The sequence below is a fragment of the Sceloporus occidentalis genome, unplaced genomic scaffold (assembly GCF_023333645.1).
Source record: "Sceloporus occidentalis isolate IW3139 unplaced genomic scaffold, rSceOcc1.0.p SCAF_50, whole genome shotgun sequence".
Lineage (NCBI taxonomy): Eukaryota > Metazoa > Chordata > Lepidosauria > Squamata > Phrynosomatidae > Sceloporus > Sceloporus occidentalis.
This window is the reverse complement of record NW_028317030.1, coordinates 6,043,811-6,183,624: the sequence shown is the minus strand read 5'-3', so window position 1 is coordinate 6,183,624 and position 139,814 is coordinate 6,043,811. Positions and strand designations below refer to the sequence as shown.

The following is a 139,814-nucleotide window of genomic DNA, read 5'->3' as shown; positions in this document are numbered from 1 at the left end:
CTTTATCTCGCCGTTAAGTGAATAAACCCCAAGGAATGACCGATTAACGAGAAGCCGATATCTTCGGGGTATGTTGTCAGAGGGCGCCATCTAGTGGATCTTAGTTATAGTGCACCTTTGTGGAATGCCTCGGAGGGCACCTGGGGAGGTGGTCAACTGAGACCCTCCATCCAGGAGAAATAAATGGGAGAAATTTCTTTCCACTGATTGGCTGCCTTTATTGGAACCAGAAAGCAGTTAACTGGCCCATTGGTATAGAGGGCATTTTAATATACACTTTGTGGACACCTGACTATGATATCTATATACGCCTGTTGGACATCTCGTTCCAAAACCATGGGCATTGATATGGAGTTGCCCCATCGCAGTCTCCGTTCCCGTTCATCCCAAAGGTGTTCCATAGGGCAAATTTTTTATTTTATTTATTGATAGTCAATAAACTTAATTTTCTGCTCTTTCTGTTCTGGTGAAATTCAAAGAGGAACTCCTTTGCCACTTATAGAGAGAGTGTGCGAGGGAGAGCGTGAGTAGACTGCTTAGTTTTGGTTTATTTAGTTGCAGAACTACCTCTTTTTCAGACATTAAAATTAACGATATTGTCAGATTTCATTAAAATTAAAATTTTTCAGGGGACAGACAATGTTTCTGCACTCGGCGGCCCTGAGCGTGAGTGTGAGTGGTCTACCGCGTCACAATAATAGCGCTTACAGACCACCGGGGCAGATCTAGTAGGGCAGAAATGAAACTAGATGACTTGTGGCAAAAGGTGGCATCCTATGTTTAAAGTCACTGAGCTCTTCAGTGCCACCCATTCTACTGCCAGCGCCTGTCTCTGGAGACGGCCGCCTATGGGCTTAGTTTAATAGACCTGTAAGAAACACCTAAACTCAATAATTACGAGGGGGGGGTCCATGTAGCTTTGGTGATATAGTGTAGCAATGCATTGTTTAATAGTTTAATAAAAATGATGTTTTATTGGGACATTTTTTTCTGTTTTGTTTAGATTTAACTAATAGATCCAGGCGTTCTTTACTCCCCCTCCCCTTTATGGTATAGTAAATTAGTAATGTTTTTTTTACTAGGACATAAAAACTCTCCGACTGCTCAGGCCATTCATAGAGGTTTTTTTCATTGAAGGTATTGGTGGCTAAATGAGCGGGACGGAAACCTGAACAGAGAGACAATCGCTTAGGGGGGGAGAGGAAGCTTCGCATTGGATATACCTGCCGCTCACTGTGATGTCGTTTCTCTTTTAGGCTGTGTGAGTGTCAGCTCTGTGGTCTCGCGTTCACTAGTGACTCTGGCATAAGGAGATGGGACGCGCCTTGCATCTGCTGCTCGCTGTCTGGTGGCTGCCCTGTAAGGACAACATTTTGTGTGCGATTGTGGTCGTTTTCGGCCGTGTCTAAGAAACAATAATTAGGACTTTTTTAAATATTCCGTTGTTCTTATGTCTTATGGGGCTTCCATTGTTTTCACCGTGAATGAAAAGTCATATCGACCCGAGGGGGGCCGTTTTACGTTTCTGGTTGCGTTTCTCTCCATAGGTTACAGTTTAGCGGCTGATGTCAAGCAGAAACCACCTTTGAAGATATCACCTCCGGGGCAAAACGTGTCGCTGATCTGCTTTCACGAGGACAGTAGCTTCGTCAACAAATATTGGTACCGTCAGAGGAACGGGCTGCCGCTCGTGTATGTCGGCCAGAGGTACAGAGAGGAGGAGCCCATCGTGGATCAGGTTATCACGGAGGGGAAGATGAGCATCCAGTCCGAAGGATTTATGAAAAGTATTCTAACCATTAACAATGTATCGTCCCACGACGGCGCGGCTTACTACTGCGCCAGCAGCATACACAGCGGGCTAACGGCAGAGAGAGAGCGTTCAGAAACGAGAGAGACTTCCTCTTTATTCATTAAAGACACATAGAATCTGCCGGCAGATCGGCCCCATCCGGCCCCCGTCTAGTCTGCCCGTTTCTCCTGCTGTAAAGACTCAAACCTTAGTCAGTCGTTGGTCTCGTCTTAGATCCAGGAGCCGTATGTCTATCCCAAGCTCAAATCCCCAAAGCCTGTTTTGGCAGTCAACAGGTTAAATTATCCCGCAAATCCTTCACCTTGGCGAGCATCTGGGGGTCTCTGCGAGCTACAAGACACTGGGTTTAATCAGTAACGCTATCCCGGACATTACCAACGGTAACATTCTAAAATTTGGTTGGAATGTTCTAAAATTGTCATTTAACGAATCCTGGCCATTATTTCTTAAATATATATATATCTCAGTTTACTCAGAAACCTACAGAAAGCCCCCGGAAAGCAGGCACGTTTACAGGAAGTAGGGGTGGGCTTCTGTGGTTCTAACGGGGTAATCATTTCCTCCGCAGGTGTCTCCAGGCTCATACCCCGTGTCTGTCAAAGATGAAGGGCCTCCTCTATGTGATTCTGACCTTTTGGCACCTGCGGTGTGAGTAAATATTGCAAGCGAGTACGATGAGCACGTTACTGAACATTTTACATCCATATCAGAGCCGTGTAACGGCCGACGTATATAAAACCATATTGTCGTAACCAAGTGCTAAAGGGGTTAAATCATTCATGACTTTTAACGACGGTTCATCGGTTTACAAACCGAGCCCTTCAGACAATACAAGACGTAACTGTTACCGTACCGAGTGCCAACGGGGCACTTTCACGCCCTTGGGACTCGAAGGGTTAAGAGTAAGCATCAGAGAAATATTATGTTTTCTTGTCGGTTTCTTTTTTTTTTTTCCTCCCCAGCAGTCTCTCTCGCGGTTGATGTTATCCAAAATCCTCTGTTCAAGGCGTCTTTACCCGGGGACAACGTGACAATGCACTGCGAACACAACGACCCCGGCTATGTTTTCAGATACTGGTACGTTCAGAAGGAAAGGCAGCCTCTCGCGTGCGTAGGATACGTGTATAAATCGTATACCCCTCTTATGGAAGATAAGAGCGGAAAGATGGAGATAATTCCCACCCCGGGAAACGATCAGAAAAGCATCCTGAAGATCTACTCCGTCTCCGTGCAGGACAGTGCGGTGTATCACTGTGCTAGCAGTATGCACGGCGAGACGTCTATCGAGAGCCACCATGCAGAAATGTAACAGACTCCTTCAACTTCCTGACGGAGAGCCTTCAGCGCTGCGAGACAGATAGAGGCACGAGCTTCCAGTTCCAAATATCATAGAGAAACAAAAACCCAAAGAACGTAAATATATTTACCTGCAACAATATTTCAGGATGGTGCCCACGTAGATCGTGTTGGTGATGATTGGAGTCGAACCACGAGCTTTATATCTGTCTAAGATTTAGAATGTTGGGAACAGGGGGTCAGCTCTTCGTGATCTGTGGATGAATGAGCAGATTGTTCCAATCTCACAGTTTTGGGGGTAAATGGGCGGATCCATGGCCACATTTTCTGCACTCCTAGGGTTAATGGGCAGATCTTTAGGGAGAATAGAGGTAGATTATCGGAATACACGGGTGATTCTAAAGACCTTAGAGCAAAAGGACACAGTTTTGGTGTTAAGAAGAATTAACAAAATATTAGGCTATAAGCATTTAATGTGAGGTTTTTAGGATTCCTGGCAATACTTTCAGGGTATCTGAGTTTACAAATTCAGACGTTATAATAAGATTCTGAAGGCTTGTGTGTTACGTTCACAATTGACGCTGCAGTTGCACAAATTAACCTCAGGGTGTCGCTATATCAACGTGATTATGATATAAAAAAGTATATATATATATATGTTAATCTTCAACACTATAGATGGTTAAGTAAAGCTTAAGCAAACCATTAAAGACAATCAAGGGCGCTAACACATGGCCCAGCATGAGTGCCGTGCCAAGCCCCGATACAATGAGGCTCAGTGTTTATGAGAATAATACCAGAATCTATTCCAAATCTATTGGACAGAGACAAAAATACGTTGCTTATGGGATGTGTAGAAATTTGTTTTCACGTTTTCTCCCCCTTGTGCAATAACTTAATTGGGTAAAGTGGGCAAAAACTGCCAGTTCCTGAAACGTTGCGCTATGACATCATAAGCGGTCATATGATGTAAACTTTATGACTTAAACGAGGCCTCAGCCATGAAAACACAATCGTTTCCTCTGGAGTTTCGAGGGGCAAAAATATCCAAATTTTTTTAATTTTTTGAATAGAGGGACTTGGCCCTAACCTAATAAAACCCCTGATTATGATGTATTAAAAATAAATTATTAATTAAAAAAAAAGTAAAATAATATTTAAAATAATGTCGAAGGTCAGCTGACCCATCCAACTTTCTGCCCTCTATAAAACCTAAACTCTTACTTTCGATTTTAGTCCATTGGGATAAATTAAAGCTCGTTTACAAAGGTTAACGATCATTGTTACGTTGGACGACGTCAGTAATGATGTCATTTCCTGTTACCTGTTACTCTTTCCTGTCTTGCCACCGTATCTCAGTCGTTCTCTGCCTATTTGAAGATGAGGCACATTCTGTGTCTGTCTCTCGCGGGGTTCTGGCTGCAATGTGAGCGCCTGATTTTCTGTCCTGTTACTTTGTGTCAGCGCGTGTCTGCGTATTGTAACGCTCACATAATCTGATTATTGGAACTTTAAGTTAAATAGATGCAATAAAACATTTTTATTATGTACCCCCCCCCGAAATGTATTAACTCTCTCCTCTCTGCAGGCTGTTTCACTGCCGACGTTATCCAGATACCTAAACTCCAGCTGTCTCATCCCGGGGACAATGCGACTCTTCGATGTGAACACAGCGAGTCCAGCTATTTTACCAAATGCTGGTATCGTCAAGTGAAGGGACAGGAGCTTAAATTAATCGGCTGCACCTACAACATGGACAAACCTAATTTGGAACGGGAGTTTGAGAATAAAGTAACGATTTACCCTGAAAGTGCTCAGAAAAGCCATTTGACCGTTATGGGCGTCTCGGTGGAGGACGGAGCAGCTTATTACTGTGCGAGCAGCATACACGGTGTGATGACAGTGTACGGAGGCTGTACAGAAACTGTAACCCCACCTTGTGCCCAAGAATGAGAAGGATCTTCACAGTCTGGGGGTTTAATCACTCAGTGGTGAGTCCCAGCTTGAGTGAAAGAATGAGGAGTCTAGGCTTGATTCACTCTCTGTGTGAGCTGCTCCCCTACTACGGGGTCACGCAACACGTGGGCTCCTCAGTTATGGGGGCGCATGGGTGCTGGGTGCCCGAGTCACCCGTCTTAGCGTGTTCCTCTAAAGCATGGGCTGGAGGGAGAGCTTCTTCTACAGGATCTTTCTTGGCCAGTCTCTGCATGCTGAGATTAAAACATTTCCGGAAAATGCTATGTGTTTTGTGACATCATTAGCGATAACGTGACATCCACGTCAATACAAGTCATTAGTTCTCAGCAGGGGTTAATGCCACCGTATTCATATCTGCCCATACAAGATGATATACAAGTCAGCAATTACCACACCAGCAAAACAAGTCATCTTAAACCCTTCCTCACCATATTTCCAGGGTTAAAATATAGGGGGAAAAAGCACAGAACTCATCCAATGCCTCGCCCCACATTCTTGTGAAATAAAGGGTTAAAAGTAATAATAATAATAATAATAATAATAATAATAATAATAATAATAATTAAAGAAACAACAACGGGAGCAAAGGAGTCACCTATGCTGCCCCCATCTCCAAAAGTTATTTATTTAAAAGTGAGAGAAAGTCAGCGGCCATTAACCCTTCCCTAGCTAATAGGGAGTCCCATTCCATAGTTTACCAAAAATCAGTATTTTTTTATATTTTTCTCGAGATAATGGAGACGAGGCACATACATATGACAAACATGCACCTGTCCAAAATCATTATATGATGTGAAAAATAGAATCATTTTAACATGAAAAATAACCCAAAATGTTTTTTAATGCAAGAAAAAAACATTAAAATAAAAACTTTATTAATGCAAAAGTAAATGGGACGTCCGAGTCAGCATTTAATTTTTTTGGAGGTTCTAATTTGAACAGTTCTTCTGCAGAAATAAAATGCTTTAACCCCTTAATGACAAAGCCCGTACATGTACGGGCTCAAAAGGCATTGTTTTCAAAGGGTTTTATCCAGCAAACCGCAAAGCAGCCGGCAGCCGGGGAGGAAATAGTTAACAGGAAGCCGCGAGCCAACCGCAACAGTAACAATATTACAGACAGAATAAAGAGATTGAAACATTTTAGAATCCCCGTGGATCAGGCTACTTGAGAATGATAAGGTTCCTGCAGCTTTTTCTGATCCAATGCTTTCTTCTAAGTAAGTCCAGAACCATTGTCTGGGTTGATACAAAGAATCAAAGGATGAGATTTGACCCGACGGAGTTCTTTCTAAACTATCCAGGAACCCACAATTACTTTGAGCCATTTTTAATTATTGACACCCCAAAAGACACAAAAAGGGTCAGTAGAGTTAGTTTAGCGTTAGGAGCCGTTGGGTTGAAGGACGCGTGAAACCAACTGTTGAAATTGACGTCCTAATTTTGGCCTAACCTTTCTCTTTTTTTGCATCGTTCTTCTACAGGCTGGGGCCGCGGGGCCTCGGTAAGCGTTATTCAGAAGAAACTCCTGATAATTCCTGAAGGCGATCCGGCCGCAATTACCTGCAGCTACAACGATTCATCTTACATAACCTTATTTTGGTACCGGCAAAGAGCTGGACAGGCCATTACGGCCATCGGTTACTCTGCAGAACAGGGTAAATATGTGATAGAAGACGAGGACATAAAAAAGAAAAACTGGGCAATAGAGAGGCCAGAAATTCTCCGATCGCAACTGACGGCGAGCAAACTGGAGGCCGAGGATTCTTCCGTGTATTACTGCGCCGTTAGGACACAGTAACAAACAGTAGGGTCACGGCTAGCAGAAAACCGGGGCAGAAGAGACACTTCCGGAGGACACCAGCAGGTGGCGCTATTAGTCCGTTGGAACAAAAACAGATGCGTGGGCATCTTCTCTACCAATCAGGAGGATCCTATGAAATAAAAAATATTTTGTGTGACTCGCTCGCTTTAACCCATTTTATCGCTAGAGGAGCGCGCAAGGCTTTGAGAATAATGTCTTCCCTTTGGTTAAGTTGGAAGGTATCCATGACATCTGTGCGTTTGTTGTGGGAAGGCTATGTGCGTACGGGCCACACACACACACGCTATCTTCTGCCTCTTTATTAGGAACCCAGCCAGACTCCGAGGTATCAGCCTCCCATAAAACCAACGTTACAGATATAAAGCGATAAATGTCGTTTCTGCCATTTCCCTCTGCAGTATCCGCATGAGAAGAACCAATGAGTTGGCGGGAAAGTTTGTACGAGAGTTGGGGTTTCAACTCCCTAAATTCTCACTATAAAGTTCTCTCCAAGCCAAATTTCTCTGTTCTTAGAGCAGAAGCTCGATAGGGTTGATCAATCATAATGTTAAGTCATCAGGATAAAACTTTAACTCTCCTGCAAACTCTCCTGCCCAGCACCTTTTTAGTGAATAAACTCCAAATGACTTGGCTGAGCCTACATAATGTATCCTGTAATCAATGGTTAATGTGCATTCTTGAGTCATCTTGTAGCTAAAAACCATTGGTGCTGGCTAGGCCTGGACCGGCCATCTGGCTTGCCGTACAAATGCCCTGTAGGCCGTCGGCTGGCAGCACCCAATGCCGCTCCAGCAGCAGATTAAGTGCTGGGGTGTGCAGCCATTGGCCGGATAAGCCGCACGCTACGTGAGGATGAAAACTTAACCAATGGCTTCTCATATCCAGCCATTGGCTGCACTCATGACAAAAGGCAGCCGCTGGCCTTAAAGTGCCAGGACCATTTTGCTATCCCCCAGTCCGGCCCTGGTTTGGGCCGTCAAAGCCAAGTGAAAATAATGTACCTGAAAATGCATGGTTTTAGCAACACCACACATTGTAGGAAAGGAGACCTATGTGTCCTGTAGGTCAGTAGCAGACCGAGAAAGACCCTTTTCGAGCAGCACAGATCATATATAGAGGGAAAGAATGGTAAAAGCTGACATTATATGGAATGATTTAAATTAATCCAATGAACTTCTAGTGTGGGCATAGAATCTATTTTATCACATATACTTAAAGAAAATGGGTGGAGTTGAGGCAATAAATGGAAGCATGCGCCCACGGGACTTTCACACTAGGAGGCAGAAGACTTGGTAGACAATGATGCTGGTTGGATGCTGGGAATCGGTTTGACACATTATTCTCGAATAGAATGTTGTGCGTTTGTCGTTTACCTTTCATCTTATTGCGAAAAATTTCAAATTTCAAAGCCTTGGTTGATGAGAAGATGAAGGTTTGGACGTTGCTGGTTGTCCTGGCCATCTTTCCATGTAAGACATGGTGGTTATGGTCTGTTTAGGAGTCTTAGTGGATTGAGTGTAGAATAACTAGTCATCTTTTTATTTATGTGTTGTAGGTGGGATGATAGATCCACCTTCATTAGGTTTGCGTTCCAACTTATCTTCTAACCGTCTCCTCCAGGTCTGGGCTCAGGAGTGGTCATCACCCAACATCAAAAGCATCTTTTAGTGATGGTTGGTGACTCCACCGAGATGACTTGTAACCAAGATGATGCCACCTATTTGAACATGTTTTGGTACCAACACAAACCAGAAGAAGGTATGAAGCTCATGGTCTGGTTACCAGATGTTAGGAAAAATAACGCAATGGAGGACGACTATGGAAAATCGTGGGAAATCGAGAGAAGCGACATCCAGAATTCAGTGCTGCGCCTGAAATCATCCCGGCTACAGGACGCAGCTGTGTATTTCTGCGCAGCGAGTTCACACAGACACGGATGCCAAGGAAATGTCTGGCACAAAACCTCAGCACTCCGAGCCACAGCAGGAGAAAACGCGGTTGTCAAATGGACTTGCAGGGGGCATACTTTGTGAACCAGACACTGCAACCATCATATGCACTCTAATGCAAATTACAGCTGAGCGGTCCCTTTAAATTTATGAAGTAGCCTAATTAAAAAGGCATGGGAAGATTTTGCAGAATACCCCATATATATTTGCCCCTTCCCTGCCCCCAGCTATGTGCCACACAGGAGATGTCAACACATCACCTGACATGTCCCCCAAGTTTCTGGTTTAACCAGACCCTGATGCGCATGCACAGAAAGTACTCCCAATGAATCTGGGAGCTGCAGCTTCTCCTTTAAAAAAAATAAATCTTAAAGAATGCATATAAAAGTATTCACAAAGTGTTTTAATAAACTTTTAAGAAACATTTTTCATTTATTTTCATTATAATAACTATTTACAGTATGAACCGTCACAATCCCGAAATAATATTCATTAACAAAAGAGGTATTGAATGAATATTTAAATACATTAGAAAGAATGTAAATTTAAATACATTAGAAAGAAGGGGGTGCATGCCAGCCTTCCTTTGTACTTTGTGCTTAAATAAATATATAATTATGTAAATGGCAAAGGAATAATATGCGAGTTGTAAGTCAATTCGTATGACCTCGCCTGCAACTCATAAAAAAAGTCACACGCATTACATCCATGTTAGGTGACTTTGAGTCGTAAACTGAGTTTAATCTTAATTTACAAACCTTTTTAGTGAATCGACCCCTTTGGCAATCCGTAGCAGAGGCTGATACTGTACTGTAGGGGGCGCTGTCATCTTTACTACTTCATTATAAACCAGGATGGGCAAATCAATTACAAGACAAATTATTAGGTGCACGCAACAAATATCAAAACCCCTAGTATATAACGTGAGAGAGACGAAAAGCTCCAACTCTATCAGATTTCCCCCAAAAGTGTAGGTTTAGTGCTTTTTTTAGTGTGGATATTTCTGGATATATCTGAATGATATTAGGACATTATATACATCTATTTTGAACATTTTTAGAGAAAAAAATGGGTAAAGCCATAGTAGGAAATTGACTCTTTAGTTGAAGTTGGTAACTTTTATTAGGCCAACATAGAATAAAATTACATTAGCTTTTGAGCCCCGATGTTTCTTCTTCAAATGGAAACAATGTTGGCCCCATAAAATTATCAACTTCGACTAAAAAAACAACGTTCTTATATTAAGGAGGAACTCAAAGTCAGTGTCAGTTATTGGGTAAGAGACAAAGAGCGGATGTGCGTGTGTTTGGCAGTCTGTACCAGGACGAGTCGTCTGGAGAGGCGGTGGCAATTACTGGAGAAGACCTTTTAAGAAGTAACAGTCAATAGAGGGGCAACCTGAGAGGGAGTGAGAGTTCCTGGGAACGAGACATCAAGATAGTTATCTGTAGATCACTATCACAACGAGCGAACTAGGAGTAACGTTATAACCACAAAAATACCCCAAAAATATAAAAAAAAAACATGAAAAAAAAACAACGTCCTAGAAGGTGCTTTTTGTTGATTGCTTCCTGAGTATAAGAAGAACTTTTATCTTTTATTAACAGAAAATTCCAGCTTTGTGATGAAGACACTGCTGCCCGTGATATTCGTCCTGAATGCTTTGTCAAGTAAGTAGAAGACTCAGGTGATGCGAAGGACACGTGTGAGGCGGGTGAAGGTCACCAAGCTATCACCTATCTTATTTCTGTTCTTCATGAATGAGTATCCTTTTCCTTTCGTAGGTCTGTCCCGTGGCATCGTGGTCACCCAGGATAAAGGATTTGTGTTGCATTCCGGATCGCGGGTGAACATCTCCTGTAAGCATACCGGTGACGGCAGCTACAACATGCTCTGGTACCAACAGAAACAGGGAAAGGGACTGGTGCTCATTGCCATATCGGTAGCAGCAGGAGATTCTACGGTGGAGAAAGATTTCAAGGACTCCTGGACAATGGACAGAACACGCAACGAGGACTCTGTTCTTGGAAGGAAAGCTGAGTTGACGCACGAGGACTCGGCCGTGTATTTCTGCGCAGCTAGTTTACACAGCCATAGAACTCTGAGCGACGGCCAACACAAAACATCAGGAATGGAAGTAATCAGTGAGGACATGAAATGCGATAGAAATGCTGCAGGGGGCGCCGTGCCTCTAATGTTTTATTTTCGCTTCATTGAGCCATTTCCAGGAGTAAACCTTGCGGCAGGTCGGCCCCATTCGGCCCCCGTCTAGTCGCCCGTTTCTCCTGCTGTAAACCTTAATCAGTCGTTGGTCTCGTCTTAGATTCAGGAGCCGTATGTCTATCCCATGCATGTTTAATACCCTCACTGTATTACCCTCTACTACTTCTGCTGGGAGGCTGTTCCGCTTATCCACCACTCTCTCAGTAAAGTAAAACTTCCTTAAATTCCATCTCAGCCTCTGACTCTTTAGTGTTAGATTGCGGTCTCTTGTTATATTTCTCCTCCTTTGAAACAAACTTTATTATATTAAATCCCGTTCAATGTTTCTAAAATATCCCTACCCTACCCTAAATTAATCAAACCTCCCAAGTGTCACATTTTTCACCACACAGTCCCAATTTTCAGACACAGCCCCACGTAGCTGCCTCATTCTTCTGCTTTTGTAGGATATCTGGATCGTGGTCCCTTTGCGGAGACCTCTGTTGTCCCCTAACCAGATGTGGCCACCTCATGATGCTCGGCTGCCATTTCTTGCTGCAGATCCTCAACAAAGGTGTCCCCATTTGGACACCTGAAATGTTGGGGGGGGGGGGAGTATATCTGTCATCCAGAGGCGGTTGCTCTAAAATATCGTCATCTGAGAAGTATCTGCACATGGCAGGAAGTGGAGAACCACAGGACTTCTATAAAACCTCGGGGCATGCGGTTTAACTGTGAGAACGTTGATCAGACAGGGTAATGGGCGACGTTCCTGGGCAAAGACTCGATAAAACATAAACGAAGGAACCTCGGAGAGACTGACTTTGGCAGAAGGGCTCATAAGTCTACTTTATAACCGGTGCTGCTTCTCATTCCAGGGAACTGAAGCTCGTGGTCTACATGGGAGAGATATGGGGATTGTTGGTTCTGATCGTCCTGCCGAGTAAGTGGGGGCGAGGCAGAATGGGGTACATATTCTGGGAGTTGGATCCTTGAGTCAAAGACCTGAGTCTGAGGATCATTGATTAAAATAAGAGTAACGTTTTTTAGGCGGGAACAATTAATATTAACGAGCAGGTCACATGGAGAACGAGCTGATGTCCTTCAGCTTTTGGCTTAAGACTTGAGCTGAACCTCCGTTGACTCCACAGTAGTAGTAGAGAAGAATCCAGCAGTTACTCCTTTTTGTCGTCTTTCTTTCAGACCCGGTCTTTGGGGTTCAGGTGGAACAGGTTCACAAACTCATTCTAGTTCAGGCCGGGAACCCCGTGGAGCTGCGGTGTCATCATGATGACATCAGCTACTATGTCATGCTTTGGTACCAACAGCAACGCGGAGAGGGATTGAAGCTCATGGTTTATTCCACCGAGGAAAACTCTAAACGCGATGAAAGGGAAGATGGATTTAAGTCGTGGGCTTTTAAGAGAACAGATATCCGGAATTCAACCCTCGGACTGTCACGGCCTCAGGCGGCAGACTCGGCCATCTACTTCTGCGCCGTCAGTAAGCACAGCAACGTACCGAGGGATAGCACCAAGCACAAAACCTGCAGCAGGGTTCAGCACCAATCACAAGGACAGCTCGGGGGGGAGGGGGCGGTACAGCTATTCACAGACCTGCAGGGGGCGCTGGTTACCAATAGACAAATATAGAAATGAGCAGATCGGCCCCATTCGGCCCCCGTCTAGTCGCCCGTTTCTTCTGCTGTAAAGACTCAAACCGTAATCAGTCGTTGGTCTCGTCTTAGATTCAGGAGCCGTATGACTATCCCATGCATGTTTAAATCCCCTCACTGTATTACCCTCTACCACTTCTGCTGGGAGACTGTTCCGTGTATTTACTACCCTCTCATTTAAAAAAAAAAAAACGTAAAGATTATTTGGCCCTGTATAATGCATAGTTTATTTAGTTCCAGTGGTACGTGTATTGGTGTGATATATATATATATATACATTCGACAAAGTGTTAAAAACATTAAGAAAACACCTTTGTTTGGAGAGACGTCTGTAAGAGAGGAAACTTCCTGAATGTAAGAGGAAGCCGGAAACCGCTGATTAACTCCACCCCTGCCAAAACGGATCCCACGGAGAGGGCTGGGCGGTGGGATTCAAAGGGGATGGAATAGCTATACTGCAGGGCATCGCGTCAACAGAAAGAATAACTTTGTATTTCAGTATATAATTATTGATGTGATGTAAGGAAGTAAGGGGGTATCTGAGTGAAACAGCCTCCCAGCAGAAGTGGTACACGCATGGGATAGGCATACAGCTCCTGAATCTAAGACGAGACCAACGACTGATTAAGGATTGAGTCTTTACAGCAGGAGAAACGCGTGACTAGACGGGGGCCGGATGGGGGCCGATCTGCCGGCAGGTTCTATGTTTCTACATCTATCAATCTTTTAACCGTTTCAGGAGGCTGAACCTCGGGAGTCGGATGGAGATGTGGCTACTTGCGATTCTGACCTTGCTTCCATGTAAGAGATATCAGGGGACAGTGCCCTGGGTCCAGCTGTTTTGAGGGGTACCGATCCAATTTTGGGAGTAAATATTAGAATACAATTAAAAACCCCAAATCAGAGAAATAGATGCTTTGTGAAAGTTTATTTCAGGTATTACGGACGTCACAGGCACCGAGAAAGAGGAATAATAATTTTTTTTTTTTTTTAATCCTTTATTTTGCTTTTCTTTTTTTTTTTTTTTTTTTATCCAAATTAAATATTTTATTTAACAGCTGAACAGTTTTTTCAATAGCGCTGATAAAATGGGAATCAATAATTATTTAGTTATTCTTATATTACTTATATCATTTATTTTCTTTTTGTTTTTTCTTTACAGGTTGGTCTCTTGGAGTAGAGGTGCAGCAAACTCCCAGACTCCTGATAACTCAGGATGGGACTGCTGTGACGCTTTGCTGCCACCACACCGACCCCAGCTATTTTGAGATGTTCTGGTACCAACAAAAACCCGGAGAGGGTTTGAAGCTGATGGTATACTCAGCAGACACCAACACTGAGACTAATAATGCAGACGATATGGAAGAAGGGTTTAAATTATGGGTTTTTAAAAGACCTCATATCGTGAATTCCACCCTTGAATTGTCGCTGCCACAGATAGTGGATTCGGCAGTGTACTTCTGCACAGTCAGAAAACACAGTCAGATATTTCAGGGCAGCGCCAAGCACAAACCTGGAGCCCATATCAGTGCCAACTACAAGGACAGATCTAAAGCAATAACTAGCGTCATTCTCTATAGTCACCTGCAGGGGGCGACGTTACACAAACCCTGCATTACAATTTACGGACATCTCCCAAACACCTGCGTCGCTTTATTACTCAATGGTTTAGATGGAATGTGAGAAAGTTTTACTTTGCTGAAAGAGTGGTAGGGAAGTGGAAGAGCATCCCGGGTGAAGTGGTAGAGGGTAATACAGTGAGGGGATTTAAACATGCATGGGATAGACATACGGCTCCTGAATCTAAGACGAGACCAACGACTCATTAAGGTTTGAGTCTTTACAGCAGGAAAAGTGGGCGACTAGATGGGGTCCAAATGGGGCCGATCTGCCGGCTTTCCATTCTGGCCTCCGGACTCTAACGAGCTTTGTCGCATTAAAGGGGGACATGACATTAATGGGTTAATCTTAATCAAACCCAGATTCTGCATCAAAAAGGTGATAAATTAAATGAACTGTATTGACAGTTTAATTATCCGAGGTTTATGTTTGGATATTCATTTAGATCTCTGCTAGATATGGGATTCAGTGGAATCTGTTTCTTATTTATTTATTTTTTAAATGAAAATTACATTTTCCTATAATTTTTTTTAATTTTAATAATTCTTTGAAAAAATTCATCTTGTTCTAGTCATCTGAATTTAAAAAATGATATTGGAAATGCATTTACATAGAATTTATCCAGCTGTCCATGGCTGCATATTTAACTAAAAAATATCCAAAAAATGTCATATTTTTGGCAATGCTTAAAAAAAAATTTTATATTTACAAAAATACAAAAATTTTGCAGGTGGAACAGAGGCAGTTATTCTAAAACATATAAAACAGAACATTTCCTGAATATAAGAGCAAGCCGGAAACCGGAGGGCGTCTCTGAAATATAGAAGGTTTGCCGATTAACCCCACATCTGCCAGAACCGATCGCATAAACCTAGCACGCTGGAGGATCAGATGTAGAAGGCATTTACATGAATCAATAGGCATAACTCCATTGACAGCTCACTAAATACAAGAGAAAGTTTGTTTTTAGACACTTTTTGGAGTATGATTTTTTTTTTCTTCCGATGACCATAATTGTTTTAGGAGACTGACCACTGGAATTCTCATTCGTAAAATGTTCGTGACATTTTCACTGCTTTTGGCTTTGATTAGCCTTCCGTGTGAGTATAAGTAGTATCCAGGGTGCTCGGGGATGTGAAGAATGGCAAAAAAGCCCCCCAAAACAAGAAACACACATATTAAACGGGGAGTCTGGGATTTTTTTTACGCTTTTAATTTTCCATATGATATTCCTACCAATTGAGTGACATTTAAAAAAAAATTAAATATTCAAATAAAAAATATTCTGTATTCTATTTCTGGGTTTAATTTTGCCAGATGTCACCTGAAAGTTAATAAGAAGCGGGTTTTACTATTTTGTACTCTTTTTTTTGGATACAAGATTTATTTTTTAATTTTTATCATTTTTTTATCATTTTTTTAAATTTTATTTCCAGATCCGTGCCTTGGGGTGGAGGTGACACAGACTCCCAGGGTCTTAATAACCCAGGCTGGGGGGAACGTGGCGCTCCAGTGCAACCATTCTGAGAATAACTACCTAACGATGCTCTGGTACCAGCAGAAGCCTGGGGAAGGACTGAAGCTCATGATCTATTCGACAGATGCTAATGTTAAGAGCGATGCAATGGAAGCAGAATTTCAGGCGTGGGATTGGAGCAGACCTCACGTTCAGTATGCCACGCTCAAACTCTCACACGCTCGCACCACGGACTCAGCCGTATATTTCTGTGCAATCAGTAGACACAGTTACAAATCATAAAGCAGTGCCAAGCAGAAAACCTACAGCTCTGGGGTGAAACCGCTAGAAATATGGACAGATTTCATACTGACCTGCAGGGGGAGACATTGAGCAACATCAGCGTCACAGTTTATATGAGACTACCACTATATATATATATTTATTTATTTATTTTTACTATTATTTATTTAATTTTTATTTCTAAAAATTAGATTTATGATGAGGCCAATATTTTATGTTATTTCCTTTTTCATTAAATTATTCTTTTTTTTTTTCACATTCTGTATCGTCACATTTACGGTAAATCTCCTTATTTCCATATATTTTTAATTAAAACATATGGTATTTTAGAGGGTTTTTTTGTTTTAATTATTACATATTTTCATTTGTCCTAAAAAAAATGTAATTAATAGAAATTTCTAAATTAAAAAAAATTGTTTTGTAATGAGTTTATTTTTTTTTTAAATAAAATAATTCTATTTTTGCATAATATAGTGTCATTTTCAAAGCCTTTATTTTTTATGCATTTTGATTCTGGAGGATTTTGTGTTTTAATTATTACACTTGTTTCGCTTCAAAATTTGTTTTATAATGAGTTTTCATTTCTATACGTTATTTTGCCGTTACTAAAATAATGCATTTTTTTCAATCAATAATGATATCGCTCGTTAATGACTAAATACTTATTAATTATCTTATTACAATAAATCAAATTTAATGTTGTTTCCAAATGTTATCGGCACAAATATTATTCTATTAACTAATATTTTCATCAAACAAACATGTCTCAGATATATGTGTTACGGTGAAAGAAAACATGTATGTTTTGTAAAAATATGGCCTAATATCATGAATTAACCTATAACCGTCTTGATTACATCCCCTTCCATATTACTTTTACTGTAGGAATTAGTGGAATATATCCCGCAGAAAAATAGAAGCTTAAAATGTAAAAATGTACATAATTCTGAATAATAATCATAATAATAATAATTTCATGTAATACATGTTCTATATTATTTTATTTCTTTTGTAAAAACAAATATAAATGTATGAAATATACAATGTCAGATGTCAGGAACCCACAAATGTAGTAAATGTAGTAACAAAGAATTAAAAAAAAGACGCAGGAAGAGAGAGGCGGGTATTGAAAAAAAATACCAAAAAAGTGAAATGAGTAAAGAAAACGGAGGTAGTCAGAGAGGGAAGCAGAAGAAAGGTGAGAGAGAAAAACAGACAAATTCTAATGAGAAAACACACACATATATATAGAAAGAAAGAAAGAAAGAAAGAAAGAAAGAAAGAAAAAGAAAAACAAAGAAAGAAAGAAAGAAAGAAAGAAAAAGAAAGAAATAGTTAAAGGGGTAGCAAAAGAGACACACAAAGAGACAGACTGGTGAAATTATAAGAGGGGCAGACACCAAAAGGAGTGGGGGGCTTATAAACCGCCCGGTGGTAATGCCCCTCTGCCCCCCTCCACTTCCAGAACGGGATGTGATGTCAGCACGGGGCAGGACCGCCAATCATGCCCTGGGCACCCAGAGCCCTACTTATGACTCTGCTAAAGAGGGTTCCATGCTGGGGTAACAATTCTTTGTTATTTTTGTTCTAGAAAACATCTGGAAGAGCATCACATGAAATGAAAATACACGTGTGGCTGGCGTTGGCTCTGACTGTTGTGCCGTGTAAGATTAGAACATTTTGGGCAATTACGTAGAATTATTTAATAGGAACACACGCTTCTAGCCAATGTTTATTTGAATGGAGGGGGCTGTTTGCACAGTGCAAGGTTGGCATCATATTGGAACACTTGGGAGAAGTCTGGGGTAATACCATGGAGTAAATTTTTTTTATACTTGTATTTTTCTTGATATTACTCGATTTCCTCTCCAGGTCTCTGCTTCGGGATTGAAGTTATTCAAGAGCCCATGTTATTAGTACTCCACGCCGATAAAGAGGTGATACTTCACTGCAGACACAATGATGATAGCTACTACAACATGCTCTGGTACCGGCAAAAACCGGGAGAGGGACTGAAGCTTATGGTGTATTCCGTAGATGAGGGTTCTGAAGACATGGAATCTGACTTTAAAGACAGATGGTCCATCAGAAGAAGACATGTGCGGAATTCCACTCTTTATTTGCAGAAAGCACAGAGAGGAGACTCGGCTGTGTATTTTTGTGCATCGAGTACACAGCGTCATAGAACAAAGGAACACCTGCCAAAAAATCATCGGGGCTGAAGAGCTTTAACAGCTCGGAATGAGATAGGGGCAGGAGGAGGAAGAGATCATCTCAGAGTTTGTTGGGGACAGGAGAACAGAAAGATCATCTCCTTCTTTGGACCCGAATCCCTGATGCCCCTCTTTCCTCCCCTGATTCTCCTCTTTCTTCCCCTGATGCCCCTATTTTCTAGGAGGTCAGAATGTTTGCTGGGTATGGGGGTATCGCAGGTTTCTACAGCCCTAAAAAGTGAGTTTGCAAAAGCCAACTCACAATTGCCCTTGTCTAGACATGACTTGGATTCACTTGACTGTAGGAGGTAGAAGAACGTATATTAAATCCTTGGTGCCTGGAAATGCCTGCTGGGTTGCTACCCAACATCACCACATTCTCACCTGGCGTGTGGCCAGTGGCTGGATATGCCCAGACATTACTTTACGTGAGCAGAAAAAAATGGTGTGCATACGCATCAGAGGAGGAAAGAGGGACATCAATGGAGGAAAGGAGGACACTGGAATTTGGGACCCAAGGAGAGACTGGCTTTTCTAAACGGGGACACTAAGGAGGTATGCGTTATCTTCAAGCACAGATACCTCATGTCCTGCTCTCCACACGCCGGCACCAAAAATGTAGAAAAAAAAACTATAAAATAACAATACTTGATGTTTTTCTCACTGAGGCATAGAACATAAAATATCTCTGGATATGAGGTTTGCCGAAGCCCTGTGAGACCTGCCAATAATGTAAACCGGATTCATTGAAAGGGCAGAAAACTGAGCAAAACCGGAACGTTCTACCCCGTTGTGTAACTTTCCCAGTAATGAAAGCAAAAAATAAATAGCTGCAAATATAGAAGTGGGAATAACCACAGGTGTTCCTCGAATAATATTTTTTTTTACGTAACTTTACATTGATGTCCTTGGCAAACTTCCAAATAATATTATTTACTCTTCAAACATGTAGGCATCCCCAGCTGGCGGGTAAGCGAGGGGCCTGTGCTGTAAATATTCTGCACCCCCACCACTGCTTGTTCCTTATCTCGCCCCCTGTAGGGAGAGGGTATGTATGTGGAGGCAGATCCTGGGTGGTAGCTGCTGGTCAACAGAGATAGAAGTCTCCGTCAGCTTAGATCCCTCTCTTCCTGCCAATCCATATTGTCTGAGGCTCAAAGCAAATGGTTATAGAGTTTAATAGCTGGGAGAAAACAGTTGATTCTTACAGGGGGCCAGACCGGAGATGATGGTGGCAGCGCTGGCACTTTAAGGCCAGAGGCCACCTGATGATGTAGGTGCGGCCCGGCATATGCTGTCGGTGGCGGCACTTATGTCAGTGTGTTTTTATGCTTATGTAGCATATCTAGCCACTGGCCCACCGGGCATTTGCTCTGTGTGCCACGTGGCCAGTCCAGGCCTTGACTTGTACACAAATTCAATGTCAATTAATAAAATGGCGGCGGTAAAACCAGAAATGTTGGTTCGGTACCAAACAGGGGTCAGCTTGGGCCAGAAAGTAGCAGCGGGAAGGTTGCTTTATTTAATCACAATACTCTTGATTCAGTTGGGTCTCTATAAATATTTTTACTATTTAAAAATATTTTATTATAATTTTCATAATTTTATTTTAGAAATTATTCCAACCAATGTAGTTATTATTTCTGTTTCTTACATAATCAACAACCACCTTCACAGTTACCTCTTGAATAGGAGAGGACATTATGGCTCTGTGGACCTGACTTTTGCTTTTTTATCATGGTGCTCTTGTGTATTGTTTTGTTGTTTTTTTTAATTAAAATGTTTAGTTTTTAAAAAAAAAATTCCCTCTGTTACCGTTAAGTATTACCGTTAATTTTAAGGTTTAGTTAGGGCTCCTAGTTTGTATTGGGTCACATAGTCCTGCCAAGGAGAGGGACTTTTTCTGTTTGTTTTTTTCCTGGACATCCAGATATAGAGGAGTTTTTTTTTTACATTACCTGTTTTTTTGTATATATCACTACAATATACGAGATATTTTATTCTATTTTTTTTTGCTATTCAATCTGGTTGTGAGATGACTTGGCAGCTCTGGCTCTGGCAGATTATTATTTAAAAAATAAAAAAAGTATTTTATGCATTTTTCAAAGAGATATATGACAGATATAACTTAAGCAGATTGAATAAGACAGGCGTTGTTGATGTATCCAATACTAAACTTAATAAAAGACATTAAACTCGCTGTGTGTCTTTGTATTATTTCATCATATATCTATATTTATATAATGTTAATATATAACATCATAACATTATTAAGTTTAATAATTATAGGAGAAATTATAAGAGAAAGAAGACGAAGAAAAAGTAGGACTTAAATTATTTTCTGTTGTATGTTAGTCATGTGGAGGGCAGCCCTTACGAGTGATTATCGTGGTGGTTAAGTTTAAGTCATTTTTGGGGCAGAGGAATACAAAAACATGTTTGTTTACGTGAGTCCATTTAATTATCTCTAATTATTTTGGAAACAAGCAGTGGAAACACATTAGCAATATGATAAGATAATTACAATCAGCGCGTAAGTAAACTTTCATTCCTGAAATACTTTATAGCACGTGGCCACTGATGATAACGTGATCACCATAGATCATTAACATAATGGGCTAGAAGCAAAAAAATGGGAAGGGGGAAGTTCTGGTCCAGTATAAATACCCAGGGCGTCTCAATCCCAAATAATTACTTTTTGGTAACTCTGGTTTCCACCATGAAGCTGCTTCTGATCTGTGTGTTGTTGGGTGCAGCTGGTAAGTCTCTTTCTGGGGGATTAAAATGACTCTAACGGCACGTAGATCTTCTCAGAAATCTCTTATTCTAACGGGTCATGGATCGTTGGGTCTTCTAATGTCCATGTTCTTCACTTGCCAAAGGTAGCCCTTGGAGCTTATCACAATGGGTTGCCTACACTCATGCAATAAATACTATGATGAAGATTTTATTTTAACGACACGTAGCTTCTTCTATGTAGACCATATCCATGGCTCAGTGTTTTTAGTGGATTTAAAATTGATTTGAGATTAAGATTTACAGAGGTTCTATGTAATTTCTGAAGCATACAATGCAATATCTATGGCCAGCATTGTGTTTTATCTTCATACATTTTGTAGTAAAGTAACTTTATGATTCATTTGTATCTAACCCTGTCTACATCTTCTGAGGATGGGGTGGTTGGATGGGTTTAGAACACTTTTGACCTAAAATGCTGCTTAATCTTCCTCTATGGTATCACTGGCGGTGTTGCTCCCATTAACTGGTGTCTTGCCTTAGCTGCTTTTGAGGATGATGACGATAAGATTGTTGGAGGATACACCTGCACCAAGAACTCCGTCCCATACATTGCATCCTTGAACTCCGGCTACCATTTCTGCGGAGGGTCCCTGATTAACAGCCAGTGGGTCGTCTCTGCCGCTCACTGCTACAAATCGTAAGTAAAGTTTACTTTTTAAGGAGTGTGTCTAATTGCGCTTTTGATTAGAGCTCTCAAGTTTCTATAATAAATATGAAATGTCACACTCCACCAATCTTAATTCCTGTGAATTTATCACATAAAAGAAGAACATAAAATAACTTACTATTAAAAAGAAATAGGTCACCCAGATGCCTTCTCCCAAGTCTCTTCAAGCCATCTCTCTGTATAGAGCAAATTATTCTACAACTGAACTTGATGTTCTCCCACGACGCGTTTCACCTCTTGCAGGCTTCAAACGTGACATCTGAAATTTGATATTTCTTTGTGAGGTTCTGATCCTTTGTCAAGGAAAAATTATTTTTCAACATAACCCGAGATAATGTCTTCTTTACATTTCACATAGAGCATGGACATTATCTCCTCTTCCCTCCCTATGGAGGGAATAGGGATGTCTAGGTCAATGACAAAAAATGCCATCGCCACATTTTAGGACTGCAGATCATGCGTATGTCTTTATCCGATTATAGTTGTACACCCCTGTCTCTCGCAGGAGCCTTCAGGTCAGACTTGGAGAACACAACATCGCTGTGAGTGAGGGCACCGAGCAGTTCATCAACTCCGTCAAGGTCATCAGACACCCCAGCTACAACTCCAGAACCCTGGACAATGACATCATGTTGATCAAGCTTGCCTCCCCCGCCAGCCTGAACTCCTACGTGAAGGCCGTGGCTCTGCCCTCCGGCTGCGCCTCCTCTGGAACCAGCTGCCTGATCTCCGGCTGGGGCAACACTCTCAGCAGTGGCAGTAAGTCAACTCAACCATGACCACGATTCGTTTGTAACTGTGTTACAATAGCACAAAATAGCATGGAAGAGTTTGCAATTACCGGTATTTTGCATTCATGAAAACATTCTTTTTGCAGCCAGCTACCCAAATCTCCTCCAGTGCCTGAACGCCCCCATCCTGACCTCCTCCCAGTGCAGCAATGCCTACCCCGGACAGATCACCGCCAACATGATCTGCCTTGGCTTCCTTGAAGGTGGCAAGGACTCCTGCCAGGTAATTTTTTTTTCTTGTCCTTGCTATTTTTAGGAGAAATTAAATATTTCCTTATTTTTTTAGTATCTATGAATACTTGTCCCAAAAGAGAGGTTTAGAAATTATATATTTTTCTTTCCCTAAATGCATAACGTCACGTCACTAATTCATAAACTGTATGTAACTGTTTCCCATTATATCTTTGTAAAAAATTATTTCTTGCACATATGGCAAGGTAAACATTTTTAAAACCTTTCTTCACAGGGTGACTCTGGTGGCCCCGTGGTCTGCAACGGACAGCTCCAAGGTGTTGTCTCCTGGGGTAACGGTTGTGCCCTGAGGAACTACCCCGGCGTGTATACCAAGGTCTGCAACTACAACTCCTGGATCCAGAACACAGTGGCTTCAAACTAAATTTTTGCTCTAATATTTACTCCTTTTGTGTTATTTCAAGTCGTGTTTCTCTGTGCCATTGATTTATTGGCTTTAATAAAGTCCTGATCTCGGGAACATACTTTGACATCTTGATTTTGCTATTTTAATTACTTGCAGTCGCATTGATAAATGGACACTACAAGCAAATTTGGGGAAAAAATAAGCAATTAAAATGAAATATTCTTAAACATCATGTGACAGTAATACTCTGTAATACAGTAATAATAAAGATATACCATTACATAAGTTATGGTGGGTAAAGGTGATGGAAACCTCTTCCACTTCCAGAAGGCTTGCTTTTCCCTCAGAAATCTCATGGTGCTGCCACAACCACAATGGATTCTGGGTAGGTGCATGCAAATGAAGTCAACAATAATCACCTTTTGCCTCTATATCCACTTTATACATGGATTCCTTGAAAGTAATTGCCCGCTGTACAGGACAGCCTTTAGACAAAACTCGGGAAGAGAAGCAATAGGCAGATCACCGCTCATGGACAGCTGTTTCATCCTTAAAGGGACTCATCAGCATGTTGACCTTATTTGCATGCGCCTACCCAGAATCCCTTGTGGTTGTGGCAGCACCATGAGATTTCTGAGGGAAAACAAGCCTTCTGGCTTGTCTGGTGTCTGTAGATGAGTGTTTAATAATACTTCTACTACCCCTTAATTTTAAGTGGAAGGGGTTTCCATCACCTTTACCCACCATAACTTATGTAATGGTATTTCTTGTGCTACCCTAAGCCTTAAGTACTCAGCTAGTATTGCTATTTCATGCTGATGAGGTTTGTTGTAGACAAAAAATGCTGTGTTTTGACTTTTTTTTTTTGGCTAAGATCAAGTATATTGTCCTTAGGGAGGAGGGTAAACACTTGATCTTCTGGCATTATGGCTAAGGTGCTTATTTGTCCTGGTAAAATGTTGGAGTTGCTTTATTCATTGTGTGTGTCTACTGTGGAAGGTGTGGGCATGATATGCACCAAAGACTTTTTATTACCTTGCATACTTAATTTCCTGCTCCTTACAGGTTTGTAGATTTAGCAGAGTTTCTTTGATTTTTATCAAAAATTGCTGGATGCTTATTTATTACCACGTTTTTTCACGTGTGCCTATGAATTGCTGGTTTGATTTCACATTACCACACATGGCAAGGCAATTACATGTTTTTTGATTTGGCACTTTTGGTTTTGGACGCTGCACTGCATTTGTAGCTTGACTTAGCTGGTAGAGGTATAGTGGAGCCTTATGGCCCCTTACCTCTGTCCATAAAGGGGTCTTACCTTTCGGGTTCGACCTGAAGATCCGGCCCTCCCGCGGGGGGGGGGAAGGAATCCAGTCTGGTATATCCCTTCGGGGTGAACCTGAAGTAGTTCTTCAGGCTTCTGCTGCCCTAAAGCACAGAACGCTGCACATAGAGGAGCACACACCTCGGGCTCCCAAAAACCAAAAAGCTGTGATCTGGCTATTGCACCTCTTACCCGAGTTTTATCTAAAGGCTGTCCTGTACAGCGGGCAATTATTCTCAAGGAATCCGTGTATAAAGTGGATATAGAGGCAAAATGTGATTATTGTTGACCTTATTTGCATGTTGCTACCCAGAATCCCTTGTGGTTGTGGCAGCACCATGAGATTTCTGAGGGAAAAACAAACCGTCTGGTGTCTGTAGATGAGTGTTTAATAATACTTCTACTGCCCCCCTTCTTTTTAAGTGGAAGAGTGGGGGAACCACTGGGCCCTGGCCTTCTGGCAGATCTGGGTGACCCCCCCAGAAGTTAAAGGGGGAACTGCTAGGCCCTGGTCTTTTGGGGGGCTCTGGGCAGTCCCCCATAAAGATATTTCTGAGGGAAAAACAAGCCTTCTGGCTTGTCTGGTGTCTGCAGATGAGTGTTTAATAAAACTTCTACTACCCCTTTAACTTTAAGTAAGAGCAAAAAGAAATAACTGATTGTATTATTTTGTATTAGCAGTTTCCTGTTCTTAGTGTTTTTATTAAAAAAAAAATTATTTATGTCAAAATGTTTTATGTACTCAAATCTCTGTTGCCATATGTAATATCTGAGATATGGAAGTATTACAGCAAACCTCAATAAACACTTACATATACATATATATCATTCAGTTATATACTAAAATAAACTGTATTCACTCTATTAACTATATTTAAAATAAACACCTTAACATTTTATATACAGATAATGCTTCCCAGAATTAACTGTATGCATGTCGAATACTGCCTATAATTCTTAGCATCAAGCCAAGCTATTGCAAGATAGAAAATGTATTTTAATTGGACCAGTTGGCCAGATCTGCAAGCAAGTTTGTTAAAATTATTTTTACATATTTTGTATAATTATGCGTGCTTTCCTGTATATGTCCTAAATATGTATTTTGGGGAGATTGTTTCTTTTTTGGCCAAATGTTTGTATTTATCTTTTTTGCACATTCCTATTTTCCCGATCCCCTCCTTTTGGCCTCCTACACCCATAACCCATGCTCTTTTTACTTTAAACTTCTTATTTTTTGTCATCTCGCTCTCTCTCTTTCTCCTCTTGTAGCCTTCGTGCACCATAACAAACAGCCTGCCTACCACCATCTCAAGCCAAAGCCCTAACTCCCCCTCCCCCTATTTATATATTCGTTTTAGCATCCGATACATGGTCCTGATTATCCCGACTATGTGTTTATGACCAAACTGTATGCAATCTTTATACGCTACCATCCTCATGCACAGTTTTCCCATCCTACCGATTCCAAATCGATGTTCCACCTTGGAGTCATCACTGTGGTCCCATTCATGACGAGTTCATTTCATGATACGTACAATGATTTAGGGACAGCGAATACTTTAGCACTAAACATCTCCCCAACTCAGAAGGTGGCACTCATCAGTAGTAGTACATTGAGAAAAAGTTTCCCAAAATTAAAAAAGGGTAAAAGAAGGCCATCCTACATCTATATCCAGAAATGAAATTTCCAGGGTACTCATACTTACACATGCTAACACATACATACTTAGTCTAGTATATATATGGATACACACACTCACACACATACTCACTCTCTGCCTCACTCCCTTATCCCATCATGCTGCTCAGATCTTTCTTAGTCTTGCTTTTACTTCAGGGTTTTGTAACATCGTCTTTGAAGAAGACACCTTTGAAGAATTTTGGACCAACCTGGGGTGCAATTGCCCTCCTGACCATGGGCCAACCCGCCCTGATTGTATGAAAAGCAGATGAAACCATCTTCTCTTCCTGAAGCTTACTTAAGACAAAAACTATAATTGTATGAATGCAGATTTGCTCCTCAGCCACTGTCCATGACTGACAATTGGATCTATTCACTAAGAAGTTGGGTGTCAACCTATCGACTGAGATTGGAAACACTTGGAAAGCAACTCGCTGGTTCACCAACACATGAGGTGGTTGAGTGACAAATTTTGCTTGTAGGGGACTATACACCCCAGGCTGATTTTATTATCCCCCCCCCGCTCTACTGCAAACAGGGAAGAGGGGGAGATTGTCACCCTCCATTGGTTAAAATGGCATTCTGGGAACACCCTTTTTGTTCATAATTTTATTTATTATTATTATTTATTAAAAAAATTAAAAAAATGAAGTGATTTATTTATTTATTTTTTTTTTTTTAAACTGTTTGGAGTGTGGCTCACATGTCACTTCACTGTCCCCTGGGGATCTGTAACTAGTGAGTTAATTAACCCATGAGTTCATTGCATTTATTAAAAAATGATAGAAATTATTATTATAATTATAATGTATTTATAAAGTGACATCATATTCTGCAGTGTTGTACAAAAAGTTGAATTTTGTTAATATGTGATAGACATATTTTAGTTACACGCAATCGCAGCTTAACGAATAGACCCAAATAATTAGATACATCAAAAATATCCTCAAATTAAACAGTTGTCAATACATTTTAAAACGCGTAGCAAAAATCTTAAGGTTAACGTTAAATCTTAAGGTTTTTTTAAAAAAATATAAAAAATAATTCTAAGTATTTCATTGAATAACCTGCTATCTTGTTTTCTTTTTTTGTTCCACAATTCTACATATCTTAAAATGTTTAACTTCTTGGATACTGTAATAATTTTTGCTAATCGTACCTAAATTTAAATGTCTTTAAAATGATATGTGAATTGGGTTGCCCAAAAATGTGTGAACGGAACATTATCTGTGATTCAATACAAATTTCCAATCCTCAAATATTATTTAGAGAAGGTCACTGATAAACACGTATGTTGAGTAAACATTAACCGCTTTACATGAACACACACGGTATTTAATGCAGGAAAGGGTTACTCCCAGCATAGTATAAATACCAGATTATTTCACACCCAAAACACCTTTTTGACACGTTTCTGGTCTCCACCATGAAGCTGCTTTTGATCTGTGTATTGTTGGGCGCAGCCGGTAAATCAGATTAAATTAAACCTTTCCCCGTCTAGTTTTGTAAGGACGCCTCGTGTTCCAATGGCTTCCAATGACCCAAGTTTTTTACTAGTAATTACTAATGTATACCGTGGGGTAATTAATGAAATTTGTTGGATTACTAACAGTGCAAAAGGGAATTTATAAAAAAAAATACATTTAATTACAGACAATGGAGACACAGGTTATCTTATATTTATAAATAAATATTCAGCTAATAATGTCTATATTATATTATTTTGTACTAATTTTGTCTATATTCCTTGGAAACTCATATAACTGCCAGTCTCACATATACGTTCAGATCAACTTGGGTCTGAGAGCCGTGTTTCATCTTCTAACTTTTATTATTTCCTGATTTCGAAATGAATCTGTAAATTCTGTTGAGCCAGGAATACCGTCACATACCCCAGAACATATTGTTCTTTGTAGACAACCTTTATAAAGACCGTGGAATACTCATAGTGATATGTAATATGTCTTGTCTCTGTTCAGCCGCTTTCGAGGAGGATGACAATAAGATTGTTGGAGGATACACCTGCACCAAGAACTCCGTCCCATACATTGTGTCCCTGAACTCCGGATACCATTTCTGCGGAGGGTCGTCTGTGCCGCTCATTGCTACAAATCGTAAGCAAAGTTCATTATCCAATTTCATTGCAGAGAAGACCTTTAAATTGACTTTTTAACCCATTATTCAGACGATATTCTGTGCCGTAAAGAAAGACATCTTTGTCGTTATGCGTCCCCATGCAGAAGCCTTCAGGTCAGACTTGGAGAACACAACATCGCTGTGAGTGAGGGCACCGAGCAGTTCATCAACTCCGTCAAGGTCATCAGACACCCCATCTACAACTCCAGGACCCTGGACAACGACATCATATTGATCAAGCTTGCCTCCCCCGCCAGCCTGAACTCCTACGTGAAGACCGTGGCTCTGCCCTCCGGCTGCGCCTCCTCTGGAACCAGCTGCCTGATCTCCGGCTGGGGCAACACTCTCAGCAGTGGCAGTAAGTCAACTCAACCATGACCAAGAATGGACACAAAGCTTAGTTTATAACTGTCTTACAATAGCATGAAGGAGCTTGCAGTTGTTTTGTATTTAGGAAAAATTCTGGGGTTTTTTTGCAGCCAGCTACCCAAATCTCCTCCAGTGCCTGAACGCCCCCATACTGACCTCCTCCCAGTGCAGCAATGCCTACCCCGGACAGATCACCGCCAACATGATCTGCCTTGGCTTCCTTGAAGGTGGCAAGGATTCCTGCCAGGTAATGGATCCAGTTACTTCTCTCCCATCTGCGCCAAAGTTACATGCGCTCAACACCAGGAAACATTTTAATTATTCCCTGATGCACTAATGCCATAATCACGACATCCATGAGCTCTGGCGTATTATGCTATTTTATGATAGGTTTGGATACCCATATTCCTCCCATTTATTAAACAGGAGCTCACGCTATATAATTTTGCTTTTCAGACTGTTGTCTTTAAGCATGATGTGTGTTTCGTAGACTACATAATACTAAAGTATGTTCTTTCGCCTAACAGGGTGACTCTGGTGGCCCCGTGGTCTGCAATGGACAGCTCCAAGGTGTGGTTTCTTGGGGTAACGGTTGTGCCCTGAGGAACTACCCCGGAGTCTACACCAAGGTCTGCAACTGCAACTACAACTCCTGGATCCAGAACACAGTGGCTTCAAACTAATACTCTTAGTGAAATGTTCTCCTTTTGTTTCTGTTTTTAAAACATTCTAGTCTCTGAATATTAGTATCTCTTTACTTTTATTTACTTTTAATGTATTTTAATATTTGACTCTATCTAAATAAATTAACTGCCAACTTTACAATGGTTGTCATTTTATAATATCCCATTTGAATGACTCCAAATGAATGTAATAATATTTTCACCAAACAGGGTCAAGATGACCTTTAGGATGTATTAGTACATCTACATCATTATACAGGGCCAACTCAGCCTATCTTGTTGGAGAAACTTGCCATTGTTGGAGCCTCTTAATTAATAGTGAAAGCAAAAGAAGTTAAAATCCCAATTCTCATGCCATCTCTTCTATTTGTGGATAAACCAAAATGAGGTGCCGGAGACAAAAAGCTGAACCTTTGAGAGTCAAGTATTTTTTTAATCAACAGCAGAGGGGAGAAGTCCCTCAAGCAAGTCCATCGCCATGTGCGTCCATGGTTTAGTAGATACAGAAAGTGAATGAAGAAGACTTTGTAGCCTGTGTTGTAAGATCGCAGTATGGGCACAAGTGTCATATACTTGAATATAGCTCTTTGATAAGGAGGCAAAACACAGAACTTTTGTGCAGGAGGGTCTCGATGCTTAAGTGCTTGGTTTTAAATTTTTAAAAATTTTAGAGAAAATATAGAAGATGAGAATGTAGTAATATTTCAATTAGGAGGAATGATGGATTCAGGGTCGACTAAGACGGGGGTAAATTCAAATTCATGCGACAGGACATCAGCCAGATAGTGCCATCTGTATACCTGGCTTGGTGTTGGTTTAGTCTTTTAGCAGATTCAACATAGTATATTTTTGTGAACAGTATAGATCATGATAGGGGCACCTTCTTGAAGATTTTGTCATCTTCTGGAGCCATTTTTACTTAGGGGTTTCAGTTGAGGAAAACATCTTTAAAAAGATGGAACAAGGGCAGATATGGTTCATTGGTCTTGTTGCAATAGGACATGACCAGCTCCAAGTACAGATAGATGGAACCCTTATCCATACTTTCATGGAAGGAGGACACACTTCCCCTTGGTGAAATAGGGACTGGCAATAAGTCTATGGCACCATCTTAAGGCCTGTGCGGTGGTAATGTCTCTGCCTGTTTCTTACTAAACACATCCAAACTGTCCCATAGCTACAGAGCATCAGAGCTTTGTGCTTAACAGTAGATCGACTCCTCTGCTGGAAATGGTTTCTCCAGGACATTTTTTGACCCCTTATCCAGTTGACAACTTGACATAGGGTGGTGCAGCAGAAACCAGGGCAGGCCAACAATTACTGGGATGTTGGGTGACACAAAGGCCTCAAGATGTAAAACTCCAGTAGTAGTTTTAAGATGTGGTCTTATGTGTCAGAGCCTTGAGCCCAGAGGTCACCATCCACAGAAGGAGTGCCAATGGGTAGGCTTTTGTATACCAAAGAATCCATGATCAGAGAGACCCATTCTCGATCAATAAATATGCCAGCTGCTCCCGGATCAATGTGTGGTCACAGTATGACCTGTCCATGTGAGTAACAAAGGCACTATAAAACAAGATGAATTATCACTTGAGGAAGATCTAGATGAGTTGCCCAATAAAGAGAAGAAAACATAACTTGAAGACTTCATAGAGGTATTATAATTGGGAAAAGGAGAAAATGACACAACACCCAGAGGGCCTCCTGCTTTCACCTCTACGTTTTGGCATTACAGAATACATTCAGTAACAAGATCCTTTCTCTGAAAAAAAGAGTGTCCCAGTATATACCAGTGGCACGGTGTTGTCTATGATTATGCAACGGCGTCTTTGATATGGTTTTTGTTATTAAAAAGATATTGTTGATGTCATTTACACTTTATTTAAGTGCTGCCCAGCATACAAGTACAATGAAAAAGTAATAACATAAAGTTTAGTTGGAAGCGATGGTGTTCTGGACCCAAGCGTTGTAGTTGCAGACCTTGGTGTAGACACCGGGGTAGTTCCTCAGGGCGCAGCCGTATCCCCATGATGTAATACCCTGGAGCTGTCCGTTGCAGACCACGGGGCCACCAGAGTCACCCTGTGTGGAGGAGAGACATTGGGAGACAGTGAGAACATGGCTAGGCCCTTAGAGATATTTTAAGTTATATGAACCCAATATTCTATAATCAGAATGATGAATGTTAAAGTATTTTTTTTCACATCTCTATATCTCACGATGCATTACCTGGCAGGAGTCCTTGCCACCTTCAATGTAACCAACGCAGATCATGTTGGCGGTGATCTGTCCGGGGTAGGCATTGCTGCACTGGGAGGAGGTCAGGATGGGGGCGTTCAGGCACTGGAGGAGGTCTGGGTAGTTGGCTAAAAGATAATAAATCATGATCGTTATTTGTATCGAAATACTGATGCAGTATAGGCAGAGCTGCTTTGAAGTGGAGGGCTCCCCTAGGTCTGATTTAGGGCAGCTCCACCAGCCTTACCGTCCGCCGTACTTCCTACTCTTCTAGTCACCCCCCTTCCATAAGGCTCTGTGCCAGGTTATGGCATCAAAACTTTTTCAAGCACACGTAGCCCTGGAGGCTGGGGCAAATAGACTCAGTCCTCCATAGTGTAAATGGTCCAATTTGGAAGATCACAGTGCATCAGCCGTCCTCAACAAACCTCCTTCCCCCAAACTAGGAAGAATCTGCAATCATCCTGAGAAACTAAATATTTATATGTATTTATATATTTAGGACTTACTGCCACTGCTGAGAGTGTTGCCCCAGCCGGAGATCAGGCAGCTGGTTCCAGAGGCGGCGCAGCTTGAGGGCAGAGCCACGGTCTTCACGTAGGAGTTCAGGGTGGCGGGGGAGGCAAGCTTGATCAACATGATGTCATTGTCTGTGGTCCTGGAGTTGTAGCTGGGGTGTCTGATGACCTTGACGGAGTTGATGAACTGCTCGGTGCCCTCACTCAGAGCGATGTTGTGTTCTCCAAGTCTGACCTGGACGCTTCTACATGGAGGGACAGCAGGAAAACCATTGAAGAACGCTGTTTTTGTAGTTGAAGGACTTTGCAAAATCCATCATGTGTACTTACGATTTGTAGCAGTGAGCGGCAGAGACGACCCACTGGCTGTTAATCAGGGACCCGCCACAGAAATGGTATCCGGAGTTCAGGGACACAATGTATGGGACGGAGTTCTTGGTGCAGGTGTATCCTCCAACAATCTTATCGTCATCATCCTCAAAGGCAGCTGCAGAGAAAGCATATAAAGATATATTTAATAAATTATGAAGAACATATTCAAACACCAGTCCTTTCCTCTAAAATGTAAGGGTCAAAGCATCTCCTCAAAGAAACACAAGAAGATGAAGAACTGATTCCAAAGAAAAAGATTCCAATGTTAGCCTTATGTTAGCGTTTGATACACGTATAGTGTATCCAGTAGTAAAATCTACTCACCAGCTGCTCCTAGGAGCACACAGATCAGGAGCAACTTCATGGTGGAGATGGGTCCAAGTGGGTGATTCTGGTTGGAAATATTTTGGTATTTATAAATTTTTGTTATCTCAAACTAACCGTCCCTTCATTTGCCGCTATCACTTCTTGCAAACAGATTCTGGTTAATGTATATAGAATGTATTGAGGTCAAATTTTCTGTTATCACTAACCTTGTTTTTATGGCTATTTTGGGAATGCAATCAACAAGTCTGATGAGTTATTAATTCTCATGATTGTTTTTATGCAAAAAATACTTAAATTACAATTCTATATGAATCATCAGTAGCTTGAGTCCGATTTTTAGTAGATTAAAGGTAATTATTAAATGACTATGTTTTATCATATAAAGCTGTTGTCGCAGGTAAACCACCTTTCTGCTCCGATTGCCTGTAACATGGACACATAGAGGCTTTGTAGTCATCGGAGGGATAGATATAATGTCCATCATATAATAATGTGCCCCTATGACACAAAGCACTTGAATATAATGTCATATCTCAGCGGTCCATGTGAGAAGATGGAGGCCTCGGAGAGGTTCGGCTGAGGGTGCTGCCCTGGGTCAGGGCTTGTCCAGCTCAATACATCGCTGACTCCGCGATCATATACATTGCCAGAAATGCATGCTGTTTTATCACCATTCCCTATTTTAACTCTGCTGAAAATTTCTTAGGAACTCACATTCATCCCATACCCCCCTTTAGATCCTTCTACATTACGTGGGGCGATCATCACATGAGTGACATATAGCTTCATTTAGCAACAAGTCTACTTAAGCGTTACCTTTTTCCACAACTCCATTGGACTCATCTCTGACTTGATTATTGTGAGTGGGAACTAAGAAGCTCTGCTCAGATGTTAATTATTATCATGATGTTTCGATAGATACTAGACTTGGGCGCCGGCCAACTCTTCGTGTTCATCTTTGTGGGGGAAAAAATCTTTGTATTTCGTGAATATTCGCCCGTTCCTGCGTTCGGTTCGGGCCAAACCCTGTTTGAATAACAACTAGCATGTCATCGCCTTAAACTTGCAAAATTAGAATACCCAACCTCTATGACTTAACTTATATGAATAAATATAGAAATAGAGTCCCAAGTACCTCCTATATACCAGGGCATGATGACCTGGGGGCAATTCCCTTACGAAAAAATTACTGCAGTTTTTCTGAAGTAATACTGCAGTTTTTTGGACATGAAAAAAACTGCAATACTGCACTTTTACTGCAGTTTTACTGCATTTGTACTTCACTGCACTGCAGTTTTACTGCACTTTTTTTTTTATATTGCAAACCTACAGTTGTACTTCAATGTACTGCAGCTTTATTGCATTTGTGCTTCCGTACAAAAATAACTGCAGTAAAACTACAGTACAGTGAAGTACAAATGTAGTAAAACTGCAGTAAATGTGCAGTATTGCAGTTTTTTCATGTCCAAAAAACTGCAGTATTACTTCAGAAAAACTGCAGTAATTTTTTTGTAAGGATTGTTTCTGCTTTTTCTCATCTTTTGTGTATTGGAGTGGAGGTAATAAACCTCAGGGGTGAGGTAGGCCCAACTACATCATCCCTCACTAAACAGGGGATAAGAGGCTTATTTATAAAAAAAGATCCTATTGGTGTTACAGACCTCATACTGTGCCTGCCTCTGAGCATGTGCCAAGTGGCATGGGGGAAGCTAAAAACAATGTGGGGAAAAAACCCAACAGTGCTGTGTATTTTCCAGTAATAGTTTTAAAATGTGGCCTCATTACATAAGTTATGGTGAGTAAAGGTGATGTAAAATCCTTCCACTTAAATTTAAGGGGGTAGTAGAAGTATTATTATACACTCATCTACAGACACCAGACAAGCCAGAAGGCTTGTTCTTACCTCAGAAATCTCATGGTGCTGCCACAACCACAAGGGATTCTGGGTAGGCACATGGAAATAAGGCCAACAATTATCATCTTTGCCTCTATATCCACTTTATACATAGATCCCTTGAAAGTAATTGCCTGCTGTACAGGACAGCCTTTAGACAAAACTTGGGAAGAGATGCAGTAGCCAGATCACCGCTCATGAACAGCAGTTTCATCCTTAATGGGACTCATCAACATGAGGCTCTGATACTGGCTTAATAGTTGAGGCTTGGGGTAGCCAAGAAATACCATTACATAAGTTATGGTGGGTAAAGGTGATGGAAAACCCTTTTTTACTTAAATTTAAGGGGTAGTAGAAGTATTATAAAATCCATGTATAAAGTGGATATAGAGGCAAAGGTGATAATTGTTAGCCTTATTCGCATGTGCCTACCCAGAATCCCTTGTGGTTGTGGCAGCAACATCCTTACGCTGGTGAGTCCCATCAGCCCAGCCCTGCCCTCGCATCTCTTCCTGAGTTTTGTCTAAAGGTTGTCTTGTCCATGTATAAAGTAGATATGGTGGCAATTGTTAGATTTATTTGCATGTGCCTACCCAAAATCCCTTGTGGTTGTGGAAAAACAATCCTTCTGGCTTGTCTGGTGTTTGTAGATGAGTGTTTAACCCCTTAACGTCCATTGCCGGGTCAGGCACGTCATGCAAAACGGTCACTTAACGACCTATGACGTGCCTGACACGTCATCAGACTTAAACAAGCTTAGAAAGTGATCAATGATCACTTTCTAAGCTTAAACGGTGTTGCTGTAATGCCTCGATGTCGAGGCATTCAGCAACACCGAGATCGGCATGATGGGCCATGTCTGGCCCCTCCCCGGGGCGTCAACAGCCGCCATACATTGTATGGCGGCGGACGCCCGTTTTAAAAGCGTTTAGGAGGCGATCAACGATCACCTCCTAAACTTCAATGGTGTCGCTGGAATGCCTCGATCAGGAGGCATCCAGCGACACCAAACACTTACCTCTTGATGGACTGTGACCGCTCCGGAGAGCGGTCACAGCCGCAGCTGCACGCAGTCTTCACCATCCGCAAGATGGCGGCGGCCCGGGAAAAAAAATAATAAAGTTGAAAAAGTTCGCTAGACGGTCTCCTGACCTTCTAGAGAACTCTGGCTCCACTTGCTGGTTGAATACAGGTACTGCATTCAACCATACAAGTCAATGGAGGCCAGCTTTCTAATCACTATGTGATTAGTAAAATATTTAAAAAAAAAAGAAAAAAATTTGAAAAAGAAAAAAAGAAAAAGCTTAAAAAAAACATGGTAACATTTAAAAATTATTATGCTTTAGAGGAACTATCCAGTTCCAGCAAAATGTAAAAAAAAAGTCCAAAAAGAGTAAAATAAATAAAATAAAAAAATAAAGTTTATTATTATGAGCAAGTGCTAAAATTAGCGCTGTATCTTCCCAAAAATCCTGACGTGGAAAAATTTTAATAAAAGCATTTCAAATACCCAAGGGGTGTCTAATTTAAAAAAATGAATGGTTTGATGGGGTAAATTGGAGTGGCCGGGCTCAAAGATAGGGCATAGGCACAGACTGACCGAAATGGGGGGAAAAAAAAGCGCACTTCCAAAATGTGGCATTTTAACCTCAAACACCAGACAAACCCATACATGTGGGGTATGACTGAACTCGGGAGATGTTCCTGAACACATATTAGGGTGTTGTTTGATAGTGACGTATACCTGGAGCTATAAATTTATACCCAAAGTACAATTTGTGTGAAAAAAAAAATAAAAAATACTACCACAAAGTGTGGCAAAGGCTGGTGGTAGAATCTGATGCATGGAAAGGGTTAAATACTACCATTTTAAGTACCTTGGGGTGTCTAGTTTTCAAAAATATATGGTTTTATGAGGTAAATTGTAGTGGCCAGGCTCAAAGATAGGGCATAGGCACAGACTGACCAAAATAGGGGGAAAAAAGCGCACTTCCCAAATGTGGCCTTTCAACCCCAAACAGCAGTCAAACCCATGCATGGGTGGTATCACTGTACTCGAGAGATGTTATTGAACACATATTAGGGTGTTGTTTGATAGTGACGTATACCTGGAGCTATAAATGTATACCCAAAGTACAATTTGTGTAAAAAAAAATACCAAAAAAATACTAACACAAAGTGTGGCAAAGGCTGGTGGTAGAATCTCATGCATGGAAAGGGTTAAAATACTAGCATTTGAAATACCTTGGGGTGTCTAGTTTTCAAAAATATATGATTTGATGGGGTAAATTGCATTGGCCGGCTTCAAAGATACCCGAAATGGCACATGGGGGGAAGAATTACCAGATTTGGAAAAAATGGTTTTGAAATATCAAAACGCTACCTGTACTTAATGCTCCATAACGTGCAGAAAAAAGCAAAAAAACATAAAAACATTGGGTATTTCTAAACTCAGGACAAATAGTAGAATATATTTAGTAGGGTTTTTCATTAGCTTTTTTGGATGAGTAAAAGATTTTTGGGGTAAAAGTCAGAAAATGTGGGGTTTTTTTACATTTTTCATCATATTTTATTATTTTTTTATGGGAAATTAGATAATATGATTAAAACAATGGTATCTGAAGAAAGCCCTTCTTGTCCTGAAAAAAACAACATATAATTTGTGTGGGTTCACTAAATGAGTGAAGAGAAAATTACATCTAAACACGAACACCGCAAAAGTATTAAAACAGCCTCGGTCCCAATGGTACAAAAGGTAAAACAGAGCCTGGTCCTTAAGGGGTTAATAATACTTCTACTACACGATAAAGAGAAGAAAACATAACCTGAAGACTTCGTAGAGACATTATAATTGGGAAAAGGAGAAAATGACAGAACACCCAGAGGGCTTCCTGCTTTCACCTCTATGTTTTGGCATTACGGGATGTATTCAGTAACAAGATCCTTTCTCTTCCCAATACATAACGAGGCCTAATGATCTTCTCTTGGACTGACTGGAGAGGCCGGTATAAATTGGAGGCTACACAAAAGTGTAGACAAGGTAAAAAAACACTTCTACAAATCATGTAACACAAAACTTCATCCATCAGGAGTACTGGGTGACACAATGGACACTGTCCCATGACCACTAGATCCTGGGTTCAAATTTCCTGTGGGTTATCACTGCAAGCATGCAGGACATGGGGTCGTTGGAGTAGATGTGTGCACACACCTTGCCACCAGCATTGCTTGACGCTTAGTTCCTGGTTCCTTCCAGAATCTTTATGTCTTTGTAGACATGTGATGTCATTCATCCTATCAGTATTGTGGGTCTCCCACTCTACACTGTTACACTTTGGTTACATTCTTGTTACATCTTAAGTTATGTCCTTGTGACATTCCTCTGTTCCAATTTAACCCTGTGTGTGTTAGGCTTCACAGGCTTCATCACATTTTGAAACCTTCCATTTTCTTATTAAAGAAGCATTTTGTTATTTGTGCTATGTGACTTTAAACAATTTACCCCCGAGATGAAGGTGTGTCAGCACCTGGAAACCTCTTATTTACCCAAAATATAGCACATTTCCAATAGAACCCTTGAATAACTCACATGTTCATTTTATTCTGCAATGACTGAGCTGATTTTGGTACAATTTTTAGTTGCAGAAAAGTGTTGTTCATGTATATTCTATAACTTTTTTCTCTAGTTCTTTTCTCTTGTTGAAAAAAAGAGTGTCCCATTATGTACCAGAAGCACGGTGTTCTCTATGATTATGTAACGGCCTCTTTGATATGGTTTTCATTATTAACAAGATATTGTTGATGTCATTTACACTTTATTTAAGTGCTGCCCAGCATAAAAATACAATGAAAAGGCAATAAAGTTTAGTTGGAAGCGATGGTGTTCTGGACCCAAGCGTTGTAGTTGCAGACCTTGGTGTAGACACCGGGGTAGTTCCTCAGGGCGCAGCCGTATCCCCATGATGTAATACCCTGGAGCTGTCCGTTGCAGACCACGGGGCCACCAGAGTCACCCTGTGTGGAGGAGAGACATTGGGAGACAGTGAGAACATGGCTAGGCCCTTAGAGATATTTTAAGTTATATGAACCCAATATTCTATAATCAGAATGATGAATGTTAAAGTATTTTTTTTCACATCTCTATATCTCACGATGCATTACCTGGCAGGAGTCCTTGCCACCTTCAATGTAACCAACGCAGATCATGTTGGCGGTGATCTGTCCGGGGTAGGCATTGCTGCACTGGGAGGAGGTCAGGATGGGGGCGTTCAGGCACTGGAGGAGGTCTGGGTAGTTGGCTAAAAGATAATAAATCATGATCGTTATTTGTATCGAAATACTGATGCAGTATAGGCAGAGCTGCTTTGAAGTGGAGGGCTCCCCTAGGTCTGATTTAGGGCAGCTCCACCAGCCTTACCGTCCGCCGTATTTCCTACTCTTCTAGTCACCCCCCTTCCATAAGGCTCTGTGCCAGGTTATGGCATCAAAACCTTTCCAAGCACACGAAGCCCTGGAGGCTGGGGCAAATAGACTCAGTCCTCCATAGTGTAAATGGTCCAGTTTGGGAGATCACAGTGCATCAGCCGTCCTCAACAAACTTCCTTCCCTCAAACTAGGAAGAATCTGCAATCATCCTGAGAAACTAAATATTTATATGTATTTATATATTTAGGACTTACTGCCACTGCTGAGAGTGTTGCCCCAGCCGGAGATCAGGCAGCTGGTTCCAGAGGCGGCGCAGCTTGAGGGCAGAGCCACGGTCTTCACGTAGGAGTTCAGGGTGGCGGGGGAGGCAAGCTTGATCAACATGATGTCGTTGTCTGTGGTCCTGGAGTTGTAGCTGGGGTGTCTGATGACCTTGACGGAGTTGATAAACTGCTCGGTGCCCTCACTCACAGCGATGTTGTGTTCTCCAAGTCTGACCTGGACGCTTCTACATGGAGGGACAGCAGGACAACCATTGAAGAAAGTCATAAGAGGTTTTTGTAGTTACTTTGTTAACACAACCATTGAAGAACACTGTTTTTGTAGTTGAAGGACTTTGCAAAATCCATCATGTGTACTTACGATTTGTAGCAGTGAGCGGCAGAGACGACCCACTGGCTGTTAATCAGGGACCCGCCACAGAAATGGTATCCGGAGTTCAGGGACACAATGTATGGGACGGAGTTCTTGGTGCAGGTGTATCCTCCAACAATCTTATCGTCATCATCCTCAAAGGCAGCTGCAGAGAAAGCATATAAAGATATATTTAATAAATTATGAAGAACATATTCAAACACCAGTCCTTTCCTCTAAAATGTAAGGGTCAAAGCATCTCCTCAAAGAAACACAAGAAGATGAAGAACTGATTCCAAAGAAAAAGATTCCAATGTTAGCCTTATGTTAGCGTTTGATACACGTATAGTGTATCCAGTAGTAAAATCTACTCACCAGCTGCTCCTAGGAGCACACAGATCAGGAGCAACTTCATGGTGGAGATGGGTCCAAGTGGGTGATTCTGGTTGGAAATATTTTGGTATTTATACATTTTTGTTATCTCAAACTAACCGTCCCTTCATTTGCCGCTATCACTTGCAAACAGATTCTGGTTAATGTATATAGAATGTATTGAGGTCAAATTTTCTGTTATCACTAACCTTGTTTTTATGGTATTTTGGGAATGCAATCAACAAGTCTGATGAGTTATTAATTCTCATGATTGTTTTTATGCACCAAATACTTAAATTACAATTCTATATGAATCATCAGTAGCTTGAGTCTGATTTTTAGTAGATTAAAGGTAATTATTAAATGACTATGTTTTATCATATAAAGCTGTTGTCGCAGGTAAACCACCTTTCTGCTCCGATTGCCTGTAACATGGACACATAGAGGCTTTGTAGTCATCGGAGGGATAGATATAATGTCCATCATATAATAATGTGCCCTTATGACACAAAGCACTTGAATATAATGTCATATCTCAGTGGTCCATGTGAGAAGATGGAGGCCTCGGAGAGGTGCGGCTGAGGGTGCTGCCCTGGGTCAGGCCTTGTCCAGCTCAATACATCGCTGACTCCGCGATCATATACATTGCCAGAAACTCATGCTGTTTTATCATTTTATCATCATTCCCTATTTTAACTCTGCTGAAAATTTCTTAGGAACTCACATTCATCCCATACCCCCTTTAGATCCTTTTACATTACGTGGGGTGGTTATCACATGAGTGACATGTAGCTTCATTTAGCAACAAGTCAACTTTAGCTTTTCCCACAACTCAAAAGGTCGCTCCTACTTGATTATTGTGAGTGGGTTAGCAGAGTTGTCAGAACAAAGACGCTCTGCTCAGATGTTAATTATTATCATGATGGGTAGTTTAGATAGATACCCACAAGTACTAAAAGGTCGGTAGATAAGAGAACAGCCCCCCAACAGAAGTGGTAGAAGGTGATACAGTGAGGGTATTAAACATGCATGGGGTATACACACTGGTCCTGAATTTAAGATGAGACCAATGACTGATTAAGGTTTGAGTCTTTACAGCAGGAGAAACGGGCGTCTCGATGGGGGGCCGGATGGGGCCGATCTGCTTCTAAGTTTCATAGTTGGCTTTCCAGTCAACAAGTCAGCTAACGGTTCTCTGGGTGCACTTTCCTGTTGATGAATCTGTGATTTCAGTGTAGAGAATGTGGCTAGTGTCTTGACTATAACAGAAATCCAGTGGATTCCAGTGTATCTAATAAATGACCACTATTGATCAACAATTTCTATTTACCAGTCTCAGCTTGTCACAGACCTTTTGATATGTTTAGTAAAAAGTTCTTCCTAAGAATTGTAAGTTAACACAACTCACGTGTTCACTAATTTACGTCTTGTTGAAAACGGATGCCAAATCTTGTTTGACTAACTCGCATGTCATCTCCTTAAACTTGCAAAATTAGAATACCCAACTTTTCTGACTGAGCGTGTGCCAAGTGGCATGGGGGAAGCTAAAAACAATGTAAAAACCCAACAGTACCTTATATTTTCAATTTATATAATTAGTAGTGATTTAGTAAACATATTGTGTCATAATTCTTTCTATTAACAATTTTCCTTTTATCATTTTTTAAAAAAAAATTCAGATAAAATCAGTATCTCAGGTAAATATTAATAGTTGATATGATACAATGTAAAACAATGATTGTTATTTATCACTTGGTTGTATATTATAATATATAATATTTTGTAGCATATTATTTAGCACCATTACTATAGTGCAGTGTTAAATTAACAATAAAATGGATTAATTCATTAACACACATATTGGTACAGAGGAAGAAATGGGCCCTGCTCTTGGGAGCCTACATATATATTGTTTATATACTTGACTCGATAGGTAACCTAAGAAATTAGAGTTTAAGCTGTCATTCAAGTTAAAGGGAACACTCCTAAACTTGTCACAACTTAATTCACAGAATAAACTCAAATATTTACTAACGTTCCACTCGACCTCAGACATGCGTATGGATGGACCTTTCGCAGATAAGTTAATCTGACTTCCATGTTAAACTCACATTTTCAACTCAATTGGCAACTCCACAGCAATTTATGAGTTAATAAATCCCCATGTCGCTTTTTCATTTTCAGCTTGATAACTTCTGATGGGTCGCGTGAAGTTCATTTCTTGTCAAGTTCTCAGATGAGTTGACTATTTGTCCTACGGGTCCAAGTCTGTCGAACGCAAAGTCATCTCGGATGTCAACTGATCTCCGCAAAATGACATTGAAAAGACAAGTGGAACTACATCAGGTGACTTCTCTACCTTAATGACTTGAGTGTCCATCTTCCAAACAATTATAGGTCGAATAATTATTATTACTGCCCAATTGAAGAAACAAGAACTTTGCAGACATGTTTTAAAGATTTTTTTTTATTGTAAGAAAGGAAAAAAAAAAAAGATTCCCAGATACTAAAGTTCTTATAACCCAAAACCTTGTTTTTGGATTATTTGCTTTTTTTTCCCTCTGAGCAGCCAAAACGCAAAAAGCAAAAAGCAGAAGAGACGTTTTCAGGAGGTCATTTTTTTTTTTCAACCAAAGCCAAAAAATACATATTAAAGTATTTACAATGTACTATTATACATGTTCATGCATGATGAATCCCTTTATGCCCATATTTTGATTCATTGATTGACCGTTCAATTTTCCTGAATATATGAACAAAACAAAAAAACACCCGAAAGAAGACACATAGAATGAGCTAATCCCAAGCAACGTTTAGAAAGTTATTTTTGTCTAATTTCCATGTCTAAAATAGCCATCAAACCATGAACTCGGTATGTTCTTGTCACGGACTGGGTCCAAACAGATGACTGAAAGGACCCAGCGCGCCTGAAGATTGTATGCAGGAGTCACAGTGCAGTAGTGGAGTTAGACAGGGCCTGGTTGCAGGGCGACCGCACTCACCCAGGTGTTGAGCACCTAGGGTTGTGCAGCCAAACACCAGCGCCCTGATATAGCAGCGGATGTAGTCCAGAACGAAGTTAAATCCTGCAGACACCCTGGAGCAGGCATGAAGCATATCACTAGAATCATGTGCGGGATGCTGCAGGCTGGGAGTATGGAAGCTAAGCAAAGGATATAGCAGAAACATAACAAGCAAGGGACAGGGAGACCAGGCACGAAACATAACAGACAAGATATACATGATACAGGGCACTACAGTGAACCAGACAAGGAATAAACATTACTAGACAAGATATACATGATACAGGGCACAACAAAGGACAGGGAACAAGGCAAGGAACACAGGGGAAGGAGTGAGGAGCCGGAATCCTCGGACGCTTCTCCTTTAAGCAAGGATAGGCCATATTGACTAGGACATAGGGAGAGGAGAGAGGAACCAGAATACAAAGGTACATAAGAGACAAACAAACATGAATACAGGAACTAGCCTATAACTATATGATAACAATTGGAGATTCCGTCACATCATATGGCCATAGTATGCTTAGCCCACCACTACGCCAAAGTACTCCAATGACGGTGGGTCCTAACGCTAAGCCCTGCTGACAGTGGTACGAAACAAACCAAACATGTAAACCAAACATGTAAACCAAACACATAGCACTGAGACATATCTTAGACTGAAGACTGAGACAAACAGAACACACAGGTGGGGCGCACCTTATAAAGGAAACAGAGCTGAAGCAAAGAGCTGAAGCAGAAGCAAGGAATGGAAGATCAGAACAAAGCAAAAGGAAATCCAGGAATGGATCGAAGCAAAACAGGGAAACTGAAGCAAGACAGATATGCAGCTCCGCAGCCTGGGCAGAACGTGACAGTTCTTTATACATTAACCAGAATCGATGTGATAGGAGAAAAAAGGGCGAGGTTAGTTGGATGTTTCAAATATATAAATACCGTATTTTTCCCCAACTAAAACACCGACTTGGACCAATCTCCACCATGAAGTTACTCCTGATCTGTGTGCTCCTCGGAGCAGTTGGTGAGTGGTTTTACTTATCATTCATGAGAACATCGTAGCATCTTCCTCAAATTTCTTCTAACATTCTCATTCAGTTGTGGTAGTAAGTTTCCACTTTATTTTATTATATTAAAAAAAAATTATATGTTCAGTTAAAATAAAAAAAAATGAAGGTTTGTCCTTAATGCTCATCAGATCTTTATTTTATAAACAATGTCCTCTAGGAAAGTGCAAATTGTGGGTATATTCTTAGGAGGCCCAGCAATACTTCTCCAAGAAGTTTGGGTATATTTGTAGAGCATTGGGAAGTTGATTCCTGATCTTTGGAATGACTGAGGAATTTGTTGATCCTCCTTGGCTGATTTGGAGAAATCTTTAGAACCCAACATGGCTGAGCGGGATTTATAGTCAAAATTTTGATTATATTTTTTTATGGCTTCAATCCGCAGCTGCCTTTGAGGAGGATGACGATAAGATTGTTGGAGGATACACCTGCACCAAGAACTCCGTCCCATACATTGTGTCCCTGAACTCCGGATACCATTTTTGCGGAGGGTCTCTGATTAACAGCCAGTGGGTCGTCTCTGCCGCTCACTGCTACAAATCGTAAGTACACATGTTGGATTAGCAACGTCTTTTAACTACAGGAAGTTCTTACAACTTTATTCAATGGTTGTCCTGCTGTCCCTCCATTAGAAGCGTCCAGGTCAGACTTGGAGAACACAACATCGCTGTGAGTGAGGGCACCGAGCAGTTTATCAACTCCGTCAAGGTCATCAGACACCCCAGCTATAACTCCAGGACCACAGACAATGACATCATGTTGATCAAGCTTGCCTCACCCGCCACCCTGAACTCCTACGTGAAGACCGTGGCTCTCCCCTCCGGCTGCGCCTCCTCTGGAACCAGCTGCCTGATCTCCGGCTGGGGCAACACTCTCAGCAGTGGCAGTAAGTCATTCTGACAAAGAAAATTACATGGCTATTTAGTTTCTGAGAATGAAATAAGATCAACATATGACAGGTTCTTCCTGATGTATCAGTCTCTGAGTGGAAGGAACTTTGTTGAGGGGCTTGAAACCCTAGATAACACGAGATATACACTGATGGCCACCAATCTAGCCCAATATCTACCTGAAGACTGTATAAAGACTATAAACAAATGAATTAGCCTTTTAAGTAGGCTTGTTGTTTTAAGCAATATTTATATCACAATTAATCATTATTTATTTTTTGTAGCCAACTACCCAGACCTCCTCCAGTGCCTGAACGCCCCCATCCTGACCTCCTCCCAGTGCAGCAATGCCTACCCCGGACAGATCACCGCCAACATGATCTGCGTTGGATACCTTGAAGGTGGCAAGGACTCCTGCCAGGTAATGCGTTCTGTCTTTTTTATACATAAAAGATCACACTAAACATATGGGATAAAAAAAACTTACTTTGGAATTGTTTCCTACCTCTGACACTGACTCTTAATGCATCTCTCTACCTCACAGGGTGACTCTGGTGGCCCAGTGGTCTGCAACGGACAGCTCCAGGGTCTTACTTCATGGGGATACGGTTGTGCCCTGAGGAACTACCCCGGTGTCTACACCAAGGTCTGCAACTACAACGCCTGGATCCAGAACACCATCGCTTCCAACTAAAAACCCTTTTCAAATGCTTCCAGCAGACAATATAAGGGTTTTATATTTAACGATGTGGCTTATTCAGGCCAACGTTAAATATCTATCTCTTATTTCAATAAAGTATTAATGAAAGAAGTTTTGTACTTGCTTCAATTTAAGAAAAAAACCTACCAATATTCCAAAGGGCCAACAAGGGGCCAAAAAGGGCTACTATCAGGCCTAGATTTACCATCTGGCATACTGGGCAAATGCCCCTGTGGCCAATAGGGATGCCTACTTATGGATCCAGCTGGACAAGCGCGGCTGCACACTGCGAGAGTATAAAAATTTAACCCATGGGCACCTAGCCAGTAGGTGGCAGCACTTCATTCGGAAGCCACCGGCCTTAACGTGCCAGGGCTAACCGGTCATCCCATATCTGGCCCTGGTATGGTTAGAGACGTTGTTAGCAGGTAAAGAATTTGTAATATTTTTATGTGACTTTGTGACTTTATTCATAACTATTAATTGAACAACAACATTTATCAGAATAAATATAGAATGTATTTTATTTCCACAGTTTATAAAGCCATTCACTGCTGCGATACCCTCATACCCAGCAAACATTCTGACCTCCTAGAAAAGAGGGGCATTACTGGAGGAAAGAGGGGCATCAGGGATAAGGGTCCACATAGGAGCAAATACAGAAAGGGACCCAAAAGTTTTTCTTATAGACAATGTTTTTTTTTTTAAGAGGCAGTAATTTTGCTTCATAAGAGGTTTCTGTCTTCCTTGAACTATCGTTACGACAAAAAATGCAGGAGACGTTGGGACCAATAAGCTGGAATCCACCACCGATTCCTTACAATCTCTTCACGTTCTCTTATCTCGCGTTCGGTTCTCGACTGACCGGACTCCACATAATTGACATGGCCTTTCATGCTAATACTTGCAAAGTAACTTCTATATTCACTAAATTCAAGTTTCTTGCAGAGTGACAATATCCAATTGCCAAATCCTCCTGGCCCACCCTGTGTACAGACCCAGTGTATACTTCCATCACCACCTATCCTGTGCTTAGTGGGTTAGGGGTTAAAAATAATGACTGACCCAATAAGAGATATGGAACTCATACCATACCCGTCCCATAGCCCTTTCTAAAAAGACGCGTGATGTGAGCGCTAACAGGTAGTAAATACCATAGATGACATAAAGCTCACCTTTGCCCCCTGCGCACTGGAAGTAAACCTGACCTTCTGGAGAGTCATGAGCTCTTCCGTGCCTTCACCCCCTCTCTCCAGGATTAAGTATTAAAAAAAATATATACATTCATTGAAAAAAATTCTATTTAAAGAAAATAAATCCTACCAAGTGCATTATTTTACATTTATCAACATTAAACTGATGCTGTCACGCTCTCGACCATTCTTCTAATTTACTTAAATCATTAGCAATTCGGCTTATCAGAATTAAAATGTCCACCTTGCTGCAGACCCTGGTATTGTTTGACAAAATACATACCCTACCTTTGGGTTTGGGTGCCCCACTAGTAACATGACCTGTCTTTGAATAGATACCATTAACTACAACCGTTTGTCTGCCATCAACCATCGCCTTATCCATTCATCTTTTTTAACAACCAAATCCAAACACTTCAATGTATTTGTCAGTCAACAATGAGGGACAATATCAAATGCCTTACTGAAATCTAAATAGGCAGCATCAACTGCTCCATCCTGGCCTAAAATTTTAGTTGAAAAGAAAAAAGAAAAAAGAATAAAGAATAAAGATATAGGTTTATTTGACAAGATCTCCATGCATTTTTGTTTTTGTTCTTGCAAACAATCTACATCCAGATATCTAACAATCGTTTTGTTCAATGTGGTTTCCATTAATTTTCCAATTACCGACATAAGTCTTACATGTCTTCGCTTTTTGTTAAGTGGTACGATCGACAACATGCAAAATTTTCAAACTACCCCTGTCAATAGCGACCGATTAAGTGAGTCTGTTAAAGGTTTTTGACATTTTGAAGTTCTTTATTTAAATAACTCTGAGGATATCCCTTCGGGTCCCATTAATCAATCTGTTTTTGCTTTGTTTTTACTTTTACACATAGTTTCATAAGTCTTCCAATTTATTTTTTTCTAAAACTAATGTCCCTTGCATTCAGCTTCCTGTGTAAAAAAAATAAACAGAAGTATTTATCGAGACATTCAACTAGAACTTTATCCTCATTTAAATTATTCCATAATTCATCGAATTATTCCAGGTTTACATTTTCTTTTTTCACTAACGTAGATATAAAAAATGTGTTATCTCCTTCTTTTTAAGCTTCATTAATATTATATATGTGCCACTGAACTGTACCATAGGCACTGGCACAACGGGTCCCAGGCAGCCACCTGCCAAGCGGGGGCCAAAGGGCATTTTCTAACCTGGGCCTTTCCAAATATTTTTAAAAAGGGCCGGTTCGGCTTGGACTGGCCCACTTGTGGAACCTGGAACGCAGCATTAACTAGCTAGCTTGAAAGAAGAATCCAGGTAAGGTAAAGAGATAAAGGAGTAAGAAAATTAGAGAGTAAGGGCATTATGGATGGAGGGTAGTAGGCAGAAAGGAAGCATGAATGTACTTATGCTAGAGTGAGTGTGTATGTGTAAGTGTGTAGGTGAGAGTATGAATGTATATGTGTAAGTGTGTGTTAGAGGCCATGTGTCAGTATGAGTATGTGTGTGTATGTGAGTGCTGGCATGTGTCAGGAACCAATTTTTCGCTGCCTGAACCATGGCTTTTTTATACCTGTGGCGTTTACATCTGCGACCACTAGTGGCCACTCTCCACCCTCTGGAGCACTCAGAACTCAGGTGTGCCTTGTTACCTGGGCTGAGCCCTAGTCTACATCCCTTCAGTCAGGGCCTTTGTATTGAAGTCTATAGACCTTACCTGCTGTGGCTCTGTACCTGTACTGTTCCTGGTTCCCTGCTTTGTGTCCTTCCAAGTGGACTCCCTGCTTTGTGTCCTTCCAAGTGGACTCCCTTCTTTGTGTCCTTCCAAGTGGACTCCCTGCTTTGTGTCCTTCCAAGTGGACTCCCTGCTTTGTGTCCTTCCAAGTGGACTCCCTGCTTTGTGTCCTTCCAAGTGGACTCCCTGTTTTGGGTCCTTCCAAGTGGACTCCCTGCTTTGTGTCCTTCCAAGTGGACTCCCTGCTTTGTGTCCTTCCAAGTGGACTCCCTTCTTTGTGTCCTTCCAAGTGGACTCCCTGCTTTGTGTCCTTCCAAGTGGACTCCCTGCTTTGTGTCCTTCCAAGTGGACTCCCTGCTTTGTGTCCTTCCAAGTGGACTCCCTGTTTTGGGTCCTTCCAAGTGGACTCCCTGCTTTGTGTCCTTCCAAGTGGACTCCCTGCTTTGTGTCCTTCCAAGTGGACTCCCTGCCTTTCGTGCCCTTCCAAGCGGGCTGTGTGCCTTTCGTGCCCTTCCAAGCGGGCTGTGTGCCTTTCGTGTCCTTCCAAGCGGGCTGTGTGCCTTTCGTGTCCTTCCAAGCGGGCTGTGTGCCTTTAGTGCCCTTCCAAGCGGGCTCCCTGCCAAAAGACTTATTACCGGTATTTATTTTGCCATACGTCCGGTTTCTTGCTTAGACTGTATTACCCTTATTTGCTGGTCCTGTTATATACATAAAATACACTGCATTAGCTGGAATTCTGCTTGTGGTGTCTATTTTAATAGCAGAACTATATGGAAAATCTAAATCTAAACACTCTTTAATAAAAATATTAATAAATCCAATAAATAACATGTCTGTCGCTTCATTTCACAGAGCAAAAATAGGGCTTTATCTCCCAAAAGGTACAAAGTGACTTGCTTTTAAAGTGAAATCATACTCATTTTTCTTAAAGATGGTGTTCTGTCTGTTGTCTGGAATTTAGCTTTTTATAACTAAATTTTAAAAAGCTAATTAGAAAAATAATTTCTTGCTCAGTAACATCAGGAACATAGTCACCGATTTGCTTTTTTTCCCTATACCAAAACAGGTTGTAAAACAAGGTTATTGATTATTTTAATCTTTGCAGGTCGTGGAGTTCATATTGTTTCAAAAAGTAGAATTGTTTTTGGTGACAAGTAGGAACTACCAGGTGTTTCTCTAAAAAATAAAACAGTGGCCCCTTTAATCTCACCATTGAAATTTCAACCACCATACTTAAGGTTCACATCGGATCATGACGATAATAAATAGTTCTCTTATCAATTGTGAAAAACACTTTTCTCTAACTAAAATGGGTTCTTTCATATACTTATATATATTTTTAATGTTTTATGTCTGAAATGTTATAGAAAGCCCTGATTCCATAAGACATGCCATGGGATAATGATGGGTTAGGGTCAATGAAAGCGCAGGGCCAAGTGGAAGAGGGAGTCCATTAGTAACGCAGGCAGATTGTCCCATATGTAGAACTTTGATGTTCTTCACCCAAACTTGAACATACATATAATGTTTTTTTTGTGAGCAAAGTCATATTTTTTATACGGATTCAAATAGAGTCTACCAGGCACAGATGTCTAATGTCTATTATAGCTGTAGTGTAATCAGAATAACTAAATATAGATCAAAAACTCATTACCGATTAGAACGTCATTGGTGTCCAGAGTTGGTGATAGTAGAATAGTTCTCACCCGAAATTTGTAAGATGTTTACATTACGGAATAAGTTAAAAAAAAAAGGTTACTGATAAATATATATCATGTGTACAGTAACTGAGCTGTGGAAAGAGACCAAGGTCAGGAAAAGAGTATCAACAAGACAAGTGATTAGGAGAGAACATTGTATAAATACCAACCGGTTCTTTAGTAGTCACATTCTGGACGTGAATCCAACATGAAGCTCCTTCTCATCTGTGTGCTCCTTGGAGCAGCTGGTGAGTCAACTTACTGGAGAAATTGCCCTCATTATTCTGCTGACGTTCAATAAATAGACTCTTCTTCTAATTCTTTGGTGTCTCAAAGTAACATAATTCGTAATAAGCTACATATCTTGGTTATTACATATTTTGGTTGTTTCTAAAAGGCTATATTTCTTTACAGCTGCCTTTGAGGATGATGACGATAAGATTGTTGGAGGATACACCTGCACCAAGAACTCCGTCCCATACATTGTGTCCCTGAACTCTGGCTACCATTTCTGCGGAGGGTCCCTGATCGCCAGCCAGTGGGTCGTCTCTGCCGCTCATTGCTACAAGTCGTAAGTAACATGCGCCTAAACCAATATTGGGAAGAGAATGGATAGATAACTAAAGATACCATAATGCCTACTTGTCTGTGCTGTATAATGTACAAAGATAGTAAGCAACCCTGTTAAATAAATAAAAAATACAGCACATTTATAAGCAAGGTCAATTATTGAAGTTTGAGTTCAACAAACCAAACTCAACAAACATAGCCAATGTCATTCTATCGAACCTTCAAATGCCAGAACCAAGTGTTTTTGTTGACATTTTAATTCTTAAGCCTCCCACAGAGTTGAGAGATGTCCTTAACAATAGTCGAGCCACTGTTGATCGCTGTTGACTTTGAATATAAGTTGGTAAGCCTGATCAATTGAGAGTTTCGTCAATGTTGGGACCTTCTGAGAGGCAATGGAGGAACAATGCAACCATTCAACTTGGTGGCCAACTTGATCTGCCTGTTTGAAAAATACCTGAGTTAATGTTCTATGTTTATAATCTCAGGAAAAGTCAACTGGAGTATTTAATAGCTTTCAGGCAAGAATTATTTTTCGTTAATGAATGGATTTTTTTCTCCATTCAGGGGCGTTCAGGTCAGACTTGGAGAACACAACATTGCTGTGAGTGAGGGCACCGAGCAGTTCATCAACTCCGTCAAGGTCATCAGACACTCTGGATACAACTCCAGAACCCTGGACAACGACATCATGTTGATCAAGCTTGCCTCCCCCGCCACCCTGAACTCCTACGTGAAGACCGTGGCTCTGCCCTCCGGCTGCGCCTCCTCTGGAACCAGCTGCCTGATCTCCGGCTGGGGCAACACTCTCAGCAGTGGCAGTAAGTCAACAGAATACAAGGCTGGAAATAAATATTATGGATATGACATTCTAACATCTTCATTTTGTATGACAACGTCAATGAACCTTTGATTTATTTATTATTATCTTTTATTTTCAGCCAACTACCCAGACCTCCTCCAGTGCCTGAACGCCCCCATCCTGACTGACACCCAGTGCAAGAACGCCTACCCCGGGGAGATCACCGCCAACATGATCTGCGTTGGTTACATTGAGGGAGGCAAGGATTCCTGCCAGGTAATGCGTCTTCTATCTGCATCATAATCAGATCTCATTTTTATACAACTTTAACAATGTCCTTATTTCCTCGGAATCAAATGTCAATAAAAATCAGCTTTCAGGATACATTTAAAAAGCAAATATATTTGCAGATTGCCTTTATAAATTTCCTATAAAATGTATCTATCATCGAGGAATTATAAAAAAAACATGTTTTTTTCGGTAATAAATTTTTTAGGTTACCCAGAAACATTAACAAAATGGGTCTTTAATTTATTAAGAAATATATGTTTTGGGGAGAGGTTAATCTGCACTTGTTTATATATGTATTTTCATTTCTCAACTCAGGGTGACTCTGGTGGCCCCGTGGTCTGTAACGGACAGCTCCAGGGTGTTGTGTCCTGGGGATACGGCTGCGCTCTGAGGAACTACCCCGGCGTGTACACCAAGGTCTGCAACTACAACTCCTGGATCCAGAACACCATTGCTGCCAATTAAAATTTCTTAATTTAACACTTTAAATTTCTGATTTCTATTTCTGTTACTACTACCTGCATCTTATTCAAAAAGTCTGTAATAAATGACAATTTAACAAAAGACCTTTGTGAATGATTTATAAAGTTTCCTTAATCTTCTGGAGTTCGGAATTAGTTGTCCTGGTGAGGTCCGTTTTTAAACCATAAAATGATGTCAGATTCCTTTGTATTCTAGGTAATATTAGGTCAATCTCCTAGGGCCAGAATTTTTATTCATCATATTTTTTTTCTTCTAATCCAGAAGTAACATTCTATCTGAGGGCTGAAACGTTTCGCACAGACCATCCTTGATAATACATTGGGAAGTTATTTATAAAGATATTGGATATGGTGCTCATTTTTAAAAGTGGTCATATTACTCACCATGGGATTGTTCCGGGGGATCAGACCGTTCTGATGGTTGATAAGACATAAAACGTTTGAAAACATAATAGAATGTTCTTAGTAGGAGAAAAATTCTACCCAACAAACTTTAATGGGCATGTTTTCATCATCTTCCATGATCCATATTAGAAACCGACTTTAAGCTCAAGAAGGAAACATATTTAATGCTCCAAACTAAATTCCATTGCAATAGGGAAATACAGACATTAAATGTAAGACTGTTGTTTGCTGTTCAGTCAGTTCATAGAAGAGTTTACCATAACATAAGTTATGGTGGGTAAAGGTGATGGAAACAACTCATCTACAGACACCAGACACGCCAGAAGGCTTGTTTTTCCCTCAGAAATCTCATGGTGATGCCGCAACCACAAGGGATTCTGGGTAGGCGCATGCAAATAAGGCCAACAATTATCACCTTTTGTCTCTATATCCACTTTATACATGGATTCCTTGAAAGTAATTGCCCGCTGTACAGGACAGCCTTTAGACAAAACTCGGGAAGAGACACAATAACCAGGTCACCTCCCACAGACAGCTTTCGCTTTTTTCTCTTTGGGTGACCATCCAGTTCCTACCAGAAAGCCAGGGCCCAGAGGTGCCCCTTGAACTTCTGTAGGGGACCACCCAGATCCTGTCAGAAAGCCAGGGCCCAACCATCCCCCCGATCTGTGCAGGCTTCAGATGCAAGAGCCCTGATGTTTTATTTTGTGAAAGAGTGACAAAGCCTGGCTGTTTCATCCTAAACAGAACTCATCAGGACAAGGTTGCAACACTGGCTTAAGCGTTGAGGCTTGGGGTAGCCAAGAAATACCATTACATAAGTTATGGTGGGTAAAGGTGATGGCAACCCCTTCCACTTAAATTTAAGGGGTAGTAGAAGTATTATGAAACACTCATCTACAGACACCAGACAAGCCAGAAGGCTTGTTTTTCCCTCAGAAATCTCATGGTGCTGCCACAACCACAAGGGATTCTGGGTAGGTCCATGCAAATACATGGATCCCTTGGAAGTAATTGCCTGCTGTACAGGACAGCCTTTAAACAAAACTCGGGAAGAGATGCAATAGACAATTCAAGCTTCCTTCTGATTGTCTCACACAGATGTCTATTATACAGAGAATGAGCCCTGGACCTTTTGGGTATCGGTCCACCTGCTGATGTGGTATTAAAGCTCGTGTGGAATATCAGTAAAGTGTGTCTTTGTGGAGGGTACTAAGTTTGGGTTGCATAGCTTTTAAGATAAGAGTAGATGTTTGCGGCCTACACATTCCAATGATAACGGCCTACCATCTTTATTTCATCTCTTTTGGAAGTGGATAAAAGAAGGGAACCCAATATCCAATACCTAGGTCATGATCGAGAGCAGGCATCTGCGCGGAGCCCATTACAATGGCTATTGGAGCTCTATTGTCTTGGTTGCATATATGCCAAACTATATTTAATATAAAGGTTCCAGCCAGACAATTGAGTCTATTCACTAAGAGACACAAATAAGCTTGAATCTGACTGACTGGACTCTACTGAAGTCACATTACCTCACACGCTTACATCATTAGCAATCCGCTGAGCAGTGCCAGTCCCGCTATATCCACCCCTTTTTCACAAAACTAGCATTAACCTAATCAGGCAGTTTCCAAAGAGACTACAATCCAAAGTCATGCTAAAGTCATGCAAAGTTAACATTACCTGTAAAATGGGGCTTTGGTTTAGACTTAGACATAATTTTAAGAGTGTTATCATTCAGTTAGGGTGACCACCAACGGTCCCAATTTAGGACAAACGCTTATCAGAAGCAAAAAATAAGTAAATGTGAAGGTAATTATTGACCTTTCAGATAACTGGTAATTTTGGGTCCGCATAATCAATGTGCGTTCCATTTTTTGTTTTAGTTGAACCTTGGCCAATCCTGCCTTATAAATTAATTCTCGATTATTATTTGAGATTCAGATTTTCAAATTGCAGATTGCAAAATTGGTTATTCATTAAAGTTTGGTTGTCAGGTGGGTTTAAGGGTCAAAATTGCTGAGAAAACTTGACCCAATTCAGATGTTCAATAAAAGTAAAGCCTGCGGGAAGCCTGCAGATGAGATGATGAGTTATGAAGTAAGTCTGACATTTTGGACAAAAAATGTGGTCTTGTCTGGGAAAAAATCGGCTCAATTTAAAAATTCACAGCCATGTTTTAATGAATAAATGAAAAAATATAAATAAATAATAATAATAAAATAATAATAATATTAATAATATATATATATAATCATTAACATAAAATAAAATTTTCCAAAATAATCTGAAAATAATGAAAAAAAGGTAGAAATCTCCCTACACAATCTACGTTATAATATTACATCATAAAAATTTTGCTTTTGGGAACATAGTATTTGCCAACAGATCGGCCCCCTTTGTCCCCATCTAGTTGCCCGTTTCTCCTGCTGTAAAGACTCAAACCTTAATCAGTCGTTGGTCTTGACTTTGATTCAGGAGCCGTATGTCTATCCCATGTAGAGGATTAACCTCTACCACTTTTGCTTGGAGGCTGCTCCACTTATCTACTACCATCTCAGTGAAGAAAGGAGAACCATATGATGTATTACTTGAACAAATAATTGCACAAGTAATTATAATATATAAGTAGAGATAAAGAAAATATTTATAGTGATATTGGTTTAGTAGTTTTCCACTAAACATATCATCTTCTCAACACTAATAATTTAGAAATAATTAACATAATTGAGGAAAAATATTAACTGATAAACCCATGAAAATTGCAATGTATTAAAATAATAGCTGACGGAAAATTATAAATGAATGTAAAAAAAATATTTTGGCTGTATGTGGTTATCGTGACCAGTTTGTTGAGTCTTCAGCATATGGTTAAATATTTAGGCTGTTAACAGTATTAATAAATGTAGATATTTGAATATAATGAAATTAGTCCTATAAATCGTCACGTTAAAACAGTAAATATTACCTCTAACCTAAATGAACAGAATTAAAATACTCTGAAACTTACTTACTATACAGAAATAGCACCCAACAACAAGGTCAATGATAAGTGGTCTCTTCCATAGGTGACCTATAACACAACAGTCTGCTGGTTTTCCCAAATTTTATCTGTAATGACGATAAAAAAAGGTACAGCAGACGATATTAGTAGAGAGAGATTTTGGTATAAATACCAGTTATTTTTCAGTGAAATTCTATTCTGGATTAGACTCCACCATGAAACTCCTCCTGATCTGTGTGCTCCTCGGAGCAGCTGGTGAGTCCTTTTACCAATATTATTTATGACAATTATATATTTTAAAGCAGGTTCTAAGCAGTTCACGTATACATTGCACACTTGTAATGATATATTTTAGATTTAGGGCACTTTTTATTTCATTATGTGTATGAAGGATCTAATTGTTGACCAGATTAGTACTTTGAGGGCCATTAAGTGGTCTACGACAAATGGATGACCCTTGTTGAGTGCTCCTTGTTATTCCCCAACACTTTATTAGTAATACTACTAAATTATTGTCTGTTTTAGACATTTCTCAATAATATGTCCTCTCTTTGTAGCTGCCTTTGAGGATGATGACGATAAGATTGTTGGAGGATACACCTGCACCAAGAACTCCGTCCCATACATTGTGTCCCTGAACTCCGGATACCATTTCTGCGGAGGGTCCCTGATCGCCAGCCAGTGGGTCGTCTCTGCCGCTCATTGCTACAAGTCGTAAGTAGAATGTCTTATTTCCATGTTAACATCGATCACTCGTGAGGTTAAAAAACAAAGACAAAAGTCTTAGATGGAGGTTTTCTGAAAATAGTCCCACCAACATCACAGGAGTAGAATATTTTTGGCAAACATATTTTGTTTGGAAGACGCAAACAGAAGATTTAGAAAATTGTTATTAACAATCAACCAGTTTAGGAGGACATTAACATATTATGAAAATAATCATCAGGTTGAACACCTCTGTGAGGTTATACTTTCTATTTGTTATAGTTAGGTAAGAAGAAGGACAGCTTTATGTTTGTTTTCTCACTCCTGAAGAAAGTCTATTCCACTCACGTAACATTACAAGAGATGACATAATGGGTTGCAGACAAGATAGTCCCAAGGCTACTTTAGAACTTTAGAGTGAGAAACCAGGGAGGTTTGAGCAGCATTTCATCCATTGGTTCGTAGTCATAGTCATTAACGATTAACTATCCCTCCATGTAGGAGCGTACAGGTCAGACTTGGAGAACACAACATCGCTGTGAGTGAGGGCACCGAGCAGTTCATCAACTCTGTCAAGGTCATCAGACACTCTGGATACAACTCCAGAACCCTGGACAACGACATCATGTTGATTAAGCTTGCCTCCCCCGCCACCCTGAACTCCTACGTGAAGGCCGTGGCTCTGCCCTCCGGCTGCGCCTCCTCTGGAACCAGCTGCCTGATCTCCGGCTGGGGCAACACTCTCAGCAGTGGCAGTAAGTCAACAGAATACAAGGCTGGAAATAAATATGCATTTGGCATATGACAACGTCAACGAACCATTGATTTATTTAATAATATCTTTTTTATTTTCAGCCAACTACCCAGACCTCCTTCAGTGCCTGAACGCCCCCATCCTGACCTCCTCCCAGTGCAGCAATGCCTACCCCGGAGAGATCACCGCCAACATGATCTGCGTTGGTTACATTGAGGGAGGCAAGGACTCCTGCCAGGTAATGTGTCTTCTATCTGCCATCAGATCGGCCCCATTTGTTAGTTTATATTAGGCAAAATACTTATACAATTTATTAAGAAAGTTATGTTTTCAGGTTAGGCTCCACTCAATTAATTGTAATAAAAACGATCAATAATTTCTAAACGTATTTTTAACCTCAAGGAGATAGTAGTGGCCATGTGGTTTTCTAGTTTCTGTGTTAGCTATGTTATTTTTCTGTCTTTACGAACATTAAATAATTCACACTTAAGGATAGGTAATCTTGAACTGCAACAATAAAATATACAGATCTGTAATTTATATCTGTCTGTTTTTAACTCTTAGGGTGACTCTGGTGGCCCCGTGGTCTGCAACGGACAGCTCCAGGGTGTTGTCTCCTGGGGATACGGCTGCGCCCTGAGAAACTACCCCGGCGTGTACACCAAGGTCTGCAACTACAACTCCTGGATCCAGAACACCATCTCTGCTAACTAAATGTTTAACATGAAAATATACACTTTCTTTTCATTCTTAAAACTTCTCTCGGATACTCTATTTCTTCTTCTTCTTATTCACCAAACTTCTTGGGCAGTACATTGTATCTCATAATGTCCAAAATAAAGTATTGAATGGAATGATTTGTTTGGAAGCTCTTTGTGAAAGATTGGATCCTCTGCTTCAAGAGGATTTAGGAAAAACACAATGCTGTACCTAATCAAATTTCATGTTAAACTACTTCATAGAAAACATGAGATATCACTTTCATAAATAAGAAAAAAACACACAATGGTCAAGGTTGAGGTTAAACGTTTAGAAATCAAAGGTTATGCATTTGTGAATTAAACTTCCATATAAAATGAAATGGAAGTGGCATTGAAAATGAGATACATCAAAACATACCTACATGCTAACATTATTAAACACTAGTTCTAGATGCAATAGGTATTCGCCTTGTCCACTTATTCCACCACATAAGCCAAATGTTTATTTCCCAATAATATCTATATTTGCCCTCTTTGTTCTGTTCAGTAATGACGTAGCTCCAACTATATATTTATGACACTCCAATTCCTCTTTCTTTAAGTTTCTCAGATGGTATGTGTTCCATAAACTGCTTGTCTCAAAAATGTAATGCCCGGCTAGAAAAGTCAACAACTCCATATTTAACGAAACTTGAAATTGTAAATTTATAATAAATTACATTTTCTAGCATTTGTGTTATCAAATACCTTCTAGAGCTATGTTTAACCCCTTAATGACAAAGCCCATACATGTACGGGCTCAAAATGCATTGTTTTCAATTGGTTTTGGGACCACCCATTGTCCTTAAGGGGTTAATGAATTGGGCTTCTCAACTTGGTCATCCTTCCCCACAGGATAATATGGAGAAGGTCTTCTCTGATTGGTAAGGTGGGCAATCCACCCATGAGCAACATTTTCCCCGCCATGAGGGTTCCTGAATAAAAGAGTCCTGAAGACAGAGAGTTTCAGCTTGAGTGCTTCTTAGGATCATTCCTGGAGGACTTAAGAAGAACATCAACATGGCCAGGGATACCAGCTAAAGAATCTTATTTTCACCGTGTTAGTTTAATGGTATTGGTTCAGTCAGACCAGCTTGGCTTTTATTGCATCTGGTCACTTCTCCCATCACACTGGGGCTTCAGCTATGAGTATATGTGATTGCTGGTTTATATTAAATATGAATTTAAATATATTTTAAATGTTTGGACGCCACGAAAACGTTAACCACAATGATCCTTGATGATTCAATTTCCTGTCAAAGATGTAATGTTTCCCTGTAAAAATATGTGTTCATAGTTTGATGATCCCCAATGAACTCATTTCCTGCCACATGTAATTTTGCCCAATCAGATGTGTATTATTGGTTTGGCGATCCTTGTTGATCTCATTTCTTGTCACGTGTGGAATGTTGACATTGGTTATGAAGAAGTTGTGTGAAGAGATTGGGTGCTGGAGTGGGTGGCCACTTGCTTGAGCATAAAAACCCAATATCCCTCCATTGGCTGCACTTACCTCATTGGTGGCCATTAAAATGCCAGGGCCGCCTCATCATCCCCAGTGCGGTCCAGGAGGTAAAGCCTTAGGAGGGTATCTGTAGCTACGTGGAAAGTTTCTATGAACATCTTCCCAGCTGTGATACCAGCAATATTTTTAATTGTTCAACTTTTACTACAGTCCTGTCCCTTAAAAAGTGAAGCGATTGCTTTCAAATTAGGAATAAGATGATTGTGGGATGTTTATGGTTTATGATTTTAGTTTAGCATCTGAGTCTCAGTTGAAAAACATAGGACATTTAAGTTGGTTTCAAAGGTGGCAGGTTGTTTATATAGTATTCTAGAAATAGGTTCACTTACAAGGTTTCTGATAGACTATCTGTTCCACATGTCATCTACACACCGAGTGATCCGCATTTACATTTCATCAAGGGAGGGTAAAGAGCTATAAAGAGATATGGGAGTGAATGGTATTCATAATATAAATAACGGTTACTTCTTCCAAAAGCTTCATTCTGGATCAGCCATGAAACTCCTTGTAGTCTGTGTGCTGCTCGGGGCAGCGGGTAAGTTCTAGGAATGGTTAACTCATTGAAATTTGTAGGAACTTTTTTCATATTTACATGTTCTATTTGAGTGTCTAAATCTCCCTAAAATGTAATAACACATAAAAAGAATCTAGATCGTTAGGAGGGGCTAAAAATGATCAAAAATGTATATAAAAATACATAGATCTAATTTTGTTCTTCTATAGTAATGAATTCTTTAATTATTCTTTGTCTCTGCATTTCCATGTGTCCTCAATAATTGTGACATTGTGTGTTGTCGAGGTGGGTCGCGCTCCCATTGCCAGTGTGGATGGCTGTCATGGTGCCTACTTTCTCCCCATTCCAAAATTTCTGATTCTACCCATCAGATAAGAACAATGACACCGTGCTGCTTACCCAAAGAAAGCAGCTGTCAACTTTCAAAGTACAGGTTGCTTTCTCAAATCTGATTGTAAAAAGATTGCATAAGAATAGTGACTATTAAACTTTCCTTGGAATCTGATTTTAACATTAAGGAATAGTCAAGACCTTTTATGTCTGCAGCTGCATTTGATGAGGATGATGACAAGATCATCGGAGGCTCCACGTGCCCCAAGAACTCTGTCCCCTATATTGCGTCCTTGAATGCTGGTTACCATTTCTGTGGAGGGTCCCTGATTAGCAGCCAGTGGGTGGTCTCTGCCGCTCACTGCTACAAAGTGTAAGTATTAGACTTGGGTACCAGGGGGCTCTTCATCTTCGTCTTCGTGCTCATCTTCGGCAAAAAAAAATCTTCGTATTCCGCGAATATTCGCCCGTTCCTGTCTTCTCCTTGGGCGAATATTCGTGGACATTCTTCATGTTTGTTTATTCCGGTTAAGGGGTTAACACGGGGTTAACGCGTACCGCAGCAGCTCTGGCGCCAGGAGTTTAAATGTCCGTATGAGCAACTCTATTGGTCGCCAGCAGGGGGCTGTATCTTACCAATAGATGGCAGCATTCTGCCCAAAGATATATCAGCCATATATGGCAGTGTGCTCATTTTCACTTATTAAATATTCAAATAAAATATATTCCCATGATCCGCTGGTCTCCCCGCTGCAACAGTTAAATGTCCGCACTCGCGGACATTAATTCTGTGTAACAAACTTTTTTTTCCTATTTATTTGGGGTTTTTTTTTTGTATTAAACTGTTAGGCGAAAGAATCATGGGAATATATTTTATTTGAATAAATGCAAATGAGCACACTGCCACATATCTTCGGGCAGAATGCTGCCATCTATTGGTTTGTTCCACATGCTTGAAAGCCGCGAAGATAAGGAAGGCTAGATGGGGAAGGGACCAGGGAGATTAGACGAAGTTGTCTAAGTTTTACAGCCGCTCTCTTTTCTTCTTCGCGTCTTCAGAACGAACACGAAAACGCACTCTTCGTGTTCGTTTTCATGTTCGCCCGAAGATGAATGCGCAAGTCAAGTAAGTATTATCTCCGGATTCCAAGTTGTTTGTTAACAAAATGTAACGTCTAGGTTGCATTTTGTGGAAAACTTTAAACATAAGAAAGAACAAAAAAATCCACTTAATTTTAATACCTCATGGATCTTGACTCAATTGTAAAATCAGCACTAACATTTCATGTTATAATGCAGGCAAAGATGTGTCTGAAAAAAGAGTAGACATTTCAAGTGCAATAACCCAAATGGTTAATGGTTTAAGTAACTTCGAGGCATGATAGAGATTGTTGTCAGCAGCAGTTCAATGTTGATAAATGTAAAATGATGCATTTGGAATGTAATAATCCCAAAACAGAACATAGTACTAAAGAAAATTTGCTGTAGTCAACAACAGAAGCATTATTAAACACTCAGTTACAAACACCAGACAAGGGCTTGTTTTTTTCCCTCACAAATCTCATGGTGCTGCCATAACCACAAGGGACACTGGGTAGGCGCATGCAAATAAGGTCAATAACAATCACCTTTTGCTTTCCTATCCACTTTATACATGGATCCATTGAAAGTAATTATACAGAACAGACTTTAGACAAACTTTGGGTAAGAGGTATAATCAGAGCAGTGCATTAGCATGAGGTTGTGATACTGGCTTAATACTTGAGGATTGGGGTAGTACGAGAAATACCATTACATAAGTTATGGTGAGTAAAGGTGATGGAAAACCCTTCCATCACAAAATTAAGGGGGTAGTAGAAGTATTATTAAACACCCATCTACAGACACCAGACGGTTTGTTTTTCCCTCAGAAATCTCATAGTGCTGCCACAACCACAAGGGATTCTGGGTAGGTGCATGCAAATAAGGTTAGAATTAGGATATAGGCTTATATGTAATTTCAGAATGTTTTTCTTCATTGAAAGTGTGGTAGATAATTGGAGCAGGCTTCCAACAAAAGTGGTAAAAATAATTTAACTATCACTGGTAGTGAAATAATTTAAACAAGCGTGGTTTAGGCTATACTGGATTTTAAATCACCACCAATGACTGATTATTTTGAGAATCTTGGAAAAAAAGTGGGTTGATAAAGGTGAGATCGATTTTTTGGAACTTGTTGAAATATATTCTTAGTTACAAAGTTTTGTGGGAAATACCCTAAATGGACCCACATGTTCCATTGGATCAGATACTCGGTTTCTTTTCATAGTATCCTGTTACTTTAATATTTTATTAATTACAGGAATGTTCAGGTCAGACTTGGAGAACACAACATTGCTGTGAGTGAGGGCAACGAGCAGTTCATCAACTCCGTCAAGGTCATCAGACACTCTGGATACAACTCCAGAACCCTGGACAATGACATCATGTTGATCAAGCTTGCCTCCCCCGCCACCCTGAACTCCTACGTGAATACCGTGGCTCTGCCCTCCGGCTGCGCCTCCGCTGGAACCAATTGTCAGATCTCCGGATGGGGCAACACTCTCATCAGCGGCAGTAAGTTCAAGAGACGGATAAATAATGTAGTTCGTTATGGAATCCATAATGGTTGAGTTTTCCCATATAAGAAGTGCCATGTCTTAAGTCTGCATACAAAGACTATGTATTTTAATCAGTGTTTCTTCATAGCTAACTATCCAGACCTCCTTCAGTGTCTGAAAGCCCCCATTCTGACTGACGCCCAGTGCAAGAACGCTTACCCCGGGGAGATCACCGCCAACATGATCTGCGTTGGTTACCTTGATGGTGGCAAGGACTCCTGCCAGGTAATCCAATGTTAATTACACTAGCATAACATATATTCTAGTGTTGGGTTTGGAAACAAAATATTGCCCCTCTATTCTTTTTACTTATTTACTTTACTTATTTGGTTTACTTATTTGGTTTAAAAGTAGTGAATTAATATCACAGAAGATGGATTTGATGGCAAAAAGTGTAAAAAGTAGCTTTATTTAATCAGTTTCCTGTCCAGAAGTCCACTTCCTCCTCCCTCACCCTTACAATGGCTCGCTGAACCAATCAGCAACAATCAGCAACATAACTAAAAAAAAAATAAAAAATCTATATATCCTTTATGTACTGTATATTTATTTGTATCAGTATTCTTATACTATTTTTTCTCCCGTTAGGGTGATTCTGGAGGCCCTGTGGTATGTAACAGAGAACTCCAGGGTATTGTGTCCTGGGGATACGGCTGTGCCCTGAAGAACTACCCCGGCGTGTACACCAAGGTCTGCAACTACAACTCCTGGATCCAGAACACCATCGCTGCTAACTAAATGTTTTAATAAAATATATACATTTTCTTTTCATCTGCAGACATAATTTCCTTGATTTTTCTACAAATTTTACTAAAAAAAGTACTTTGGTGAGGAAAATTTTAAAAATTCCTGATAACAGGCTACTCTGATAGTATACACATAATGTGACTTTTTTAATATATATATGTGTGTGTTTCATTAGAAAGCATAGACGTGTATTAATTTACCACACCCAACTATAACAAGTTCGAAGAAATTGGTAAATCTAACATTTTCTAACATTACAGAGGTTTCAAAAACAATTTAAATGGACACAAAAATAAAAAACAAATATAAAAAAAACATTATGTATAACACTATTTATAAATGTATTATAACATATGACAATAATATGATTATATAATAATACAACACCCAAAGACTCTAGATATGAAACTCCAGAGAAGAAACCTCTCACTTTTTGAGAAATTTGGTCTCACCAAAGTCGTCGTTCTAGTGAGACAGGGCTGGGTTCCTCTCTAGAAATACACAATTCTAGAATGTAAATGGAAAGCAAGAGAAGTTTGTGCCATCGGATGTTGCCCACTTATTAAAAATATCGCTGAAATGATGAGACAGTAGAGATGATTCCAACATGGAATTCTACCACCAAATGGACATCTTGTGGCTATCTATGTACTAAGATAATCATATATAAATTATTCACAATAACATAAATACTTGAAATGTTCATGGCTTTCGGCAAGGATGATTAAATTAGAAAATACAGATCGTAAAATCAAGGTTAATATAACTGAGGGTTATGTTGTATTTTCCTCTAAACCAAAGGCACCACTAATATATAAGATTATAGAGAAGCGGCTTGAGTCCTAGATTGAGCTAAAGAACCAGAGTTATCTAACCATATACATTATTAACCAACCGTGCCATGGGTCCGCATCTCCTGTGGGTCAGGTTAATTCCCGAGACTCTGTCTCCCTCTTCCGTTCATGTTGTATTTTAGCTATTCCATCCCTGAGGTCTCTGAAAGCTTATCTGACATTGTTTACGTGTTGGCCAAATAAAAGCCACCACTTTAATTATTCATAAAGTGGGCCCCGGATACACAACAATAAAAGAAGGGGCCTCATGATCAGGCCTAGATCTTGCTAGTGGGGCATGATCACCCTGTGGCCAGTTCCCTATAGGTCAGGGTCATGGTGGGGTGGGGTAAAGAGGTCCTTAAATAGGGATGTTTTTCTATGGTCCTCTACCTTTTTTATAAAGCAGAAGGGAGAGGCAGAAAGACATTTTTTTCCCTCCTATCCTCCCTGTGTTTTTTCTGCCGGTATTTGGTGTGGCGGGGAACTGACCCTTACGAAAAAATTACTGCAGTTTTTCTGAAGTAATACTGCAGTTTTTTGGACATGAAAAAACTGCAATACTGAACTTTTACTGTAGTATTACTGCACATTTACTGCAGTTGTACTGCATTTGTACTTCACTGTACTGCAGTTGTACTGCAGTTATTTTTGTACGGAAGTACAAATGCAATAAAGCTGCAGTACATTGAAGCACAACTGTAGGTTTGCAATATAAAAAAAAAGTGCAGTAAATGTGCAGTAATACTGCAGTAAAAGTGCAGTATTGCAGTTTTTTCATGTCCAAAAAACAGCAGTATTACTTCAAAAAGACTGCAGTAATTTTTTGTAAGGGGAGGTTCCCGTCAAGTTGTTTATGGTTGGTTTATTCATGGTACGTGGTAAAATTGTCGCGGTTTTTATCCGAGGTATGGAATCCGTGGGTATTGGAAGTTCTGGTGGGCCTTTTTTCCACGGGCAGGGTCCCATGGGAAAGGGGGGCCTTCGTGTTTACACCACGGGCTAGTGCGGTTTTACGGCTCGTGGTTGGTGTACGCGGCAACATGTTAGTGTGAGTTACCTGTGATGAGGTATTGATGTTATGTACTTAGTTGTCGCACGGTCGGTGGTTGTAACCTCCTTGGTTTTAAAAGGGGTTAAATCTGGCGGTTTATACATTAAGATTGGAGGTTACACAAGTTTCAAGAAATGTATGTTTTAAAGTTTAAATAAAGTTTTAAGTGTCACAGTACTTACCATAAATAAAACTGTGGCCTTTCAAAATCCACTCGGTGTCTGTCGTTATTTATATTCTTACACTTTTAACATGACCCACAAATGTATCTAGTGCCTTGATCATAGCCCTATCCCATTCCAATGGCGGTGGTAGTCAAGTTGCATCTGTTGGGTTAACTCTTATCTCAAGAGGCCACCAGACTTTTAGTGAATAGACACAATGGTGGAAATAGTGGGACCATTGTGAAAATGAAAAAATAATATATTTAATTTGCTTAAATGACAAATTATAACAACTCTACCTTTCTTTTGCAAGATATATATATATATATATATATATATATATAGCTGATTTGATGCCCCCTGTACTTGTTTTTAAAATGATATGAAACTCACAATGTACATAAGTTTATCTCAAGCCACTTAGCAATAAATGCAAAGTTTCCATTACAGAAATAGCCTTCTGTGCAAGGCCACCAATATACACCTGCCTTCTGTATGCGTCTGGTATACATTAAACGCGTTTATCGGTTGGGGAGGCACTAGGGCTAGAATTGTAGCCGCAGACATTTTGGATTTAACAGACCTAAAGAGTTTAATGCTGTGAGATCGTCCGTACAGCGCTCCGCCATGAAGGTGCTTCTGATCTGTATTCTGCTGGGAATAGCTGGTAAATATTTTTATACAATTTTTTTATATATTTTATAATATAATAATGTACACTTGGTTATATAATACATGGATCTTTTAGAATTCTGTTTTACATACATTATGTTGTGATTTACATATGTATAGTATGTACGCCCTATCTGTGTAGGGGGAAGTATTTTTTGTAACACTTAAAAAAAACACCAAAAAAAAAAAATTAATCACATTTTTATACTACAATGTACTAAATTTGTATTTTAAAAAAAAATAAAAGAGGTGTTTATCAATTTATCAATAAAACCCCAGGGATGCAAGAGTGGGGTATACAGTGCCCTAAAATATAGGGGTATGGGAGTAAGTATTTTTATCTGAATTTTTTTTTTTTTAAATGTATCATATAATGTAGTATATTTCTTATTTTTTCAAATATATTTAATAAATGAACCTGTTTTCAATAAACAGCGGATGCAGAAGCGGGGTATATGGGGTAATGTACCCCCCTGGCCAGATTTTTTTAATTACCCTCCACCTCAAACCAGACAGGATGTAGAAAGAGGTGGAACAAACACTACTCCATCCCCTTGGTTAATAGGGGGTCCGAGGAACCCCATTTATTTTTGTTATTTTACCATTTCTTTATTAATTTCAATACTTTCTTTGTAGTTGAGTGGGGTTAAAATTTTGCAAATTTCAGGCGAGGACATGTAAATCCGCAAACATGCAACTGGAGTGGAGTTCGGTCAGTCGAGTAAAGTTTTTGAATAATGTCACCTGTCTCTTTTCTTTTAAGGTGCATTACCCATCGATGATGATAAAATTGTTGGAGGTTACACATGCGCCAAGAATTCAGTTCCGTATATCGTGTCTCTGAACATTGGCTACCATTTCTGTGGGGGGTCCCTGATTAATAGCCTATGGGTGGTCTCTGCTGCTCACTGCTACAAATCGTAAGTTATTGTTCCGCCTAAAATTATAAAAAAATCTGTTCATTTCGCAAATTAATATAAAAATACCTTATAGTGAGGTCAATGGACATTCTCTGACGAGCATCGTTAGAGCCGACGAGCCCTCATTATAAAGCACATTTTTTGTCAATAATTGGTTTTTTTGTATTTATTTTTGTACTTATTACAACATAGTAACAATAAACTTTTGAGTTGAGGAAAATACATTAAAAAATGTGATATCGAATTCAAAATTGATTTCCAATTGTTAAATTGGTGCCAGTAGATGAAAATAAATAAATAAATACTGAAGTAAAAATATATATTAACCGAACACAATATTAAGAAGGAATCTCTATAAGAAATCAATAAAAAATAACCAAATATTTCTGATCTTGTTATCAAGTAGATGAAAATGAAAGGGGGAAAAAAAAAGGGGAAAAGCTACAATACATAGAATTTTTTGGAGTAGCAACACATAACTACACATAGTAGATATATTTATAACTATTAAGTCAAGGGAAAAAAACTATGTATAGTTTTCCGCACATTTTAACCTAAAAATAAAATTGAAAAATATTGATGACGGTCATCATCATTAAAAAAGTGATATTAGGTTTTAAGTTTAATATTTTATTTTGATGTTCTACAAAAAGATTATATATACAGCCGCGGGATTCAGCTGTTACCAAGTTTCCAACTGAGTTTCTTCCAAGTATCTGAATCGAGTCTGGACAGAAGTCAAAAGGACTTGGATGATACTTTAGTGAACTTTGTTCAGTTGCCCTTCTACTTCCAGAATCAGATGTGATGTCGCTGTGGTAGTGGACATCAGATCCTGCCCCAGGAATCAGAGGTCGAAGCTATGTCTCTGCTAGATTCCCAAGGATGTTTATCGAGGTTGAACTTGATGGACTTCTGTCATTCTGTGACCTAGCTGTACGCAGATGATTTAGAGATAGAAATATCATATTTGTTCTGTCATTTATTCACTTTTACAGGAGTTTCCAAGTGCGTCTGGGGGAACATAACATCGCGGTGAGCGAAGGCTCAGAGCAGTTTATCCAATCCGCCAAAATCATCAGACATCAATGGTATGACTTCAAAACTCTCGACAATGACATCATGCTGGTCAAGCTAGCTTCTCCCGCCACCTTGAACGCCTATGTCAACACTGTGGCCTTGCCGACCAGCTGTGCACCTGCCGGAACGAGCTGCCTCATCGCTGGTTGGGGCAACACACTCAGCGTTGGCAGTAAGTAACTTCTTCCATCATTTTTTGGGGGAGGAATAGTGTAAATTACACATTTCAGGGTTTACGTCTCTGGAACAAAAACTTTAAAAAAAAAACCTTTAAAAAAAACATTATTGGCAAATTATCATGTCTATTGTAATAATGATACAGATATTATGAATGAATAAATATATAAAGTCTACTTTATGAATATTAAGATATTTTATGTTTTTGTTTTATATTTATATCCAATGATGTTTGATTTTTTTTAAATTTTTGATTTTTTTTTCACATTTGTAGCCAACTACCCTGACCTCCTTCACTGTCTAAACGCCCCCATCCTGACCTACACCCAGTGCGATAATTCCTACCCTGACGAAATCACTGAGAACATGATCTGTGTCGGGTACCTCGAAGGCGGAAAGGATTCCTGCCAGGTACTGCCCTATACGTGCGGCATAAATCTTCTTAGATCCATAATTACTTATTATTTTTATTGTATGTTCAGCGCTCGTAGCCATTGCTTAGATTGGGGGGGTCACTGGCTAAGGAGGTTACTCTATAGATATAAGAGTGATTGAGAATTCCATAATGTACAATTTAAAGACGGTGATGGGTTAACAAGCAACAATAATTAAAGTAAAAAAAATAAGGAAGTGAAACATTTTTAAAAAAATTTATTTTTTTTATCAGAAACTAGTAAAAAAACAGAGACTTTGGGACTAAAGCGTTTAAAATACAACTAATGGTTTTATGAAAATGATTCCAATCTATACTTCTTCTTTAAAGAGAATTGAAAAATGAAGGCGTTTTTTCAGTATGTGTCCTTATCCACTCATGGTTTTTTTTCTGGAGTGGGGCGGAAAAATGACATAATCTATTTTCCCTGTTGGGCAAAATCCTTACTGATTCTGCAAGTCCTATGAAAAGCATAGGAGAAGCCTGGTGGAGGGGAAGGGGTCTGTGCTCCGTGACTGTTACTTGTGATCGATCTGTTGAGTTACTAATTATAATATTTAATAGATAATTCTGATAATGATCTCTTCTGCCTCTGGTCAGGGGGACTCCGGAGGACCCGTGGTCTGTAACGGCCAGCTGCAGGGTATTGTCTCCTGGGGATACGGTTGTGCTTTGAAGTACAGTCCTGGCGTTTACACAAAAGTGTGTAACTATGTCGCCTGGATCCAGAACGCCATAGCCTCCAACTGAACCTTAGCCAATGGCATCTGCTCTCTCTTCTCACGCAAGACCATAAATAAACATATTTCAACAAAATTTCACTGTAAGCTGCTCATCGTAAGAAAACTTCAGAAAAAAAAAATTACTTTTTGAAATATATGCTATATAAAAAAGTGTATTAAAAAATATTCCACATGAAAAAAAATATATATAAAAGATCTATAATATTTGTCATTACATTAATTACTTTTGTCAGGCTTGATTTTTCTTTATAAACATATTTATACTAAAAAAGCAAACTAAAAATACCAGTTCATTTTTTTAACTGGATTAACTGTTTCCAGTTTCATTGTAATGTTAAAAATGTTGCCACTAGATGGAGCTACAATTACATCGGGGTTACGATAGCTTTACAATACTTCTTACTTCCGGATCGAGTGAAAATATTTCATTATATATCCCACGCGTCCCCTAGTATATTTTTAATCCTACAAACACTTTGCTACAGTTCTGTTCTTTGTTTGTTGACACATAGACAGCCGCTGATCATTCACCCTGAGATCGGAAAGCTCCAGATGGCAGCATGGTGAGGAATAATATTTAAGTGGATCCACGTGAAAGTTCTAACAGCTGCTAAATGTCCGCACCAAATAAATCTTTGCGTTTGTCCTGGTAGCAGAGATCGAAGCTCCAACCTGAACAGAGACAGAGTATCTCTGCTCCTGTGACTGCAGGCTGCTGGCAGGAGGATCCTGACTCAGTAACTCTGACACTTGAAGCCTGCAGCTTCCACTTACCGACTGCATTATGCGACCACAAAAGAAATTCTTACTGTCCGATCCTGACATTACTGGCATCGCGCTGGCATTACTGATCATACATCCATAATGGAGTCTGTCTCTGCTAATGCCCATGCTGCAGACGATGGGCCCCATGTAGAGAGTTCCCCCCATCTGTCCTCTCACATCAGAAGTACTGCATTCATGCTGTGCAGCGCAGGTAAATACATAAATTACAGTTGGGGGCTCCTTATCTTCGGGCCCCCTGGGAAATATGTCTCCTTATGTAGCATTGGTCTGCAGTAAAACCTCAACAGAAGATCACTGTCACCATGAATGGTCCTAGGTAGATACACATATACACAAGGTCAGATTAAGGACCTTGAGGCCCTGGAGCACTCAGGCCCCTGGTTTCATGTGTCCCTGCTTTTTGTCCCCTTGGCAACACATAATTAATATAAAACAAAACCAGTTTATTGCGCATTCCTCTTCATGATGTCACACTCTGTTCACATTAAGCATCACAACCTCATGCTGATGAGTCCCATGAAGGTGAAACAGCTGTCCATGAGTGGTGATCTGGCTATTGCACCTCTTCCTGACTTCTTCTAAAGGCTGTCCTGTACAGCGGGCAATTACTTTCAAGGGGTCCATGTATAAAGTGGATATAGAGGCAAAAGGTGATAACTGTTGACCTTATTTGCATGTGGCTACCCAGAATCCCCTGTGGCAGCGCCATGAGATTTCTGAGGGAAAAACAAGCCTTCTAGCTTGTCTGGTGTTTGTAGATGAATGTTTAGTAATGTTTTTACCTCCTTAATTTTAGTGGAAGGGTTTTCCCATGGCTTTAACTCACCATAACTTATGTAAGGGAATAATATGTAGAGTCACAGCAGGCACTTTATTGCTATTTTCTTTGGTTTTATGACCTGCTTTGGCATTTTTAAATGATTTCACCTCTTTTATAAAACTACCAAGGATGCCCTTTGCTCTGGTACGTCAATATCTATTTCCATGTGCTGCAGGATCAGAAGTCAATGTTTACACCAAAGAAGCAACAGGTCTGACTGTTTAAAGAACATGGGAACCTGCCCATACTTTGGGCAAAAGAGACAGCTGGGATGTTGGCCATCGGTCCATCTGTTTTCCATATAGTGACAATGGCTGTTAATCAGTGATTAATTTATACTTGTTAAAGAAAGGTATCCTTGAACCAGCAATCACCGCACTCCTCCGACCTGATATAAATATACGATACATTGTTACCGAGATCCTGACATTAGACGGAGATTGAGAATTCCAGCCATGAAGTTCCTTGTGATTGCTTTCCTCCTCGGAGCTGTAGGTGAGTATTGCGCATTAGCGGGTCATATAGTACAAACAGAAACATATACGCACCTAATACAAACCTAACATGAACTTCATCGAAGACGTCTTCATAAATTGGATTGGATAGACCTCTTATTTGCTTAAACCTGATAATGATGTATTTTGCCTTCAGCTGCATTTGATGATGACGATAAGATTGTTGGAGGATACACCTGCACCAAGAACTCCGTCCCATACATTGTGTCCCTGAACTCCGGATACCATTTCTGCGGAGGGTCCCTGATTAACAGCCAGTGGGTCGTCTCTGCTGCTCACTGCTACAAATCGTAAGTAACCAGTGGACGGTTTGTAATTTAACCAAACTCCCAGTGAAATTATCTTCTAGATACCCTATCTCTATAAGCTTATGGTGCTTATACCTTATACAGAAACCATGGTTTAGGTTTTACACACCATAGATGGAACTATACTCCATACTCACGTAACATCTTCCTGCAGCCGTATACAAGTCAGACTGGGAGAACATAACATTGCATTGAATGAGGGCACCGAGCAGTTCATCAACTCCGCCAAGGTCATCAAGCATGCGAATTACAACTCCAGGAACCTGGATAATGACATCATGCTGATTAAATTGTCCTCCGCCGCCAGCCTGAACTCCTACGTGAAAGCCGTGGCTCTCCCCTCGGGCTGCGCCTCCTCTGGAACCAGCTGCCTGGTCTCCGGCTGGGGCAACACTCTCAGCAGTGGCAGTAAGTGGCATGGACTTCTTTTTCCCCCATCAAGAAATGAACAAAACACCATTGGCCACCAATTTTCCTAATACTTACTAATAATACTCGTTCTATTTCTGCAGCTAATTATCCAGATCTTCTCCAATGTCTGAATGCCCCCATCTTGAGTGACAGCGACTGCAGCAAATCGTACCCCGGAGAAATCACCAGGAACATGTTCTGCGCTGGCTACCTGGCCGGTGGGAAAGACTCTTGCCAGGTAAATTGCTGTAGCGCGGGCACTATATTTTTTTGACCAATTTTATTAAATTAATACAAATTTGTATATTATGATTTTTAAATACACTTGCAGCTAAACATTTGCAGTCACATGAGAATATGCTGTATCCGATAATATTCCTTTAAAGCAGCTTTGTAAATCTTTAACTAATGCAGAAAAATTAGAATAATTGCCCAAAATGTATTATTAAGTATTTGTACAACGCAATCAATGTGGGATTAGTTAATGGTGACAGGTCTACTTTGAAGTCCTCAAATTAGACTTTGAGTTGTTTTCAAACTGAAACTTCCATGATCCTCAAACAATGTTCACGGGAGTTCTAATTAAACACAAAGTCAAAAATCCAGACGTCTACCCTATGGTCATCTCTAAATAATATTTCTCATTATGTAATAATACTAGAGTTATTATCCATTAACTTATTTTTTCCTCCTCCGCACAGGGTGACTCCGGTGGCCCCGTGGTCTGTAATGGACAACTCCAAGGTGTTGTCTCCTGGGGCTATGGATGCGCTCAGAGAAATTACCCCGGTGTCTACACCAAAGTCTGCAACTACGTCAGCTGGATCCAGAGCACAATTAATTCCAACTAAATTATCTACATAAAATGTCATTTTTTTCCCTTAAATTTCTCCTTGAATTTCTCTGATTGTGTATCCATTGGCCTGGATATTGAATGATCAATATACTATTTGTTAAAACGTACAGAGAGTAGTTTTCTTATTTCTGGGGTCGCCTCACACAATGGAGCTTAATAACATATGTGTCCGTCTTTTTCTGGAACGCAGCGATCGTACCATCAGAAATAATGATTGTGTTGAATTTGTGATAAATTAGAAATAGTGTTGAATACCCTATATTTACAATATTAACACATATAATTAGATTGTAAAACAGAATAATGTTTTATATATATATATATATATATAAAACATTTATATATATATATATCTGGCATAGATATATATATATATATTAAAACAATATGAAGGAATAAATATATATATATATATATATTAAAAGAATATGAAGGAATAAAAACATTATAATTAAAACCAAGAATAATGTTTTCAATATATATATAAATAAAACAATGGCATTAAAACAAAGAAAATAAGTAAATGGAAAATAAAATATAAAAAAACACACACACTAAAAAAGTAAAATAAATATAAAAAAGCAGAAATTAGAAAAGTTACTTTTAAATAAATTCTGTGAATGCAGAAGTAATTCAACAGACAAAATAAATAATTACATTCTTCAACATATATATGATGGGAACATTAGGTACACCTGTAAACATTGGAAGCCATGTAAATCTATTTATTTACTGCTACATAAGACAATGATCCCAGGAATATTTAAAAAAAAGTTACTTGTATTGTGGTTTTCCATAAGGTCATGGAAATTGAATCAATGACAATAAAAGCTAAAAAGTTTAGAGATGCAGTTATGCTCCATTCAGCTACTTCTAGGAAGAATAATACAGTATAATAAGATATATATTTAAATTGACACTGTATATCTGGAGCTAAGTGTAAAATTTAAGATAAAGAACCAATAATTCTAATAATAATAACAATTTATTAGTAAAGGGGAAAATACATGATGTCAAGAAGCTTGTTCACAGGGGCATATTAAAAAACATTCGGAGAAAAGAGGCAAAATCTCAGGGTCGACCTCTTGGTTCTTCTATGTACAGGACACTAGATGCATGTAACACAAGAATCATCTTTTCCGGGGAGAACGGATGAAGATTCTTTATATAAAAATATCCCCCATAATGTATGTCTTGAGGCTCCTGTGTATTTATTGAGTACCAAGCCCCACGGTTCATTAATATAATGTATTTACATTGGATTTGCTATCTTTCATCCCAGAATATATTTTTTGTAATGGAAAGATCACCAACCAACGGGTATGTGCCATGACACTTCTTACACTTATCTGTATTAGGACCAGTGGAAGGGATACGACTATCCTAGATCTTGACCCTTTCACCAAACACATCAGAGGAGAGCCTTTTCGCAATGGTTGACCGCTTAATGTTAACAGTATTGGTCTGTAACTGACCTCATTTATTGACTAAGATGTCATTAGTTTCCTTGATTTGAAAAAAATAAAATAAAAATATATATATATTAAAGTATGGCTTTTGAACCGGTCAAGGTCACCGACTAAGGAGAAAAATTCCAAGCTTAAAGAGGAGTTTTAGGGATAGATTCACAAAATGCCACTAAAAATGGACAGGTCTTCACTTCTGCAGGCCAAAAAGGATGAGGATATAACAAGTATTATAAGAAGTTTCTCTACGATCCGACCTGGAGGAACATGAGAGAAAAAGACATCACCCCCTTCTAAAGGCTGATCTGGATTTTCAACGGCAGAACCTTAATCACACCAAGAAGATCTTGGAACCTGGTCTTCCTGCATTGACATAGAAGTTTGTTCCGTCCAGATTGCTTTAAATTACTCAGCTAGGTAGAGTTATAAACCCAGATGATCCAATAGATTTCAGCACACCTTGAAATCACTCATTGTCATGTTTATCCAATTTTAGCTCCTGACGAAGCTCTTATTCTGAAAAGCTATAACATTAATGGCTCAAGTGAGTTTGGACAAAAAAATTTACATTTTTCATTTGTTTCCTTTAATCTTTGACACTTTGTCCCACCAAATACGTTATACTTGAAATTCCATGAAAAGGCCATTAAGTATGGAAATAGTCACCAAAAAATGGGGAATCAGAAGTGTGATTCCAGATTTAACTCAGAGAGGAACACAGGTCAAAGGCAGAGGAGAGCCAATGTCAACTGGGATAAATGCCAAGCCAAATATCTACCTGGAACCTCCTCAATCAGAGGGTTTCATGAAGTAGATAAGACATCCATGGGAATACACATGTGCCTTGGCCAGAGGAAAAAAAAGGATTAGGGGACAGTTTCAAAATATTTTATGAGTTTATTATATTTTAGTAAAGTCAGCGAGCTCTTCAGTACGACCCGTTCTACTTCCAACGTGTTCTCCGGAGACGGCTGCCTATGGGGTAGATTTTATACATCAGTTAGCAATGGGTGAGGCTGAAACTCCTAATCTAAACTCAACAATTAGGAGGGATGGTCATATAGCCTTTATATAATCTAAATGTATTGAATAGACTAAAGGGAACAATTTAAAAATTCAATTGTTTCCTTCGCCAGTGGTGTCATAAGCATTTTGGGTGAAAATTGATGGTTTCTGTCTAATATTTGCTCATCAATACTCTTGTGTGTGTTACCATAAAAGCAGGCAAAAAAAAGGATCTTTAGGTGGTAACGCTATAGGAGCGACTTTCATACTTTTATCCAACTTTTATATTGACTACTGTATAAAAAGTGTTTGGGCAATGCAGAAGTCACCTTTTGGGGAAAAAAAAGCTAAGAAACAAAACAAATAGAAAAAAAGAAACATATAAATTCAGTGGATTTAGATATTTTAGCTTGTATTATTTCTGATATCCCAAGAGCAAAATGTAAGGCCTTAGGGTCCCTCATGGAGATAATCACCAAGTAGGTAATATAGCAAGACCAAAATACAAAGGTACAAGGAGGGATTCAATAATCAAAATCCCCAACCAAGCCAAGCGTTAGGGTTGCCAGAAACACTCACAAAGTCTAGGAAAAGGCAAAAAATAAAACATAATAGCGCAAAGTCTCCATCCCAAAGGCACTGGAACAACAGAGTACCACATAGTTTGTGATGATGTTTTCTTGGAATGTTGGCGCAAAACGGATGGAGCACTGAGTAAGCAACGTGTATCTCATGGTCTATGTCACCGAGGTTGTGCGTATGGATGTATATGGCTGTTGTATGTCTGGATCTATCTCGGTTGGGTGTGTGTTGTATACGCTGGACGTGCGTCTGCTACAAGTCATGGCAGGTAAGCTTCCTGGAATGGTGACCTGTAACGGCACGAGGAAGAATCATACACATGTATTCTAAAGTGCACCCAGGGGAAGCAGCAGCAGGTCTCAATACTGAAGGACACAAGTGAGACTAGTGAGCGGCCAACATCACCCGGGATGAATGCCAACCAACAGAACATGGTTTTCATGAATATTGTTAGATAAGACATCCATGAGAATAGGCATGTGGTTCTTCCTCGGAGATAAGATTAGGAGACATTTAGGATATAAAATGATGTCTGAGGACCACGAACGATCACACACCTCCATTTCAACATGAAGTGCTTTCTCCTGCTCTCCATCCTCGGGCTCGCTGGTAAGTAACCATTTCAAACATGTTCCTCTTCCACCTTTGTCTTTTTCTTCAGACAGCATTAAGTTAGATGAGTCTCCTCCGTAGATCTCAGCCCCAAGTTTTGACCACATAGTGAATATAACCAGACCGGTCATCCGCATTCATTCATGTGCCCTTGGATATCTGAAATGATATGATGATACATTGAAACTGTTTAAAAGAAAGGGCAGGAAGCATCGTTTATTCTCTGCTGTAAATAGAAGAGTTTATTTACTCATACTCTATACTCCAGTTTGATATATGTTTAGGTATATACGTCTAATAAGCTTATTATTAAACTGCTAGACAGCTGTGTAATAAATACACAGGGTAGACCGATCCCGACCTCCTCATGGTCATGTGACACAAAAGGTAGAACGTATTTTGCCATAGAAACTGAAAAAAAAAACCTCTTAAAAGAAAAGAATAAAATATATAGATAGGGTTTATATGCTTAACACATAACGGAGTGCCATGTTTGGTGGAGCAGAACCTTTAAGACAAGCAATAGTAAATTTCGACAACTTTTTGGAAATTGAAGCGCTATAAGAGACATGGAATAATTTTTTTCCTATGTTTTTTTCTTTTCTCATTGATCCTCCAATTAATAATTTGTCATTATTCGCAGCGGCGTTTCCCTTTGACGATGACAAGATTGTAGGCGGTTACACTTGCGCTCAAAACTCTGTCCCGTACATCGTGTCCCTGAATGCCGGCTACCATTTCTGCGGAGGGTCCCTCATTAACGACCTCTGGGTGGTCTCTGCTGCTCACTGCTACCAATCGTAAGTAATGTGATGGACCATAAGTTGTTACACGGAAAGGACTTAGTTCTTCTTGTCCCCCTTTCCACCATATTTATTTAATTAAAAAGCGACCCTCTTGTCTTTGTTTTTCTCTCCCCTGAAGACGTATCGAAGTCAGACTCGGAGAACACGACATCGCCGTTTTAGAGGGAACTGAACAGTTCATCAAGTCCGAAAAGGTCATTCGTCACCCGAGATATAACTCGTATCTCCTGGATAATGACATCATGTTGATCCGACTGGCCGAACCAGTTAAACTCAACAGCCGCGTGCAGCAAATCCGCCTGCCGACGTCTTGCGCGTCTTCCGGGACACAATGTCTCATCTCCGGCTGGGGAAACACCTTGAGCTATGGATGTGAGTATCAAACTGTTCACTGCTGCGTTACAACCTTAATTCCTTGTACCGGCGAATGATTCCCTACAATAATTCTTCAACCATTTTGCCTCATTTGTAATTTCTCCCGGCAACAGCTAATTGTCATGTGACACAAAAGCAGGCACTGATTGGAGGACAACATATAAATAAAAAAAAAAAAGTTAAGCTAAGGTTTATTTGCTTATTGAGAGAGAGTGCAGTTGATGTTTTGCGTGGAACGGAACCTTTAGAGCTTTGTGTGCACTAAACGTGTAAGGATTTAATTATTCTTTGTTTCCTTTCTAGCTAATTATCCTGATCTCCTGCAATGTCTGGACGCCCCAATCCTCACTGACCAAGAATGCCGCAATGCCTATCCAGGGCAAATCACCGATAACATGATCTGCGTGGGGTATCTGGAGGGCGGCAAGGATTCCTGCCAGGTGTGTTTATTTCAGAAAATGCAAGATTTCAAGGGGGTCTATCAGGACTCCCAGCCGCCATTAATATTTGACCTCCTTAAATTCAAAGGGGGACCTTTCCTGCTTTAATATTTTTTGGATCAACAGCAAAAATTTAACAGATATAGAAAAGGCTGAACTTGATGGACGCATGTCTTTTTTCAGTCTATATAATTATGTAATATACCAGGGGTTCTCAAACTGCGGCCCTCCAGCTGCTGCAGGACTACATCTCCCATAATGCTCCTTCAGCTAAGGGGCTGGCTGAGGAGTATGGGAGATGTAGTATGCAATACTTTGACAGCCTTCGGCCTCTTCTAGTCTGATAATTGTTCCTGTTGTAAAGACTCTACTCTGGTCTCATCTTGTGTTAAAATTCCCTCTTTGTATTAGCCTTTACCACTTCTGTTCCAGAGTGTTCCACTTATCTACCACCCTCTCATTAAAGTAAAACTTCCTTACATTACATCTAATCCTCCGACCCTACAGAAAGGTTGCCCCATTAAGTCAATCATTTCAAAAAAAAAATTCTCGCCCTAGGGTGACTCTGGTGGCCCCGTGGTTTGCAACGGAGAGCTGCAAGGAGTGGTGTCATGGGGCAGAGGCTGCGCCTTAGCTGGATATCCCGGAGTTTATACCAAGGTGTGCAACTATGTTTCCTGGATTGAAGAAACCATCGGCAACTATTAAATATGTCGGGAAATGTAAAGTCTTTCATCAAATGCAGGAGAAAGCCAATAAATTAGCATCTTAAATCCCCGTGTCTGCTTTCCTTCATTAGCACGATCTATAGCAATTAAGATGAGATATTTGATACTTTAGAGGTGACATCCAACATGAAATACTGATATGAATTCTAAATGGAACAGACAAATCGTGTTGTGGGCTGTATGGGGTGGGCAGCCAGAACCCTACGGTGATAAAAAGACTTCAAAGGTAAATCAGTGGTTGAACTGTTGGGTTCATTGAAGATGGAGCAGTCACTGGATTATGGGACAGGGTTAAGGAAAAAAGACTTTGCAATAAGTACTGGAATGTTAGCTCTATAGGTCCAGATGATTGGGGGTCATAAGACACAGGCTGTTACACGGTGTTGGTTGGGCATATTACTCAAGAAGGCATTGGGTAATGCTAAGAATAGCGAGAAAAAGGTGACGTCCTCATCAAGATATTCATTTTTGGTGTGTTTGGAGCATAAGATTGATATTTCATGCCCGAAGATCCTCACAATGTCTGACCCCAGCAGCTTCAATTTGCAGGGAACTCACGGGATCTTGAGACTACCCTAGTGCTTTAAGTTAAGCAGCTGCCTGGACTGCTGCCAAGAGGTTCTGGAGTACTTTAGGGCTCCATGGCAGCTGTTCCTTGAGTCTCTTAACGGCCACCATCATCTAACACTTCATCCCTCGTGGCTCCATCACCTGCTGGTATGGCGTGCTGAGATATGACACCATATCCCAACGGAAAGCAGACCTCTAAGGGAGAAGTGTTGGAGGAGAGGTGGCTACACAGACCTCCACTTTGGGCTCCGGTATAAGGGCTCCATGGGAAAATGAGATCTAAACACAGTCTTGCTCATGGAATATGACTTACCTATTAAAAAGAAAAAAGAAGCACGAAAACATGTGCTTCAAACACTTACACCAGGGTCTACAATGAACGATCAGCATGCAATGACATACTGAATTGGCTGCACACCATTTAGGTTAGATTACTCATATTTCTAGAACTAAGATGTCTAGTGATTTCTAGCATTACAAAAACCACAAGGCAGCAATGCAGACATTCCTTAGGCTTCACATTCGATGATATTTATTTTAAAATGTATTATTTGAACATACCGGGTTCTAGTCACAAAGCCGAATTGCCCAGGTAAGTTCAAGACAGTTGGCTCAATTTGAGCGACTGCCATCTTGAGTCACGTAGACTCAACGTGCAATGAGTGGATGCAAAAAGCATAGCAACAGGTCTACTTTCAGACAGATTTTTTTCTGTACCTTCAGGAGGACACTCCACAGGACTGCCTATGGGCCCTGGAGATACAGGCCTTGGCTGTCATGGTCCAATGACATAGTCCAAGGGCAACTGTGGTCCCCATATTAAGTATACTGAATGGGCCTAATTTGATACCATGACTAGGGTTCATTGTAAACTGTTAAAAAATATACAGAAAGGAGATCGCACAGCTTAAAAAACATAAACATTCAGATTCTCAAAGCATGAATTCAGCAATAAATATTGGGGATTCTGCCACATGGCCACATATCGCTTAACCCGCCACTACATCAAAGGACCCCAAGTTTGGTGAGTCCTATCTTATTTTTCACGGCTATATTGCTTACCCAGGAGCTGAATCAGTGGGACTGCACCGAATTTTATCCCCCCAAATACTTTCAAGCAATTTAAAGCCTTGGGGAATATTGGGGATTTATTGAATTTTGGCAAACTTGGGGATTTGTATGAAGCCATGGAAACAAGGCCAGACTACCCTAGGTACCAGATGAAATTGAAGCAAAAAGCTCTTGTATGTAGGTAGTGTGTACCGTGCACCGCCAACCAACTACCACCTAAACCCATCCAGTAAAGACACGGAGACTGAAATTGGATAAAACAGGCCACAGCATATTTTCTTAACAATAACCACAAACAAAACTGTGTTGGCCTAAACACCATAAACCAATAAACATAAATACACAATAAACAACCAACAAATAAATAATAAATACAAATATACAAATATATATATTAACATAATCCAAAATACATTCAGACATCACCAACACAGGAACTGAATTAACTCCATCTTTGCCTGCTGCTCACCACTGTACAATCCAGACCACAGGTACTCACCTCCCCCCTCGCCCAAACAAAAATGACAGCTAACTTCCGCTGCCCCACCACCAATGCTAACCACCAGCCGTCCAACAAGCTCGGTGGGCACGTCCAATAAAACACCAGAGGTTAGGGGAGGATTGAGCCTTGCATTACACCAGCATCCAAACTCTATCACTTACCAAAACCAGGCCGGCAAGGACACACAAACCGCCAGCTGTGACAAGAGAAAGTTAGTATATAAAATTTAGGGAGGGAGGGCGGGAAGCAGGTAAACTGTTAGCCATCTCTGAAAAAGTGACAGTGACCAGGGTCACCCAGAGGGCACCCTTTATCCCCTAGGGACTCCTGGTCCTACATTTACATACCCCAATCAAAAAACACCCATGCCACGAGCATGCACTCATCCACACACACACATGCTCCCTGTCCATTTAGCTACGCTGATTCCCAGGGGCCTAAATTATTGTCCGGAATTTGTGGGCCCTTTCATTCATGCTCTCTCACATTTTCACTCTCTCACATTCTCAATCTGGTTCACTCTCACCACTTCCGCATCTTCTTGTTCTTCATCTTCTCTCTTCTATCTTCTTTCTTTCATCTTCGTCCGCATCTCTATGGACATAACCGGAAATGAACTTCCGCCAAAATGGCTGTGCTTCTGCTGACGTCCTCTCTGCTGACCTTCCAGTCAGGGTAGAGGACCTCACAAGAGGTGCTGTGGTGTTTGGCCGGATTTCACTTTAGGACAAAATGTCTGCTCTTCTGGTGATGTCCTCTCCCCGATCCTAGAATGTGTAGGATACATATTTTGTTGCCCATAAATGAATGAGCCAGAAACAAACTGAAAAATTAGTCCAAATTGTTCTTGGCCCATTTGCACATGTCTATTGACTAATGGGAAATGACCCATTATTTCTGATATCCCAAGAGCAAAATGTAAGGACTTAGGGTCCCTCATGGAGATAATCACCAAGTGGGTAATATATCAAGACCAAAATACAAAGGTACAAGGAGGGATTCAATAATCAAAATCTCCAAACAAGCCTAATGTTAGGGTCACCAGAAACACTCACAAAGTCTAGGAAAAGGCAAAAATAAAACACAATAGCACTAAATCTCCATCCCAAAGGCACCCGAACAAAAGTGTATCACATAGTTTGTGATGATGTTTTCTTGGAATGTTGGCGCAAAACGGATGGAGCACTGAGTAAGCAACGTGTATCTCATGGTCTATGTCACCGAGGTTGTGCGTATGGATGTATATGGCTGTTGTATGTCTGGATCTATCTCGGTTGGGTGTCTGTTGTATACGCTGGACGTGCGTCTTCTACAAGTCATGGCAGGTAAGCTGCCTGGAATGGTGACCTGTAACGGCACGAGGAAGAATCATACACATGTATTCTAAAGTGCACCCAGGGGAAGCAGCAGCAGGTCTCAATACTGAAGGACACAAGTGAGACTAGTGAGCGGCCAACATCACCCGGGATGAATGCCAACCAACCAACTTTGTTAGATAAGACATCCATGAGAATAGGCATGTGGTTCTTCCTCAGAGATAAGATTAAGAGACATTTAGGATATAAAATGATGTCTGAGGACCACGAATGATCACACACCTCCATTTCAACATGAAGTGCTTTCTCCTGCTCTCCATCCTCGGGCTCGCTGGTAAGTAATTATTTCAAACACGTTCCTCTTCTACCTTCATGTATTTTTCTTCAGCTTTTATTGTTTGGCTTTAACTTCAGGCAGCATTAGGTTCATGTGCCCTTGGATATCTGAAATGATATGATGATACATTGAAACTGGTTCAAAACAAAGGGCAGGAAGCATCGGTTATTCTCTGCTGTAAATAGAAGAGTTTATTTACTCATACTCTATACTCCAGTTTGATATATGTTTAGGTATATACTATATATAATAATATATAATAATAATATATAATAATAACTTTATTATTAAAGTTATTATTATATATTATAATAATAATAATAACTTTATTATTAAACTGTTAGACAGCTGTGTAATAAATACACAGGGTAGACCGATCCCGACCGTTTTGTTTCCTGGGAACTCCTCATGGTCATGTGACACAAAAGGTAGAACGTATTTTGCCATAGAAACTGAAAAAAAAAACCTCTTAAAAGAAAAGAATAAAATATATAGATAGGGTTTCTATGCTTAACACATAACGGAGTGCCATGTTTGGTGGAGCGGAACCTTTAAGACAAGCAATAGTAAATTTCGACAACTTTTTGGAAATTGAAGCGCTATAAGAGACATGGAATAATTTTTTTTCTTTTTTCATTGATCCTCCAATTAATAATTTGTCATTATTCGCAGCGGCGTTTCCCTTTGACGATGACAAGATTGTAGGCGGTTACACTTGCGCTCAAAACTCTGTCCCGTACATCGTGTCCCTGAATGCCGGCTACCATTTCTGCGGAGGGTCCCTCATTAACGACCTCTGGGTGGTCTCTGCTGCTCACTGCTACCAATCGTAAGTAATGTGATGGACCATAAGTTGTTACACGGAAAGGACTTAGTTCTTCTTGTCCCCCTTTCCACCATATTTATTTAATTAAAAAGCGACCCTCTTGTCTTTGTTTTTCTCTCCCCTGAAGACGTATCGAAGTCAGACTCGGAGAACACGACATCGCCGTTTTAGAGGGAACTGAACAGTTCATCAAGTCCGAAAAGGTCATTCGTCACCCGAGATATAACTCGTATCTCCTGGATAATGACATCATGTTGATCCGACTGGCCGAACCAGTTAAACTCAACAGCCGCGTGCAGCAAATCCGCCTGCCGACGTCTTGCGCGTCTGCCGGGACACAATGTCTCATCTCCGGCTGGGGAAACACCTTGAGCTATGGATGTGAGTATCAAACTGTTCATATTAACGCTATCTGTACAGCAGTGAGCATAACGAGGGTTCTAGAACAAGGACGGCTAAAGATGGATCAGTAGATGTTACTTATAAACCATTCACGGTAGCTTCTGGAAGGTAATATATGTCTTGTACGAAGCTCTGAAATGTGGATTAGAGAAGGCGAATGGAACCACCATAAACAAGGGGTAGAACAAGAGAAGAAGGGAATGCAATTTTTTTTTTTTTTACTTTTATACTTTTTTATACCTTTTATAAAAATGAAAGCCTTTGTCCTCAGCACTCCGTTCAGTTTAACACTTCTCTAACTAGATGCTGCGTTAGAAACTTCATTCCTTGTACCGGCGAATGATTCCCTACAATAATTCTTCAACCATTTTGCCTCATTTGTAATTTCACCAGGGAATACTTAATTGTCATGTGACACAAAAGCAGGCACTGATTGGATAACAATTTAAAAATTTAAAAACATCTTTTTAGAAGCTCCTGTGCTGTTTCCGTTGGATTAACGTCAGCTAAGGTTTATTTGCTTATTGAGAGAGAGTGCAGTTGATGTTTTGTGTGGAACGGAACCTTTAGAGCTTTGTGTGCACTAAACGTGTAAGGATTTAATTATTCTTTGTTTCCTTTCTAGCTAATTATCCTGATCTCCTGCAATGTCTGGACGCCCCAATCCTCACTGACCAAGAATGCCGCAATGCCTATCCAGGGCAAATCACCGATAACATGATCTGCGTGGGGTATCTGGAGGGCGGCAAGGATTCCTGCCAGGTGTGTATATTTCAGAAAATGCAAGATTTCAAGGGGGTCTATCAGGACTCCCAGCCGCCATTAATATTTGACCTCCTTAAATTCAAAGGGGGACCTTTCCTGCTAGTACTTGGCTGCTTTAACATATTTTGACAGTAGATCAGACCCATTCGGCCCCATCTAGTCCGCTAGTTGTTCCTGTTGTAAAGACTCAAACCTTGGTCTCATCTTGTGTTTAATTTCCCTCTTTGTATTAGCCTTTACCACTTCTGCTGGAAGACTGTTCCACTTTTACCACCCTCTCATTAAAGTAAAACTTCCTTACATTACATCTAATCCTCTGACCCTACAGAAAGGTTGCATTGTTGAATCAATCATTTCAAGACATGACGATGGGAAAATTCATATTAATCACATTAAACATTTTTTCTCGCCCTAGGGTGACTCTGGTGGCCCCGTGGTTTGCAACGGAGAGCTGCAAGGAGTGGTGTCATGGGGTAGAGGCTGCGCCTTAGCTGGATATCCCGGAGTTTATACCAAGGTGTGCAACTATGTTTCCTGGATTGAAGAAACCATCGGCAACTATTAAATATGTCGGGAAATGTAAAGTCTTTCATCAAATGCAGGAGAAAACCAATAAATTGGCATCTTAAATCCCTGTGTCTGCTTTCCTTCATTAGCACGATCTATAGCAATTAAGATGAGATATTTGATACTTTAGAGGTGACATCCAACATGAAATACTGATATGAATTCTAAATGGAACAGGCAAATCGCGTTGTGGGCTGTATGGGGTGGGCAGCCAGAACCCTACGGTGATAAAAAGACTTCAAAGGTGAATCAGTGGTTGAACTGTTGGGTTTATTGAAGATGGAGCAGTCACTGGATTATGGGACATGGTTGAGGAAAGAGACTTTGCAATAAGTACTGGAATGTTAGCTCTATAGGTCCAGATGATTTGGGGTCATAAGACACAGGCTGTTACACGGTGTTGGTTGGGCATGTTACTCAAGAAGGCATTGGGTAATGCTAAGAATAGCGAGAAAAAGGTGACGTCCTCATCAAGATATTCATTTTCGGGGTGTTTGGAGCACAAGATCTGCCTGAACCGCTGCCAAGAGGTTCTGGAGTACATCAGGGCTCCATGGCAGCTGTTCCTTGAGTCTCTTAATGGCCGCCATCATCTAACACTTCCTCCCTCACCCTCACCTGCTGGTATGGTGTGCTGGGATATGACGGAAAGCAGGGAGAAGTGTTGCTGTAGAGGTGGCTGTACAGACCTCCACTTTTAGCTCGAGTATGAGGGCCCCATGGCAAAATTGTCTTGTAAGGCAGAAATTCCATAGGCTTCACATTCAATGATATTTATTTTAACATATATCATTTAAACATACTGGGTTCTAGTCACAAATCTTTCAGGTGGACTCGACTCAACGTGCAATGAGCTGATGCGAAAAGCATGGCAACTCGTCTACTTTCAGACCTTGTACCTTATGGAGGACACTCCACAGGACTGCTTATGGACCTTGGAGATTGAGGCGTTCGCTGTCATACCAATGACATAGTCTATGGGCAACTGTGGTCCCCGCGTTAAGTATACTGAACGGGCCTAATTTGATACCATGACTAGGGTTCATTGTAAACTTCTGTTTATAACAAATATACAGAAAGAAGATCGCACAGCCTAAAAAAAGCATAAATCTTCAAATAAGTACACAAAGAATTCACCAATTAATATTGGGGATTCCGTCACATTATACGGCCATATATATTGCTTCACCGGCCACTACATCAAAGGACCCCAAGTTTGGGGAGTCCTATGTAATTTTTAATGGCTGTTTCCCTTACCAAGGAGCTGAATCAGTGAGACTGCTCTGTATTGTAACCCAAATGCAACTCTCCTGCAATTTAAAGCCCTCTCTGGACACCATTAACGAGGCTCCTGTGTGGCAGGAGGAGCCGCTCAACCCTAAGGTTTGGTCAGAACCAGCAAATATGCACAAAAAATATACAGAAATGGGAGCACACAACCTAAAAAAACAGAAAATGCATAAACACTCAGATTCCTGGCTTAATGACAGAAAAATAACGACCAATTAATACACAAAACAGAGCAAGAATTCAGCGCATGCCCAGCAAATACCATTCAAAAAACACATGCGGCATAAATATTGGGGATTCCGCCACACTATACGGCCGTATAATAGCTTAGATTTCTGTTATTGTGGTAAAAATTATTTATTTGGATGATATTTAGAAACCACCAGGACACAGGGTCAGAAAGCACCTCCGGTGTATGTATGTGTGTGTGTATGATTACGTGTTGGGTGTCTGGCTCAGTGACCTTTTGATCAATGTTTGATTCAGAATAAAGAGATTTGTATTATTATCACAAGACTTGTCTGATTTTATGAGTGTAATTCTCTTAAAAAAAATAAAATCAAGGGAAAAACCGTGTCAGAGAAGATCAATGGGTAGAACAAGTTTTGGGTACGTTCAAAAATCTCTCTTGCTGTTCTAGATGGATCAGGCCATGTTGGTGTGGAGGTGACATGAGCTCTGGACGTGGATTTTCTCGTGTCGGCCTTTATATGGAACGTTGACTTTCACGTTATTGTTCTTTTTTATTATTATTATTATTATTATTATTATTATTATTATCCCCTAGTGGGTCTAGATAGGTGAGATAGTTTGGCAGATTTTAACATACAGCAATCCAAGATAACGCATTTTATACCTTTGGATATAATATCACTTGTTTTTTCACAAATTAAGCATTACTCTCCTTTTTCCATTTTTTTCCCCTTGTCAATTTAGATTTAGTTATTTAGAACAGTCCATCTCCATCATTATGGAACTATCTAGAATTCCACAATTAGGACTCGCTCTATTTACTGTTTGGAATAACGATATTTACGGCAATAACCGAGGAGCACGGAGAGAACCTACCGAGAAGGAAAGAGGAAGAAGTCATCAAAATTATAAGAAAATAAATGACTTTTTTTGGCAACAAAAGGGAGAAATCAGCAAGGGAAATACGATGAGGACTTAGCCTATGGGTTGAAGTACATGAAAGTGTGATTGTGTGGAACAGAGAAGCCTCTGCTTATCTCTAACTCCATTTTTCTTCTGGTTAAAACAAATTGTAGTCATGAAGAGGTCAGCGGAACAAGGTTCATCACCGTGTGGGAACCAGCATCATGTCGCAGTATCCAGAAACACAGGTGAAATGGGGAAGCTGGCCAATGACGCCCAGGAGGAATGCCAACTTCAACCGCCAAAGGAACATTCCAACATTAGAGGCTTCTATTAAGTTGGCGAGACTCGACTTCTGTGGGAACAGACATGTTGTTTGAGAAGACAGATAAGATTAGGAGTCGAGTTTGGGTATAAAGTGATGCCTCCAGACCAGGAAACATCTCACGTTCTGTCTCAACATGAAGTCCTTCCTACTGTTCTCTCTCCTGGGGCTCGCTGGTATGTTTCATCTTCATGGACCTATAGCTGTTAAATTGTTTTGTTAAAAAAAAAAATAACTTTACTTCACCCCAAACTCTTCAAATGTATTTCTATATAAGGTTTCCTTTAAGAGGACCTTTGAACGCTAAGTAACAATAAGTAATACTCATTTATACTTTGACTTTGCGAAGAAATGCTTGGAAGAATAGTAATAATTTAATAAATGTAATTATATTGTGGGATGCAAAAATTTGGACGGTGTTTTTACTGATGTTACTAAGTGATGCTTTATTTGCGATGATTAATAGACTTGATGTTAGAACAATCAATTCTTATTGCATTCAACCACTTTATATTAATTATTTTTTATTAATTAATTTTATTCATTGACACGGTTCCACAAGGGCCACCTCGGTAGAGTTTACATAATATATTGGTGGCTTGTGTGGTCATCAAAGTCTGTTCTGTTCTAGCGGAGTTTATCCTTATTACTAATTTAAAGTCTTGTTTTCTAGTGGCATTGCCCATCGATGACGACGATAAGATAGTGGGTGGCTACGACTGCCCCGAGTACTCTGTCCCCTATCAGGTGTCCCTGAATGCAGGGTATCATTTCTGTGGAGGGTCCCTGATTAATACGCTGTGGGTGGTGTCCGCTGCGCATTGTTACCTATCGTAAGTAATAATGTTCAAGCAGATACGTTTTTAGCAGAAGATGCGGAGGAGGCTAAACTTTGGATGAGATCATAGTTCACCAGCTCATAACTCCTGGTTTATGTATAATTACCAATTATTGATTGTAGGAATGTTGAGTCATCATGAAGCCCCAAAGTGGATAAGATATTTGGGTTCTATATAGCGTCCCCTACATCTTGGTACCTTGACCTGCCCCTATATCCCCCCAATGGCCAAGACTTTGAATGGGTACAGAAACATAGAACTTGAACCATTCGGTCCCATCTAGTCCGTCCATTGTTCCCGATGCAGAGGCTCTAGATAAAATGAACTATTTTAAAAATAAATAGGGACATCAAGGAACAAAGCAGTGTCAGAGAAGATCGATGGGTGTAACATTTGGGTACGTTCCAATATATCTCTTGTCGTTCTAGACGTATCATGGTGAGACTTGGGGAACACAATCTTAAAGTTCTAGAAGGACCAGAACAATTCATTCAAGCTTCCAAAGTCATTCCACACCCTCAGTTTGACCCCGATGTTCTCGACAACGACATCATGCTAATCCGACTAAGCAAGCCAGCCAAGCTCAATACCAGGGTTCAGGCCATTAGGTTGCCCACCCAGTGTAACCCCCCAGGAACGATGTGCCTCATCTCTGGCTGGGGAAACACTCTAAGCGATGGAGGTACGGATCAAACATGATGTCACCCCAAATCTAAGACCGTACATTATTCCATTTTTTTTGACATTTGTGATATTTGCTTCTCTCCAAGTTAAAAATCCAGATCTTCTGCAATGTCTGGACGCCCCCATCCTCACAGACTGGGAATGCCACAACTCCTACCCAGGGCAAATCACCAAGAACATGATGTGTGTGGGGTATCTGGACGGAGGAAAAGATTCCTGCCAGGTGTGTATCTTATAGAATAAAAATATTTTAATACCTTTAATACCTTTTCGACACCAAAACAGGGTCACCAACATGCCAAGCAAAGGACAATTAAACCATTTGGATTAATACGATACTTTTGGCATTGCCATTGATGACAACATTTAAACCGATAGCAGAGAACTAGAGAAAGGTTTAGATTTCGGTGCCTCCTCTTAAACAATTTGATTATTTTTTTTGTAGGGTGACTCCGGGGGACCTGTGGTTTGCAATGGAGAGCTGCAAGGAGTAGTGTCTTGGGGTTTGGGCTGCGCCTTACCTGAGTATCCGGGGGTCTACACCAAGGTGTGCAACTACGTCACCTGGATCGAGAACACCATCGCAGATTATTAAATATGTTACGAGCGAGGAATAATTGGGAAGCTGATATATGGGCAAAAAAAAAATAAACAATAAAAAAATATTTAAAGTCCTTGGCTGAACTTTCTCGTATGCATGGGGAGCAACAGTCGCAATCCTCGCGTTTGTTAATATGATAACGTGTCTATTCAGCAATGCGTCGTCCGAGTTTGTTTATATATATATACCCATTGTACGGCGCTACGGAATATAATGGCGATATAAAAATAAATAATAATAATATTACCTTAAGCTCGAGTGTGCGGAAGTGCTTACAAGGGAAATGGGGGAAAAAAAATGAAAAATGAATTAGTCAAATTGACCGATGACTACTGACATGCACCCGTATATATATGCTTGGGTATAATGAAATTCATTAGGGTTTCTATCTGAGAACCTGGTGTAAAGACAAAAATGTTTTTATATCACTATAGCAACCAAGTAAAAGAGAAAATACAATTAGTGGGATGATTCTATCAGTTGCTACGACAATAAAACAACTTTAAAAACTCTTGAATTCTCAATGTGTCTGAGGATCACGAGAGCCGAGTTTAACTTTTAAGACGTTTGAGATCCATTCTGCATGAAGCCTTTATTATGTGTCCCCAGAAGGTCTGTGTGTATATTTTGTGTGTATATTTTTTTAACCTCTTATAGTATTCTCTTGCAGTTGAAAAATTTTGTAGATGAGCATTTTAATTCAATAACCACCGGGGCAAGGTGCAGTATCCTGTGAGCTCCACCAGAGGGAGCCGATATCACCGATGCTCTCGAAAGCCTTTTTTTCTAGACTTCTACCCATCGAGCAACTTAGAGACATAGAATTTTCAAGCAGATCGGCCCCATTCGGCCCCATCTAGACTCAAACCTTTATCAGTCGTTGGTCTCGTCTCAGTATCAGGAGCCGTATGCCTATCCCATGCTTGTTTAAATCCTGTCATTGTATAAGCCTCTACCACTTCAGCTGGGAAGCTGTTCAACTTATCTACCACCCTCTCAGTCCAATGTTTTTATACGTATTTTTTTTACCAGCAGTAACAAAAGTCTCTGTGTATATCGCACACAACAATTGCTTCCTACAGAACATTGCAGTTCAGTGACATCGCTAAATGCAGTGCTGTTTGAAAGCAAGTGTCTCCTGAATAATGGAAATTTATATTATCAAACAATATAAATAGCAGAAACATCATCAAAAGGGAAGTTATTAAGATGATTTTAAGATTTTTTTTTATTATTTATTTTCAGCTATTGGCAGCTCACAAGGCAGTGAAAACAATCAATAAACCCCCTTTTTCCATATTTCAAATTAAAACTAATTTGTTATGCGTGACATAATTATTTTGTGACATTGAGATAAAGGTTTTTGGCCTTTATATGTAAAAAACAAAAAAAAAAAACCACAGAAAAATAGCTCTGGTCATCCTGCTTTAATAGAAGAGGTAGCGGAATTAGTTTAAGTGATGTGTTTAAATATCATGGTCCTCAAAGCCTCACCAAAAGTGGAGATGTCCTCCTATCTGGACCATGCGCCATTATTCTTAAGATGTGGCGACACTGTATTTGACCTAAATCAGTAGGATCAGTAGACCTAAATATTAATAAATAATAAAGTTCTTCCTTCTTCTTAGATCTATATTAGTGGCTTTCCATTTATTACTCTTACTATGTTTGTCTGAATGTGGCAGGAAGCAGATGTTCCAGATCTTACAATGTATGTGAGAAGAGATGATACGGAGAGCTCACAGTCTGGAAAAGGGGCGAGACAGAAAGCAGAGATGAAATTGTGTCAGGTACGTCTTTCAGCTTGGGAGGACTAAATGTATTTTATATAATGCTTTATTTCCCAAGAAAAGAAAAGGAATATTAACAGTTTACACATTCTCTGATCTGCAGATAAAAACCATGGACCAGACCTTTCGGGAATTCTCAGATACCACATACTTCTAGAATCATGGACTTGTGGGTCAGGGTCATCTGATGTAGACCATGTATGGAGCTGAGAAGAAGACTTGAATGAATGATGAATATAGGGATGAATGAAGCCACATTATACATTATAAAGAACATTTCTTATGGGAGGTAGAGAAGACTTAAAAAGAGAATGCCAGAGGTGTGTCCTCCTTCCAATGTCATCTTCAAGACCAGTCATGTTCTTCAAGCCCAAGACCAGCAGACTGGGTTTAAGTTGTTCATATTGATGGAGTTTAACAGAAATGAGGTTAATAGAAAAGATTACAGGACATCAAGGACTCAACACTTTATTCTACTACAGATGTGACCTTCACAGGAGAAAGAGCCCAATGGAACATCTCAACCTCATTTTACACAATGAAGTTTATCAGCACAAACATTCCATAGTGTTTGTCTTTAAATGAGTTTATACTAAAAGAATGTTGGTTCTTCTTAACTTTACGACAATAACTAAAAAGGACTGAAAACGGAATCTTTAAATAGATCATGCTGGTGAATCTTCAAGACTCAACCCAGCAGTGCCGCCTAAGGGTGGAAAAGAGGAATTTAGGTCTTTTGAGGGTTTTTTCCAGCGCAGGTGTTGCTCGAGTTAACGCTTTTTGTATTAGAGTATAATATTGTGGGGACAGGGGGCACTGTGATACAAACCAGTGAGAATCCTTTACAAAAACCCCCTGCGTGAAAGTGAATGAGAAGAGAACCGTCTGGAGCCAGAGAAGGATGACTGGATCCAAGGAGGACACATCTTCCAATGAACATGCAATCTATAAGTATGTGATAACTTCATATATTCCGCAAATAAACTGGATATTCCAAAAGTTCCAGATAAGAAGGAATAAGGATCGGCACGATGGAAATGTTATATTTCAGCAAGTTAACACAAGCCCAGTCCTTATTACCTCCATGAAATGCTACATTGTCATCATACGACCTGGTCGCGGTGTTTGGAAGAGGAACAATTCTCAACGTTTTGGGGTAAGTTACAAAGTATCTAAATTTCTTTACAACATCGTGTCGGGCGTTATTGAATTATCGGTCCTCTGTGTGCCAATTACCAAGCATACTTCGGAGAGGGCACAGTTTTGGCGGTGTTGGGTAGGTATTTATTTGGGAGACTCCCCGGTTGGGTCTTCTCCTCCGTACCTTCTTGCTGAGGCTCATCTCTTATTCTAAAGTTTTGCGAAGGGGGTTTCTGTCTGTGGCAACACTGCAGCTTACTTCGGAGCTGGGACGATACTCAGCGTTTTAGGTGAGTGTGAGTAGATGAGGTGAATTTAGGACCTCGGTTTTGTCGCGTCTCTGGAGAACTGTGAGCAACCAGAAGCTAGAATTCGGTGGCGGGACCATTCTCTCAGTGCTCGGTAAGGCTTTAAGAGTTCGGGGGGGTGGTAGAAGTTCTTAAAATATCTTAATATTCCTATTTCCAGGTGGAGGGAAGTAAATTAAAATTCTTCTAGAGTAATTTTCAGCCCCCCGAGGTGCAAATGTTTTTAAGTCTGAGGTTTCGCGCACATGTTCTACCTTTGTGTTGGTACCGAGAGACTCTACTTTGGAGATGGCACCAGACTTCAGGTTCTAGGTATATATATATGTGGCCCTTGGCATGACTGCTTGGGGGTTGTAGAGGTTTAGAGGGGCGAGTCGCCCTCTTTATTCTCTCTCTCGTGGGGTAATACAGTTTAGAGGGTAGATGTTCCTTATAGCCGGTCAGAAGCAGCCAGAGAACTGATGTTAATCCTCCAAAATACAACATAATTCCACGTCAGGATAAAGCATCACGTCCAGAGCTAAACGACTACACCTGGTGATGAGGATGACAGGTATGGTGCTGAGTCCAGGTTTTAATATCGGGGTGCAGAGCTGTGACTATGACAGGCTGTATTTTGGAGCCGGAACCGTACTGACGGTTCTAGGTAAGTTCTAAACTGAAATAATGGGGGGGGGGGGACATGTGCCATTTTATCTGGTTATCGTATTCGTAGACGTTTAGTAAAAGTCTTACATTTTATTAGGTCAGTACTAATGTTGGTTTGTATCTGCCGGGTATTATCCATTGTACGGCTCTACAGAATATGAAGGCGCTATATATATATATATATATATATATATATATATATCGACCCGTGTGTTCTTGAACACTTTGTCAGAACTTTGTACAGAACCTGGGAATTAGGCTAGGCTTAGGAAGCCCGGTGTAGCCTGGAAGTCTAGGTTTAGGTATAAGCGAGTGTGACTGTGTTCCGGTTACGCTCTCACGTTCGGATCGGGGACTCTGCTTTCTGTAATGGGTAAGTATTGGAGACAGCGAGGTAGCAGAATGTTTTACTTCACTGAGAGGGTGATAGATAAGTGGAGCAGCCTCCCAGCAGAAGTGGTAGAAGTGAGGGAATTGCTGTTTTAGGAGAAACGGGCGGAATGGATGGGCGATTGGGTCTGCATTTCTATGTCTTCATCCCGGTAATAAATCCGCTGGATATCGCTGCTTCAGTGTTTCCGATAAGGTTTTAGTATAAGGTTATGGGACTGTGAACGAGAGACAATATTTCGGACAAGGAACTATCCTCGCGGTTTTGGGTAGGTCCCTAAAAAAATCCTGAATACTTTAAAAACTTTACAAGTCACGTTTATAATAAATGTATCGCCTCGATAATCTCTATAAAAATGATTAAATCCAGAAGTCTTCGCATCCGAGCTTCATGGAACGAAGGCAAAACCGAGAGATATTTTTATAGCATCTCTTTCGAGCTTCCAAAACTAGAGCGCTTTTGTATTTTTCATTAGTTTTCTTTTTTAATGATAATATAACACAACACACAGTCCTGAGCTCATTGAGCGGCTCACGGATTTACATTTCTTTAAGACTACCAATTTTTGGGGGTATATTAAGGGTTTTTGAAAGTGAAAAAGTTGTTCTTAATTAAACAAAATTGTAACCCTTTGAATTCTTAGTACCCAGGGAACTATTTTTAATTTAAAATATATATATATATATGTTTAAATATTGGTTGTTAAATATTAATGAAATAATAATAATAATAATATATTTAAAGTCAAACATTTTTTGGGGGGATATGTGAAAATCAAATCTAAATAATATAAGACTGACATATAATATATTGTATTTATTCCGTATTATTTTATTCCTTTGTAGTGTAGGTTGAAAGTATCATTAGGAGTTAGAATATTTAATACATGATATATTTATGTAAAATATACAGATAATCTTGAATTTTGTCGAACTAATTAACTTTGCTGCATTTATTCTGGAAATACAACAAAGAATGCTCCTTACTTCTTAATCAAAGGCTTAGTCCCCAGAAAACAGCAGTGAAAGGGTGTATTATTTATATAATAACAGTAATAATAATAATAATAATTATTATTATATAGCTCACCCTATCATAAATATTAAAATCCCATATTATATATTTAATATTTTATTGTCCGTTCTCCGTTACTGGTAAATCCCCCGGACTGTCTATTATATAATAAATAATTATTAATTAAGTAATTATTATTATTATGCTACGAGCTATGCATTGCATTACGTTCATTTATATAGCGCCAGCAGATTCAGTAGCGCAGTTACAATAGGGGGGCGATGAAAATATCTGTTATCGTAGATTAGAGATGGGTTAACCCTTTACGTATGGATGAGAGTGCTGAGTGTGAGAGTAATGCGAGGTTGAGCACCTGTCCAGTCCGTATTTGCGGAGTAGATACGAGGTGTTCCTCGGAGCTCAGAGCGCTCTTTTTGTAGCATAAGTGGGACAGCTAACGTCTGCCGTGTACTTTGGGAGCCGGACCACCATCGCTGTTATGGGTAAGCTGAGTTTTAAAGAACTTTTGGGGGGGGGCAGTTTTTATGTGTCGTTATAAGGCTGTGTTTCTGGGACCGGCAAGCTGGAATTCGGAGGGGGGACTGTGTTATCGGTGATCGGTAAGGATCTTTAAATCCGAATAACTCCCAACATTCTAGAGCAAACTTTCATGATTCCGTCTCTATTTTTTTGAGGTCAGTTTGGAGATTTTTAGGTCATTTAGAAGAAATGTCCAAAATGAGAGAGGGTTTTATCTCGGTGTGGGGGAGGGGAGGTTTTTATACATGAGTATTAGGCTGTGAACACTGCCAGCAAGCTAGAATTTGGACAAGGAACTGTCTTATCAGTAATTGGTGAGTTGAGAAATAACATAGTGGTAGATAAGTAAAACAGCCTCCCAGCAGAAGTGGTAAAAGTTAACACATTGAGGGAATTTAAACATGCGCGGGATAGACATACAGCTCCTGAATCTAAGACGAGACCAACGACTGATTAAGGTCTGAGTCTTTACAGCGGGCAAAACAGGCGACTAGACGGGGGCCGAATGGGGCCGATCTGCCGGCAGATTCTATGTTTCTGGTAAATATTTGGTTCCGCATTTGTTGATAATCACTTAAAAAAAACAGGTCCAGAAGTTTCAACACCATTGGTTATTTTGGTCTTTTAACCCTTTGAGTAGCTGGTAATGGACAAGGCATCGCCTCGGGGGCTCCGGTGTTCAGGTGGTTAAATTAAATGTATAAAAAGGAAAAATGTAAAGTTTTCAGTATGTCTAAAAATGAATGCTTTCTTCGGTTTAATTGCGTTATATAATACAGAGAAACCCCGCTTTCTGTACCCGTTATGATATTATTTAGAAACCCTGCTCCGTCGTTCAAAATAGCTGTTTTTTGTGGTTTCAAATACTTTGTCCCCTTTTATATTAATGTTATTTAACTCTTATAGCCATATGCCTATCCCATGCACGTTTAAATCCCCTCACTGTATTACCCTCTACCACTTCTGCTGGGAGGCCGTTCCACTTATCTACCACCCTCTCAGTAAAGTAAATCTTCCTTCCATTCTATCTAATCCTCTGACCCTCCAGTGTTAGATTCCGGTCTCTTGCTGTAACTTTTTTCCTCCTGTACTTTGTTAAATCCCTTTAACGCATCTAAATGCTTCGGCTACCCCATTCACCAACATCACCATATTCTGCCAAAAATTAGATAAACAGTGAATTTAAGTGAATAATATAATATTATTATTAGTTGGCAAACATGCTTTTAACCCTTGTAGCACTGAAAAGATGACATAGAGCAGTTTAACCCTTTAAACATTTAAGGGTTAATATAAGCAATGAATCGCTTACAATCACCTCATTAGATAATGCATCATTAACTATATTTATAAGCGGCAACATATAATACTGGATTATTAATTATTCTTATTTCTATATATAATATAGAATTATGTTTTATTGTTATTATTGTTATTCGTAATAATTATTAATGTATTATTATTTCTATTAATTATTTCTATTCCAGATATAATTCTTATTATTATTACTTATAATTTATTATAATATTATACTTTGTCATACAGAGTTTTGTAAGTAGGGTTCTTTGATACACAGTAATACCCCAAAGGGGGCACATGGTGATATATTCAATATAACGCATTTGCGTTACCAAGTATCATTACAAATATGTTTTATTTTGATAGCACCAACAGATACTGTAGCGCTGTGCAATGGGTTGTACAGAAAATAAAAACGTAACAGAGGCGGCTGACGTGGACGGCTCCAGATAAACCTTCTGTTTATTTCTCTGATGTTCTACCTTTCTTAATTAATCTTTCTTAATTATACATTATTTTTATGAATTAAACAATTTATTCTAGAAATGATTAAACCAGAATTTGTTTACATGGTTATTACAAGTCATAAATCTCCCAATTGTATAAACTGACACACATTGTATCCAGTTTGTAAAAGTCTTTCCAGTAAATATTTTGCATAAAAAATATAAACCCGAATTTCTAGAAGGAAAACAAAAGATTTTTTTAAACATTTCCAAACAAAACAAAAAAGAAAGTTTCTTAAAAAAAAATCTGTCCTATTTTCTATTAAATTGTCAATGCATAAACTATCATATTCCATGTAAAATTACCAAAAAAACTTATTGCACAATAAAACCCCGGTATTGCCACGGTAACCTCTTTAATTTAAATAGTAGCAATAAAAATGTTGCAAGTCAATCAGGAAGTAGGGTTCTTTTGTAATAAAAAACTAGATTTTTTTTTACAGAAAACACCAGAAATATAAGTGTGAATTTCTCAATTAATATTATTTTAAAATAAAAAATGTTTAAAGTTTTTTTTTAAAGATTTTTTTAATATATGATAATATACAAAAAGATCATTTTCTTTCCAGAAAAAAAGATACAACCCATAATTACCAGCACAGGTGTATAAAATGTGCAATATATCGAACTCTCATATGTCATTTATCAGTTAGTGAAATAATAATAATAATAATTATTATTATTTATTAAGCTCTAAAACGTTCTGCACTGCTGTACAATCACAAATATATTGTATTAGTAACAAGTAACATATAATACTTGATTATTAATTATTTGTATTTCTGTATATAACATATATATTATTATATTATATATGTAATATACATATTATTATAGTATATATATATATAACATATATTATTATATTATATATAATATATATATATATATTATATAATAATGCTTAATTATTATTACTATTCTATGAATTATTTCTATTCCATAGATAATTCTTCTTATTACTTATTTAATAATATTATACCTTGTCATACAGCTATTTATCAATGAGTGAAATCAAGATTATTCGTATTGTTATTATTATTATTATTTATTTATTTATTTATTACGCGCTAACATGTATATAAAATATACAATAATATAGTAAATATATAATAAAGATACATTTACACATAGAGATAGTTGAGGACCCCGTTATAGAAAGTTCCTGGTGACCATACAGAATAGTGGGGGTTATCTGGGTAATTGAGAGGGGGTATTAGCTCTCTTGTAGCAGTAATTAGGGGTAATTGATTGCAGGGAGTACGTCGTGTGTCATATTAGATGGTTGGTTAGAAATGTTGCTGCTTCTTTTCAGAAAAAGGTCGTGAAAAAAGGAATCCCAACGTGACGATCTACCTCCCAAATCCGCAGGAACTCTTAGAACACAACCGCGTCTCGCTGGTCTGCGTTGCTAGTAATTTCTACCCAGAACAGGCGTACATCCGATGGAAGGTGAACGGGAAGGAGAGGGAGTTTATTGACCAAGCCAAGCCCATTGCTGTATCGGATACCTTTTCAGTCAGTCGGCGGCTCAGCCTGACCAAGGAGGAATATTACAACCCCGAGAACACCTTCCGCTGCGAATCCGGCTTCCAGGACGAGGAGAATAAAGTGATATCCAAGGAGATACGGGGGAGAACGGGTAAGGGTGGGAGGTAATATTCCGGAAGGTTTGGGGGGCACTGGGTAAGGGTGGGAGGTAATATTCAGGACGGTTTGGGGGGGCACTGGGTAAGGGTGGGAGGTAATATTCAGGACGGTTTGGGGGGGCACTGGGTAAGGGTGGGAGGTAATATTCCGGAAGGTTTGGGGGGCACTGGGTAAGGGTGGGAGGTAATATTCAGGAAGGTTTGGGGGGCACTGGGTAAGGGTGGGAGGTAATATTCCGGAAGGTTTGGGGGGCACTGGGTAAGGGTGGGAGGTAATATTCAGGACGGTTTGGGGGGCACTGGGTAAGGGTGGGAGGTAATATTCAGGACGGTTTGGAGGGGCACTGGGTAAGGGTGGGAGGTCATATTCAGGAAGGTTTGGGGGGCACTGGGTAAGGGTGGGAGGTAATATTCCGGAAGGTTTGGGGGGCACTGGGTAAGGGTGGGAGGTAATATTCCGGAAGGTTTGGGGGGCACTGGGTAAGGGTGGGAGGTAATATTCCGGAAGGTTTGGGGGCACTGGGTAAGGGTGGGAGGTAATATTCAGGACGGTTTGGAGGGGCACTGGGTAAGGGTGGGAGGTAATATTCCGGAAGGTTTGGGGGGCACTGGGTAAGGGTGGGAGGTAATATTCCGGAAGGTTTGGGGGGCACTGGGTAAGGGTGGGAGGTAATATTCCGGAAGGTTTGGGGGGCACTGGGTAAGGGTGGGAGGTAATATTCCGGAAGGTTTGGGGGCACTGGGTAAGGGTGGGAGGTAATATTCCGGAAGGTTTGGGGGGCACTGGGTAAGGGTGGGAGGTAATATTCAGGACGGTTTGGGGGGGCACTGGGTAAGGGTGGGAGGTAATATTCAGGAAGGTTTGGGGGGCACTGGGTAAGGGTGAGAGGTAATATTCAGGAAGGTTTGGGGGGCACTGGGTAAGGGTGGGAGGTAATATTCAGGAAGGTTTGGGGGGCACTGGGTAAGGGTGGGAGGTAATATTCCGGAAGGTTTGGGGGGCACTGGGTAAGGGTGGGAGGTAATATTCAGAACGGTTTGGGGGGGCACTGGGTAAGGGTGGGAGGTAATATTCCGGAAGGTTTGGGGGGCACTGGGTAAGGGTGGGAGGTAATATTCCGGAAGGTTTGGGGGGCACTGGGTAAGGGTGGGAGGTAATATTCAGGAAGGTTTGGGGGGGGAACTGGGTAAGGGTGGGAGGTAATATTCCGGAAGGTTTGGGGGGCACTGGGTAAAGACACCACTAACCAAATATCAAAGCCAAGTCAAATAATTCTCTCTCTCTCATGGTGGGGATATTTTTTTTGGGGGGGGTAAGATGTCAATAACCACATGTACAAAAAATCTAACAATGTCTCTCTTTCTCCACAACAGGTTGTAACGACTTTAATGGTAAGTGTGATAATAGCGGAGGGGGGGGCACAACTTTAGGCACCAAGGGGCACGGCAAGCTTTTCATGAGGGAATGTTAGTTCCCTTCCAAGTAATTCTTCATTGCACCAATCACCTCCGAGGTAGCAAGAGTTCTTCACACATAAAAAACTTTGTTTTATCTCAAAAATCCTCAATGGCCTTTAACACAAAAGACGGAATTCTGTAATATTAACGCAAAGATATTTAAATATATATATTTTTTTTATTGCAATTTTTTTTGCCAGTCAGTGAAATAAATTTATTATCCCTTTAAGCTGAGATCATTTATTTTGTGAAAAATTGGGTTTCTCATATATTTGTTTTGGGTTTTTTTTTTTCCAGACAAATACAGAAGGTTTGCAAATAACGGCAAATACTCCTACACCCTGATCCTGTGTAAGAGCGCGCTCTACGGATTCATAGTCGCTGCCGTGATGTTAAGGAAGAAGGTGAGAGAAGCAGAAGCGTCGTAATTAAAAAAAGAAAACTGAAAAGAAAAATGGACTGAATTCCAATGAAAAAAAAATTTGGGGAAAAAAAATCACTATTTTTCTAAAGAAATGTAAAATCAGGCAATAAAGTAATTTTTACTTATGTTGTCTATCTTAAAAAAAAAAATAAAGGACATTTTGAAGCAGAAACTGTCTTGTTGATCTCCTTTTTCAAAGGTAGAATGAGTTGCCCTCTACCACTTCTGCTGGGAGGCTATTCCATTTACCTACCACTCTTCCTTGCATTCGTTTAATCCGAATTAAACTCTGACCCTCTAGTTTTAGATTATCTAAACGTTTCTCGACATTTCTGTCCTTCTGTTCACCTCCTGATTTTGTTTCTTGTCTTTCTCAGGTGATCAGATCTGCTTACTGAACCCATCACAGGACATCGACCTGACGCAAGCAAACCTCTCGGCTCCTGCATACGCCAAACTCTACTTTCGGGCGAGCTGTACAGGCGCCGTGACCCCCGTGAATGACGTAAAAGTCAGTAAGCTTCAAGACATAATACTGCGAGAAAAGCCGCACGTCAAGGACAGAAGAGCGACTTTTTAATATTTATTACCGCATTCGCTTCGATTCTCCATGTCGATTGGTTACTTACAAGCCAATAAAATTACATTGAAAAAAAACAAACCATAAATGTGTCGTACAGTTTTAATTCACGGCGTTCAATGAGTTCATTGGGATCTTTATAAAGCGTAAACACAGCAAACATCAAACTGAACTTTGCCATCTTTGGAAATTAAAGGGTGGTAGATAAGTGGAACAGCCTCCCAGCAGAAGTGGTAGAGGGTAATACAGCGAGGGTATTAAACATGCATGGGATAGACATACGGTCTGATTAAGGTTTGAGTCTTTACAGCAGGAGAAAACAGTTCTGTTAGAGTTTTTTTTTACATATTCCAAAGCAGGATAAAATATATTTTAGATTTACCGTTCTATTGAAAGGATAAAAAAATATATTTTTAGCAGATAAAGAGTAACTTTTAGATTGTAAGCTCAGGGGGCTCAGAAACCATTGTTGCCAGGAACTCTGTATGAACACAGACAGGGTCCTCAAATCCTGTACCTGTATATGTAAAGGCATATTTGTTATATATTCTATATTTAAGATGTAGAACACTCCGGAATAATAATAAAATAATAATAATAATAATTTGGTCCAATTAACCTATTTTTCCACTCTGGGTAACACCCAGAGACCTGACAGTATAGCGAGGGTCACCATATACCATTGCTTATATGATGCCCTACCATTTCTGCTGGAAGGCTGTTGCTATTATCCACCACACTCTCAGGGAAGAACCATCTTCATTAAATCTAAGCCTCTAGTACTCTAATTTTAAATTCTGTTATTCGGGGTAAAATACTAGTTTTTGGCCCGGTTTTCTGTATCACAGATGTATTCACCCATTCTTGAACACAGATGTGTGCTGCTTGTTAATGAAATGACTCGGAGTTGTCTGCCGGCGGCGGATGCCGTGAGTAACGTTCTGTGGGCGACCCGTCAGGAAGGCGTAGGTGTCACGGAAACCGTACATAGGCTTTACAGGAAGTCAGCAGACTTGTTTATTTTAAACGCTGTGACCTCATTTCTGCAGCGACCAACTGACTCGGAAATTAAACGGCTCGGCCTCCGTACCCCCAGAACCCACGCAGCAAAACATCTCGGCAGAGAGCCCCCCACCCCCTGCACGCAGATCGCACTCATCATCACTCCAGGGCTATAGGTTTATAGCAGCATTATATATATATATATATATATACAGTATATACATTACTGTTCAAAAGTTTGGGGTCACTCAGAAATTTCCTTGTTTTTAAAAGAAAAGCAGATTCTGTCCATTAAAATAACATGAAATGGATCAGAAATCCAGCGCACACGGGGTTAATGTTGTAAATGACTATTGTAGCTGGAAACCGCTGATTTTTAATGGAATCTCTTCATAGGCGCACAGAGGCCTTTTATCACTCCCATCACTCCTGTGTTCCAATGGCCCTTTATCACTCCCATCACTCCTGTGTTCCAATGGCCCTTTATCACTCCCATCACTCCTGGGTTCCAATGGCCCTTTATCACTCCCATCACTCCTGGGTTCCAATGGCCCTTTATCACTCCCATCACTACTGTGTTCCAATGGCCCTTTATCACTCCCATCACTCCTGTGTTCCAATGGCCCTTTATCACTCCCATCACTCCTGTGCTCCAATGGCCCTTTATCACTCCCATCACTCTTGGGTTCCAACACCCCTTTATCACTCCCATCACTCCTGGGTTCCAATGGCCCTTTATCACTCCCATCACTCCTGTGTTCCAATGGCCCTTTATCACTCCCATCACTCCTGTGCTCCAATGGCCCTTTATCACTCCCATCACTCTTGGGTTCCAACGCCCCTTTATCACTCCCATCACTCCTGGGTTCCAATGGCCCTTTATCACTCCCATCACTCCTGGGTTCCAATGGCCCTTTATCACTCCCATCACTCCTGGGTTCCAATGGCACGTTGTGTTTGCTGATCCAAGTTTAAGTTTAAAAGGCGAATTGATGGTTACAAAACCTTTTGCAATTATGTTACTGACAGAAATATCTTTGTTTTCCATGGCAACATTTTAAATGGTGATGAATACACATATATACTGTATACACACACGCAAAATATACACATATCAACATGATTTAATATTAGATTTAAGTATTTCTTTACACACATAAGGAGTACTTCCCAATTTAATTTTATTACCATAATACTTTATTCAAGGTTTTTCCACAATAATACAAAATGAGTTTGCAAGATACATATTTATTATTATTATTATTATTATTTTATTTATATAGCGCTTAATACAATACATATATTCAAGGGGTCTGACGAGATGAGGATTGACGGACTAAGACAAACCGACACATTAGGAGGAGAGAGCCCGGCTTGCAAGCTTAATATTATTTCATCCTAGACAAGCAAAAACCGCTAAGATAACAGTATACCCCCAATCCAAAAAATAATATATCACCGTAAAGAATAAACGTTATTACCGGCTGGATTTCTGGGAGTTTGCATAAGATATTGGTATTCATACACAAATGGTATTGAGCCTGGCTGTAAACATGGCGGCCATCCATGGACCTCCTTCCACTGGTTTTTGTGAGTTTTTATAGAATTTTGAGAACCGTCTTAGAGTCCGTGTCATCCAGATCCTCCGTGTCAGTTCTTCTACCTCCGTGGTCTCCGTCGCGTCCGTGGAGCAGGCTCGGGGAAGGGCCGTCGGCCGTCAGCCTCTGCTGGGGCTCCTGTACTTCAGTAAAATTCGGGCAGCCAAGTTTTATTGGGATCATGAGCAAGACTGGGATGAACACATCGGCCATGTTTTCCAGGAGACGTAAAATGTTTACATATTGCTGAGCAGCCCAGATAAAGTGCTGCCCTGCAGTATGGAGGATCTATAACTGACTAATTGGTTCCATTCCATAAGTCTATACATCCCACATACTGCAGGGCAGCGTTATGGAAAACATGGCCGACGTGGTCACCCTAGCCAAGACTTGTGTGAATATAATTTCCCCTTCCTTATTATGATTATTATTATTATTCATACAGCACCAGCAATTTCCGCAGGGCTTCGGACAGTCCGTCCGTTCAAAGGGTCTGCCAAAACTAGAAGCGATGGACTAAGAAGAACATTTTAATGTTGGTATCGAGTCTTCAAATATGATTAAAATGCCATATTTTTGGTGACATATTTTAGATGAAGTACAGTGAGGTTTATTCTGTTGTTCTAGTTGTGTTTTTTCCGCCCCGCTGTTGGTATATCGGTTGCAAACAGCCGGATGCAGATTAGCTCGCGGAGATAAATACTCATTGTTTTGCAGGTACGGAGGAAGCGAGCAGGTGGTTTTTTTTAGAGCAAGGCTCGTATTAAGGCAGAGGTGGTAACCCAACTCCCAGCTGCGAGAAACCACAAGCCTCACATCATAGATTGACATTTTAGTATTAAACGTCCCACATCCTTTGCACCCCCCCATCCGCACCCCCCCCATCCACACACCCCCCATCCGCACCTATATTGTCTTTTGATCTAGATTTTCATGTTTTGACTGCTAACTCAGGTGTTTACAAAGCAGAAGATACAAATCCACACGCATGTATTAATATGTTCTACCCATTAATGTTGTCACCCCAAAAAGGGATTCATTGAGCACCGTACAGATTTACTGCACTTAAAATAGTTTCCAGATTATTGTTTCCCAGCGAAACTTCCTTTTATTTATAGGGATGCTGGAAGCTTTAAATTCCGAGAGTTTTCTTTTTGCATGACGATCTGATACCATAAGTCACCCCCTCAAAAAAAAAAAAAATAATCGAGCACAGAACAGGTTTACTGTACTTAAAAAAGTTTCCGAGTTAGTATTTTCCTGCTGGACCTAATCTGGAAGGATTAGTTTCATTTTTGGGTGTAATTTTTCCTATTACACAAACATTTGAGAGCGTATGATGTAAATTTAAAGATTTTTTTTTTTTCCCTTTTTTACATTTTTTTACAAAAAAGGGAAAACAAAATTAAAAAAATGTATTTAAAATTATACCAATGAAGACAAAATAAAATGAAGTTAAAATAATATCAGTCACATTCCCAAAAAAATAAGGTCATCAACATGTGATCATTCAGCATGTTCTACAGAACGGGAAACACGTTAGCTTTGATTGTCTTATCTCATTGGAAAGAATGAATGGTTCCTGGCTGTAAACATGGCGGCCATCCATGGAACTCCTTCCACTGCTCCAAAGGAATGTCTGCCTTCTTTTGTGAACAAGGCCCCTGGGAATCAGCGTAGCTAAATGGACAGGGAGCATGTATGTGTGTGGGTTAGTGCATGCTCAGGGCATGTCCGTGTTTTGATTGGGGTATGTTAATTGAGGGGTGGGAGACCCTAGGTGATATAAGGTGCCCTCTGGGTGACCCCGGTCACTGTCCTTTTTTACATACACGGCCTACAGACTTACCTGCTTCCCACCCTCCCTCCCTATTTCTTGTGTACTAACTTTCTTTCTTTTGTCACAGCTGGCGGTTTGCGTGTCCTTGCCGGTCTGGTTTTGGTAAGTGATGGAGTTTGGATGCTGGTGTAATGGAAGGCTCAGTCCTCCCCTGACCTCTGGTGTTTTACTGGACGTGCCCACCGAGCTTGTTGGACGGCTGGTGGTTAGCATTGGTGGTGGGACAGCGAAAGGTAGGTGTCATCTTTGTTTGGACGAGGGGGGAGGCGAGTACCTGTGGTCTGGATTGTGCAGTGTGAGAGGCCGGCAAGGACGGGGTTAATTCGGTTCCTGTGTTGGTTATGTTTTGAATATGTTATGGTAATGTGTTATGTATATTTGTATATTTGTATTTATTATTTATCGGTTATTGTATATTATTCTTATTGGTTTATGGTGTTTTGGGCCAACACAGTGTTTTATGGTTTTATAATAAAATGGTGCTGTGGCCTGCTTTATCCAATTTCGGTCTCCGTGTCGTTATTTGGTGGGTTAAACTGGTATTGGGTTTACAATGCACGATACACACTACCTACATACATGAGTTTTAATAGAATTTTTAGAACAGTCTTAGAGTCATCACATGGCCTAATTAAGTATAGGTATATAGGGTTTAGTCAATTCTTCATGGTGGAAGAAATATCTGTTGAATTTTATGTGTTGGAGAAAGCCCCAGGAGAGTTCTAGAGACGACTTCCCTTCTTCTAGAACAGGGGCGTCCAAACTGCGGCCCCCCCCCAGCTGCTGCAGGACTACATCTCCCATAATTCAGCTAAGGAGATGGCTGAGGAGTATGGGAGATGTAGTCCTGCAGCAGCTGGAGGGCCGCAGGTCGGACAGCCCTGTTCTAGAGACTCCAGATTCTAGAACGCAACTCTGCCGCCTAGTGGTAAGAGTGAGATCTGTTTTTACATTCAGAGGAGGAGGGGGAGAGACAGAAAGTAAAAGGGAGATACAGGGTGAGGAGGGCAGAGAGAACATGCCTGAAAGAGGAGACCGAGCGACGGGGAGAGAGATTACAGGTGCCGCCATTATACGTTCGATTTCCTTTAAAATCTCACTTATTTTTTTTTTGATACCGAGGCACAAAGATTTATTCTCCTTTTAAGTTTATACTCAACAGATCTGTCATGTTATTCCTCCGAGAAACAACACAGAAACTTTTAAGAAGCCTTTCAGTCCTGATCCCAGCAACCTATCACTGCCTGCTTTTATCTCACGTGACAATTAGGTGTTCCCATCAAAAAACGATCCAAAAAAGGTTTGGGGATTTAACAATAATAAGAATGGCGTTCTAATGCTGGATTTAGTTTAGTGAAATGTAGCCGTGTCGGTGGAACAGCATCTTAAATATGTCTTCAACCCCTTAATGACAAAGCCGTTACATGTTTAGGGACTGCCCATTGTTCTTAAGGGGTTAAACAGGTTGTTATTATTTATTGTTTTATATAGCGCCATCATATTCTTGTTATGATCCTCAGGGCATCGCTGGAGAACCGGTAAAGAGGATTCTCTGTTGCCGGGCAGCACCTGTATGTCAGTGCTCTCTTGTGAGGTTATTGGAAAGGCTGTAGGCTACTTTGTAACAATGTGCATCACTCGAAGCACAGAAGTATACGGCTTCATCCTCAGCTGTTACCGACTTTACGTCCAAGCTGGTGGTCTTCCCGTCCTCGGTTCTCTCCATGGTGAAATGATTTGCGCTGTACCCCGGCTCGTAGAAAGCGTCGTTACCCTTTATCTGGTAGGCAATAAGCTTTAGCTGCCCGCCGTCCTTTTGTTGGTACCAGTACATCCAGTCGTGGTCTGTAGTTTGAGTGCAGCTCATCTGGACTGGGGTATTTAAATGTCTCACGAGCATTCTGGGTTTCTGGAGAACGGTGAGTGTCTGAGCCAGACCTAAAACCATAAAAACAGCCGGATCGGCTAGCAGGGCGGATTTTGGGGGCTATTACCAAATAATTAATAATTAATATTATTATATTATATTTTATTTATATATCGCCAACGGATTCCGTCACGCATTGGTCTACAGAGACAGGAGTTACGGAAGGCATTTTAAAATGCGCTGATTTAACTATAAATATGTTTTAATCTCCATTTCCCATAGGTGCTGCTAGGCAGTATGGAACATATATATATATATATATATATATAGAATATATATATATTTAATATATACGGTATATATATGTCACCTGGTCTTTCTTCCAGATACTTACAGACGGGAATAAGAAGCCAGAACACACCGCTCCGTCTAAAGCACATCGTGACACTGAGTCTTGGCTGACGGTGACACAAATTAAAGCCGGAAGCCCCAGCTATACGTGGAACGAAGCCTGGTTAACCCCTTCCTGGACACTATTAGGGTTAGGTATGGAGAAGTGGTCCAATGTAGCTAGTGATACTTTTTTAGTGGTCAAATAATGATAGAAGAAGGTGCCGGGTCATCTTTGGATATCACCCTGGAATCTTCGGTTCTGATGTCAGCTTCCCAGTCTGTTGGTCAGCGGTAATTGTTAGGAAGAGACTGGCTGACGAGGGGAGGCTTTTTTGGTGATACTTTTTATATCATTCTCTTCCTGAATGACGGCAGTTGTTGAGTCCACATCGTTCATCCAGCTACCTGTCCCGCGGAGTGAAAAGAGAGTCATGGGGGGGGCGGTTAGTGTGTGGCTTTGTTTTATGTTACAGAACGTTCTGTGTCTGATGAGACAGATAGTAACCTCTGTCTAAAGACCCAGGACATCTGTTAACTTCTCACCACGACCTCCTTCTTCTTTCCTCTGTGGTTACTGTGTGAGCGACTTTCACATTCAGCACCTGCAATCATCAAAGCTGTATACGGTAATAACCCCCCGCGCTGTATACAGTAATAACCTCCAGCGCTGTATACAATGCTAACTCCCCACACTGTATACAGTAATAACCCCCCGCGCTATATACAGTAATAACCCCCGGTGCTGTATACAATGATAACTCCCCACACTGTATACAGTAATAACCCCCCAGTGCTATATACAGTAATATAACCCCCCAGCGCTGTATACAGTAATATAACCCCCAGCACTGTATACAGTAATATAACCCCCAGCGCTGTATACAGTAATATAACCCCCAGCGCTGTATACAGTAATATAACCCCCAGCCCTGTATACAGTAATATAACCCCCAGCCCTGTATACAGTAATATAACCCCCCAGCGCTGTATACAGTAATATAACCCCCCAGCGCTGTATACAGTAATATAACCCCCAGCACTGTATACAGTAATATAACCCCCAGCGCTGTATTCAGTAATATAACCCCCAGCACTGTATACAGTAATATAATCCCCAGTGCTGTATACAGTAATATAACCGCCCACACTGTATACAGTAATATAACCCCCAGCGCTGTATACAGTAATATAACCCCCAGCACTGTATACAGTAATATAACCCCCAGCGCTGTATACAGTAATATAACCCCCAGCACTGTATACAGTAATATAACCCCCAGCACTGTATACAGTAATATAACCCCCAGCGCTGTATACAGTAATATAACCCCCGGTGCTGTATGCAGTAATAACCCCCAGCGCTGTATACAGTAATAACCCCAGCGCTGTATACAGTAATATAACCCCCCAGCACTGTATACAGTAATATAATCCCCAGTGCTGTATACAGTAATATAACCGCCCACACTGTATACAGTAATATAACCCCCAGCGCTGTATACAGTAATATAACCCCCAGCACTGTATACAGTAATATAACCCCCAGCGCTGTATACAGTAATATAACCCCCAGCGCTGTATACAGTAATATAACCCCCAGCGCTGTATACAGTAATATAACCCCCAGCACTGTATACAGTAATATAACCCCCAGCACTGTATACAGTAATATAACCCCCAGCGCTGTATACAGTAATATAACCCCCAGCGCTGTATACAGTAATATAACCCCCAGCACTGTATACAGTAATATAACCCCCAGCGCTGTATACAGTAATATAACCCCCAGCACTGTATACAGTAATATAACCCCCAGCACTGTATACAGTAATATAACCCCCAGCGCTGTATACAGTAATATAACCCCCCAGCGCTGTATACAGTAATATAACCCCCGGTGCTGTATGCAGTAATAACCCCCAGCGCTGTATACAGTAATAACCCCAGCGCTGTATACAGTAATATAACCCCCCAGCGCTGTATACAGTAATATAACCCCCAGCTCTGTATATAGTAATATAATCCCCAGCGCTGTATACAGTAATATAACCCCCCAGTGCTGTATACAGTAATATAACCCCCCAGCGCTGTATACAGTAATATAACCCCCGGTGCTGTATGCAGTAATAACCCCCAGCGCTGTATACAGTAATAACCCCAGCGCTGTATACAGTAATATAACCCCCCAGCACTGTATACAGTAATATAATCCCCAGTGCTGTATACAGTAATATAACCCCCAGCACTGTATACAGTAATAACCCCCAGCGCTGTATACAGTAATATACCCCCAGTGCTGTATACAGTAATATAACCCCCAGCGCAGGAGAGTTCCGGGGGAATCGTGCTGTCCCCCCGTCAGTTGTACGCTACGGTGTCCCGCAATTCCCAACTCTGCCAGTAGGTGGAGCAGCAGTTGCAGGGAATGGGAAAAAAGGATAAGGATAGGGTGGAGGAAATAAACCTGTCGGGAGAACTGACATGGGGGGGGACAAATGTATAAATCATCCACACAGATCGAAAAAAGCATTATCCCTCCCCAAACACACCTCCTCGTACACCTCGTAACCACAAAATAATATTTGTAAAATCAGTTTCGATGTTGCCGTCTCCTGAACCTTCTTTTGTTACATTAATTTTAAAACGTGACACGGCCCACTGAGAACACTCACAATGGAAGGCATATTCCTCTGATTAGTTTCATATTTATTACACGTCTCCAGAAAAAATCTAAATGAATCCTAATTCTACACCCGCTGGGATATTACTCCATCCGACGAGAATTGTAAGGAGGTGATACGTTTACAATGAGAAGACAATGTTCTTCAATACAAAACATTTAACAATTGTCCCATCAACGGCTGATGAATTGGTGTTTTTTTTTTTTTTTTGTTGCTGTCAAAAACACCAAAACCTGCCAGATTCAGGGTCTGTGCTGAGTAAGAGAACGTATGAAAAACACAACTCAAGATAACCGAACTTTAATAGAAATTCGCGAGCAGGGCTCTCTCCACCAAATGTATCGGTTTGTCTTAGTCTGTCAATTCTTGTCTTGTCATTTCCCTTTAATTTATGTATTGTATTAAGCGCTGCGTAAACTGTTGGCGCTATATAAATAAAGGATAATAATAATAATAATAATAATAAATTCTCCTGTGATATATTTGGGTTCTGAATCCGGAATCTTGCTGAATTATTCCGATTGGTGTGTGTGTGGCGGGGGGCCGCTGACCTGATCTCACCCAAAGGCCGTTGTTATTGTCTAAGTAGTGTGATGAAAGCACAATGGTATGGTCCAAACATTCCGGTGGACACGATGGTAGTAGAACTTTTAAAACTTTGCGACAGAACGACTTCGTATTGATAAACCCCCAATATCTCCGTATCGTTGTCCTAGAAACACTGGGGTACAAAGTAAAATATTCTTCTTCATTGCATCACATTTAACAATTTAGAATTTCCTAATCTATAATCTGTCTCTAATTATAATTACCTCATAATCTGGTCTAATTCCACTGGTTTTCTATGGCGATACGGCCACTTCTTACCAGAAACACCTATTATCAGGGCTGTTTTTAATGCGAAACAAAACGGGGCAGCTGTCTTTAGGGGTCCACAGCGGCTGTGAATAAAATCGTACATGAAAGCCGAGAAATCATCAGATCGAACCTCTGGCGGCAGGCATGACCAGGCTCATGGTAGCTGCCTACCCGACGAGGCTTGGACCCCTGCCCCATTATCATTAGAGACAACCCTTCTCTTGATATGTGACCTGAATCGTGTCCACATATTTATCTTTGTGACAATATGCTTGAAACTGTATCCAGATACTGGTATGCATCCAGCTGCCATTATGCTACAATGTATCCTGATGGCGATGTTCTCGCGTGCGTCCTAATTTTAGTCCATGTCTCCTAAACGGCACTGACGTATTCTTGTCCTTCAAACTTCCACGGGTTCTAAGGGCTGAAGATGAGCTTTCAAGAGCTGGATGTTGCTCATGATTTTCTTCTGGTGACCAGAAAGCGTGACCCCAATAAGTTGGATGTCTCTAAATAAGAGAAGAACATAAATCATCAGGGATGCGAGATGACGGAGACAGGAGAGCACGGCCGGCGGATTAGACAGAAGGGCAATTCTACAACAGAAATATCACGAAAAAAAGAGTTTATATAAAGACTCTCACTCTGCGGTCAGACGTGAAATGATTTCCAGACTTGTGTATCCAGCCTTGTCGAAGTTCTCCTTATATTGCTCCATCTTGATCGCTTCCAGCCATTCGAGGGGTGAGGAGAGAGACGGGAGATCGGGGGGACAGTTGCTGAGCAATGGCTGCGATGGCCTGGCAAATGGATTAAAAATGATAAATAAGAAAACAAAAGTCGTATAATTAATTAACATATAATTAATCGATGAGATATGTTCTTGATTGCAATCTTCTATGTAAAGAACGTACTATTGTACAGCACTGCAGAATATGATGGTGCTACATAAATCAATAATAAAGGTAATAATATAAAGTCTAAAAAGAGACACAATTGGGGAAATGGCCATTGGGGAAAATGTATATTTTTGGGGCACAGTTGGCTCTATATGATCTAGATATAATATACCTAGAACCCTGGCTGGGTTCTACACTTTTTGTCCTATACGCTTAAAGTTCTGGTAGGATGCTTCTGCATGAGCGACGCTCGGTATAGTGAGACCTTACCTGGTACTTGAGACGCCCACTGTTTTTAGACAGTTCGGGTTCCTGATCATTCGATCCAAGGAGCTGACGATCTGTTCAAAACGGGGCCGCTGGGAGCGTTCACGTGTCCAGCAGTCTAACATTAGCAAGTGCAGGGCGCTGGGGCAATCTGGAGGAGGCGGGAGGCGGTAATCCTGTTCCAGAGCATCCAAAACCTCAAAAAAGGGGAAAATATACTAAAAAAAAAGATGATTTTTGGTTTACAATTTGAATAAAACTTTAATGATAACGACACGGCCCACCTCTTGGTTGCTCATGTCCCAATAAGGTCGCTCTCCGTATGATGTCACTTCCCACATCACTATGCCGTAACTCCACACGTCGCTCGCACTTGAGAACTTGCGTTGTTGATGAGCCTCTGGAGACATCCAACGCAAGGACAATTTCCCCCCCTGAGCAAATAGACAACGTAATAGTCGCAGTTTATGCGCGTCGACCGGTGTGACAAATATCAGCCAAAGTGCGTTACTCAATCATTGGTACTCAAACTCTATGAGTTCAGTAGAGATAGAATATAAGAGGAGACCATCGTAAGAACTTCCCCCACCTCTCCGGGTCCATGAAGTCCGGATACTTTGCACACCAACTGTCCATTCACCAAGACGTTACGAGCCGCAAGGCAGCGATGGATATAACTTCTCTCCGACAGATACCGCACCCCGGACGCTACCCCTCGTAGCATGGAGACCATCTGTAGAGCCGAGAGGCCACCCTCATATTGCTAAATTGTAAAATGAGATCGAATATAACAAATAGCTGCGTTTTGGGCATAAAACACTAAATAGCCAACAAAACTGCAAAAAAAAATATTGAAAAACACTAAAAAAATCAACTCAGCAAACACATGGTCTAAAGTGTTTTATAAAAGGGGGTATATTTTTTTTCGATAATCCCCGACTGTCAATCTCACATAAATCCTTGGTCTAGCATAATTACAATTTGGGGATTTTTAACCCATTTGAAACCATTACTTCATCACCTTGTTTAGACTAAAACACAGATTTTTTAATAAAATATAAGGGTTGGTTCACTAAGACCCGAGTTGCATCGCAAGTAGCAAAGGTTTGGTCAACAAATTAATTTTTAATTAAACTCTCAAAAGTGACAGCTCCTTTTAAGGTTAATGATACCAAATTTCTGTATTTCTGATTAAATAAAGGAAAAAGAGATAAAAATTTAAAGCAAGTTCTGGAATTTCTACCTAAAACCTTGTAGCCGAATTTTTTATTTACTTCTTCTAATGCTAAATTCTGCTGATTTTCCCCACATTCCTTATGGTCAATTTAACAGTAAATTGTTGTCTTGTTGAACCCCATTTTGGAATTTAATAGAACAGAAATATATTAAGTAGTCAAATTAATTCATCTTTTCTACATATGATTAAAATAAAATTTGCAGAATGCGTTGCCTGATTTATCGACCAACTTACTATAACGACGGACAACTTGATTGTTTGGGAATCCGCAAATTGCATTAGATAAAAACGCTAAAAATCTATTACATATCAAATAATGATTTTACTATCAAATGCAGCCAAACATACATTAATGAATGAGAAATTATGAAATAGTAGAAGTATTATTATTAAACACTCATCTACAGACACCAGACAAACCAGAAGGCGTATTTTTCCCTCAGAAATCTCATGGTGCTGCCACAACCACAGGGGATTCTGGGTAGGTGCATGCAAATAAAGTAAACAATTATCACCTTTGTCTCTATATCCACTTTATACATTAAGGATAAAACAGCTGTCCATGAGTGATGATCTGGTCTTGGTCTAAAGGCTGTCCGTAACGGGTGATTATTTTCAAGGGATCCATGTATAAAATGGATATAGAGGCAAAAGGTGATAAATGTTAACCTTATTTGCATGTGCCTACCCAGAATCCCTTGTGGTTGTGGCAGCACCATGAGATTTCTGAGGGAAAAACGAGCCTTCTGGGTGTCTGTAGATGGGTGTTTAATAATACTTCTACTACCCCTTTTATTTTAAGCGGAAGGGTTTTCCATCACCTTTACCCACCGTAACTTATGTAATAGTATTTCTTAGCTACCCTAAGCCTCAAATATAAAGCCAGTATCCCAATATTGTGTTGCTGATTTCCATGGAGGATGAAAAAGCTGATCTGGCTGTTGTACCTTTTATTTGAGTTTTGTCTAAAGGCTGTCCTGTACAGCGGGTGATTACTTTCAAGGGATCCATGTATAAAGTGGATACAGTGGCAAAGATGGTTATTGTTGACCTTATTTGCATGCGCTTACCCAGAATCCCTTGTGGTTGTGGCAGCACCATGAGGTTTCTGAGGGAAAAGCAAGCTGTCTGGTGTCTGTAGATGAGTGTTTAATAATACTTCTTCTACCCCCTTTGTTTTAAGCGGAAGGGTATTCCATCGCCTTTACCCACCATAACTTTTGGAAGGAATCATACGAATTCAAATAAGGCAACATGGAACGCATTCTATGTTGTGGCTACACACAAGTTATATACCAGAGACCCCGCCATGCATGCTTACCCGTAGGTAGGCATCAAGTGCTCCGTGTTCCATGTGTTCAGTGAGAATCATGATGGGGCGACTTCGGGTCACAGCCCCTTCCAACCGGACAACGTTTGGGTGTTCGAATTGCCCCATGATGCTGGCCTCGCTCAGGAACTCTGCCCTCTCTTTATCTCCACTCCCGGAGTGCAGGGTACGGATACACACAGTTGTCTCTCTTTTACCTGGAAGGCAGAGACGACCCCAACAAATATCTCCGTACTCTCCTAAAGAAGACAAAGATAGCGACAAGAACATGACCACCTCAACCTTTTTTTAAGGTATCAACATCATAGCATTCATTATACGAGATGAATTAAATTATTTTGCTCATTTCCCCCAAAACATTCAGGAAAAAGATGGACGCTGCAGACGAGGGATAGAACTTCGGATGGAGTCAGACCTGCGCCGGTCACTTCCTCGATCTTGACAAACGAGACGTCAATTTCGCGAGCGAACTCCCGCAAAGCCTCCGTGGGGTCCTCATACGTGGAGGGGTCGATGTAATATTTCACTCCTAAGCCTGGAGTCAATATGGGTTAAATGTTATTTCAGTTGCCGTGTGTTTAAACGGTAATCATCTAGCTACAAGTAACTAAACACCAAATAGAAGATAAGACAAAGTAACATAAACACTTCATTTAATAAAACATGTATCCACATGGTGCTTCCGGAGTGCGGGAGGCTGGAATTGATCTTAAACTTCCATGTGCTCGGTCTGACGAAGACCCAAAGGGTCGAAACGTACGTCAGCATGTAATTCAGCAATAAATGGGCATCTACTTATTCAAATACAGCATCTTACAGGTTAACTTTCCATCTTAAAGCACCTTAATACCGGAGGGATTCCTTTATGGGGGGCTTTTTCTTGATTTTTTATTAGGGTGGGCATTTAACTATTTCATTACTTCTACACATGACTAAGACTGATTAAAATGTATCAAGAGGGGAAATGTTTGGATCAAAATATGGGCCAGGAATTATAACTGAGCAATTCCAACAGTCTTGCCATAGAACTTATACTGATGTGGACATGAGATAAAATTATTTTTATTATTATTTTTATTATTTATTTATTATTAATTTTTTTTAGGTGATTTTTTTTTTTTCAGCCTAATTGAATGTTGATGATTTTGAGGATAATCAGGTTTCTAAGCTCGTTCTGACTTCATATATAATTTAAGTGAACCAGTGTACTTTCTTGGCTTTATCTTGCTAGCTTTATGTAATTTGACCCAAATGAAGACCCCTGGGACATGTTGTTGTTTTTTTAAATAATTTTCTTAAACTAAGTAAGTCTAGTTCTCCGTCATTATTTATATTAATAAAAAAATAATAATAATAATTTCAAATTTTTACATCTATGGGGGCTGTCATAATTTTATCCAATAGGGTACGTTGTCGCACTCACCGCGGGACGCTATATAATGCTGGAGTCTGTCTGTATAGGGGGTCTCTCGTCTTTTGCTATAAGCAAATAAAAATAAGATATAGTTACACTTGGAAGAAAGAAGAGATGCCATGACGGAGAAACTGTGGAGATGCGCTAATAGGTGATAAAGTGAAGGTATGATAGTCCAACAAAAACATCCATATTATACTGGAGAAAATCAGCCTCCCAGCAGAAGTGGTAGAGGGTAATTGGTTAATAAACAATGGTTTCCAATGGGATAAGTAACCTTTTGAAAAGGAGGATTAGGACGAGTATAATGGATATCCCTGCGAAGGCCAAGGCACCGAGACAGGAGCCGACAATGAGGGACAGCTTATCCTGGGACCGCTCCGTTGTCTCCCCACCTAGAAAAAGAAGCATCAACAGTAACCGACACGTGTAAAGATATGTGACATGATTTAAGCGTGTGGAAGCGTGTGAGTTCAGTAAATTCTCGATTACAACAACTTTTCTAAGAGGTAATGGATATAAAAGCTTGCAGCGAAAACATAATAATCCCCCTACTGCATAAACTATAATACGATATTTTGTTTTCAAGCATAATAAAAAACAATGTAAAAAAAAAAAAGGCCTTCACTTTTCTTCCCTGTAAATATTGTCAGTGATTAAAATAACAGATTAGAAATTTCTCCTCTGCCAAAAAATCAAAGTCCCATGCAATTTTTCATTATAATAAAATATAGATTTTTTTATGCAGAATAAAAATAGGTTTTCTTTTTTAAACCAGTTGTAGTTTTTGCCCCGTAATATAATGTTTTCAGGCAGCTGCATATCAGCCGTTTGTATGATTCTCGTTCTGTTATACTCCCTGAGGGGGAACAATAGAATGGCTCGGTGTTAATCACTCAGTATAGTTTTTCTGGTTAATGAAAGTCTATGGAGGAATGGACTTCATTAGCATCGCCATAAAGCATCAGCTCAGTGTGGTGTTTGAGCCGGGAAAGTGTTTGACAGCAACGGCGGCTCCAGGTCTGCAGATAAAAGGAGTTTATTGGAGCAAATCAGATAAAACCATTTTTTTGTCCCCGACCAACATTACTGTATACAGCGCTGGGGGTTATTCCGTGAATATTCACCCGTTCCTGTCTTCTCTTCGGGCGAATATTCGTGGACATTCTTCGTGTTCGGTTTTTCTTCGTTTTTTCCGGTTAAGGGGTTAATACGGGGTTAACGCGTACCGCAGCAGCTCTGGCGCCAGGAGTTTAAATGTCCGTATGAGCAACTCTATTGGTCGTCAGCAGGGGGCTCGTCTGCCAATGGTTGATGGCAGACGAGCCCCCTGCCTGGTGCCGTAATTGTCCGGCAGATACCATTGGTCTCCCTGTTCTATCATTTATTAACTGATAGAACAGGGAGACCAGTGGGATCTGCAAGGTAAGTTGCAGCATTGGGGTTTTAAAAGTCTGTACGAGCGACTCTGTTGGTCGCTCGTACAGACTTTTAGGCTCCTGGTGCACTTGTTACAACTTAAGGGGTTAAGGGGCCGTGCGAGTGAGCCTATTGGTCGCTTGCACGGCCCTTTAACCTCCCGTTATCTAACGCAGCATCGAAGGGGTTAACAGGAGCGGAAATCCATAGGTTCGCTGTCAGGGGTTACAAAGGCCGTGCAAGTGAGCCTATTGGTCACCTGCAGGGTCTTCCTCTGGCATCAACCAATTGGTCCCTGTAGGCGACCAATAAGCTCATTCGCACTGCCCTGTAACCCGTGACGGCGAACCTGCGGATTTCCACTTCTGTGAACTGCCGCGAAGCCGCGAAGACAAGGTAAGTTAGAAGAGGGGGGGGGTGGTAGACGAAGACGAAGAGGATCACGAAGATCTTCATGGTGTGTGTCTTCGTCTTCGCCTACGTTTTACCGCCGCTGTCTTCTCTTCGGCGTGTCTTCGGAACGAACACGAAAACGCACTCTTCCTGTTCGTTTCCATGTTCGCCCGAAGACGAATGCACAAGTCTAGTTATTACTGTATACAGCGCTGGGGGTTATATTACTGTATACAGCGCTGGGGGTTATATTACTGTATACAGGGCTGGGGGTTGTATTACTGTATACAGTGCTGGGGGTTATATTACTGTATACAGCGCTGGGGGTTATATTACTGTATACAGCGCTGGGGGTTATATTACTGTATACAGGGCTGGGGGTTGTATTACTGTATACAGTGCTGGGGGTTATATTACTGTATACAGCGCTGGGGGGTTATATTACTGTATACAGCACTGGGGGTTATATTACTGTATACAGGGCTGGGGGTTATATTACTGTATACAGTGCTGGGGGTTATATTACTGTATACAGCGCTGGGGGGTTATATTACTGTATACAGCGCTGGGGGTTTTATTACTGTATACAGTGCTGGGGGTATATTACTGTATACAGTGCTGGGGGGTTATATTACTGTATACAGTGCTGGGGGTTATATTACGGTATACAGTGCTGGGGGTTATATTACTGTATACAGCGCTGGGGGATAAAGTTCCCAGGTATGTATATACAGCACCGGGATTTGTTATAACGGATAACATTGTCAGCGGTTGGAGTGGTTTCTCCGCTCGGTTGGTAATGGTAGCGGTTTTAGTAATCGCTCTCCTGTGTGTCTGAGGTTTCCGTGGTATTCAGGGACCTACCTCCCAGCGATGTTTGGAAATACATGTTCCCGCTGAAGGCTCCGTAGCCCCGCTCGGTTCTCGCTCTCACCTGGAAGGAATAAATCGCCCCGGGGTTCAGACCGCCAACCGTTGCAGTGTTAATTTCGCTTATCAGAAAGAGCGACTCTCCCTCGTCTGCCTGGGGGGTGAGAGTACCGGGATTAACCGGGAGATTTCAAACACTGCCGCAGAAATATAGAAACATTGTATTAAATTGGAGTTTTGTGTTTTCCCTGCCGGTGCTGCCAGCTTTAATACTTGATCGGTCTTTATAATTGAGGAGACCGCTGTATTAATAAAACTGGATACGGGGAAAAAACATAAAAAATTATTGTTCCATTATATTTCCCACTGTCCTCACCAGAAAATGTATGTTTATACTTTTATACACATTTATCATTTTATAAATACTGTTGTTCAAAAGTTTGGGGTCACTCATGGCAAACAAGGACATTTCTGTCTGTAAGATAACGGCAAAAGGGTTCTCTAACCATCAATTTGACTTTTAAGGTTAAACTTGGATCAGGGAATACAACGTGCCATTGGGACACAGGAGTGATAAAGGGCCATTGGGACACAGGAGTGATGGGAGTGATAAAGGGCCATTGGGACACAGGAGTGATGGGAGTGATAAAGGGCCATTGGAACACAGGAGTGATGGGAGTGATAAAGGGCCATTGGAACACAGGAGTGATGGGAGTGATAAAGGGCCATTGAAACACAGGAGTGATAAAGGGCCATTGGAACGCAGGAGTGATGGGAGTGATAAAGGGCCATTGGAACGCAGGAGTGATGGGAGTGATAAAGGGCCATTGGAACACAGGAGTGATGGGAGTGATAAAGGGCCATTGGAACACAGGAGTGATGGGAGTGATAAAGGGCCATTGGAACACAGGAGTGATGGGAGTGATAAAGGGCCATTGGAACACAGGAGTGATGGGAGTGATAAAGGGCCATTGGAACACAGGAGTGATGGGAGTGATAAAGGGCCATTGGAACACAGGAGTGATGGGAGTGATAAAGGGCCATTGGAACACAGGAGTGATGGGAGTGATAAAGGGCCTCTGTACGCCTATAAAAAATCAGCAGTTTCCAGCTACAATAGTCATTTGCAGCATTAACCCCGTCTGTGCTGGATTTCTGATTCATTTCATGTTATTTTAATGGACAAAATTAGCTTTTCTTTCAAAAACAAGAACATTTGAACATATTTGATATTTGCTTTTAAGCAGGTGATGTGATAAAGTGTAAAGCTGGAGGGTATTGGATATGATTATCCAGAGGTCTGTGGAAACAGATGTTACACGTGTCGGAGGAGACCGCGAGGCGCATGCGGTGGTTGATACCTTCTCCCGGTATCTCAGCTGGTAATCCAGAATCTTCCCGTTGGGTTGTTCGGGCTCCGGCCACGATAGCGTGATGCTCTGCGCGGACCGGCTGACCTGGTGTATGATGGGAACAGCAGACGGGACTGAAAGGGAAAGAGAGAGAGGAGAAAACGCAGCCCTGAGCGAAGTGAGGAGATAAAAATAGGATGTAGTTGGAGGGAATGAGAGCGAACATATTTTTCTATGTATCATAAAAACACATACAACACAAACAAGGAGACGCCGCGTGCAGAACACTGTGACATGTGACCGGAGGGCTGGTGACGCTTGGCCGGAGCCGTCACGGTGAATTTGGGTCACCCCCATCACCGCCTCTAGCGAGACCCTCACATCTAGCGCAGAGTAAGCGTCACAGAGACAAATTCAATTAGAACGCAGCGCCTCGGGGAGAGAGACATTTAAAAAGGCGGGAGGAGTGAAAGAATCCCAAACAAAGAGAAAATAAGGACAGGAGAACACGCAGGGAAACAAAATATCCACAGATTGCATTAAATGTATTCTTAAAGGGGCCGTACGCCCGATGGGATAAAACCCACTGTCATTCTTGTCTTAAAAATGTTTTTGACATTTTTATTCATTTCTATAGAAAAATATATTTTTTCTTTATTTTCACTAAATTATCAGTAATAAAAAAAAAAAAAATAATAAAAATAATAATAATTTTAATTATCGTGTTGCTGCTACGTGTTTGGAGTGTCAGGTACGTTACTTTGTCGCAGCCGCCATTCCCTACCGGACTGACTGATACTGAGGTTGAGCGAGGCGTGCTTGGGCTGCTCCGGACTCATCTCGGACACCCGGTTGATGGCTTGAACCTCCAACGTATACACCACCCCCGGCAGTAACCCTGAGAGATGGACTCGGGTCTGAGTGATCCCGACTTGGCCCGGCCTGAACGTCACTCCGTCGGCGCAGCGCAGACACCGTCCGACCACGCATTCCTTGCATGTCACCGAGTACATGACTTCTTTCCGGCCTCCCATGTCTTTTGGTGTCCTCCATGTGAGAGACACGGCTCCTGGGCCGGTTACTTCGTAATTTAAATCCCATGGAGCCGAAGGGGACCCTGGAAGAGAACCGATGGGGCATTATGAATATTGAAAGCGGCTAATACCCCATACATCAGCGAGGCTGAAAAATGTATATCGAGAGACCTAGAATACGCATTATTTGCCTTTAAAATGAATAAAAGATGAAACTGCTGAAGATGCTGCAGCTTGAACAAGAGGAAAGTACAGAGTTGTATATTTAGGGGGTCCCTAGCAAGGTCACATTAGGTTCCCACCTCAGGTTACTACAAATCAAGGAAGTCTACAAGATGGGGCCTCTGGATCCCTAACACCCTGGAGCACCCCTGGTTAATTTGGCCCCCGTCCCAGGGACACTGAAGTGCCCCTTTAATATCATAGTAATTACTAGCAATAGCCCTGAAAACATAGACCTCCTCAGCACCCTTGCCTGATGCACTTGGGGGGGGGTAGTCACATGACTCACCGGTGCACGGAGATTCTGGGGGCTCCTCGGGCATGCGGTAAAATCCCTTGTTACAGACGCAGCTAAGTGCCCCGGGGGTCGTTGTGTTGCTGTTGCTAGGACATGGATGACAGTGAGTGGTTGATGGTTCAGGGGAATTGTAGGTACCAGGAGGACACACTACAGAAAAAAAAGTTAAAAAAAAAAAGTTATTTTTAGAACTTTAGAGAAAAACAAAGTATACAAAGAAATGTGAAATATTCTCGCTGAATTCTACCAGCATTAACCTTTTGAAGGATTCCCAGCAATGAGTTACAAACCGAAAGAATGAGGTTTGGCTGAAATATTTATTTAACTCCCCCTTCCCCAAGCACGGCAGTTACGTCTAATAAATATCGCTACTAATGTATCCATGTTATTGTTCATTTTGTGTATTGTCAAATAAAAAATTCTATTGGTCGTTTTGTATTCTCCTGTTTTGTAATAGTGGAATATGGGACAAAAGGACAAGTTTCTTCCGCACAAGAGAACCAACAACCCCGAACCTATGTTTCAGCCTTCACGGCTTCATGCAGTTGGTATTTCTCTGGGCACACGTGTGGAAGAACAAGCTACACGTCTGAACTCATCTTTACACTTGGATTGAACCCAAAAGATTCCTGAAGGGAGAAATCAAATACAATAATGGCTTGAGGACAACTGAACTGAAAACCCCCGGGCAGGGACATACCGTCGGAGTCCAGACATGGACCTTCTTACTCAACTGTACCCAAGCGTTACCCAGTGGACTCCACTAATGACTCCAATGTAGGCTGAGACGGATGCCTGGGGTGGTTTGCTCTCTTGTACAATAGAAATTGTGTCTCTCCTTTTGGTTCTGGACTGCACCGGGGCCGGATCAGACTGATAAGTCAATGGAGAGTCTCTCTCTTGGAGAGAGCTAAAATTTGAGATGCCCCGAGTGATGACGCAACGTAGGACGGGTTACGAAGTGGCTGCCTGTTTGTGGCTGCTGTTTTGTTGCTTTGAAATATACTCGTATATAATTATTAGATGAATTATTTTAGCCACATCAATGATATTCTATTCTGGCTTTGTTTATGGAGATTCTATTGCCCCGTATTATTCCTGCACGACGGTCAATCGCTGGTCTGACTTTACAGATGACAACAATGAGTTTATTGTAGTTTGTCTTAACCTAGTGTGCGGTTTGTAATCTGTTTTTGTTTTCTTCCCTTTTTTGCTTTTATTTTGATATATTGATGTAACAAAGACTGATTCAGGTTTGAGTCTCTACAGCAGAGCAGATGGGGGCCGAATGGGGCCGATCCGCCGTTATGCTATATAAATATCAGGAGGAATCTGTAAATTTGGCTTTAGGACTCAACGGGTTATACGCGATAGAATTCCTTAACAGCGCATGTTGCTAGAAACATTCTAATTGATGCCGCTACTTGTCAGATCCACTCGTTACGGTAACAGCAATCCCGGAATGCGCAGGCACGGAGGGATTACTCGTTTCCAGTCGAGTGCCGCTCAGCACTTTTCTCTCAGTGTCAATGTGATTAACCAGCATCTGAAAACAGGGATTGTAAAAGCACCTCCGTCCGAACATCAGACTCGGCTGCGCACGCGGCTCGGCGATGCATAATCGTCTTCTATTATTGAGCAGCTTCTAATTTCAAAAAACAGCAGAAACAGTTTGAGCGGAAAAAGCTATAAAGACAGGGGACCTCTTATCATCAGTGTTAAAGTTAACGTAACCTGCGCGGCAGCGCTTTCAGATATCTACCGACCATGGGTGACTTTTTTGACTGAAACGTTCTATTGTCTGCAATGGGAAGTAAGCCCTGGTCATAATTTATGACTCGAGGGTCGGAGGTTTAGGTGTAATGTTACTTTACTGGGAGGGTGGTGGTTAAGTGGAACAGAAGCCTGGCAGAAGCCGTAGAGGCTAATACAGTGAGGGAATTTAAACAGGCATGCGATTGGCACATGGCTCCTGAATCTAACGTGAGAGCGACGACTGATGAAGGTTTGAATGTTTAGATACAGAAAAACATCTGAGATGCTCACCAAGAACAGACGGCCGCTTCATAGTCTGTCCTACGTGGAGCATCTCAAGTTTCAGCTCTCTCGTCTAGAACCAAAAGGAAACCAACAACCCCAGACATACTTTTCACTGGCCTTCAGTGGTCTCATGGGTGGTGGTCTGGTTGGTAGCCCTCTAGGCATGAGAGAGCAGGGAGGTCCACATCTGGACTCACCTTTAGACTTCTGATGAGCCCCAAGAGATCCATCAAGGGTCAAATATACAAAAAGATGCTATCCAAAAAGAGATAGCCACATCATACCCTAACGTGCATCCCCTTCCAGGAACAAGTTTTAGCTCCCTTGTGCCATCACAGAGGAGAAATTTCCATCTGCATTTCAGTCTGGTCCTCAGTTGCCACATTTTGGTTCTGGACTGCCGTTGGGGCAGGACCAGATTGAAATGTCGATGGGCCATCGGACAGGCTGTGAAGCACCTGCCTGTTCTTGGTGAGCCTCTTAGATCTTTTGTATTATATTTTACCCTTCTGGGGGTCTCTTGGGGTTCACTTCAAGTGGAAAGGTGAGTCCAGACGTGGACCTCCTTGCTCGCTCATGTCTAGAAGGATATCAATTATACCCCGCAGAGGAGGCCACTGAAGGCAGAAATGTATATCTGGGGTATGTTGGTTCCCCATCCAGGGAATTTTGCATAAAATTTGCGACGGTCCAAAGCGGGGACGCACTGTAGGACAGGCTATGAAGTATCTAATTATTTATCCCAAATATCCCAAATATTTTACTTCTACCCTTCTTCACCCTAGATTATCTAGAAAGAACCAAATCAGCTCGTACCTCGCGGGTCTCTGACCTACTTTTATCAAAGAGAAACATGTTGTAGGCATTTTTCTTCCCCTTTCTCTTAAGCGCTTGCCAAAACGACCACATTTTAAAACATTAGGAATAATTATGTAGATTAACCCCTTAATGTCAAAATGCATTGTTTTCAATGGGTTTAGGGACTGCCCATTGTTCTTAAGGGGTTAATATGTTTTTGTCTTGAAGGTAAATTTCACATCGAATTCTTAGCAAAATGTTACTGTTCAAACAACAACTGATGGTGTGATGGGGCAAGTCTTTTGGATTTATGTAACAAAATATTACATCAACATTATAGGGGGTTCAGATCCAAAAATGTAAAGAATTCCTGTAATATTCTAACATAGAAACATAGAATTTACCATTCAGCCCCCGTCTAGTCTGCCTGTTTTTTTCGGGTGTAAAAACTCAAACCTTAATCAGTCGTTGGTCTCGTCTTAGATTCAGGAGCCATATGTCTATCCCATGCATGTTTAATACCCTCACTGTATTACCCTCTACCACTTCTACTGGGAGGCTGTTCCACTTATCTACCGCCATCTCAGTAAAGCTTTCTTACGATCCATCTAAGAGTATGGCCTCTTTTTGTAACATTTAAATGCTCCTATCATATTGTTTCTCTCTTCTTCCATCAATATATATATATATATATATATATATATATATATATATATATATATATATATATATAATTTATTATTGTCTATTATTTATTATATATAATGTACAATATAAATAAAAGTATTTTAAAATTCTATAAAATAATAATAAGTGTTGCCTAACTCACCTCTCATCATGATGATTTAAATCCGAACCTGCAGTGGGATTATATAATTCATGTGGATTAAATCTAAACCAAACAATAAAGTCTATGAAGTTTTTATAATTTTTTTCTAAACCTCCTCTCCTTCTCCCCCCCCCACAGGCCCTTTTCTTTGTGAGGAATGTGACATTTGAAGTTAATTTGCCTAAATTCTAGGTCACTTGGAAAATCCAGTGAAACTCGTTCAAAGAAAGAGGAGAGCGATAGAGAACGTGTGAAAGTTATGAATACAAAATTGGCCAATATTTCACTTTTTATTCCCGAAGCGGAAGCAACGCATTAGTATACATTGGAGCAGTAAAGAGTTTATGGGTGTAAGAACAGTAGGACGTGGCTTTAAAAACCGTATTTTAAACGTCTAAGAAGAGCAACATAGAGTAAAAATAATATCAATTATTTAATATGAAATTATTCAATTTAGCCTAATTATTCGTGTTACTCAAATAAATCTTAGCAGCTCTGTCATTGTGTTATTTCCTCTGAAGGTTTAATCCCATGAAATCACATAAACTTTTAAGAAACTTTTTTCAGCATCTATGGCAACAACCTATCAGTGCGTTGCTTTTGTGTCACATGACAATTAAGTGTTCCTGGCAAAATGATGAACAAGGTATTGTTTTTTGTGGTTTTCCAGCTCTGATGAAGACCCAATTCACGGGGCAGAAACCTTGGCCCTTGTTGTGGGCATTTACTATGCAATACTGACTTTGTCGACTCAATCTCTATCACTCGCCGCTCGATCTAAATTACATTTTCATGCTTATTGCTGGTTCTCTCTCCCACCTTCTTATTTACACGGCAATCACAGAGCCATTTAAATGTGCAATTTCATATGGCCTATTAGTCTGCTAAAATATCATAACTATAAATTAAATAATAATAATAAATTGGAGAAAAGGAAACCCAATACAGGTCACTTTTCCGTACATAAGGATTAACAGTAGGGTAATTCCACAAATAGCCACCAGGGGGTCTGAGTAAAAAATTGAATTTAGACAGCGCTGGCACAAAGTGCATCCATTCTTTGCTCCATTAATGGGTTTTCTAAGTGGTTCTTTCTAAAGATTAGATACAGATAGCATATACTGCGTGTGTCGTATTTGTGTGTCGCACAGCAGGTGAAACCAGACTCCACAACCATTGCCTGGTGCTTTCAAGAAACCGGTCAAAACCCGCAACGTATACATTAGAGCGCCAACCTGTTACATATGTATCAATCATTTATTGGATAGGACAGATCCGCCATGTTCTTAGCTCGGCTTCTCCTAATAGTCCGTGCCAAAGGCCAGAGATGCTGCGTAGAATGAAATGAATGCCAACGATACAACTCGAAAAGCATCAACCCACCCCGAAACAAAAAGATTCCAATTACAATATTCCAGTATTTGTTCCTTCCACCTAAATAAAAGAGAGATTATCACTAAAGGGATTTATTTCAAGGATTACACAGAAATAATCAGGAATAGATTCTTCTTGCTGGAAGAAATGAAGAGTATGACGGTAATAGAGAGAGGGCAGAACGCTTCCGATTGTGAATGTTTTTTATGTGGAATGGAAATAAAGGTTAAAAATAGAATGTTATATATATGTATTATGTTTAAGTTCATTATTTTATTATCACTGGAAGCCTCTTTTGTTGGTGAAGTAAATCAGACGGCAGTTATCGCCTGATTTAATACCCAGATTTCACCAGGCTGTTTTCATATAGCTACATGTTTAGGTAAGCGGTATATGGAATTTAAAGAGTATATTGTGAACCTTCGGGAAACACAACTTGCCTAACCTGGAAATCTAGACCATAAGGACGTTGATTGAGATTTTGGTGTATCCAGTGTTGGCAGATACAGAGTTCCAACCATATTTGTTCAGGACTGGTAACAGTTTACTCAAACATGTTATAAGGTGAAAATGATTGACCAAGCCCTTAAACAGAGTTTTACGATTAATGTTACCTCGACACTCAGTTCCATCTTCATTTTCTTCTCTTCCTGGATTGCAGGTGCAGCTTCCACTGGAGACCATCCATTCTCCCTCCCCGCCACAGTGTAGACTAAGGCGAGTTGTGCCCTGTGGTTGGGCGCCTTCAACACAGCTCCCGGTGGCTTCCGCCAAAGATGCTGCTCCTTCCCCGCTCGAAGAAGTCTCTGGGAAATAGGCCAGGCTCCTCACCTCGGCCGGACACTTATAGAAATACACTTTCACCCCAGCCAACGAGAGACAAGCACCTGAGTCCACAAACGCCATGTAGAATCCATTCTTGTTCACCGGTCCGAAGTCTAAAGTTCTTTCATCCATCCGAGGGCCCTGTCCTCCTTTTGCTGGATCCCTTGTGAACGTTTTGCCTGGTCCTATAGTATCCACCTTAACCCATGAATCCTCAGTCCACCCCAGTTCTTCTGGTTCCATTGGTCTGTCCACCTGGCGATAATAAAGCGTAAATGTCTCTCGGCAAGCCAGGTGACGTCTCCTCGGTGGTGGCCGAAGGCTAGCACAGTCCCGTACAGAAAAGCGTAATTTAGTAAACACCCTCTGGGCACTTTGACTTGGAATGTAGCCGGTCTGAAGCCAATTAGTCCGGTTAGAGAGCTGCCCATATGAATTACATACTTCATAAGTTCGCAAGAGTCGTCGGTTCCCGTCCAAAACACTGACTTCATCCCACTACAGAAGAAGCAAGAAGAGAAACAGGTCTTAAAGGTTATCGTTTTACTTCTTTTGTGCCAAGAACTTTGGCTGTGTCAATAGAACTTGGCTTCTAAACCCTTTACTAGATACAACCACATCTTCTTTACATGGAACCAGAAGGTTCTCATCTATTGCAGATACATCTACATTCCTAATGAACCCAGTTACCATACCAACCAAGGATACACCTGAGACATTGCTATTAATACTGGCCCATATTCATTTAATTTAAATTAAATAAACACCAGATGCAATGTAGAGTATTTCGCAAATCATATGGGGCAGTCGAGAAACATTCTGCACTATTCAAAGGAGATAATGAAAAAATAATAGGTAACTCACCCCTCCTTCGGGGTAGGTGGACCAACCAATCTCAGAGGTTTCCTGAGTTGTATCAAGAAGTATTTCTGTTAAAAAAAAATAAAAAAATAGATAAATTAGAATTCTCATTATGTTATTACTGCTGGTTTTTAATATTATGTTTTATCTTCTTCATCAATGCCAAGACCTTAACCCCTTGGTAAATCAGGGTCCGGGACCAACTACTGAAGCATGTGGAAGTCTCCTGAGATTGCCAGAGGTCCTACATGGAGCTGATAAACTTGACAAGAAGTTGGTTATAGAGAGTCACCTAAATTCAGCTGCAGAACAAGGTCATTGTTAAGAGTTAAGGAGTTTGAGTAGGCTAAGACTTCAATCTAGTTTTGGCAAGTTGGCATGAGCCCGGCAATGCAGTTGAGCCAAATTGTGAGGCTAAAGCTCTTGGGGACTGGTGGATATGTCCATTGCTTATGATTGAGTTGAAATATCTCATGAAATCCAAAAACCTGGTGGAAAGTACCAGAGCAAGGTTTACCCCCAAGGTATGCACTATGCCCCCGGTCCTCATGTTCTTTCTGGAGCCTATCGGTTATACTATACAATGTCTCATAAATACCAAGTTTTAGATAATTCACGAGATGATAATAATAAAGGCCATTGTCAACATCTCGTATATTTCCAGGCATGTGGGTATAGAAATATAGACTATTCTAAATATCTCATATATTTCTGAAAATGTGCATTAAACTGATGTGTAAAGGCACGTGGGTTAATATTTACCTCTACATCCTCTGTCAATTGGGGTATTTACTGACTGCATATGATATGGACATGTGTGGACCCAGCCAAGCTAACTTACAAAATCCCTTCTATTAATGGTGACATCATTTTCCTTATGCCTGTCACATTTTCTCTCTGTCTCTCTCTCTCTCTCTCTCCCCCCCTCTCTCTCTCTCTCTCTCTCTCTCTCTCTCTCTCTCTCTCCCCCTTTCACATTTATCTCACTTGGATTCTCAAGACTTCAGGGTTTTATCATTTTCCAGTAGCAAAAAGTAGGTCACACGCATTTAGCGGCTGAGACCAGCTCCGTCCAGGCATGCCCTCTACGAGCGATGGTTCCTGCCATACTGTGTGTGACATTCATTACGTATTGTGTAACCTCACACTCTCATACACAGCACAACAACACCCACTGTGAGATCAGGAAGCCTCATCCACACCAACATGATGGTCACCAAACTGTCTGCAAAGTCATGGCCTTCATGGCCTTCAGTGTAACAACATGTCTAGCAACAATATCTACCGATAAATAGGAAACCTAGAATGCATCGTAACAAAGCTCTTCCCTTTGGAACAATAAATTAGAATTGTGGAACTCACACTACGGCGGTGTATATGCGCCCGAATATTAAATGCCACCAATAGGGAGTCAACCATAAATGGTGCTTGGCATTGACTATTAGGAGAAGCCTTTTTCGTTTTTCAAAAGGCTTTTTCATTTTTGGCTGTCAATCATGGGGATGGCATAATTATTCCTCATTTTTGGGTTGATGGAAATCTAATTGGTATTGGAAAAACTTTGAGTTTTGTCCTACATGGCATTACATCCTTACCAAAACCAATGTCTTTTAACAATTAGACACAAAAATAGTCTATTATATATATATCTATCTATATATATAGATATAGATATATATATATATATAAACTGTATATATCTACGTATATATAGATTGTAAGCTACTTTGCCCACCTGTTGTTTTTGTAAGCTTTATAATGTCTGGTTTACCCATTGTACAGCACTGTGTAATAATTATAATAATAATAATAATAATAATAATAATAATAATAATATAACAGTAAACCTAAATTGCCATGACTCATATTCACTTTTTTACTGCTGTGAATCGAGTGATTTCTGTTAGAATTTAGAACAGACTTTGTAGACAGACATCATCTAAGCTACTCGTGGGGTTATAACACTAAAGCAGATATATAGATCTCAGAAACAGTCTTTATGTGTAATTTATAGATCCAGCTGTCACCCGGTGATAACTCGTAACAGCCAAGCGCGACCGGGTTTTCTAAACCTAGATAATGCTAGATAGGCGACTGTCACGTCTAGTAACAAAATTTCCAATATATACTAACAGGAGGCTTCTTTTTACCATAAAAAGCTATCTTTGATATATTAGAGCCAGAGTTGATACATTGGAAAAAAATATTTGTCTTCTATATGAGTATTTTAAAAACAGGTCACATTTAATTTATGTTAAAACCTTTTTAAAACACCGTTTTACTGTCCAGAAGAACAGATGCTGGAGAACACATAGATACACGTGGCTGAGTTCAGTAAGGACATTGTCTGTCGCATCAATGGTTACACCTATAGATTAGAACGAGTTGGTGTGTACACATGTATGCATATATTTCTGATTACATGTATACGCATATTTCTAATCATAGAATACCCATGTGTCATATTACGTTCAGTACATAATAGTCCTTCAACATACCCTGGCACCCATAATTAATAAAACCCTTCTCACCAGGGTACCCAATAGACAGGCCAACAAACATCCATCTGCTGTTCCACTAAACTTTCATAGTCATTACGCCATGTATAAAATTAAACCCTTAAGATTAGAACATCAAAAGTGGTAATTAAGTCCTCAAAACCCCCAAGGGAGAAACTTTCCAATTTTTCTATATGAGAAACCCAATCATACCCAAGATGAGGGCAGATAAACCCAAACTTACCCTCCAGGAGAGAGGCTAAAGGCAGCAGGTAGAGGATACAGAGGAGCCTCTTCATGAACATAATGGTGTCCCCGTCTTCACGAGCCAGGTCATCGATCAAGAAGAGTTACCCAAGACTAATGACCCTTCCAGCTACTCATGACCTGACCCTAAGGAAGAAAACACCCCCCAAAAAACTGAAGTGAGACAGAACAGTGGGGTATTATGAGACTGTCATTGTCATTGACTTTTTAATGGCCCCCACTCCCATATATTCCATTCTGTGCCCCCCAGTTCCTAATGGTGACCTCTCATCGCTGTAGCCCCTTTCTTCTCTCCTGCTTCAGTTAGAGCTGCAGTGTGCGGCAGAGATTCCTCCATCCCCACCCCCTCCCCAGCTGTCTGACTAATCTTTCCTCGCTCTGCATCCTTCTCCTACTTTCCTCCCTTCCACTTTCTATACCTCCCTTTCTGCTTGGATCGTGTATTATCCCTTAATTTCCTCACTCGATCTCTAAAACCACCTAAAAAGCCATTAAACCCATTGTCCTATTATTTTTTTATCCCATTTCCAATTTTCCTTTATAAACCAAGTCAATGATACTTTTCCATATCAACGACAATGCTTCGTTTTAAAATACAGAAAAACGCAAGGAATATAGTTTTAATCTTCGTTTACTCATGTAGAGACGTTCCAACGGGGTCCGGTTTATGAAAAAGCTGTTTGTCTACACGTCGCTATTCAAAAAATATAATTTTTAAAGCTTTATGAACTAAAAAACTAATAATTGTATATTTTAAACCGGTGTATTTGATTGAATGATCCCAAATCAATATTCAGTTAAGGGACATAGGATGTAAATTGTACTCAAGTATTCTGCAGACTAATCCATAATCTGTAAATAGGTTAAAAAAAAACAATTATCACTGATTGATCCTTACTTTGGCATCTCTAATTACAATACCAATTAAATGCTACATTCGGGGTTCCGGGATAGAATACTTATGATGTCATACAATTACATCATTTTTATCCCAAATAATTGGCATACACCGACGTTCCTACCTCATGTTCATACTACTACTCAATTAAAGTTAGGTTCAAACGATAACTCGAACTCTTGTCTCTTGAGTAGGCTCTCACCCTCCCCTCCCTCCCCCGGCTGATATGGAAGTGGGGTCAGGTAGGCATTTTTATTCAATGTTGTAACACCTTCTTCAGGTAGGTAGTAATCAGGACCAGTAATCCCAGCATTAACAAGAAACGCTCGAATTTAATTAACAATAAAACGAAAAACACGGTTGACTTTTAACAGAAATCTAAATTATTTTTTCGAGATCTGGGAAAAAGGTGTAAAATTTTTCATTATCCTTTTCAGAAAAAAATATTTTCGCTCAAGGGCAACTTCATTCAGGTTTTTTTTTTTATTTGGTATTAATATTATATATTAATTAATTGTTTTATTATCAACAGAAGATGAGATGGAGAAAATAAGGACACTCGATGGTTTCAAATTTTTCTATTTGACTTGGATTATTGAGTGTTTTCCGTCAATTTTAAAATCCTAATCCCAGCTGCTAAAACTCCAAAATAATAAAATTCCAATCGCTATCATCCTTGGAAATTTGGGATTCTTTTAAACTCGTTCCTCTTAGATTATTTAGTCTCCTACACTCTAGATACAAATGCCTTCTCTGCCCTAAAAGAGGGGGGAAAAGTCTATGTCATAAAATGTGATAACATTCTATTCTCTGAGGCTTTACCATTTTCACTTTGTTTTACTATTTTATAGGATTAACCCTTTATACGTTGCTTAAACGTCAGGCAGAGTCCCAAAATGTATAAATCAGTTGCCGTCTTCCCAGCCCTTTTTTCATTTGGAAATATTAAGAACTACCCAGGGAAACGGCTTATGGTTTCATCTTATTAACCATGCGAGGAGGTCAGTGCTGAGGGGCACTCGGCATATCAGACCATGAGGAACGCCAACCCTAAGCAGTAGGCTGAATAAAAGGGGATACAAGCAACGGAGGGGGCGCTGACATCTTTAGGGGACACTGGACCCCTTGTCACCAATATCCCAATTCATTTTTTGTGATTATCAGACAGCAGCTAACGATGAATGCATTTGAAAGCTGGTTAATAATATTGCCATAACCGGGAACTCTCCGGGTTTGAACCGGGAGACTGCCGGGTGACACGCCCCGCTCCCCTGCCCATTTTCCTTTTCAAGGGGGTGCCGTCAGTGGGAACGCACCCAATATCAGCAGGAACTCCCACTTACGTCATGGGAACTCCCACTGATGTCACGGGAACTCCCACTGACGTGAGTGGGCAGTCCTGGCCGCGTCTCGCAAGGGAAGTCTCCGGGTAGCCGGGGGCCCAGAAGTTCCCAGGTATGAATATTGCTTGTAGACGTAGAATGAGCTGCAAAAGATTCCCACCATCCAGATAAATCCCTTCGGAGGACAAATGATGGGCTTTGTGCTAAATTATGTCATATAATGATACATTACAGTACAGTATGATTGATCGGGTACTCTGTACAGGCACATAAGAGTTACCATGGTAACAGAGATATATATTGATTATTGTAGGTTGGCTGGCGTTACATGTCAAGTGTCCCTAGGCCCAACAACCGCTGGCAAAACTACCCCATCGTATTGCAGAGACCTCCCTTGCAACTGCCCCCTGGACCTGCCCTAAGCCAACCTGCCCCAACCATGGGTCTCCCAAAACACCAGTAATATAAAGGCTCTGTAGTCACCTGTCTCCAGACCTGGGAACTTTCTAAATAATAATAATTCTGAAATATTAACTCTTTAATAGGCCTTTGTGAAGATTCTATGTAGCAACCCACCAAATGTGTTACCCAAATGGCTGTAATACCGGAAACCTTGAATTGTCATTATTTAAGGATAGACTTGAGCCACCTGCATTCAAGCAGGGATATCAACGATAACATACTGGGAGCAAAAGCACCAATTGTGAGTCTTAGATATGATCACAGAGGGGGGAGAATAGGAAGGAGTCGCTCCAGACTGTGTAACCTGGAGAATCTGCCCCTTCACCCTGAGACCCGGAGATTGAGGGAAGAACCCTGAAAGTTCCCAGGTCTCCCATGTCTTCTGTATGGAAGATGCTGCCTTGGCTGTACGTAGTACAAAGAATGATACATTCAGTGGTTCATTTGTGGGTCTTGATGCCGAGAGCAACAAATAAAACGAAAGACATCTGGGATTCCAGTAATGACAGCTTCTGGGTGTAGGGTAAAAATATTGTCTATGCAGGACAGAAGTGGCTCTGGGAACGGAGAAGGGTTGTCGCGTGTCTCATGGAGATGGGGTGTCCTCGCAGGGATGAGGGACTGGCGGGAAGACAGGCGGAGATTGAGACGTCTGATTCACTCTATCCCCCTGAGGAACGAGGTGGTAAAGTTAGGGCAACATTAAGAAAACAACTGATCACGTCCCACTAAACAAATGTATCACCCCGTGGCAGATAACTGTGTGTCACCCCGTGGCAGGTAGCTGCGTGCATCACCCCGTGGCAGGTTGCTGTGTGTCCAGTGACAGATAGCCGTGTATTTCACAGCGTCATGTATCTTCGTGTTTATGGCGAGTTACAATGTATCCTGACCCAATTCCATGAAGTTGCGCACATCTTCGGAATGCATCCGTGGCGCTCACCTTGCGATTTTGCACCACAACGATGTGATTGGCCTCTATCACCGCCTTCTGCGCAGCCTCCCTCATCTCATCGTCCCATTCTATGGAGTCAATGCTGAGAATGCCGTCCATTAAACTGAGAAGACAGAGAAGAAGGGAGTAGCTTACTGACATTTAGTGGAATTAACAGATCTCCTATAATATAATAAACTGTGTTCCAAGGGTCTCCAACTTTAGGTATTAGAAGAACTTCATATGCGTAGAGGACACCTTTCAAGTCTACAATGTCCTACAAGCAAGTTGTGATACCTTTTAGTGGAACATCCATACGGTAAGATGTCACATTGAGCTTTCAAGCCCTCATAGGGCATTTTAAAGATACATTTTAAAAAGTTTGAAACATTTTGTTAATACTTTATGCATGAATTTTTTTTTATTGTGCCTCTTTCTGAGGGTTACCTATGCTAGAATAGATACATACCCTAAAAACCCGCCACATTCTAAAATGTTACCAGTAGTTCATGAGTTACCTGTTATTTTTTTTTTCCTGGTCACCTATCCTTCGACTCCCTACTTAGGGGCAATCACTAGGGGCTGGAGATAGTGTTGGACTCATTTATGTGGTTCTTCTCTGGACCAAGAATGATCAACTGATCTGGAGTTTCTTATCCCTATATCTAAGCTTGGGAGAGAGCTCTAGGCTCTAATTATCGACGATGTGTGTGAATACCATCTCAGATACTCAAATCCAAACACTAAACCCAAGGAGATGTCTTGAGAAGTAACTTCACAGAGGCAGATTGGATCGTTTTTGGTGTCCTGGATGCCTCGGGATAAATCGCCTAATGACTCCACTGAGTGAGGCGTCTGAAAGACTGATCCTGGGTGAGGGTACTACTCTAAAAGTACTTTTCGTGAAAGCTGTAAACTCACGTGTCGGTGGGTCCCTGACCCAGAGCTTCAGCTATACCCTGAACGTCCATGAGGCTCCAGCATGCAGCAATTGGAATCGCCGGATAATAGAACAGGAATCCTATACACATCTCGTTCAGGGTGCTCGGCCCTCCCTGTGAACAAATACATCCATACATTTTTAGAGGATTTAGGAAGATGATCATATTTTGCTTGAAGAAGAGACCTAGGTGGTCTAGAAGACCTTCCTGTCTGTTAAACTTCAGCTAAAGCATCAGCTTTTACTAGACTTGGGCACCAGGGGGCTCTTCGTCTTCGTAAAAAAAAAATCTTCGTATTCCGCGAATATTCGCCCGTTCCTGTCTTCTCTTTGGACGAATATTCGTTTTTTCTTCGTTTTATTCCGGTTAAGGGGTTAATACGGGGTTAACGCGTACCGCAACAGCTCTGGCGCCAGTAGTTTAAATGTGCGTATCAGCAACTCTATTGGTCGCCAGCAGGGGGCCTCCTGCTGGTGACCAATGAGCTCACTACCATATATAGCTAATATATTCTCGGGCAGAATATTATGCAACTCAGTGTAAAACCAACAGAGGGCAGCATTCTGTCTGAAGATATATTAGCCATATGTGGCAGTGTGTTCATTTTCATGTATTAATTATTTAAATAAAATATAGTCCCATAATCCGCTGGTCTTCCCTGCTGCAACAGTTAAATGTCCACACTCGCGGACATTAATTGTGTCGAACTTGCAAACTCTTTTTTTCTATTTATTTTGGGGTTTTTTTGTATTAAACCATTACACGAAAGGATCATGGGAATATATTTTATTTGAATAAATGCAAATGAGCACACTGCCACATATGGCTAATATTTGTTCGGACAGAATGCTGCCCTCTGTTGGTTTTACATTAAGTAGCATTGTTCCATATGCTTCAAAGAAATCCAAAGTTATTATGCAACTTAATGTAAAACCAACAGAGGGCAGCATTCTTTCCGAACATATATTAGCCATATGTGGCAGTGAGCTCATTTGCATTTATTCAAATAAAATACATTCCCATGATGCTTTCGTCTAACAGTTTAATACAAAAAAACCCCAAAATAAATAGAAAAAAAGAGTTTGCAAGTTCGACAGAATTAATGTCCGCGAGTGCGGACATTTAACTCTTGCAGCGGGGAGACCAGCGGATCATGGGAATATATTTTATTTAAATAATTAATAAATGAAAATGAACACACTGCCACATATGGCTAATATATCGTCGGACAGAATGCTGCCCTCTGTTGGTTTTACACTGAGTAGCATAATAACTTTGGATTTCAAGCATATGCTACTTAATGTAAAACCAGCAGAGGGCAGCATTCTGTCCGAAGTTATAGTAAGTTATTTATGCTAAGTTAAATGTCCGTACCGGCGACTTTGTTGGTCGCTGGCACTGACATTTAACTGACACAGCGGGGAGACCACTGGTGTCCCTGCTGTGTCAGTTAAATGTCCGTACCAGCGACTTTGTTGGTCGCTGGCACGGACTTTTAACTGTTGCAGCAGGGTCCCAGGTTGCTTTATTTTTTTTTTCTGCCAGCAACTAGTGGTAAAGGGCCGTGCGAGTGAGCCTATTGGTCGCTTGCACAGCCCTTTACCCTACGGATTTCTGCTCCCGTTATCCAACGGAGCATCGCAGGGGTTAACGGGAGCGGAAATCAGGAGTTAAAAATGCCGTGCGAGTGAGCCCTATTGGTCACCTGCAGGGTCTTCCTCTGGCATCAACCAATTGGTTGATGCCAGAGGAAGACCCTGCAGGTGACCAATAGGCTCACTCACACTGCCCTGTAACCCCTGACGACGAACCTGCGGATTTCCACTTCAGTCAACTCCCGCGATGCTGTGAAGATAAGGTAAGTTAGATGGGGAAGGGACCGGGGAGAATAGTAGACGAAGGCGAAGATTCTTCGTGTGTGAGTCTTCGTCTTCGCCTACGTTTTACCGGCACTGTCTTCTCTTCTTTATGTCTTCGGAACGAATACGAAAACGCACTCGCCCGAAGACGAATGCACAAGTCTAGCTTTTACCAAATTTGCTAACAGAAGATTTTCGGTTCTATTGATTCTAGTCAGGTTTTAG

General features: G+C 40.6%; 14 protein-coding genes and 1 pseudogene across 20 annotated transcripts in view; 11 read left to right on the top strand and 4 right to left on the bottom strand.

The window, feature by feature from the left end:
* The first annotated feature begins 21,047 nt into the window (after nt 1-21,047).
* LOC149288781 (trypsin-like) lies at nt 21,048-23,201 on the top strand. Of its 3 annotated transcripts, none has more exons than XM_089491526.1 (5): nt 21,048-21,087; nt 21,608-21,764; nt 22,300-22,553; nt 22,672-22,808; nt 23,052-23,201. In XM_089491526.1, the coding sequence occupies exons 1-5, from the start codon at nt 21,048-21,050 to the stop codon at nt 23,199-23,201; spliced, it is 738 nt and encodes a 245-aa protein (XP_089347652.1). The 3 variants fall into 3 exon arrangements, with proteins under 3 accessions (XP_089347652.1, XP_089347651.1, XP_089347653.1); XM_089491525.1 differs by having other exon boundaries at nt 22,300-22,557; nt 22,676-22,808; XM_089491527.1 differs by lacking the exon at nt 21,048-21,087 and having other exon boundaries at nt 21,619-21,773; nt 22,303-22,553.
* Nucleotides 23,202-27,614: 4,413 nt separating this feature from the next.
* Nucleotides 27,615-29,376, top strand: LOC149288780 (trypsin-like; annotated as a pseudogene).
* A 1,932-nt stretch (nt 29,377-31,308) lies between these two features.
* Nucleotides 31,309-32,868, bottom strand: LOC149288779 (trypsin-like). Of its 2 annotated transcripts, XM_089491528.1 has the most exons (5): nt 32,829-32,868; nt 32,463-32,619; nt 32,124-32,377; nt 31,606-31,742; nt 31,309-31,458 (listed from the first exon to the last, which is right to left on the bottom strand). In XM_089491528.1, exons 1-5 carry the CDS (start codon nt 32,866-32,868, stop codon nt 31,309-31,311), a joined length of 738 nt encoding a protein of 245 aa, XP_089347654.1. The 2 variants fall into 2 exon arrangements, with proteins under 2 accessions (XP_089347654.1, XP_089347655.1); XM_089491529.1 differs by lacking the exon at nt 32,829-32,868 and having other exon boundaries at nt 32,124-32,374; nt 32,436-32,656.
* Nucleotides 32,869-38,589: 5,721 nt separating this feature from the next.
* On the bottom strand, nt 38,590-40,198 carry LOC149288778 (trypsin-like). 2 transcript variants are annotated; one of them, XM_089491530.1, is made up of 5 exons: nt 40,159-40,198; nt 39,793-39,949; nt 39,405-39,658; nt 38,887-39,023; nt 38,590-38,739 (listed from the first exon to the last, which is right to left on the bottom strand). In XM_089491530.1, exons 1-5 carry the CDS (start codon nt 40,196-40,198, stop codon nt 38,590-38,592), a joined length of 738 nt encoding a protein of 245 aa, XP_089347656.1. The 2 variants fall into 2 exon arrangements, with proteins under 2 accessions (XP_089347656.1, XP_089347658.1); XM_089491532.1 differs by lacking the exon at nt 40,159-40,198 and having other exon boundaries at nt 39,405-39,655; nt 39,766-39,986.
* A 3,961-nt stretch (nt 40,199-44,159) lies between these two features.
* On the top strand, nt 44,160-45,826 carry LOC149288777 (trypsin-like). Its single transcript, XM_089491516.1, has 5 exons — nt 44,160-44,199; nt 44,628-44,784; nt 44,875-45,128; nt 45,417-45,553; nt 45,677-45,826. Exons 1-5 carry the CDS (start codon nt 44,160-44,162, stop codon nt 45,824-45,826), a joined length of 738 nt encoding a protein of 245 aa, XP_089347642.1.
* Nucleotides 45,827-50,657: 4,831 nt separating this feature from the next.
* On the top strand, nt 50,658-52,577 carry LOC149288776 (trypsin). Of its 2 annotated transcripts, XM_089491519.1 has the most exons (5): nt 50,658-50,697; nt 50,864-51,020; nt 51,587-51,840; nt 51,961-52,097; nt 52,428-52,577. In XM_089491519.1, the coding sequence occupies exons 1-5, from the start codon at nt 50,658-50,660 to the stop codon at nt 52,575-52,577; spliced, it is 738 nt and encodes a 245-aa protein (XP_089347645.1). The 2 variants fall into 2 exon arrangements, with proteins under 2 accessions (XP_089347645.1, XP_089347646.1); XM_089491520.1 differs by lacking the exon at nt 50,658-50,697 and having other exon boundaries at nt 50,881-51,024; nt 51,534-51,840.
* Nucleotides 52,578-56,221: 3,644 nt separating this feature from the next.
* On the top strand, nt 56,222-58,179 carry LOC149288775 (trypsin-like). Its single transcript, XM_089491518.1, has 5 exons — nt 56,222-56,261; nt 56,564-56,720; nt 57,213-57,466; nt 57,567-57,703; nt 58,030-58,179. Exons 1-5 carry the CDS (start codon nt 56,222-56,224, stop codon nt 58,177-58,179), a joined length of 738 nt encoding a protein of 245 aa, XP_089347644.1.
* Nucleotides 58,180-60,225: 2,046 nt separating this feature from the next.
* Nucleotides 60,226-63,951, top strand: LOC149288774 (trypsin-like). Its single transcript, XM_089491523.1, has 5 exons — nt 60,226-60,265; nt 60,791-60,947; nt 62,916-63,169; nt 63,302-63,438; nt 63,802-63,951. Exons 1-5 carry the CDS (start codon nt 60,226-60,228, stop codon nt 63,949-63,951), a joined length of 738 nt encoding a protein of 245 aa, XP_089347649.1.
* A 2,687-nt stretch (nt 63,952-66,638) lies between these two features.
* On the top strand, nt 66,639-70,043 carry LOC149288773 (trypsin-like). Its single transcript, XM_089491524.1, has 5 exons — nt 66,639-66,678; nt 67,447-67,603; nt 68,602-68,855; nt 69,135-69,271; nt 69,894-70,043. Exons 1-5 carry the CDS (start codon nt 66,639-66,641, stop codon nt 70,041-70,043), a joined length of 738 nt encoding a protein of 245 aa, XP_089347650.1.
* A 2,054-nt stretch (nt 70,044-72,097) lies between these two features.
* Nucleotides 72,098-73,727, top strand: LOC149288772 (trypsin). 2 transcript variants are annotated; one of them, XM_089491533.1, is made up of 5 exons: nt 72,098-72,137; nt 72,294-72,447; nt 72,620-72,873; nt 72,978-73,114; nt 73,578-73,727. In XM_089491533.1, exons 1-5 carry the CDS (start codon nt 72,098-72,100, stop codon nt 73,725-73,727), a joined length of 735 nt encoding a protein of 244 aa, XP_089347659.1. The 2 variants fall into 2 exon arrangements, with proteins under 2 accessions (XP_089347659.1, XP_089347660.1); XM_089491534.1 differs by lacking the exon at nt 72,098-72,137 and having other exon boundaries at nt 72,302-72,489.
* A 3,627-nt stretch (nt 73,728-77,354) lies between these two features.
* On the top strand, nt 77,355-79,726 carry LOC149288771 (trypsin-like). Its single transcript, XM_089491521.1, has 5 exons — nt 77,355-77,394; nt 78,041-78,197; nt 78,322-78,575; nt 78,882-79,018; nt 79,577-79,726. The coding sequence occupies exons 1-5, from the start codon at nt 77,355-77,357 to the stop codon at nt 79,724-79,726; spliced, it is 738 nt and encodes a 245-aa protein (XP_089347647.1).
* A 3,773-nt stretch (nt 79,727-83,499) lies between these two features.
* LOC149288770 (trypsin-like) lies at nt 83,500-86,100 on the top strand. The gene is made up of 5 exons (XM_089491517.1): nt 83,500-83,539; nt 84,215-84,371; nt 84,496-84,749; nt 85,396-85,532; nt 85,951-86,100. The coding sequence occupies exons 1-5, from the start codon at nt 83,500-83,502 to the stop codon at nt 86,098-86,100; spliced, it is 738 nt and encodes a 245-aa protein (XP_089347643.1).
* A 2,848-nt stretch (nt 86,101-88,948) lies between these two features.
* LOC149288769 (anionic trypsin-2-like) lies at nt 88,949-90,930 on the top strand. The gene is made up of 5 exons (XM_089491515.1): nt 88,949-88,988; nt 89,486-89,645; nt 90,080-90,333; nt 90,422-90,558; nt 90,781-90,930. The coding sequence occupies exons 1-5, from the start codon at nt 88,949-88,951 to the stop codon at nt 90,928-90,930; spliced, it is 741 nt and encodes a 246-aa protein (XP_089347641.1).
* Nucleotides 90,931-113,325: 22,395 nt separating this feature from the next.
* On the bottom strand, nt 113,326-133,184 carry LOC149288768 (ephrin type-B receptor 5-like). Its single transcript, XM_089491461.1, has 16 exons — nt 133,130-133,184; nt 130,391-130,455; nt 129,316-130,024; nt 123,652-123,810; nt 122,891-123,223; nt 122,116-122,240; nt 120,749-120,908; nt 118,350-118,467; nt 118,082-118,137; nt 117,074-117,193; nt 116,650-116,897; nt 114,660-114,854; nt 114,376-114,525; nt 114,095-114,288; nt 113,570-113,725; nt 113,326-113,434 (listed from the first exon to the last, which is right to left on the bottom strand). Exons 1-16 carry the CDS (start codon nt 133,182-133,184, stop codon nt 113,326-113,328), a joined length of 2,952 nt encoding a protein of 983 aa, XP_089347587.1.
* A 3,521-nt stretch (nt 133,185-136,705) lies between these two features.
* Nucleotides 136,706-139,814, bottom strand: part of LOC149288767 (DBH-like monooxygenase protein 2) — a 10,544-nt gene continuing 7,435 nt past the window's right edge. Inside the window, exons 9-10 of the mRNA XM_089491460.1 lie at nt 137,711-137,844; nt 136,706-136,913 (exon numbers count right to left, since the gene is read on the bottom strand). Coding sequence (XP_089347586.1) covers nt 136,706-136,913; nt 137,711-137,844 — 342 coding nt within the window. The remainder of the gene's footprint in view (nt 136,914-137,710; nt 137,845-139,814) is intronic.

Coding starts and splice junctions, on each gene's coding strand:
- LOC149288775 (XM_089491518.1), top strand. CDS start 56,222: ATGAAACTCCTCCTGATCTGTGTGCTCCTCGGAGCAGCTG. Junction 56,262..56,563: donor TGTGCTCCTCGGAGCAGCTG/GTGAGTCCTTTT, acceptor CTCTCTTTGTAG/CTGCCTTTGAGGATGATGAC. Junction 57,704..58,029: donor GAGGCAAGGACTCCTGCCAG/GTAATGTGTCTT, acceptor TTTAACTCTTAG/GGTGACTCTGGTGGCCCCGT.
- LOC149288774 (XM_089491523.1), top strand. CDS start 60,226: ATGAAACTCCTTGTAGTCTGTGTGCTGCTCGGGGCAGCGG. Junction 60,948..62,915: donor GCCGCTCACTGCTACAAAGT/GTAAGTATTAGA, acceptor TATTAATTACAG/GAATGTTCAGGTCAGACTTG. Junction 63,170..63,301: donor CAACACTCTCATCAGCGGCA/GTAAGTTCAAGA, acceptor GTTTCTTCATAG/CTAACTATCCAGACCTCCTT.
- LOC149288781 (XM_089491526.1), top strand. CDS start 21,048: ATGAAGCTGCTTCTGATCTGTGTGTTGTTGGGTGCAGCTG. Junction 21,765..22,299: donor GCCGCTCACTGCTACAAATC/GTAAGTAAAGTT, acceptor TGTCTCTCGCAG/GAGCCTTCAGGTCAGACTTG. Junction 22,554..22,671: donor CAACACTCTCAGCAGTGGCA/GTAAGTCAACTC, acceptor TTCTTTTTGCAG/CCAGCTACCCAAATCTCCTC.
- LOC149288772 (XM_089491533.1), top strand. CDS start 72,098: ATGAAGTTCCTTGTGATTGCTTTCCTCCTCGGAGCTGTAG. Junction 72,874..72,977: donor CAACACTCTCAGCAGTGGCA/GTAAGTGGCATG, acceptor CTATTTCTGCAG/CTAATTATCCAGATCTTCTC. Junction 73,115..73,577: donor GTGGGAAAGACTCTTGCCAG/GTAAATTGCTGT, acceptor TCCTCCGCACAG/GGTGACTCCGGTGGCCCCGT.
- LOC149288770 (XM_089491517.1), top strand. CDS start 83,500: ATGAAGTGCTTTCTCCTGCTCTCCATCCTCGGGCTCGCTG. Junction 83,540..84,214: donor CTCCATCCTCGGGCTCGCTG/GTAAGTAATTAT, acceptor CATTATTCGCAG/CGGCGTTTCCCTTTGACGAT. Junction 84,372..84,495: donor GCTGCTCACTGCTACCAATC/GTAAGTAATGTG, acceptor TCTCCCCTGAAG/ACGTATCGAAGTCAGACTCG.
- LOC149288773 (XM_089491524.1), top strand. CDS start 66,639: ATGAAGGTGCTTCTGATCTGTATTCTGCTGGGAATAGCTG. Junction 67,604..68,601: donor GCTGCTCACTGCTACAAATC/GTAAGTTATTGT, acceptor TCACTTTTACAG/GAGTTTCCAAGTGCGTCTGG. Junction 69,272..69,893: donor GCGGAAAGGATTCCTGCCAG/GTACTGCCCTAT, acceptor GCCTCTGGTCAG/GGGGACTCCGGAGGACCCGT.
- LOC149288777 (XM_089491516.1), top strand. CDS start 44,160: ATGAAGTTACTCCTGATCTGTGTGCTCCTCGGAGCAGTTG. Junction 45,129..45,416: donor CAACACTCTCAGCAGTGGCA/GTAAGTCATTCT, acceptor TATTTTTTGTAG/CCAACTACCCAGACCTCCTC. Junction 45,554..45,676: donor GTGGCAAGGACTCCTGCCAG/GTAATGCGTTCT, acceptor TCTACCTCACAG/GGTGACTCTGGTGGCCCAGT.
- LOC149288779 (XM_089491528.1), bottom strand. CDS start 32,868: ATGAAGTTGCTCCTGATCTGTGTGCTCCTAGGAGCAGCTG. Junction 31,743..32,123: donor CAACACTCTCAGCAGTGGCA/GTAAGTCCTAAA, acceptor ATTATCTTTTAG/CCAACTACCCAGACCTCCTC. Junction 31,459..31,605: donor GTGGCAAGGACTCCTGCCAG/GTAATGCATCGT, acceptor TCCTCCACACAG/GGTGACTCTGGTGGCCCCGT.
- LOC149288778 (XM_089491530.1), bottom strand. CDS start 40,198: ATGAAGTTGCTCCTGATCTGTGTGCTCCTAGGAGCAGCTG. Junction 39,659..39,792: donor GCCGCTCACTGCTACAAATC/GTAAGTACACAT, acceptor CCCTCCATGTAG/AAGCGTCCAGGTCAGACTTG. Junction 39,024..39,404: donor CAACACTCTCAGCAGTGGCA/GTAAGTCCTAAA, acceptor ATTATCTTTTAG/CCAACTACCCAGACCTCCTC.
- LOC149288771 (XM_089491521.1), top strand. CDS start 77,355: ATGAAGTGCTTTCTCCTGCTCTCCATCCTCGGGCTCGCTG. Junction 78,198..78,321: donor GCTGCTCACTGCTACCAATC/GTAAGTAATGTG, acceptor TCTCCCCTGAAG/ACGTATCGAAGTCAGACTCG. Junction 79,019..79,576: donor GCGGCAAGGATTCCTGCCAG/GTGTGTTTATTT, acceptor TTCTCGCCCTAG/GGTGACTCTGGTGGCCCCGT.
- LOC149288769 (XM_089491515.1), top strand. CDS start 88,949: ATGAAGTCCTTCCTACTGTTCTCTCTCCTGGGGCTCGCTG. Junction 90,334..90,421: donor AAACACTCTAAGCGATGGAG/GTACGGATCAAA, acceptor CTTCTCTCCAAG/TTAAAAATCCAGATCTTCTG. Junction 90,559..90,780: donor GAGGAAAAGATTCCTGCCAG/GTGTGTATCTTA, acceptor TTTTTTTTGTAG/GGTGACTCCGGGGGACCTGT.
- LOC149288776 (XM_089491519.1), top strand. CDS start 50,658: ATGAAGCTCCTTCTCATCTGTGTGCTCCTTGGAGCAGCTG. Junction 50,698..50,863: donor TGTGCTCCTTGGAGCAGCTG/GTGAGTCAACTT, acceptor ATTTCTTTACAG/CTGCCTTTGAGGATGATGAC. Junction 51,841..51,960: donor CAACACTCTCAGCAGTGGCA/GTAAGTCAACAG, acceptor TTTTATTTTCAG/CCAACTACCCAGACCTCCTC.
- LOC149288768 (XM_089491461.1), bottom strand. CDS start 133,184: ATGAAGAGGCTCCTCTGTATCCTCTACCTGCTGCCTTTAGCCTCTCTC. Junction 120,909..122,115: donor AGCTGAGATACCGGGAGAAG/GTATCAACCACC, acceptor CTCACCCCCCAG/GCAGACGAGGGAGAGTCGCT. Junction 117,194..118,081: donor GCATTATATAGCGTCCCGCG/GTGAGTGCGACA, acceptor TATTGACTCCAG/GCTTAGGAGTGAAATATTAC.